This window comes from Platalea leucorodia (genome assembly GCF_965183815.1).
Source record: "Platalea leucorodia genome assembly, chromosome: 11".
NCBI lineage: Eukaryota > Metazoa > Chordata > Aves > Pelecaniformes > Threskiornithidae > Platalea > Platalea leucorodia.
In genome coordinates this window covers 20556667-20680861 of record NC_138833.1, presented here as the reverse complement: position 1 = coordinate 20680861, position 124195 = coordinate 20556667, and the positions used below count along the sequence as shown (strand labels likewise).

Genomic DNA, 124195 nt, shown 5'->3' with positions numbered 1-124195 from the left:
TGCTCTTTCTCCAGTACTCGGCTGTCCTTCAGCCTGTTCGTCCTTTAGGGCCATACCAATAAGATCAGAGAAATCATTAAAAACTTTCAGATCCACCTGCAAGGCTTGTTTTGTTTTTTTTTTTTTTTTTTTTAGAAAAAGCCTTTATTTCCCTTTCCACATTCCAAAAAAAAATGTACTGAAATGTTATTAAAATAAGAGATTGCATATTCCTCTCCCCCCCAGCCCCCAGTTGCATTTGCTCAGCGACGCTCAGGCCCAGGTAAAACCAGGTCAGCATCTGTGCGCTGTGGTCCGGGTTAACGCAGCCAGAGCTGCCTCCGGACCGAGCCAGCTTGGCAAAGCGCGCTCAGGCTTTGCTGCTCCCTGCTTGGGATTTGCTGTGAGCAAATGGGCTCCAGTCCCTTTGTGCCATAAGACCCAGCAGCAAGATGGGAGAAACTTTTAACTGCGGCAATACCTTCCTTTTTCACCTTCCAGCTCAAAATGTTATTTCTCTCATCCCTTCATCCTCACCACTGTTACAAATCCAAGGGGGTTTTGAAGGTGAGCTGTGAGCAAGAGTCCAGGTAACATCCATACTATATTGAGAGAGACGGAGAGGGGTGAACAGGACTGCTCTGGGATACACTGCACCCCTACAGCTCTGCAGAGCACCACCCACTTATGCCTGTTCGGCTTTTAACACGTCCCTCCACACAACAACAACAAAAAAGCTTTTGGGCTTAAATGATAGCAGGACAGGTCATGGGCTCAAAGAGCTGGGGGGGCTCTCCAAGGTCAAGACGACTGCTAAGAAAAAAAAAAACTAAAATCTACACCCACTCATTCTTTCAGGCTGAAAAGATATTCACAGACCACAAGAAGTCTTGAAGATGGTGGTAGTGTTTCTCCTGACACAGGGTTTACCCTGCCAGAGCTTCCCAGCCTGAGCCGGGGCTGCCCCTTGCTCAGGTGAGGTCTGGATCAGGACAAGTGGCTTCACCACCCACATCAACATGGCCTGGGCACCATAGCTGCTAAGGGAAAAAACCCAAAGAAACAAAAAGCCACATAAAACTAATTAACCCTGTGCTGCAGGGAAACTCCTGCACCTCACAAAAAACAAAAGCTGAAAAAGATTTCTCTGCCACAGTCCTGTAAAAACACTTTATGGCGTGGGTCCTGCCACTGAGCCTGAGTATCTATTCTAAAATTCGCCCATATTCACCAATATTCTTGTCCCATATTTGCCGAGCAAGTAATTTAACATGGATGAGCAGAGTCTGAATAGCAGGCGTACACCATTCAGTCCTTGTCTTTCACCTCCGTTTGAGATACTGGTGTGTATTTTAGCGTTCATGCAAGTGTCTAGAAAGGAAAAAGACAAAAAAAGACCAATCAATGATTCAATCAGGGCCTGGAAATAAACGCATCAATGGCCACCCAGGGGAAGCAGTGCAAGAGTAAACATTAGTCCTGCCAAGAATAAGAGATGGGATGGGGCCTCAGAAAGGAGCTTTGTCCCAGAAATATCATATTTCAAGAGGATTTTCGTTTTCAGTGGCTGCATGTATTAAAGCCCAGGAAGGATTAAACATACCCCTTGCTGCCACACCATGAGAAAGACCCAATCCAAAAGCCCAGAGAAAGACTTGGCTTGACTCTACCAAGCTTTAGATAAGACACTGTTGGCTTTATTTTCTGCTTTTCCTTTTTTAAATTGCTCACTAGCATCTGGAATATTGACATCAACCCATTCACCCACCCTCCAAACCCTCACATATAACACGCTAGGTGTAGATCATGAATACTTTAGGTCTATCCTCTGGGGCGATGCTGGAGTTGTCCACCTCTATCAGGATGTTCTTGTCGTCTCGGGTGACTGGCGCTTGCTGTCCACTCTGCAGGACTTCTGGTAGATTCGCTAAACTGACGTCCATGTCTTTGAAGGCATGCAGTAAAAACACCCCCAAAATGATGGTGAGGAAGCCACAAACTGTCCCAATGATGTCCACTACAGTCATGGTGACCCACTCCTTAAAGAGGATGATGGAAGTTGTGATGACGATGGTGGTGAACAGCACATAGTAGATGGGAAACACCAAAGAGGTGTTGAAAATGTCTAGAGACTTATTGAGGTAGTTAATTTGTGTAGTGATGGATGCCACCAGCGTGACGACGAGGATCCACGTCAACGGGTGCTGCAGCACAGGCCGGCCAGCAAAGAAGCCCTTGATGGCAATACCCAGGCCCTTGACCGAGGACACAGAGAAGGCACCGATAACAGAGCAGATGGTGAGGTAGATGAGGATGTTGCTCCGGCCATAGCGGGGTGCGAGGTAGAAGATCAGGAGGAAGCAGACAGCCAAGAGGATCGCAGCATAAGTGAGGAAACCTGGAAAAGGGAGAGAAATAACTCAAAACTGAGCGTCAGGGATGGGGGACAGAGCAGTACACACTGCCCAGCCCCAAGAGAGAAAACACCACCTCCTGTGTACCTGGCTCTTTCAGCTTTGACCACATTTCGTCCAGAGTGGTGACCTCCTCGTCCTCTGGGGCATGTATCACCATCACGGTGCTGCCCACGAGGCTCAGCATGCAGCCCAGCTTTCCCAGCAGGTTGAGCCGTTCTCCAAGCAAATACGAAGACAGGATGGCACTGCACAGGACAGAAAAATGTCAACTGGTGCTTTCAAGTCCTTTAAAGAAGGAATACCAGCTAAAATAAGGTAAAGACTGCCCTTATGTGATACAAGGACACAAATCTGGAGTAAATTGGTTGGATTCCCGTGTGTTAACACGCAATCACATTGCATCTGCTGACAGCTGAACCTGCAGAGGGGCAGGTGTGGTCTGTAGATCACAGCTCAGGTATCAGCAAGGTGAAAAAAATGCTGAATGTGTTAGCACATCTTCAGAAATATTTTCAAGGTCTCCAGATCTACTCATGAGCTGTTGGGCATTATGAAGCCTTTAGTGCCCAAGGAAATTACTTCAAGGACCAGTGTAACAGAGAACAAAAACCCCAAGCTAACAATAGAAGAGTTACATTAATTTTAACTAAATCATCAGACCTACTAAGCCCCAGAGAAACTCTGAAGGTACCGGGGCTATAGATACATCTGCAAAAATAGTTGTTGTCCATAAAAATGCGGGGCAAGACACCAGAGCGGTCCCAACTCTCAGTGTGCTTGTGCATTTCACAGTATCAGTGCCATAAAACCTCCAGTACCTGGAGTCAGGTATTTTGATATGAATCTCCTTTTTAAAAATAAAAAAAATTAAATAGGGTTTTTCAGCCCTTTCAGCAACAGACAAAAGTACAAAACCACAACATCAGAGCACCCTAAAAGCCTAGAAAATAAAAGGTAAACGAAAGACAGTTTAAAAACAAGCCTGATATTTTTGACCATTTTAGATTTTTAGTACTGTTTGTTTAGTACCAAAACAAAAAAACCCAGCCTTGAATTGGCTAAAGAGCTGGAATAAGGAAGGAAGTAACACTGATATATGCAATAATTTAACTCGAAGTATATGTGGCTGCTGTCCACATGCAGCATTTCCAGAAGGGCATGCTACTTAATTCAGTGGTTTCCAAATGATCCCCCAAAAGGACAACAACTGTTAGAGCGTTTTTCAGAAAACACCAAGACATTTTTTCCTTTCAGCAGAATAAATCATCTTAGCAACACGTCAAGTCTTTCAAGACAAACAGTCAAATAAAAAAAGGCAAATTGCAAACTATAGACACATAAATCACCTTATGAGCACGCTCAGAGCCCCCAGAGGTGTGACAATAGTTGCAGGAGCAAAGGCATAGGCGGCAAAATTGGCAGCTTCCCCTCCGCCCACTAAACAAACACAAGAAAAATAAATAGCAGTGAGTTACAGTATACTTTTTGTGCTTTCTCTTGTGAGCTTGCAAACTAGTAAGATGTTGGTTAGAGAGTGGGTTTTATTATGGGAGTTTCATGCTGTTTCTAAACAGGGCCAGGTAGTGGGTGAAAATCTCTTTATTACAAATTAATGCAAGCAGGGAGGCATCCCTGGAGCCCTGCGCCCAGAGGGAGAAGGGCTGGGGGTGGCAGGGCTTGGCCATGTCACAGCTGACCCATATTAACTCATTAACCCCTAACCCAGCCAGCAGCGTGGTGCGGCTGGGTAATTAATGAGGGGGTGGGCAGTTGTGGGAGCCCCAGTGCTGGGAGGCTGCTCCTCACCTACAGAGTGTCTCCTTGGGGCTGTGGTGTCACCTTCTGGCTGAGCTGTCCTTGTCCCCTGAGCAGTGAGTATCGTGTGCTTGCTGACGGGTTGTGCTACGGTGGTTGCGCAGCAGGAGCCGCAAGGGCAAAGCGAGGTGGGGGCACCTTGAGCTGCTGCAGCAGCAGTGAGAGCCAGAGAAGACTGCTCCGAAAAACCCTCTTGTGAAATCTGCCGCTCTCTGCACAGCTATCAGTCCAATTTGAGAAGATACTGTAATGTTGCAGCAAGGAAAAAAGGTTTTAAGGGAAAACAAGTTTTGCTCAAGAAAGGAGCTGCTACCAACGCCTCCTTGTTATCTCCCTTGTGCTGCAGCTGTAACCTTCCCCAGAGCCCCCGGGCATTCATGGGAGGCTGTTTGCCCTGTGCCTGGCACACAGGCAGACCAGGCAGCTGCCTTATTAAAACCTGGCTTTTCATGCTTTTGATCGGGTAAAACTGAGCTAGCAAGTCCTACCAGCTCTGCAGGAGGACGGTGAGGGAGATCCTGCGTGGCTCACTGCCTCCGCTCTCCTTGAGGTACCTCTGCTGAGGATGGGTGAACTCGCCAGAAAAAAGACTTTGAATGACCAGATATTGGGCTTGTTCCACACCTGAATCAGGGACAGACCCTGGCAAAACTGCAAACTCAGGGAAACAGCTTCTACTTACTGGTTAACAAGCCAGCCCACCAGAGCCAGTCCTTTAGGTAGCCATGGCCTCCGTCTCCTGGGGAAGCAAAGCACACAGGTGTGCAGGAGTTAGCAACCACGTTCTTCGGAGCAGGAGATGAGAAATGTCCCTTTGGAGAGGGACAAATTGCAAGGGGAAGAGTGTGATAAAGAAAACAGCTGGGAAGGACAGAATATACAGACATGCTATCCTACATGGAAATTATGCTGAGTCAAGGGATTAGCAGAAGCTGGCGCTTAGGACTGGACAATGCAAATACAATAAAAGCAGTGGTTTAATCCTGGGTGGCAATGGGAATGGCACCCGTTGCCCCAAAGCCACAGAGGTTATCAGCCTGGGGTGCAGCCTGCCCTGCTGCAGCATGGAGCTGGGGGCCGCCCTTCAGCCCTGGGAGCTGTGGTCGTCCTCGCTGGTCCGTCAGAGTGCGTCGGCCCCTAAACCCAGCAAAAAACACCCCAGCTGAGCTCCCACAGACCAGGCACGTCTCATCTTGCGTGTCCACTTGCCTGTTCCCTGCGGGGTGCTCCTGGAGCAGAGGGGCGAAGGGTGGCAGGGGCTGCTCTGTGCTGGGTGCCCCCCACCCAAAGGCTGCTCTGCGGGATGCTGCCAGCCCGCATCCTGCCCGCGGGGAGCTGCGCTTCACCTCGCATCGCGCCGGCTCGCCGTGGAGTCTCACGCATGGGCACTAAGGTAAGGCAATGAGTTTTTCCAAACCCAGCTCAAGTGGGGGTTATAGCTATGAAGGATGAAGAGGGGAAAAGCCGGTCGGTTGCTCTGTGCGGGCATGTGGTGCCACAGTTTGTGTTGCTGTACAGCCGCGGTGAAGGCTCCCTGCGTCCCGTCCCAAAGCTGTCTGCTCCTTTTGTACCCTGCTTTGTATCGTAGTTGTGTCATAGGGCCCCAGCCTGAACTGCCAGAAATCCTAATGTTAAATTCATGTGGAACAGTCATTATGTGACTGAGTGTTTCTGATGAAAAATGGTTCCTGGCATGGGAACAACTAAATGAAAGAAAATGCGCATATAAATGAGGAATAATGGACATACTGTGGTGGAACTAATCCAGCTCTGGTCTTAACCCACAAGCTGTTAGATGTAAGGAGCTTGAGCCTGCTGACATTGTGAACCCTGATTTTGCTGGGTCAGAAGGAGCCCATGTGTTTGATGCCTGACCTGGCCGGAGCTGTCAGTGACAGCAGTGTTTGACCTGCCTTGGAGAAAAGTGATGTGCTCAGATAGCAGGGGTGAAACACTGGGACTGAGAGAGTGAAGGGTGAGCTAGGGAAAGGGGGAATGAAGAGGCGGACAGGAAGAGTTTGGGATGTGTGGAAAAAAATCTTTTGCTAGAATTCAGCCTCTTCTGGTTCCTCAACAAGTTCACAAATGCTGAAGTTCGAATGTTATGCTTTGGTATTCCTTAGAAATTGCTGGTTGGTTGGTTGGTTTGTGGGTTTTTGCTTCGTCGGGGTTTTTTCTCAATAACTCTTTTTGTCAGTTGCAGTTTTCTGTCATTAATCTCTAATTCCTGGTTAAACATCTTGAAAAATAGGGAGGGGTTTGCTCGTTTTAGTTACTTGGCTCTGTTGTGGGAGGAGTCCATGGAGGGAAGGAGGAGCGAGTCATCTTTTACAGTAGAAACAATACTGATATTTCATTGTGCAAATGTAACGCCCAAAAGCAAACCCATCTGAGTTCAGCAGTTGCATGTGGCCAGCCTAATGGCAGAGGATGGAGACGGGCTCGAGACTGGCCTGCGGCTCGGGTGCTGTTGGTGGCTTTGCTGGTTGACTCTGGACAGTGACTTCATCGTTCCGTGCCTCTGGGTCCCATACGGGGACACAGTAAAATGGGGATGGTGATATTTACTTCTTTTGTAAAATGATTTAAGAATTGTTCCTAGGCCAGAACTGGGAAGCAGTAGTATTTTAATTATCATTATTTTGTTTTGTAGTTATGCAAGTAGGTCAGCTGCCAGGTAGGACTTACGCTGCTGCTACAGCACGTTTGCAATGCTCATGGGATGCGTCCAATTCCGCAGTGCAATTCTGCTGTAGGCAGTGCTCCTCCACCATTTCCCATCCATATATACGTGCACATAAACACACGCCTCGCCCTAAGAGCTTGGTGCTAGAGGAAAGTTATCTACGCATTGTTGAGCAACATACCTCAGAAGTATCTTTCTGAAAACCACAAGCAGAGTTAGCGCAGATCGCAGGCGTGCAGTCCTGCAAGAGCCACATACTATGTGGCTCTTGCTAATGCAATTAAAGCACATGGGGCTGCATCCTTGTCCCAGGGACTTGGTGGCAAAGCTGCCTAGCGCATCAGTAAGAGCAAGAGTGGGGTCATGGAGCTGTGCTGCTCTGTGGCACAGCGATGACTTGCACCTTTGTGCAAAGGGGCCCATTTCAAAGAGCTTTCAACACTCTGCTTCCTCCTGGCCTCACACTTTCCTGTGTAAGAGCTGCGATGGGCACATATTGTTCTGGTGGGCGCACATCTGATCGCACACTGCGTGTGACTTGCTATGTGTGGTGCAAGGCAGGGGAATGCTGCTTTTAGCTGAGCCCTTCCGATGCAGGGCTCTGTAAATTAGCTCCGCAGCTCCAGCACAGCACTGCTCTCTGGGTCTTGCACACAAAAATGCATCCACAAAAGGTCTTATTTACATTGCTGATGGAAGGGTGATGTGTACCCAGAGGTGTTCCCTTGCCTTGTGAGTGCTGGAGTTTGGATGATGCATGTGGGTCTGGGATCAGGTGGACCTCCTGCCCCCCACAAAAGCCTTACCTGCCCTGGTGCCTCCCTTCTCCACCAGCCGTAGCAGCCCCTTCTTCTTGAGGATGACGCTGCTTCCGATGAGGAAGCTGGAGAAGACGGCCAAACCCAGGCCAATGTAGAATCCATAACTGCTTTCCAGCCGAGTTACCCAGAAGTTATCCAAAGTCCCGTTGTCCTGGACAGAGTCAGCTGGGTCAGCATCGCTGATCACTCGGCACACGACTCGGTGAGAAAGGCACAAAAGGGTGACCAGAGACCCTGTGAGACCACCATGGAGATAAAACAGCAAATTACTGATGTGACTACCAACAGTGCCTCCGTTGGCCTTTGGACTCATTCAGATGTCCCTCTGAACAGCCACCCATGTCACTTAACAGCACATAGAGCTCTCAAAACCCCAGGACGCCTCTTTACTCACATGTGGAAATGGCAAGGTGTTGAGTGACAGATTTATGGCGTGCAGTTCAAGCAGCTCGTTGACACTGAATGTGTCTGCCAGTCTACACGCTGAACTGGAAGGCCACAAGGACCACTATAATAATGTAAATTGAATTTCCAAATATCTCTCCCAGAGCCTCTCCACCAAACTCCAATGTTATGAGTTTGAACTACGCCTTATCAACACTCAACCTTGTTGATTCAAAGTTGGTGCTTTCCAGCCAACTACTCCTCTCATCTGCCAGCTCGCCTGCAGCTTACGGCTTTGGGTTTAACGTGGAGTGATGCCAGTACTTTGTAACTGTGCATCTGTTCCAGCTCTGTGTACCGAGCGGTGCCATGGGATTGTTTGTAAGACAACAACAGGCTTGTCCTGGACCAAAGTCTCATCTCTACATTGCCTCTACTGTCTAATGGTTTTATTCTACCTATTTGCAGAGTGCCTGAGCGCTCGTAAAGCACACCAAGTCCTGCCAGCGTGGAAGGACTGAAAGCAGGCAGGGTTTTCTGCTGTTAACACCAAAAGCACTAAGCTCCCGTGTCTCTAGCCAAGGCGTGTTGCTGTGTGTGGGGAGGAAAATTGCTGAGTTTCTTCCTACCCTCACGCTCCTACCACACCCAGCACATCTTTCTATTGCAATCTTCACTCTGAGTGTAGCAAAGCCAGCGGGACCGGGGGGAACAGAACAGCCAGGTGGAGCGTTACAAAAGTCCCTTTGTAGTAAAAGACTTTAACTTTCTGCCTGAACTCACATAGGAATTACAGAGCAAGTATTTGTGTCTCTGCAGGCAGGGGTATGCAGTGGCTGAACCGCTCGCAGTACCGCCGGCAGCTGGGCATGGGTCCCACCGTTTTCCTGAACCAAGGCTTAGATCTTCTCCAGCTGCACCCCCACTCCCTGGCACACATAGCTGAGGATTTGGATCTGAACTGGATCCAAACTTTTCCTAATGGAAAAAATTCCAGTGACTTTCTAGATGAGTTTCCAAAGGTTCCCTAATAGGTTTCTCTTCTAATGGAAAAACATCCTTGATTGTGGAAATATTTCCTGGGGAGGCATCTTGCCTCCTGGGCTGGGTGAAAGTCTCCACAATGTGCTACTGGGCACAAGCATGAGGCAGTGGGATGGGGTGATTCCCGACTGGATCAGGTAATTTTTAAAGGGGAAAAAAAAAAAATCCTAGCTTCTCTGCAAGCGCTGTAAGGCTGGCGGGACGCTTGCTGCTGGCAGAGCAGGCTGCGTGTGGCTTGAGGATAAAGGGACTTTCCCCATTCCTATACGGACCTCAGAAGAAAGGAAAAGAAACCAAAAAAAAGGAAAAGAAACCTCAAACCCAGACAAACAGAGCCGTGAAGGAGAAGAGCCGCAGAGGCGGGGGGGATAAGGCCGGGGGTGCAGCGGGCTCAGCCGGGCAGCCGCCCCCCTCCCCGGGGACCTCCCCGCCGGGCCGGGCCGGGGTGCACCCACCGTTGCTGCAGCTGCTGTTCGCCTCCAGCGGCTCCATCTCCTCCGGACGGCTCAGAGCATCCCGGCGCCCGGGCAGAAGCGGCTGCGGGCGGGACTGGGCAGGGCTGGGCCGGGCTGCCAGCACCTGCCCGGCCGGCTCCTCCTCCGGGACGGGGCCGGCCCGGCGCCGGGCTCGGTGCACCGGCAGCAGCTGCCTGTGCAAGCCTTGCACGCTCCCTGGGCGAGCCACCGCCCTGTACAACCCCTGTGCCCCAGCCCCGCTGCTGGCCCTGTGTCCCCTGCCTGCTGGGGGCCAAGCGGAGGAGGGGATGGTGGCAGCAGCGGCTGGGTTCAACAGCCCTTGCATAGATCCCCGGGCTCAGCCCAGACAGGGATTTTTCCTCTGGAGTGGTTTTTTCTCACGGCGAAGCCCAGTTGCGGTGGCTGAGCTGTGGGACACTGGGTGCACGCTGAGCGGGTTGTGCACGCCGCAAAGCTGTGGACTTCATACGTGCGCAGAGAGCGGAGGAACAGAAATTAAAAGTCAACAAGAGAAATTAAATCCTGAACAGTGCTTGTACTCCTGAAGATATCTCCTCTTACTAAAAGAAACTGTAACTGCCATTAGTACAGCAAGGAAACATTTCAGAAAGTGTCCTGTTGCTTCAAGCATTGGTGCTCATTACTCTCCACTTAGTACTAGGGCTGTGTGCAGTAGGTTGTAGGACTGAAGGACGAGGTTGGGGGGCTGAGAAACACGTAGAGGTCTAGGGAAGATGGATATATCCTAATGGAAGTTTTGCGGTGGGTGCGGGGTTCCCTGCATCGTGTACTTGCTGGGCAAAGGCATGTTTTCTGCTGAAGGTCGGGCCAAATTTCCCTAATGGACCTTCCTGACTTTCGGGCTGCAGCAGGAAAGGGCAGGCTCCAGGCAAAGGTGCATTTGAAAAAGTAATGCCAACAAAAGCTGAGTGTGTAATGACAAGGGCACTCTTGGGCTGTAAAGTGTTGTGCAGAAGGAAATCGGAGATCCAGGACACAATTTTACCCGCAGCAGCAGCTGTGATTTAAGACTTAACTGCCTCCACGCTGAATTCCAGCCCTGAAAAAAGTCAGCTCCAGCCCATGGGCTCCTCCATCACTTCAACTCATTTTATTTTGTGGCTGTTTAGTTGGCAGCCTCATCGTGGCCATGTGGTTCAGCCCGTGCTATAGACTGGGGGCTGTATCTCCCCCACCAACTCCCCGTCCCACTGCAGCTGAAACCTCCCTTGCTAATATGAGCCTGTGACCGTTCTGGAGCGTGTTGCACGCCAGCGTGTTCTGCCTTCATCCCCACCCTCCTCTGCCGCCGTCCGCCGTTCCTGTGTTTGTGCGCGGTGGCCGTGTGTACACAGAAACCTCCTGCCGATACAAAAGCCCTTTTGTTGCAGCGGGAGCCATTAGCCGGATTTTGCTGTAGGTCAGCAGAGATAAGTAAAACCAATAGTAAACCCAATAGCTTTTCTTCTGCAAGCCCACATTCATAGGTAGAAACGGTATCTGTCATAAGGCAATATAAAGATGTAAGATCTGCAGGATCTGAACGTGTCTGAAAATTTGCCTTTTTTCCTCCCTAAAATATATTACCTGTTGCTACAGAAATTGCCCTTAGACCGTGAAGCTGCAGCATTGCTAGCACCGCACGGCTTCTTCGCTCAGCTCCTGATCCTATCTCTGTACAACTGTTTTCTCCAGCAAATGTCATGGTCAAGTGTTTTGTGAGTCATTTGATGTTAATTGGGTCTGTTCATCAGTCGCAGACCTGCGGGTCCCTGGCTGGGAGAGGCTGTGCCAGCCGAGTCCCACGTCCTCCCCTTTATCACGGGAGCACTTGATAATCAATCCAAATCGTGTGGCAGCGGGTTTTGATGTAGGAAATGAAACGTGCACTGATTTATCAGTGGTCTGGGAGCAACTTCTGCTGCTGTTATGTATTATGCAGGCAAAAGGCACCCTTGGGCAAGACAATGATGGCAGGATTTGGCCTTTATTTAGTGAATTTACTTGCTGATGCTGGTTAAGAGTTATTCACGCAATGTATGAATGTGAGGCTGATTGCAGAAAGCGAGGTGACGGCGGAGCAGGACAAGTGTTGCTGTGTCTGGGGTGCTGACTGCCCGCGGCCGGCTGGGGGAATTCGTGTCCCCGTCCCCTCGCAGGCTGCTCCGCCTGCTCGCTCCGGTGCTCAGGGGCACTGTGGGGCTCTCGCCTTTGCTGGACCTTCTCCAACGCCCCGAGGTCTTGCTCGTAGCTGGGGAGTCCTAACGGTGATGTGGTTATTGGCAGTTAAACTGCATCCAAAATCATCTCCAAGCCTTTGTGGGTGAGCGTTGTTGACATCTGTGCTGAGCGCAGTTCCCCCCTGCGCACAGAGAGGTGTTAGGGAGGGAGCAAATTTTTATGGAGGGGGCCTGGGGTTAAAATAATCTTTTTGGTCATGGTGCAACCTCATAAACGACTGCCACAGCAGAGCGGGTGGTGCAGTCAAAAGTAAAAGGCACTTTGGGCTGTAGTTTTACCTTCCTGTGTCAGCTTGATTTCCTAAAGGAAAGGGCTAATGTGACCACATACACGTGTGTTTACGTACCCCACTTCATCCTCAAAGATGTTGGACCCTGTGTGCCACTTTTGCCAGAGTTGATGAGGGGTGAGACCTCCAAGAGAAGCTGTTCTCAGCTCTGGGAAGAGAGGAGGCAGGACAGGGAAGAGGTTCCAAAAGGAGGGGACGCCGCAGCGCGAGCTGACTCTGTCAGGGCTCAGGGAAGGAGCGTGCCTGGTTGTCCCCGCCACGGGAGAAGCTTCAGTCAGATCTTGCAATCAACCACGGGACACGAGTGTGTCACGTATTTCTTTCTCTCTCATGCAGGGGCTGCGGGGGTGGTGTATATAAAATCACTAAGTCACAGGAGTTGCATTTGATGGCTTTAGCAAGGCTGTGTATGGCAACATGGGAGTTAAAAGCCAGGTAGGATTGGCATGGGATTGCCTACTATGCTTAGTCAAGGGCAAGTTGAGACTGATAACAATAAAACAGGGATGCAACCGATGCCTCTTTTATTGCTTCATATCCTCATTTTAATGGGAAGGCTGTAATTAAGGGAATTCAGCTCCAAGCTATGACCTCACTGGTTGATACTCGCATCAGATGTTTCCTTAAAAATAACTCATCAGAAAACAGGGAGTCTTCCTTAGCAGCTCATCTTCCAACAATGCAGTTCCTCCTGCAATACTGGTTTCCAGGCCAAAAAACTTGACTGGAATCCAGGGGGTAGAGCAAGACAGCTTTGCATGCAAATAACCTCTTTAGCAACATCAAAAGGCTTTTCTTTACCCTGCTCTACTCTGCTCATCTCTTCTGGTCTGGAAAAAATGATGGAAAAATACTGGGTATCAATTGTCCTGTGTGGCAAATAATGGTGGAAGTATACTGCTAACAGGTGATGGAAACTTGCCCTTGGATGTCTGCTAGGCACGGTTCCTGTGGAAACTTTCAGAACAGGGTTGCAATATTCTGCTATGGCTTTGTATAGTTTGAGGGCTCCAAGGAGCAGTTTGCTGCTTCAAATCCTTCTCTTTCTGACAATGACCTGACTGTGTAGGGGTTGAGGGAATTGCCTGGTGTTCAGATGATTGCAGCACTACATGAAAGGATGCTCAAAGCTTGAAAGACTGGACTTTGTTGAGCAGACAGCTTTTAATTCAGCCTATCTCAGGGTAACCCTGTCTGCAGTGGCTGAGGCTGTAATTTCGCGCTACAAGAGTTTAGACAACACTAACACAGAGAGTTCCCAAGCCCGTCACGCCCATGGTGGGTTCCCACCCTTGTATTGCCCGACTTGTGCCAGTGCACGTACCTGTGGTCTGTGCTGTGGAGCAGCTGAGTGGTCCAGGGTCATTAGGCCATAAAACAGCCCAACTCATTGTTGGATAAAAATATCCAGATCAGTTCAGTGATCCAGGTCACTGTGGCCCCATAAACCATGTATGCTGGCAGAACAGGAGTGGTGGGCTGGTGATGGATAGGAGGTGGATGCTCAGCAGGCATCGGAGGCCTTAAGGCATCAGAGCAGCAGTGGGTGCCACGAGGCGAAGTGACATGTAATCAGCAGATCATTTGTTTGCAGACCTCTTATCTGCCAGATGTTTGCATCAGAACTCTAAATCAAGCAAAACTAGATGTGAAAGGCACTCCTGGCTTGCAGAGGGGGTCAGAGAAAGGGTCATTTTGTTCTGCTTTTGAAAGAGTCCCCATCCCTGGAGGTATTTAAAAGATGGGTAGATGTGGTGCTTAGGGACATGGTTTAGTGGTGGACTTGGCAGTGCTGGATTAACAGTTGGACTTGATGATCTTAAAGGTCTTTTCCAACCAAAATGATTCTATGGTTAATGAACTGTTCTTCACATTGGTGAAGTGCCTTTCATCTGAAGATGTAAACATGTTTAGAAACATTAGGAAGAAGAAAGATGTGGGCCTGTATCTTTCATGCTGGTCCCTTAGGGTTGGTTGTCCAAAATTCAATGTCTTGGACCCTGATGCTCAAAGCAAGTATTGCTTCTGGCCCCAGGTGAGACTATGCAGCCTGTGAGCTCTTGGCACTTCTTAGGGCTTAGTTTAAAAAAAAAAGACAGACAAAAAAAAAAGAAATCTTGACAGAGGAAGGGATGAAAACCAACCAACCTGCCTAGTATCAGTGGCTGAGTCAGGAAGAAAGTCCTGCTCCCCTCTCTGCCATTCCCTGTTGCAGAACCATGTTGAAATCAGTAAACATTGGGCAACGTTCAACCATCAGGCAAATAGTCCTTGACAGCAGTACGTTACACACAAAGCTGCAGGCACATCATGCCTCCCGTGACTTAAACCACATCAGAAAGATCAACAGAGCTGCCTGGTCATGGTGTAAAGTTCACTTCCAATTTTATGTGAAGAATCATAGCATTTCTATTCCTCTTAAGCTAGGAAGGTGTTCCCGTGAGGAAACCTTGGGGAGAAGCTATGAAAGGGAACATCAGTTACAGTATTTTGTCTAGAGCTGGTGAAGCATAGGTCCTCCCACTCCCACAGATCCACATCAGTTGTTTCACCCTAATTCCTCAGCTCCCAGAAGGTCTTTTCCCCTTGGTTCCCACTGCTCCTTCTGCAGTCAACAACCATGGCTGCTCCTCAGATGTTTTTAACACAAACCTAAGAATGGTTTAAAATGGAAATTTGGAAAAAAAACAGCAAGGAGAGTCTCCTGGAATAAAAAGGCCCCTGTTGAGTTGACAAGGCTGTGGTAATGAGAGGAAATTAGATCCTCAGTTTAGCTTTGTTTTGAGTAGGGCCTGTCAAATTCTATTAAAATAATTATATAGTCGTGTCCCCACCCCCCCCCCCCCCCCAAGTTTTCAAATGAAAATTTGTTGTGGAAGGATGTTTTTCTCAAAAATCATTAACTTTCTGATAAGAAAATTTGTTTGTTTTGGTGTTGGCTACAAAGCTTCATTTTTTTCTTTGATTTTGACAAAAGCTCGATGTTTTTATCAACAAAATGCTGCCATTATTCCTCTGAGCTTTTTCTTTGCCATTGGAGGCTCTCCCCAAATAACAGTTATTGCAACAATGTGACACCACAAGGTAAAGTCTGCCCATTTCATGAATGAGCCCAATTTTTATTTCTCTTCATCACAAAAGTCATCCCACGTTTGTTGTACACACTGTTGGTTGCTGTGTTACGGGACATATCACCATGTACCAGATGCTTTACTCTTGCAGAAGCATTTCTAATGGAGATGGAAGCTTCTGTTAGCTGAATTTTAGAACAACAGCAAAAAAATAATAATACAAACCCAAAATATCATCTTCAGCTGCATAGCAAATATGGATCAAAAATTTAACACCGTATCAGATCACGAGCGTAAATATACCTCACCATAAATAAAATTCATTGTACAAAATAACTCAAGCAGCTTTTCATACAAATACGGTACATTTGACAAGAGTTTTTGAGAATATTTTCTTGGTTTTTTTTACACCTTCAATTCTTTTTTCTTTTGTTCTCAAACACACATGAACCTACTGGACTGGAGTAATGCAGGAAAAAAAAGGACTAACATGTTGTTCAACGCTAATAAGTGCTGTCAGGGTTTAAAAGGAAAACCCTTGAAGTGCTGAGCTTGAACTAGTTTGCTTCCCCCTTCTATTGTATCATTGAAAGTCAAGTGTAGCATCATCCAAGAAAGGCATGTGCACTGCCAGCAGTGACATTTTATAATGTCAAAGCTGGAGGGAACATTAAAATAACCTAGTCTGGCTTCATTCCTGACACAGGCCATCCTTTCTCCCCCCTGTTATTCCTGTATCGAGCCAACAACTTGTCTTTTGAAGTAGATGTTCCAAGTGGTGGCTGATGAATCCTGGGGAGTTTGCAGACTACTTCAGAGTAAGCAGGAAAATGTAGGTAAAAAAGCAAGCCCATAGTCAGAGGACTTAAAGTATCTAGACAGGGGTCCACATTTCCCTAGGAAAAAGAAATAGGGGTCTGCAGATCGTAAAAGGCTGAAAACTACCGGATTAGAGCATATCGGCAAGGAAGACACCCAAACTTGGCAGAAAGTCTGCAAGTGTGGAGAATATGCCTGACCCTGTGGCAATCTGTTACTATTTAGCCCTACTGTTACAAATTTGCTTGCTATTTCCATTAACAATTATGACATTAAAAAAATGATAGGAGGAAAAAAAATTCCATTTTCATGGAGTTGTTTAAAGACCTAAAGCCTGGACCTCTTTCTCATACACAGTCAAGGAGGGTTAGAGAACTGAAGCTAAAGACTATTTGCATCCTTTCGATAATAAAAGGACAAACCCATCAAATCTCAGAAATGAAGACCATAAGATTATTCCTAGCTGACATCTCGTACTACTTGAGCAACAAGGCAAAACATCTGCATACACTCTACAGTCAAAAACACTTTACATTTTGTTCATGCACTTTTGACATTTCACTCAAAACATTTAATCCCTCGGAATCTGAAGGGATCTTACATTTTTGCCAGCAAATCTGAGGGCAACAAATAGATCTCATCTACCTGTTCTTTCAAGTACATGCAGCTGCGTTTTGCAGGGTTTCAGAGAATTATTATGGCAAAACAACAGCAAAAGAATGCAAAGTGATATTCGTGTTTAGGTAAGATATCTCATGACTCACTCCAGACCTAAAGATTAAAACAGGCATTTAAATTCACCTTGCTATATCCTATTTTGTCTAGGTAGCTGAGAATGGGCCGTGTGGTACAGTTCATCCTTTTGTAGTAATTTCTTGCTCGTGCTGGTTTCTGAGAAAGCCATCCCATAACATGTCAGACGCAATAGGACATTTAATTTGTGCTGTGCCCAGAGGTGGCTCTGAGAGCCAGACAGGGACTTGTGCCACCTTTTCAGCAACACTTTCATACCAAAATAACAAGCACTTACTATTTAGGTCAGGAAAAATAGGGTCTTGGTTGGATCTATCTTCCTCGTATCTTGTTTCCCACAAAAAATAAAGTGCTTGATTCTCCTCTTCCTTTTAAAAATATATATCTGTAGATACCCTCACTCTAGTAGTGTAGAAGTGTTGGAATATGATGGAAAACCAGAACTGACATCCTTAGTGGAAGAGTAAATAGAGAGCAAGAGCCCTGCAGTGTCATCGAGTCCCAGATGCTCTTCTGCTGCTCTTCCTCACGACATGGAGGAACCAACTCACCTTGCCGGGCTGGGGCCTTCCCTGCCACTCAGAGATTTCAGCCAGGCTTCCTGAGATTTCATTTTACTTTCAGATTACTGTGCCGCACAATTTCCTCCCTGCACTTTAAATGTCTGTCTTGCTAATGAAAGGAAACTCAAGGTGTGAAAATGTCCAGCACTTTTCATGTGTGGGGTATTTATTGATTATCAAGGGAGTAGGTGGTGAGTGTCTGGGAGAACAAATTCATCCCACCCAGCAACATCTCCTCTTGCTAGCAATAGTTTGCTGGCTGTTGTTTCCCAAGACAAAATACTCCAGCTGGGACATTTCTACTAATTAATTATATGTTCCCTCTGAGAGAATAAATGCCCAGGCTCTGCCTTTTTAACATCTGTAATAGCATGCAGTTTACAAGGCATGATGAAATGCATGAAAGGAATATATATTATCACATCTGTATAGGGTAACAGCAATTATCTGCTGTGACCTGGCTAAAGCTGAGAAATTAAAATATTGCCAGTGGTGAGGCTAGCATCATTTTCTCTTTGAGCACGTAGTTTGATCTCCTTTAACTTCAAGCACAAGCTTTTGTATCACCTCAGTGACACTACGGAGGGGAAGGAGGGAAGACCATGAGTTGTGAAATCCTCCTTGAAGTTCCTACTGAATTTGTTCTCAATATCCAGGGATCTTAGATTAGTTGAGTGGGAAAAGGAAACAGACTCCAGTGTTCCCTCTGAATGCCTTTAAACCTGAAAAATTCTGGGTATTTTTTAACACTTACCCTGTATTTTACCTCTTCTAAACAATCAGATCATTTCTGAGTGATGGGAAGTTTCCTAAGCCCTGCCGATAATCGGCATCCTCTGAAGAAAGATATTTGGTTGCTGTGCCACTAGGAATTTGTCTAAAACAAGGGAAAATAGCATCCCAGAACATACACAAATTACCCACCCCAGCTCTCATCCTTGGCTGAAGATCAAAGATCATGTATGGTCAAGGTAACTACACCTGCCTCCGGTCACAACCAGTGATTATTTCCACCCAAATTAATATGTTCAAGAGCACATTCACATGAATGCAGCCTCTTCCACAGTCCATAAAAAATCTTGTTTAGTCCATGGAAGATGCGTCTTCGGGGGAGAACCCTTTTGCATTAAAGTAAGTGGATGTCGCATAGCAGGGAAAAAGCCGGGCCATTTTCTCTTTCCTCAGCTCTCTGAAGTGCTGAGGAGTTATTTGGCGACTATATCATTGCTATTCTGAAACTCATGTGCCAAAGCTCCCTTTAACGGATGCCAGAAAGGCCAACGACATGGCAGAGAGCACGAAGCCAGCCCCAGCCTGGGGCTTGCAGCCATCCCAGACCAGCCCGGCACGGCTCCTCTGCGCCCATCACTTGATCCTCAGGGTGCTGCCACAGGTGACATCCTGCCTTCATCCCTTCTTCCCCCCAAAGAGTGAGTCAGGGGCTTGTCTTCAGACCCTCCTGCTCCATGGCTGGTGGCACATGTCATTGGGGGTGTTGATTTGCCCCATTGCTTCTGCGGTGGGAGCAGGCTCCCGGCACTGCGGAAGCATGGACCGCTTCCACCAGGACCCCCGCGTTTGGGGCTGCAATATGGCTTCAGAGTGATGTGTTCGATTGGATGAATCACAGGAAAAAACCGGACCACTTCATGGAAGAAAAGCACATTTTGCCCGCCCGCCCCCACCCACCCCCAAGTCTGAAAGCTACAAGTAAAACCGATCACAGGGATGGTACAGAAGAACATGCACTCAAACAGGCCCGGATGGGAAGATGCGTCCTCGGGTGTAGTAGGCATACCCAGTCTTACTTTGTTGCCAGGTCTCACGCCATCGAGTTTACCCCTCCCAGCTGTTCTGGGTTCAGTCCCTTCTCCCTTCCCAACCTGCGCCGGGGTTGGCGTCCACACTAGCAGGTGGTGGCCAGCGACTGGTGGATTGGGGGCTGGAAGCAGCGCACGTGCTCCACCGTGGAACTGTCTGTTTCCACCGACTTCATGTACTTGTTCAGGATGGCAAAAATCTCGTTGTTCAGGATCTGGTACTTCCTGATCCTGTCGGCCATCTTCTTCAAGGGCTGGAGGGATGGTGAGGGAGCAAAACAGTAGATGAAGAGAGTCTTATGTCATCTGACCACCTAGAAAGTACCTGTACCTCTGCCCTGCTGCTGGAAACCTCTGCTAAAGCAAAGCAGCTATAACACGTGTTACAGTTCCACTTAGCACCTCCCAGGGACCAGTGACTCACTTCATTATAGGGTTTGATGACTCAAGACAGAGCATTAACAAGGTCAGTGAGTGGTCCCAAGTTAACTGTTATAAAGTCTAGACTCCCAGCTGCTTATTGATAAAGCCACAGAGATCACAGGATGGTTGCTGGAAATACCAGCTTCTCAGCTCCAGCTTCCCAACCCCAGGAAGAAGGGAAAAGCTTTGGAAGAAAAAAAGATTCGATTGTCAAGCCAATTAAAACCTTGGCCTCTCTGCTGAGGCCGCAGATGGAAATCTCACAGCAAGTGTGTCCAGCTTGAATAAGGTTAACACCGGGCATGGTTGTAATTTATGAGTTTGGATGAAGCAAGATAGAAAACAGAGAAGTGTGCTGGTCCTTTGGGACCTCACCCTTCAACTTACCACATTTTTTATGATTTCGTCCTTCCCATCCTGCCTCTGCACCTTCAGCAGGTGGTAGCAGAAGTCAAAGAGGTCAAAGCGCCGTTGCTGTCCAAGGAGAACAATGATAGAGCAACCTGCCCAGTTCAGACCATCTCCAAAGCACTGCCTGTAAGGAGGACAGGGTGATGGGGTGGGGAGAGATGACAGGATAGAGTCAGGTAAGAGAAGTCCTACCATGGCACCAGGAACTTCCCTTGGTGAATTCCTAGGGAAAACAAATTCAGTCCTACTCTGAGAAAGTGGGTATACACCTAGAGAAAATGAACTCAGAAGGAGATATGCAGAATTACAGCAGGGCCAGGCTGTGCAGGATGCATGACAGGGTAAGATGGATGAGGACCTAGCCTCTGACTTGGGTTGTTAGCCCATCTACCCATCTCCTTCTGCATGTCACCTTGGACATATCCCTTTACATTGCTCTTATCCCCAGCTGTTCAGATAGAAAGCTCCCTGGGCATCTCTTTATGTCCATGCGCAACAAAGTTCTTTCATCAAGGACCCACGTTCCCCCTCTACCTCTACACTGCCTGAGGCGATCGCTGCAGCTGAGGGCATTCCAGGGCTTCCCGGCCCCACTATCTCATGAGCGGCACTAACGGCAGAGCCGGCCGATGGACACTCACTCTGCAGTGAACTCGTTGGTGCCCACAGGGATGCAGTACACAAACTGCATGGCACTCCAGAGCCGGTGAAACTCCACGCACTCGTCCACGTGCATGACCCCGTTAGTTGGGGGTGGCCCGCGCCAGATCGGGTCCTGCAGGTAGCTCCTAATTCGCGTCAGGATCACCTCGAACATGGACAGCCCGCAGCATAACCGCTCCTTGGTCAGCAAGTCACCCTCCCGGGCGATGGCTATTTGCTGAGGAGGAGGACAACCAAAGAAACAGAAGTGACGATGTAATACAGACGGACCTTCTCGTTGGACTTAACGCTGCCCGGTATCCCCGGCTCTTTCAAAGTTAATGCACATCCCATGCAAGGTCCAACCTTACCTCTGATGGCTGCTCCCGTGGCACTCCCCACCAGAGAATACTCATCCCTCCAACGGAAGAAGACTTAATATTGTCCTTAATTACATTTCACCAACCTAAGTATCTTTTGAAATAACTACGTACGTCAGAAAACAAAAGGTGAAGGCAAAGCTCTGATCAGAAATACTGATCTTTAATTCTGCTAGCACGCTGTTCTGTTATATTAGTGCTACTCGGCGTTGCTGGGTTTAATTTCATGATTTCTGCAGATTATGAAAATAAAACAGGAGAGAACAGGGACATTTTGCTTCCCAGGATATTGCCATCATCTCTTTAAAATGTAGATAGCCTATGGCTTTCTTGATTTCTTTTGTAGTTAGGGTTAAAAAGCTCTGAGGAAGATGAGAAGCCACTGGAACCTTAATACTGGAAAACCTGTGGTTATAAGAAAGTCAAATAATATTTTTTTCCAGATGTGGAAGCTTTACATGTGCGGAGATTTTCTGTGACATCCCCACTCAGATTTACATGTACAAATCTGGAATGGCTCCATCGGATGGAGTTCATTTGGCTTTTATACTAGAGGAAAATTAAGAGAGAATTGACTTCATTTCAGCCCCATTTCTCCCCCAGAGGGAAAAAAAAAAGGGGATTTTAAATAACCAAGCAGGGCCTTGCCGCTGCACGGGAGCACTGACCCCACTGAGCTCACTGAGTGGGGCTGGGGTGCAAGCGTGGAGGTTGCTTGCTGCCCTCATATCCTCGTAGCTGCCCCATTTCTTGCCATTTCCAGCAGCATTACTGACTTCTCTTTGCAGTGCTGCCAAAAACAACAAGGGAAATGGGAGCCAAGTGCTGTTAGAGTCGTGCCCATGGCTGTGGGAGGCTCCGGCTCTGCCGTGCTCAGCCCGGTAGATGAGCGGCTGCCACGGCGCGCTGGCCCCACGGGCAGAGCCTTTTACCCCTCTCACCACTTTGGCAGAGGCACGCAGAGCGAGCGTGACATTTACTGCAAGCGTGACATTTACTGACCCCCTGCTTATCCCAGAAGGCTTCCTGGAGCTTTAGGTTTTAAGCATTTGCTCCGTTTCCAGCTGTCCCTGTAATGCCTATAAAAACAGCATCCCGACCAGAATCACGACAGGGCCTCAGAGTATCCGGTACAACAGGCAGGCACGTGTCCTGGCCAGCATTAAGAACATGAATTATGCTCGGTTTACTTCAGTCGTCTTTATTCCACTCTAAAACACCATGAATGTGCCTGCACATCCCCTTTCCTGACTGTTAGTTTATACTGACAGTACCCTAAAGCATTTTTAGTTTGGTGGCTGTTGAAATTAGAAGCGTTACAACTCCTGCTTGTGCCACAGTTTCAAGGACGTTCTGGGAACCTCGGATCAATTAATGTTCAACTAATAGCAAATACCAAGGGAAAGCTGTATTGCTGTGCAGAGGCCAGATTGGATCTGGGATCCCTAGATCTGTTAAATGCAGGAATGATATCACCGGTTTCATGGCACGCACTTGCATGTGTTTGCTTAGCAAGTAAAGATTTATTTTATCCACTTGTTTTTATAGCTAAAGGCTTTCTCTTTCCTCACCTGCTCCAAGCTCTTATGGGTACAGATTAGCATCTGCACACGCTGGTCAATGATGGCAAACTGGGGACACAGCAGAAGTAAAGCCATTTCAAACATAAATTAGGTGTTAGCATTACTGTTTGCTAAGATATAGTGATAGGACAGGTACTTTTGAGAACTAGTCCAATGATCTTAGCATACTCTTTCTGAAGAAATCTTAATCTAGAAAGGGATGTATGTGGCTTTCAAAGGATGTAGTGCCACTCAGTTATACACATTCACAGACAGAATTTGGTTCTAAAATTCATCACCATAAGACCAGTCTTTGATACAGGACTACTACCGTTGGGGAGGTATCTAACATGGTGAAGGCAGCTGGAGAGCTGTTAGTCTTGTGGCCAGATCTGCCTCACAGCCTGGGCTCCCACTGATTTCTAAGATCAGGAGAGGAAGGGTGCTCTCGAGATAAATTGTCAAAGGATGCCACTGTGCTGGCTCAGCTATTCCCTGTGTCTTCAAAAGGAGAGGCTCCCATTACTGCCAGTGAAAAAATCAGACTGACCAAGCACTTTTGAAAATCCCTTGCTGAATACCCCTATGATCAGCGTTAAAAGGGAGAGGATTCCTTTAATGAACCACTTTGACCCCCCTGCTTCTTTACGAATCACCTACCAAACAGCTGCTTCTGGATTCCCAATGCAAAGCAATTATTTACAACAATCACCGAGGGTTTTCCTGCCATTGCACAATCCCGGGCCACCTTTTGGGAGAGATGTCTAGCAGGCAACTTGTGCTCAGATTCTGGACAGTTGCTAAGAGGCACTTATGCGTTCTGCAGGAAAAAATCCTGTATGGCCTGTGTCCAAAACTGCATTTCCAAAACTGCATAAGGAGCAAGCTTAGAAGCTATGGAGGCACCTATAGAAAGTGACTCTTGTGTTCATTTCCATCTGAGCTCAAAAAAGATCTGGTATTCAACTGTACCTGTGTAATGAATATGGGAACGGTTTACAGAAAAATTAATTTTTAGCAGGACGTGAAATACCTTTTCTTTTCATCACCATCATAACTACGGCAGGGATAAGCAACGAGTGGACTCTAATAGCAGATTTCAATGATGATTTTGCATGGAAAGAAGGAGAGAGAGAAAGACCAACACAAAGACACAAAAACACAGAGGTGAATTCTTTTTCTCGAGTGTCTCCTTTGAAAGGAAGTCAATGAGAAGTGAGAGAAGTGTCTACAAAGTAAGACAAAGACCTCAGTTATCCAGCCAATTTCTTTGTTTCATATGATTTCCAATGAAGCAAAGTTCAAAATGTCCTCGATCCATCAGAAAAACAAGAAAAAAAAATCAGCAACTTTCTGCCTGCCATAGATCTGTCACCTCATACAACTGAGCGTTTGTTCCATTGCCTCGGCAGTACATTACAGAAAAAGGGTGTTGATTCATTTAATACTTTGAATGATTTTTATCCCATCAACCCCACTAAGTAGGCCATGGAAGTTCGGCTATCGATATCAATGGAGCTCAAATTTTGCCCATTACATTGATCAATCTACGGAGATAGTTTTAACAGTACTCAATTTCTGCACAAGAGATCTTTTCCAAGCTGAGACCCACCTCAAGAAGACACTTAAATGGAGCCGTAATTTTAAGCATGTGCTGAAGCTCTAAGCATGTGCTCGGAGGGGAACCATTCTCGGATGTATTCCTTGACAGGGATGAGCTTAAAAATGGACCACACTGCAGCCCTAAAATGGGATCCCCAAAAGTGATGGCAATTGATCAGGTCAGGGACAGCCCTGCAAAGTTTCCCCTCAAACCACCCCAGCAATTCTCCATCTTTTTAAAATGGAGGAGTTTTTCAGAGTTGTTCTTATCCAGAGCTGGCTTCTAGCATGCTCTCCTTACAGCTCCCCGCCAGCTCTCCAGACCGGAGGCAGCAACACACCATCTCTGGACCGGCTCACAAATTTCCCTTCGAAGTGTCTGCTGGGGCAAGGATTCTGATTTTCTTGTCCGATTGATGTTTTGGGAAGGGAAAAAAAAAAAAAAAAAGTAGGATCACTTTCCCAAGGCCAAACAGGCCATCTGGGGACTGCTATAAATTTTCAACAGCCATCCCTTTCAATGAAATCCTTACCTGCGGAGTGCCCAGCCTCTCTATTAAGGGAACCAGGTGAAGTGGGGCATACTTGGCTTCGAGACGCTTCATGCGCACCTCCAAGCGTTCTCCTTCTGTCAAGCGAGCAGCAAACAGTGAAATGAGAGGAGGAAGTGGAGACCCGCAATTTCCGCCGAGTTTGCTCAGAGCTGCCCCCCAGCAACCATCCAACGAGACTTTGGATCAGTGAGCCAAACCGACAGCAAATGAGGGAACCAGTGATGCAGAGAAGGGAGGGATGTGCGATTGCAGTCTCAGCAGCAGCTTAATCACACGTGTCCAAAAGCATGTTCCTGTTACTGACCACTCCTGTTGAGATGGACATTTCATGCTGTCATTCTCCAAAGAGGCTGTGCAATGGCTTTAAAAACCTTAAGGGAACCCCCAAACTGACTAAGGTTTCAGTCTCTAACTAGGCTACAGAAAATGCACCCTCGGCATTTGTTTCCACCTGACTTTTGGATGTATCCACTTATCTATTTCGAGGGGGAAGCAGGGCCAGAACTAATCCTCAGCAGAAATGGGAGAGAAACAGCTTCTGGGCAGAGACCTGCGAGTCTGTCCACTGCTTCCCTCTCAGCTTCTTACCTTTGATGTAGACCCTGGGCAAAATATTTTGGAAGGGAGCAGCATGCAGCAAATCACAAACTTCCTCCTGGGACTGAGGCAGGAAGAAAGAAAGATAAAGTAAGTTAAAAAATACCTATAGGGCTTGAGTGTATGGCTCAGGGGCCTGGGCAACACTACAACAATTCATGTCTACGGCACCTATTCAAATCCAACCCAGCTCAGTAGTAACGCCAATGGTTTGAACCTAAATGAACTAAAGCTGGAAGAAATACCTCTCAACTTAAGCCAGGGAGTTTCCTTAACTCAGGTTACTTCCTGCCTGTACAAGGCCAGAGCTTTATATTTATTTTCTGTCCCACTTACTAGCACTGCAAGTAAGAAGGGATAAAGAACATGGAGGTTTTAGCTTCATCTTACCCTGATGACTTCCTGCAGTTTATTTTTACAGAGAGTGCCCAGGTGGAAATTACCCTTTGGCTTAGTTATTCTAGGATGTGTATATGTAAAATATACTGATGCATGGCTCTATTGCAAATAGGTACATAATACGTTGGTCTGAAATTATTTGCTTGTTCATATGGTGTTCTCAGCCAGGGCTATCAGACCAGAATCCCAGTGGTGTAGGCACCAGGGAGAATAATACAGAAGTCCAGAGAGGAATAACATCATGAGATGCCACCTGAGAGAATGCATGCCGATGCACTTGAGAAAAAATAATCCCAAACACAGATGCACAAGGAGGAGAAACCTAGAAATAGGCAGGTGGAGACTGAGGAGCGATGGCTGACAATACATTGTATACGAGTCTGCAATGGGAAACAGCAGCAAGGAAACCAAAGCTGTTCAACACAGAGGCATTGCGTCACAACAAGGCATTAGTTTGCTTCCACAAAAGTCTAGTTCTAGGACATGCTTTCAGTTCTGAGCTTATTGTAGAGATTTAGACACACTCGAAAGCAGGTCATGACAGCGCAGCAAAAGATATTTGGGGGCCAGATGGAATGGCTCGGCTGGGTCTGTTTGGGATGCAGGGGCGGACACCCCACCGTCCAGCCAAGAGGGAGAGGACAGTGTAGCATGGAGCTGCAGGAGGCTGTACTGGCACATGGATGCTGGGATGAGAGTGAGTGTGGGAGTGCAGTTTGTGACACAGTGCTGGAGGGACAGGAACGGTCTGGGCTCCCTCCATGGACAGAGAGATGCTGATGCTAACAGAGTGTGCCTGTCACCTTGGTTATTTTATTTGCAAAACACTATTCGTTCCTAGATGAATGTTCTTTCGCTGCTCTTTCCCTCTGATAAAGAGAGTGTTTTCACCATTTGCAGCCTGCATTCACCTGGTATCTGTCCCAAAATTAGTCATGTTTGAATAGATCTCCTCCCCAAGGCCCGTTACCTGAGAGTAAGAATTCTGCTTAGAAATTCCCCTCATTCCTCAAATTTAAACAGGAAAGGGGGTAGAATGGAGCAGACTGCGCATCTTCACTAGAGCAGTCTCTGCCAGCAAATACCACCAGCCTTAGATCATTCTGGCAGCTACGAAGATAACTGCACCGTAAAAGCAATTGCTCCCGTTGCATAAGAGCATTAGAGGGAAAATGTCGTTACGTCATGGCTCTACGCATCTGACATCTTCCAGCGAGCAAGAACCAGTGCCCGCTGCGTGCAAGATGGCTTTACATTCTGAATCTATTTCTGTGTGGAAAAACAGGGGATCAGAGAGGGAGAGACTTTGGCTGGCACAGAAAGTGGGCAGGCGTGGACTTTGATGGGCAGCCTTCCTAAAAGGACCCCCAAATTCTCACTGTCTTCTTTTCTTTATTTTCTGCTATTCTAAAATGCCAATATACTGCTGATGTACAGCTCCTGGGACTGGAGGAACATTTTTGCATTGAAATGAAGGATTTCTGAAAGAAACCATCATGTGTCCCTTAAGTGTCCATTTAAAGATGGGACAGAAAAGGCAAATGCAGTACATCCAGCATAAAATCCAACGCTGAGAACAGCAGAAAGCAGTGACAAAGCCACAAAAGGAACAGAAACTGCCAGGATATAGTTGGCAACTCTGGTCATTCTATAAAATAAAGCCAAGCTGCTAGGTGATATACATCTCTCTAGCTTTCTTAATCTTATGCAAGTACTGCTCACTGAATGTGTTTGATACACCGTATCAGGAACTAAAAGTCTCTATATCTGCATTTAAAATGCAAAGGTAGAAATGTCCATTTTGAGGACATGCAGAGATTTTCAGTTTTCCCTGTGCTCTATGGTTGGATAAAACTTGGAATCTTTGAACTTCCTTCTGGTTTTGCTCTGAACAAAACTGTCTGGCTTTGCTAGGAAATCCCATCTTATGCTAGGGAAGTCTTTCTGAAATATTTCTGGAAAAACTGAAACAACCCTGCTAAAACCATTATGACATGAAATATGCATTTTGAATGTAAAATTGTGGTGTTGAACACTCCTCAGTTGGCTCTAGGCCAAACTGTGAGATAAATTCATTAGCAAGTAAATTTATTGTGTGAAAAATTAGAAGCTAAATGTGTGGCACCCAGCCATAGCCTTTGCCCCATACCAGAAAGGGCATCACATGAGCTGAGACACTTGTGCAGGGGGCAATACCAAGTCATCCCTTCAGCTAAGTTTTCAGTGAAGATAACTTATAGGAAATATATCATCAGCTCTTCTGAGATTTCGTTCCTGTTGGATTGCTTTATCCTTATCACCATTAGAATCAATCAGGTTTTATTTTCATTGCACTGGCACCCCAAAAGAGCAAAGGGCTCAAATCTATTTCTCACTGTACAAATATGTATATAAAAAAGTATTGATCCCTGCCCCAGAGAGCTTACAATCTAGAAATAAGCTCCAGTTGGTCTTATTTCTGAGAAGGACGAACAAGGGTGTTGTGGTTTAACCCCAGCTGGCGATTGAGCACCACACACCAAATCTATCCCAGCTGAAACCCGGACAGCCAGTTTGGGTCAGCTGTCCTGGCTGTGCCCCCTCCCAGCTTCTTGTGCACCTCCAGCCTTCTCAGTCAGTAGAACATGAGAAATTGAAGTGTCCTTCATTTAGGGTAAGGACTACTTAACACACTGATGTTCTAGTTGTTGCTATCAACATTATTCTCATACTACATCCAAAACACACCACTATACCAGCTACTAGGAAGAAAATTAACTTTATCCCAGTTGCAACCAGGACAAAGGGGTAGCTTTGGGTCCAAGAATTAGATCTAGATCTTCCAGTATTCAGATTCTCCTTCAGCAATCCCAGATGTCAGTGACCAACTGCCAATCCCCATGGACATGCCCACAGACCCCAATAACACAGCCCCAGAGACCTTGAGCACACGAGAAGCTGGAAAGTAACACTTCCCAAACTCTTCTGCTGGAGAACCCACTTCCACTTATACTCTTGAGCTGGCAATTTCAAGTACGATCTGTTGGTGTAGGGGGTTTTGCCTTACCAAAGCCTGCTCGATAAGGAGGCAGAAGAGAATGGCATTGCCCACTTCTCTGAGGCTCTGGAACACGTCGGTCTTCAGCTCTGCATACTCAATGATGTCCTTCAGTTGATGGTGGAAAAACTCCAGGATTCCTTAAAAGGCAAGGAAGGACAGTGAGAAAAGCGAGAGCAGAATCACCCTCCAATAACCTGGGTAAAAAGACAATCGGTGCCTGATATTTCCTTAATCACAAATTGCAAGCTGTAACTGCTAAATGGATAGATGGAGACTGGCACTGGGGAGAACTAGCACACAGTGTCTTATCCTGCTTTCAGTCACCCTTGGGAAATAGGGAGTAATTCCTACGAAGTCCTTGGATTTCCTAATCAGAGGAAAAAAGAGATTCAAGACGTAATGGATGTCCTGGTGCTGGCTCATGTACAGCAGCCAGAGTTTCCCCATCCAGCTCAATGGCAGACTGCAGTCATGCTGCAAAAAATCTTTGCATTGACTAAGTAGAGCTTTTGAAAAATATCAGTGAACCCACAATAACAAAAGCTTACAAAATCCTGAAAACAAAACATAAGCTACCAGAAGACATTCCCTTATCTCTGTGTTTAAAGGGAAATTTCCAACAGGAGACTTCCTGGAAAAGTTTCCTATACCTGTTCCAGTGTCAACAGCAAAGAAGCTGAAAGTCTCAACAAGCCTGGGCTGCATGCTGCACTGGCATGTCACATGCCAAATCTTGTTTCATAATCAATGAATAAATGCTGTACAAACTGAATAAATGCTGTACAAACATGCGGGTGAGCTCTTGCTCAAACCATTGTGCATCTTTCTGTAGCACCCACCTGGAGAGCCATATTCGTGTCTTGGCAAGCGGCATATCTTGGGCATCACTTCAATCAGAGTCTTCACATACTGCAGGATGGTGCCTTGTAGCTGTTGGAGACAAAGGGAGGTTAAACTGGAGTGATGGCTTCTCCAGGCGTTGGTTTTGAAAGAGGGCTGGTTGTGGATGGGTCCACATCTGACAGCACAGGATGAAACTTCAGCTGGAGTCCAAGAAGAACTTGCTTAATTTGGTTTTCACCCAAATATAAAATTCAGCCCGAGTGCATGGAGTTAGAGTGCTTGTACAGCTTCCTCCCAAATAATACATCAGAGCTGCACGGATTTTCGACTTCAAAATACAGCTTGCTGTGTTTACATTGTTTGCAGCTGAAATCCAAACAAGGCTCAGTCTTAGATCCAGCCGGACTTGTGCTCCTAACCCAAAAAGCATTTCACCGGAGCTGCTAAAGGAGTCGTTCCCCAGCACAGGAAATGCTCCTTCCACCTGAGGAATTACCACTAGATACACAGAGTTTAAAAAAGAATTTCCATGCATGTAGAACAAGTTTCTGCAGATCTGGGTTTTTTTAACTATTATGGACAAGAGCAAAGTATATGTCTTAGTTAAAAGTGCTTGCTGTCGTTTGGAGTTGTACACCTGTGCCCCGTAGATACATTATACGGGATTATGCACTGAACGCTATTTAGCCAAACACAAAATCTTTGTGCTGAATGCTGTCTGATCTCACACACCAGCTACAGCATTTTCAACTAAGTGACACAAATTACATCTTGAGTAGCTATGGTGCTTTACAGTAAAGAAACTGGATATACGCTTGAGATTCTCAGTTCTACATTGTTTTGTTAGTTCAAAATGATGTCATTGCAGTCAAAATAGAATTTAAATATTTAGAATGAATGAAAATCATCTTTCCAGTAAAGCAAGGTAGAAAAGCATGACCTGAGAAATCATACATTTTTGCACACTCCCTCGTCCTTTCTTAATGCTCAGTATTGTAGTGCCCTTAGGGAGCACATGGGATCGTTTCCCTGAGGACATCATGTTTCTCTTCTGAAAAAGAAGAGAGAACTAGAAAGCACAGAGGGCTATTGGCAGCCTGGCTTCTGAATATCTGCTGGAAATGGACGGTATGGCTTGAGTAAGGACTCACCTACAACAGGGATTTTCTTATAGACTCAAGAAGTTGGTTTAATCAGTTTTGCTGCCTGCTCTCTACCTTCTGGCAGCTCTCCAGGAGTACCAACAGCAGTGAGACAGAGCACTTTTGTGCCGTTGCTGAGCACGAGCACGTGTCTTGAAGGTCTCCCAGACTGCAGCATAGGCAGTGCTGAGGGACCGTGAGTGCCACGTCCCACCCGATCACTTCTCGATGGCTTTTAGCAAAGCAGCATACCAACTCTACCACCCCCAGATGTAGGTGGCTGATCACAGTTAACACTTCAAGATGGTGGAAACACTCCATCATCCCACAGGAATCAGTGGGATTCCTCAGCAACAGTGAAAATCCACTGTTAATACGAGTGTTTCAGTGTGGATCAAGGGACACGAAGGTGCCCAGATGTGAACACCGTGAACCCAAAGCCCAGGCTGACTGTCCAACCTGCGCCTCTCAAGGCATCGAGGTTTCTCCATCGCCAGGGTTAGGCTCAGAATTACCAGGCTCTTGACGATCTTCAACAGCTCTTCCATGACCACTGCAATCCCTTGATAGCCAAGAAGCCTGCAGATCGTCTTGAAATGAGGTGGCCCCACAAAATTGCGGTAGGAGCTATAGATGTGACTGTAGGCAATGTTGAGAGGCTGAGAAATTAGAAGCACAATGACAGTTAAGACAGGAGCGTTTACCAGACCTGTAAGTAACTCTTATCACAGTAGTATGTTCCATCACTTCAAATAATTTTTAAGATAGAGAAGGAGAAATAATAATACCCGTGACGATTCCCATTTCTTCTACTTGTGGCAAAGAGGAGATTGCTTTTCTTCCTATGTAGGCAGACATACTCTAATCTCAACACACTGTCACGTCACAAGGGTTATTATCCTGCTACGTAGCAATGCCACTTTTATTTCCAAGGTAATTTACTCTCCCATACGTTCCCGATCAAGGATTTCGGTTCACTAGCCCTTTGCCTCTTCAAACCCAAATTCTTCTCTACTAAACCAAAAAGCTTTATATACAGGTAACCAGGCAGATTTTTTTCTACGGGCACTTGCTTTAAATGAGGCTTTTTAAGAAAAGTAGGAACTGCAGCATCTGTGCCCAAGGGAAATTGGAAGAAGCATGGAAAAAGATCCTTTTTCCATCCTGCAGAGCTCTACATCAGCCGCTGTACTTAACAGACATCCCCATGGGACTGGGAAAAGGGCAAGAATCTGACCTTGGTCTAGGCAGAATAGTACCCGGGGCTCTGGCCCCCAGAAAATTTTTAGCGGCAGAAAATAGAGAGTGATTTCCAGGAATGTACTCTATCAGTGTAATCTTGGCAATGTGGAAATTGCTGCAGTGTTTTGTCACTGGAACATTTATAGGATCCATTTGGCGTGAGGGAAACAGAAGTAGGGTGAATTAATTCACTTGTGTGATCTGCAAAAAAAATACTGAAAATCAGATTTAGCTGAGACGCCGCATGCTCAGCCTGGGCTCTGCAATAGAAGTGTTGGCATCATGACTGAGCCCAGCAGAGAAGGGCTGCAGTCTCCCCCCACGACATCTATAACAACTGCAACCTCAGTAAACCGCAAAAAAGCACATTCTTGAAAAGATTCTGGCATGTAGTGCCCCTTCCAGCAAAACACAGATAAACCCCCGGCTCATGCTTACTAAAAGATCTTTCTTAAACAAGGATAAGAAAACAAATTAAACTGTATCCCAAACGCACCGTGCAAGGCTGACTTCGCTTCTTGTGTGAATGCTGCATATCAGAGGCACAGGGCATCCTCATGCAGCAGGGAGCTCGCTTCCCTGCAGGTATTACCGACCCCGCTCTGCAGGGATTTCCTTCCCTGCCAGTAACGGAGCCAAGGGAGTGGAGGGACCAATGCATCGAAGAGCTTAGGGTGAAAGGGAGCAAGTGCTGAAGTAGCAGAATAGGACAAAATGTTGTCTACCCTCCAACACCGCTGCTCCCAGCAACTGCAATACAGCCAGCAGAAGGCTTCGGTTGTCCTCCAATTCTGACTCACTTCCTCGAGATTTACTTCAACACTTCATTTGAGTTACTAATGAGTTACAAAGTGAAGTCATTTGCTAAAAACTGGAAAAGTATTTTCTTTTGCTCTCAGATACAGAATTTCAGTGGACTGATGTACTGATCGCCCTTTCGTAGAGCTGGCAGTTGCTTTAATCAATTAATTAGTTGTCCCCCATTTTGTTACAGCCCCACTGCTCTGGTCCAGCAGCTTCTTGCCTACTGTAATTCCTAGGCGCTCTTTGAAACAGCTAGCAGAAAGAAGACACAGTTAGAAAGTCCCCTACTTTCTGTGAAATATAATTTCACCTCCTGGTCCTGGCAGGTGAAAAAACCCCTTTGATACTGTTATGTCCAGAAAGGCTACCTTCGAGGCTCCGTTGTGCATTCATTCACAACTTGCATGAACTTTCTCTCCCATCAAAACTAAACAAAAGGGCCCTGAATAGGTACGGACAAGAAGTTAAAAATTCTTTAGGCAGACAGAAGCCTACTTTCAAAGCTCCTTGGGTGCCAACTCCTGTTACGAGAACTGCTTTTGAGTATCTTGCTTAGGTTTGTATCTCCATCTTTAGATAACCAAGTCTTTAAAAATGTGTCTGGTAGAGGCTGATCCAAAGCCACTAGGTACGCACACTGATACGTGTGAAAAAGAGCAATAGTTTATGTTTTCGAAAGTGTGTCTGTTTGAACACCAGGTGACACCCAGCTGTCACATTTGCCAAAGGACCGACACGATCATCCCAGGGGGAAGCCAGTAACCTGCCAGGGCCCCAGCCCAGCCACGCTCCCGCGGCTTTTTGTTGCTGTGGCTTTTGCAATGCGTTATTCCAGCCCCGGCACCTCCAGAAAGCGCCCTGCTGCAGAGGTGAGCCCGGCGGCCCCACGATGGCTCCGTGCACCCCGAGATGGCCTCCCCATAGGCTCCTTTAGCCTCTTATTTCCCCACGGTTAGCAAACCGGTGGCTCATCCAGACTAGGGGGGAGCTAAATATCCCCATTTCAGTGGGCTCATGAATCCACACTCATTTGTGGAAGCGTCTTTGCTGCTCCACAGCTAGGAGCCAGGTCTTCAGTCCGTGCACATACCATCGTCCCCTGAGATGGGCCACCATCAGTACCCAGCTGTGGAGCAATCAGTCAGATTTTCCCTGTAACAGGGCTGACATTTCGCTGTACGGGCAGCGAGCGGACGGTGCTGCCATGCAACTGCCCACCTCGCAGCACTCCCTCGCCTCTCAGCAGGATAATGGGTCTGGAGAGCAGCTTTCAGGCAGGCTTTTCCCTCAAGTGGGGGTCCCAGCAATAAGCCTGATTGGGAGAAGACACATTTTAGGATGTGCATTGGCTGCAGACGAGCGGGATGATTCATCCCCGCCTGTCTCCAAGATGAGGATGGTTCATCAAGCTCTCCGCAGAGCCACACAGCGCATTAGCAGCAGGCTTGTGTCTAATAATAATACTCTGCCAGCAATTAAAAATATAACTTCATTTGAGGGTGAGATACACAGCTTGGGATAAAGACTGTAGGATGTAAAAAATGACACCAGTGGGTATTTTAAGACAAAACAGCTGAAGGTACAAGCTGGCTGCACGGCATGGCTCGCTCCCCCGTGCTGGGTGGCCGCTTCCACCCCCTTCGAGAGCCGGAGCAAAGCCCCCGCTCCCACCGCCTCTCGAGAGGTTTTGCTGTTGTCAGGAGCAGCAGCTGCCAGAGACACTGCGGAGGTTTGCCCCACCTTTGGTTTGGGGCCGAAGGGGCAGGTTTTGGGGCCGGGAGGCTGGCGGTGCAGGCGGGCTGGGATCTGCAGCGCGGAGCAGAGTTCCCGGTGTCCCACAGAGCCCAGGCGTCCCACCCTGCGCCCAGGTCTCAGGGACAGCCCTCCGTACTTGGGAGTGCGTGGGAAAGGCCCCCGCGCTGCTTTGGGAGCTCAGGAGGTTACTAGGGATGCTCTGGAGCGGGTTCAGCAGCAAATGAAGCAAACCAAAACCCAGTTTCATTTCCACATCTTTGAGCTTCTTGTTGGCCATCACCCAGGCCTGTCTCAGCTCACCTGAGGGAAGGCAGGGAGGGTTTTATCTGATAAAACAGATCAGAGAGAGGTAATAGATAATACTGCCTGTGCCAGAACCTCCCTGGAAAACTGAGGTTGAATGAGAGAGGAATATACTTAGAGACAAAAAAGGACTTGTACACAGCCCAAGACTATTCCAGGCTCCCCGTGAACCCAACTTCAGTGTGACAGCTGAGATGGTGTCTAAGAAAGTGAAAAACAATTCTGACCAGAACTGTCAGAGAAGGGTCTCTAAAAGAGGAAGGTCTCTAAGTTAAACAGCCTGAATACGGCCTGGTTCCTTCCCCTGCCACAAGCAACCTTCACTCTTCCTATAAAGCTTTTACCATATTCAGCTGTATCAGCCGGTTGCTAAGGCTTTCATGCAAAAAAACCCATATTCCCCAGCTGGGATGGACAGGTCATGTACAATGCAGCAGGCGTGTTTATATACTGTATTGAGACTATGTCTGTGTATATTCTGTATATAGAGGCTGTGTCAGTATGTATTCTGTGTCTCAGCACAATGCCTTGCTATACCGACTACTGATTCTCAGTGACTGTAGACATTGCTATTATTTACACCAAGCCGATGGCCGTGGCAGGCCAGGTTAGCACAGCCCACGCGGTCTGTTGGAGGGGATCAGCAGCCCCCGCTGCCAACACCACCTGCGGCAACCACAGCTCCTTAACGCCTTTGTGCTGCTGCTGCAGACACGGCAGCAGAAAATAGAGCGGCCCCATCCGATTCACGCGCCGTAACTATTTTTGCAAGCGCCGGCAGCGTGCACTGTCCTTCAGGTTACATCTGCCTGCGTGCTTGTTAAAAAAAGGGGGGCAAATTCAGCCAGGGGAGGGAACCAGGGATTTCCAGCAAGTTTGGCATGACCCTGGGTCCGGCAGAGCTGAGAAAAACAGAAGCAGTCATGAAAATACATAAATGAAGCCCAATCTAAAGCATTTACAGAGATAAGAAGTGGTTAATGAGCAGTTAGCGTGTTGCTGGTAATTTTGCAGCTTCTTTGTAGAAGACTTGGCAACCTGCTGCATTTTATAAGTGGCTGAATGGCAGAAAATGTCTGTTTCTGCTGGCCACTGGAGTGCGCCCGCGGTTTGCATCCTGTGGTGATGAGCGAGGGGTCCCAGCCAGGGCCACAGCCGGGTCCATGTGCAGATATGGGGAACACCAGTGCTGGAGCAGCCCTGGCACTGGCATGGTTCTGGCATCTTCTCATCCTGGCAAATGAGAATTTCAAGCTCATCACCAGCGTAAACTGGTGCAAGCTTGATTTTGGGAGCAGGTAATACCAACACCACTGAAAGCTTTGCTGTGGTTTCCTTTGAGCTAGCGGGATTGATCACTGGATGGAGAAAGGTCAGCAGGACCCTTTGCTGGCCTAATCCACCTATTCCCTTTTTCCTCGGTTTCCTCTCTTCCTGCTAACAAATCTTATTTGTGAACAACTGAAATTTCATTTCGAAGCAACCGTGAACACTGATAAACTCAACAACGCAAATGCCATAAGAAAGCAGTTCTCTCAGGAAAACATTACCACCTTGTGTAATCCACCTTTCTGAAGCATGGATCTGTATCCTCAGCTCCCTCCCTGCAGGCAAGGATGTACTTTACTCACAGCATGGGACCAGCTAAGAGCTCTCTATCCCCCTGCTCTTGTAAGCAGGACCGAGCCATGTAAACGGCAGGAAGCCACCTGGGAGCACTTTCATTTCCATCTCTGCCCATAATTATTTTCATCTCTGCTCCCAGTTTTCAGCTCGCTGGCAGCTGCAGCTCACTCACAGAGACAGAAGGGGAATACAGATCTTGGAAGACAAAACCAAAACATCCAGAACTGCAAAATGTAAATCAAAAGCAAGGGTCACACATACTCTCCAGGTTTGTAACAGCCCCTCCTGATGCAGTTTGCATCATCTCATCACTGTTGATATTTAGAAGATCTTTGAAACGTTGCAAGCACCTTTCCAGGAATGACATGGAATGAGTAACTCCAGACCCAGAACCAACATTTCTTCTGGAGAAGTTCCTCTCTCGAACACATTTTGGCTTCAGAGGGCAGCGAGTCCCTTGTTCAGAGCCTCTCCTTACCAGGCCCAGTGCCACGTCTGTCCCCAGTGCCATGTCTGTCCCCTCCTGGCCACAGACTCGGGCTGCTCCCCCAAACACCGCTGGCACTGGCTTTGCCTCTCCCCAGACTGACAGGGGACATCTCCAAGTTGTCTATAAGGGAGGGGCATTCAAAGAAGAGCCTGTCTTAATCCCATGGGAGTCCACCAGGAGGTCCAGGTCTTTGAAAACCCAGTTCCTACTCCCATCACACAGCTTAGAAAAAATTAAAAAGCCTAATAGACATTGCTGCAGCATCAGTGATGAAAATCTACTGCTCACTGGCTTTGGCTTAAATTAGTAGTTTAAATGTGCAAGAAATCATAGAATTAAAGACAAAGCCCCTGAGTGCTAAACTATCAATGTGTACCGCAGGCCAGGATCCCGGATTGCATACCTTGTGCCAAGGTGTCTCTAACCCCAGGCCCTGCTGGGCTGCAGTGATGGTCTTGCTGGGGGACCATGGACAGCGGGAAAAAAGAAAACCCCACCCAACCCAAACAAGCCAGCAAACAGAACTACCTGGCTTGGTTTTTTTGCTTCAGAGACACAGACTTCTCCGAGGCAAAAGCTTTTAGGGATAACATTCCCAAATCACTCGAAGATGCCTGCCCATCCTTTCCTATTGGTTGCTATGGTGAGAGATGACGGAGCCCCAGATGGGTATAATATGAGCAGCGCGCGGGGAAGGGATTTAGCAGAGGCAGGAGGGAGGCGAGCGGTGGGAAGAGGGGAAGGCGCTGCCTGCCCGTGGCCACGCTGCTCACCAGCACCGACGGGCCGCCGCGGACCTGCCCGGGGAGGTAAGCGGCTGCCCGTGGCTCTGGGAGGGCTCAGCGATGGGCGCGTGTGCTGTCCTGCTCTTCATGTAAGAATGGTTAAAGCAGTTGTTAAGATGAGCTGCTGCTCGAGTGAATTAAAGGAAGGGTAGTTATATTAAAAGAGAGAGGAAGAAGGAAAAAAAAGAAACCAGGTCTATCGCATGCAGCTCCTGCTCAGAGCACTCGGCCGGTTGGGAGAGAGAACCCTGCAACGAGGCTCAGAGAGCACTTTGGGGACCTAAAGGAGTGATGTACTGATCTGTGGCTGTTGTCAAACAGTAGTTTGTTAGCGGTCTGTGTCTTTTACCTGGGGGAGAGCTTTGTACTTTTATTCATATATTTGTACTTCCCTAAAGGCATTGATTTTATATTTCACTAGCCTTCAGATTTCAAATTTGAGATCCTGATATTACAGTGTGAGATGCCGTAGGAAGAGAAAGAGTTTATACTCTATTAAGCAACAACTTAGGTACAGAAAATGCAGCACTATCTTAAACCAGTAAATTAATCATTGTACAGCTTTTTAAATAGCATTTAAACAGCATTTTAAATAGCATTTAAAAAGCTGTGTAAAATCAAAATATCTATTAGAAGCTCTGCAAGGCAAGCGGGAGCTAGCTTAATGATCAGTTTATGTGAATCACACTTGCAGTATCCTTTCTATTCCATGGGAAACAAAAAAATCTAAAAAAGCTTCCTATATAGACAACCCGTCAAAAAGAAGAGATTTTTTTAAAAATCTAACTAGAGCATAAAGTGCACGCTATGTCCCAGTTGTTTTTTTTCTGGTCAGGAAGCAGGGTGATACAGTAGTCTGTGCACCAGCGGGATTCATCTTCTGTAATTTTAGCCACCTAAGACCTAGCATCTAATCTAAGCTAGCCAGGCAGAGTCCTGAGTCCAGTCTAAGGGCCAGTAAAGCCGGTGAAAAAACTTCACTGATGTCGGTGGCCTTTGAGCCTGTACATGAATCGGGAAACTCAGCCTCTCCCTGCATCTGGTTACAGGGGCACAATGAACATCGAAGTGCATAACATCACTTACACCAGCGCCACCGTCTCCTGGGCCATGAACAACCCCTGTCCAGAGAACTACTACCATGTCATGTACCGCCCCAACTGGAACAGCGTCTTCGCCGGCTATTTACGCCAAAACTTCCACCGTGAGGAGCGAGTTCCTCACCCCCTCAGCTCCCTCGTCCTCCACCGACTCACGCCGTCCACCATCTACGTCCTCTGCATCACGTGCAAGAACTCTTACCCCTCCAGCAACCACTGCACCACGTTCCACACTCTGGACAAAACCCCCCTGGTTTTCGGCGGCTCTAAGCATGAACCTACCACCTCCATGTGGATGGTGAGCAGCCTGCTGCTCCTCTGCTTCATTGCTCTCCTGGCCTACGGCTGCCTGCAGTTCTGGTCTGCACGCTGCCACCGAGCCACGAGGCTGAAGCATCCCAACGCCAGCCCTGAAGAAGTGGGCGAAGGCAGCAGCTCGCCAGAGGGTCCCCTGAACGACGGACTGAGAGAGGAGCTTCTGGAAGTCCCCATGACCACTGTGCTAATGAGGAGCTCCAGTTTCATGAAGGAGAGTCCGTATAGCTCCCCCCACTGCTTTTTTTCCTATAAAAACAGTGACGATAAAAGGGCCATCTTGCCACAGCACGGCCTTCAGTGAGCAAAATAGAGGGAGACCCGGCTTAGAAGTTTGGTTTGTGCTGCTCCTTCCCAGCTCTTGCCAGCAGGAATGTCTGTGCGTCCACGGGGGCTGTTTGTCCCAGGGTAGAACATAAGGTGGGGACATTGGTTGCAGGGAGAAAGATTTTTGTCAAGTGACAAAAATATTCTCATTTCCTGAGGGTTTTTTTAAAAGAAACCAAGTCAGCTCTCTGGGAACGGCCAGGCTTGGCTGACTGCAGTGTCGTTAGCTAATCTGCATCAGTGCTGTAGGTTCACTTCAGAGTCATCAATCAACGTGCACAAGAAATAAACTCCACTCAAGTAGTTTCACACTTGAGTGATCCTCTGCTAACATCACACCCCAAGCCCTCATACCGCTTGTATAAACAGTCATCGCAGCCTGACAAAAGAGCTTTTTGTCAGTATTAAGTAGTCTGTATTTGCACTCACAAGTATTTTAGTAATTCTCATTTTGAACTACAAATGGGATTCCTGAAGCAGTACCTGCCTTGGGGAGGAGCTTGCTCCTCTCTGCGGATTTGGATGTGACTTGGTCTCAGTGCCAACACGAAGCACAGCACAGTGTCAGCATCCCCTAACATAGGCATGTTATGGAGAAGAATATGGGAAAGCAATAGCAAAAGCACACTAAATCCGCTTCTTGCATGGCTTTTTGGTTGCACATGGCAACATGACCCTGCATATTTGCACCCGCCATTCTGTTAATGAACTAGTTCTTGCATTTCTTTCTTCCTAAATAAATACTTTCAACATCCACCCCTTCTGGCTGTTGTGGCTCATTTACTGACCTTGGATCCGTAGAGGTAATACGGCTGAACATTGGCTGGCTTGTCCCGCTGGGGTTCCTGCGTGAACGGGATTGCTGTCCTCACAAACCTGTGGCAGGCACAGGAGACGGGGAGGAAAGCGGTCAGAGCCCGGTTAATTGTGGGGTGTGCAGATATGGCACGGTCTGGGATGCACTGCAGTTGCAGACTAATTAGCAATTCATCACCTGAGCTACGTGAATTGGAATGCAAACTCCTGCCCAATCTATTGGTGCTGTAAACCATGTCGGTTTAGCCTACCAAGGGTGGGATTTCTTATTTGGGGCAGGCAAGAAACCCATATGGGAGCAGCTACCACAGCTCTGCTGCACAGTAAACCAGCCCTCTAAACCAAACTAGCTCAGTTGCTTGCAATCACTGTCCAATTTTGTTGCTTGAATTTGTTACTAACATTTTCAAGGCCAAGGGGAGCTGGTGGGCTTTAACTTCATTTTAACTGTAACTGTTGCACCCCATAGGGAATGCAAACCTCACCGCAACGCACGTGAATTTTATGTGGCAGGTTTGACATTTTGGAAAGAAAAGAATGGTCTCCAGGCACCCCCTGCCTTGCTTTTTCTCCTGACCTGTTGGTGGATCCATTGTAGCAGTAGTTGGGTAGAAAGTCAAAGTTGAGCTCCCAGAAGACGTGGAGGGTGATGCGCCCATAGGGCGCGGAGACGTTGTGGTTGGCCTCCCGGAACATGGCGTCAAAGCTGTCCAAAGTCATGTGCTTGCACAGCAACCTGTGAGTCAGGCGATTTATTTCCAAGAGCCACTCCAGCTCCTGCAGCACATAAAGCAGCAGCAAATGCAACATATTACCAAGATGACAACAGAAACACCTGATTTAATTGCCAGGGGAATGATTTTATATCCACACCCATGCAGAACTTTCCAGGTGAGGATGCAGCAAATGCTAAAGACATCAGTTTAACTCAGTGGCTGAGGCCAATTGCACTTCTACCCAAGGGGTCCTGGTCCAGTATCTCCTAAATCTGCAGGAAGCAAAATTAATTTGTTCCCCACTGAGCACTGGCTGGCTTTCACATCACCTTCAAAGGTGGAAACTGGTAATTTTACACTACTTGACTCTGATGCTCCTGTAATGTATCAAAGGCAGCAAATCCAGTACACACACAAATGATGTCTCAGCCACCTTCATCCAACAGGGGGAATTAAAGTAAAAATTTCCTTCTCCCAGATCACAGGACTCTCTTACATGAGCTCTGCAAAATCTAACTGCTGACTGTCACCTTATGATTTACGCAGATACTTAATGGTCCAATAATAATGCAATTAAAGCTGCGTAAATAGAAATAGTAGGGACTCAGCAGCATAAAGGAGAATATATGGCTGGCTGAAACCTAGTGTAGGTGGGACTTGAAGCAGAAGGCAGTTGACTGTGTGTCCATAGCAGTGCATTATTCTCTCTATTCATACTCTCAGTCAATAACAGTTCTTACCACTATGGATGTCAGGTCCTCACTCTCAAAGCGGCTGATGGCCTGATCTAACGATTTGTACATCGCTGCTGAGATACGCTGGGTAATGAGCCTGTTCAGGTCAATTGATCTACCCAGCAACTGGGAAAAGAAGATATTTGCATGTTATATACAGATGGGGAAAAGGTACTTTATTTTTTTTTTTAACAGACACAAATTAAAACCAAACATCCAAATCTGCTTAAATGTGAAAGTGGTGACGCAAATGCCTCGGCTGAGTTTACTATTACTTAAGAGGGAAGGAGGGAAATGTGGAGCGTAACTCATTTTCCCCTTGGGCGCCATGCATGAGTGCAGTGTGTCAGAAACAGGTTCAACCCTTCTCCTTCCAGCACTGACTTCAACTGAGCCCAGCACTAGCATGCCACCCACCAACAAAAGGATAACAGACCAAGAGCTATGAGTACTGGAGTCTACTGCTTACACTGTACCTGGACATGCCTCTGCTTGAGCAGCGTTTCGTAGCGGTTGGATGGTGGGTACGGAATAATCACCCCGTAATTCTTACATTCAGCCCGAAAACGTTTGTCCAATAAAACACTGAAAAAAGGAAGCAGAGTCAGGAAAAAAGAAACATACACTATCAGCTTCTCTCTGGATCTTTTCCAGAGTTTTCATCCTTCTTTTCATCTTGCTTTGAATGCCAAGAAATTTCCACGCACTAATAACTCTGCTTACACCACTAAATCACAGAGCAGTGGTTGTTATCTGGGGACTGCCATGCTGTTGTCCATCATTCTTGGCTTTTATGGCTATAACATGCAAAAAGATAAAGGATTGTGCTGAAAGATATCACTAGTGCAAGGTACTGGTGCGCTCCCTCCTTGAAGATCTGCTGTGGGAGCATTTGGTTGTTGGTGGTGATTGCTCTCCGGCCAAATGTGATCTAGAGACAAAACTCCTTGCAGAGTTACACTGAAGACTTAATTCACCTCTGGGGACATGAGAGGAGGACCCCCAGTAGAGTTCATCCATGTTCTTTAAATGGTTAGAAGGAAATGTCACAAATGGCCTATCTCCCCACAAGGGAGCAAGAGACTCTGCAGAAGTCCTCCAGGCAGCTGGTCTGATGTGTGACCTAAGATACTGAGTACCCTTCTGGCCTTCACGAGTCCTGCTGCTTTACTAGGGCGAGGACAACTGCATGTTTCTGTTTCTTAGAGATGGGAGGCTTCCACGCCTCATCTGCCTGGTACACAAAGAGAAGTCAAGCAAGGACATGTCTTCAATAGACTCAGTTTGCTTTTCCGCTGCTCTCACAAATTGTACTCAGACAGCTACTTAGGATGCCAATTATTATTTTTTCACTTTTAACCATGTCTCCTTGCCATCATTAATTTATTTTCCCCATCTACACTGGTCTGACACGGACAGCCAGCCCTGTGGGACAGGGATGATCTATTTTGTTATGTCTACCCGCAGTGGCTACTCCCTGAGGGGAACCTTTTGGTTAGCAGCAATTTGGATGCAGCAATATCATCACTCAGCAGCAGCAGTCAGGTTCTCCTACCTGCCAGCCATTGCTTTATAATAGGCAAAGATCTGATCTGCCAGCTTGTACACAAATTGATCAAAGCACAAATTCACCTGGGGGAGAAAAAAAACAAGACATCATGAGGGTGTCACCAACACAGGGCAGCTCCTTCCTACGCATGCAAGATCAATACAACTCCATACAGAGCTCTAATTTAATACATGCATGTATGTCACATTATCTAAAAACCACACTGCCGTTCTCACATGCTAAAGGTAAGCACAAAATTGCCGATACATTTCTCTTTTATAGTTTCTGCGTGTTCTTACAGGTCCCGGTCCCCCATCCCCAATCATCCCTTTGTCTCAGGGATCTCTGGTTTCTCGTTTTCCTCTGATGTCTCATAACCCTCTGCCCAGCCCACAGCCTCTTCCCTGCCCCCAGTATTTGACAGCCTTTGGCTTCCACTGGTCCCCATGGGTACAGCCGAGCTGAAGCCCTTCATCAGCAGAGTCTGTAAGCTCTCTGGAAATTTTGATCTTTTGAAATCTTCTCAGTCTGATGGGGTATTTTTTTCAGGAGATGCCTGTAAAGAATTCACTGAACTGCTGGGTGGGGCTGTCAAACAGGGCAATGTGACCCCAGTGAGCTCTTCACATACAACAAAGATGAAAAGAACTTACTTCAGCTTCAATTTCATCATATAGGAACTGCTTTTTGAACTTGGTCAAGGCATAGTATGCGCTGTCATTATAGAGGTCCAAGGGGTACAGTACATACCTGAGGGCAAGAAGACAGATCATGTCTTAAATTAACCTTGGAGCAGCATAAATGGCAGCCAGTGCCTGTGCCTGGCTCTGCATAAAAAGGCTTTTCTCTGACTTCACTCCTATCATCTCCACTCACTCCAGCCCCTCAAATCCTCCCTCTTGCTCCCTATGTGAGAGTTGCTGGAAGCAGCTAGAACACATCTGGATTTGAGCTACCTGTGACTTGTTCAATGAACACTTGCTCCTTCTCTGCCCTTAAAAAAGCTTTCATGCTGTCCTCACTCCACAGAGTGCCCTGACAATGGCCGTAAAATGGAAACCAAAATTTTCCTAATGAGGAAGATATTATGAACATAATTACACTCGCATAACAACAATTCCTCTTATCATTTATCACGTATATAAAAAAAAAAGTGTTTAGGCGCCTTAGCTAGGGCCCACATCCCTTTAGTTGCACCTGCTGTCTGATGCTGCATGCAGATGACGGTACCACCAAGTCCGAATAAAGCAGTTGCCAACTGCTGGTTTACGATGCCTAAGTGCCAGGAAGCCGCCCCTGTGCGTCTGCTAACGAGGTATTCATACAGTACACACTCATGTGACAGCAAGTCAAGAAACATCTATTTTCCCTCCCACGTCAAAAAGACTGTTCATCACCAGCCTACCCGTCTCCACAAGAAAATCCCAAGCCCCGGTGCATGCACAGTCCCACCACAGCCCATTGGCTCTTACTCCATCATAGAGGGTTCTTTGGTTTCCAGAATATGGTCCGTGAGGATCCAGGGCATGGACATTTCGATGGGGAATTGGATGCGGCGGCCCATGGTCAGCTCCAGGAAGAACTCCCGAAACCAGAGCTGGGACAGGTCGCAGCACTGCTGCAGCGCTTCTGAAAGACAGAGGAGATCCCCCCGGGGCGGGAGGGCACCCACGTTACCCCCGTGGGGACAGCAGCGAGGGAAGTGCACAAGAGGCACCTGCTGCAGCCTCGTATTGGACTGGTTTTGGGTGTGGAACATTTTTCTGGGATGTCTTTGTTTTTCTGGGATGTCTTTGTTTTTAAACTCAGACCATGTCCATGTTGTCCGAGCATTCCATGTAATGGAAGAAGAAAGAAGGGATCATTCCTTTTGCTCTAGGCTCCAGGAAGAACATTTCAATGGCTCTGGAAGATTTCTTCTGTGCCCAGTGGCTAAGAATTTTGTCTAGGACAGAAAGAAAACTCCAGTCCTAGAAACTAAACTACCACTTTTATTTTATTTGCCATTGCTGACTCATTTTGTTCACATAATAATTACTACCCAGAAACAGGCCTGAATCAGGCAGAAGTAGGACATTTAGGAAAAATCAAGGAAAATCTTCTGCATAGGTCAACGAGGAACAAAATTGATCTACCTTTGCCTTTCTGAGCATGCAAGAGTTGGATTCAAGCCTCCCCCTGCCATAAGCTCACCACTGATGTTGAGAAGGTGGGTAAAGAAGAAGGACTGCTTGTGGAACTCCTCAATGGCCAAGACTATCGGCCCATCCAAGCTGCTCCTCAAAGTCTTCTTTGAGCCACTCTTGTCTGCTATCAGGGACTCCAGCATGGTCCGCACCATGTAAAGCTTTGGAAGAAAGTTGACATGCAGTTTTAACTCCCCATTGAGCCACCACTACACACAGCCATGGTGCTCTGCAACAAAAAAATAACACTTCTCCCAGGTGGCTACTACTCCCTGCACCAATAAGCCCTACACCTCTAAAGAAGGAGCCTTTGGGAACTATACAACAAAGCAGGCACCAAAGGAACATTCAACACACAACAGTGTGAAGACTTTGTGGAAGAGACCATGGAAACAGCTGCTAATCCACTGGATGGGAGACTCCTACATGGCTGTAAGACCGTTAATTCCCTATACAGGAGATGGACATTTACATACCTGCGTACTTGATGGTCCTACTGCTCGTCGTGGGACTTTAATATCAAATCCACCTTTAGGATCCTTCTCACCTCTCAGGCAAGGATCATTTGGAGGCTCTCGACCTCCCTCCCAGTCACAGATTGTCTTCCGAATTGCCTGAAGGACACTGGTGGGAGAGGGAAAGAGTGCTTAAGCTTGATTCTACTTCAAGATGAAAATATTCACTGCTGTGCACACATAGAAGGAAAAGTATCTGAGGTGGGGACATACACTGCGGTCATGCCCAAAAGTTACCTTGCAAAGAGTTGCTGGCCCAGGTGTGTTGGCTGGTTGTGTACCGTGAGGGCCACGTGCTTATATAGTACAAATGTGTTACACAAATAAATACGCGGGCTTTGCATTACATTCAAGGACAGACCGACCTGATCAGGACGTTCTTCTTCTTCCTGACTGCCTGCCTGAGCGGCTCTCGCAGGGTCACCTGGGCAAAGTCCTGCAGGGCTGCATAGATAGTGTTGCGGATGGCTTGGTTAAAGACACTCTCCATCCGGCCCATCAGCACTTGCAGACCTTTGATCATGGCGATTACCTGAAGCAAAAATTAAAACCAGATGTATTTGCTATTTTTTTCCCATTGTATGGAGAGGTCCATAAATCCAACATGAAGAGAATCTGGGACTAAATTAATTCTACTCAAGTAACTCAGATCCAGTAATTAGGTGGCTAAGTTTTTTAATGTTAGGTGCTTTATGGATCACAACAAGCTGAGAAGAGCATTTACCTTACCAGTTTCTTGCACATAGCCCCTGTCCCTTGGCAGGCTCTGTTTCCACTCCTGATCTCTTGATATCTTTAATAACACATAACGCTAGGAAACCGCACATGCTCCACACGTGGGTGCAGCGGCATGGCTTGCACAGACCTGCATCTGCACCAGGGCACAGTCTTCCTTGTACAAGAGTAGAGCGACAATTCCCAGGAGGGAGTGAGCCATAAAAATTAAGGCAATATTCAAACCATCTTGGACTGTGTAAGGCAAGATGAAGGTGTGAGGGCCTCCCACAGCCAGGCTCAGAGGACTATTCCCACTGTCCATGGACAGCCAGACCAAGAGTTGACAGGTCCTGGGGACCACCTGAGGATCTCGTGTTTGCACAGCACCTGAACGTAGCTCCTGATCTTGCTCCAGATCACGCTGCTCTGCAAGCCCCCACGCTTTTTTTTTTCAGGAGCCCTGAATCCCCTTGTCAGGTCAGGAAGGGCTTAATACAGCAATATTAAGAAAACACAGGGATTCACCTCAGTCTTTCACCAGCACACAAACACAGCATAAGAAGAGTAGGATCAGGAAAAGAGAATTGCTCTAGTCACGCACTGGTGCAGTGTTTCCACCCCAAGCAGCAGCTCTTAAGAACTTAATTTGCACCTTAGTTCTGGTCACCTGTGGGCCACAGGGATGAGGAGCCTGCTGAGGAGCCTGAGCAAGGTGAGATGCCCTTCCCTCCTCTTCCCCTGGCCTGAGGAACACGGACAGTAAACCAGCCCTGGATGGTTCTTACCCTTGTGCAGTTGGCACCTACCTCCACAAAGGCAAACTTCTCTTCACTGGTGTAGTTGTACCGGGTGGCTCTCTCATACTCTTCCGCTGTTCCTGGGCAATCCTTGTTACAGAACTTATCTGTGGGATGAACCAGCTTCCAAGAGTACTAGAAGAATGAAAGGGACACTGTCAACATTGCAATGAGTAAGAAGCCAGGCTGGAAAGACTGAAGAGGGCCCTCTGCCAGGAAAACACTCCCTAGAAATTACTACAGTTATTTGACATTCCTTTGGGAGCAGAATTTTTGCTTCTTCCCGGCTTTATTATCACTGTACTGAATCTTGGTTTTCTTTATTTGGGAGGTTGCCAGTCACACTGGATTTTTGACATCCATGGACTTGTGTAGAGATATGGTCGAAATTTTCCGAATCAAGAATTTCCATCATCATTTGAATTACAGTTTTAGTTGCTCAAGACCCAGACTCATCCCAATCAGCTTTTAGTACGTAGGCGAGGTGTTCAGGTTAGAATAGTTCCCCAGTCCCCCTCTAACATCAGTGGGGACACCCCAGCACCTGCAAAGGGCGGTTCAGGTCCAGGGTGAGATGATCAAGCTCTCTTTCTCCATTTGATACAGGAGGTGTTCAGGGTCATTAGCTGCCTGATCTTAGCATGTTCGTTAATGGCTTAAAGTTAGGTGGCATGAAAGCAAGCTCACCTTTCCACAGTCTTTGTTACACGCCGTGTTAAAACATTCACGCTCGCTTGGGAAGAGAAGGACGTTACACACTTGCCACTTCCATGGATGCACTCACCACTTCCATGACGTGGGCACTCCACTTGGACAGCAGCTGCAGGCCCCGTAAAGCAAGATCAAAGAGCTCCCTGTACTCTTCATCTGATTTCTGGCTGTCCAGTCCTGAGCCAGTGACCACCTGGAGAACATCACATCACGTCAAGGCTAGACTCAGCAACTTTCTGCTTGAGCCAAACAGCAGCCACAGGTCTCTCTCTCAAATCCCAGCTGAAATGAATTCCCCATGACCTTACGATCAAGCAAAAATTGTACAGTGCATATACTGTCCCTCAGGAAAAGGGGTATAACTTGGCAAGACTCTTTTTACCCAGCCAATTTATTTCCTACAGAAAAATGAGTCTGACCTGTAACCTCAGAGCAAATAACTGACTGTTTTCATTCCACTTTCCCATTCCTTTGTGATGGTCTAATACTACTGAAATCCTTGAGACTCCCTTATGATTTAAAGTTCAAATAAGCACTTACAAATGCCAAAAAGAAAAGGGCTGAGAATGCTAAAGATTCATCAAACTAACAGTGATGAATGAGGATCCGACATTTGCAAAAAACAGTCACAATCACATCAGAGAGAGCTCCGACATTCAGTAATGAAAAGAACAGAGATGTCCTCATGAACTTTCTTCGAAGCCCTGACCAATAGCTCTGTGTAATAGAAAAGACCCGTTTGCAAGACATGGGTGTTCTGCCACTTGGCTGAGAATAAACATTTAGCTGCAAAACTTTTTCTCCTTCTTATTTTAACCGAGCTGTGGCCAAAGAGCAGAAGCTTTTGCAGTAGATATTCCAGTGCACATGATTTTGCACCTGCAGGGGCCTTTCATAAATTGCTTTTTCATTGCTGGATCGAGAAGTGGTTTGTTCCACACATGTGTCCTTCTTCCCTCCTCACTGTACCTCCTTGGCAGACCATACTCCTGCCACACTTGTCCTCTCCCAGCCTCATCTGTCTAACGAGCCTGATTACGGCGACTACCTGCTGAGCTTACCTCACTGTTGCTGTAGCGAGCGAGCTCTGAGATGAAGCGGATGTGGTCGTCTCGGATCTGGACCATCTGCTCACAGATGTTGTACTGGGGACTTATGCTGCTCTGAGTGCACGTCCACCTGGGCAAAAAAGCAATGGTTTCAAGGACAGGACACGGGGCTCCATTCAGACACCCCCAGGGACAAAGCCTTGCGCTCAACTGCTCTCTTCGCTTCAACATGCTCAAGACATGCCACCTTCAGGGCAAATGTCAGACCGTGTCTTCTCTCTCATGTGCACTGGGGGCGTGAGGTCTTCCAGAGGTGATCTTACACAACGTGAATGTTGCTTGCCTCACCTTTCAGCCTGAACATCTTTGCTCCATCCACCCTGAAGGCTGCTCTCCATGTTGGGCTCACCTATCCCCATGGGCAGAGGTGGCTATTTCCCAGGCCACTGTTGGACAAGCTTTCAGAGAAAGATGAACTGCAGAGCCCTGGCACCGTTTGCATCCTCTCTGCTAAACCTAAAGATAATCATCCCCTTAGAGGTCATCCCTCCAGGTGTGAAAGGGCTGGGTCATGCTGCCTTCTGCAAGGAAAGACCCTGCAAGGGGCCAGCAAGGAAATATCCCTCCCACCCTGTTTTTGGTTCTGGCTCAGTGAACAACCCTGAGTATAAATCCCGAGCAGAATATGATTGAATGAACTAGATAGATTGCCGTTTGCATTGAGCCACATGTAGCGTATAACAGTGTAATGAGGCCCTAAAAGAAGGCAGCACTCCCCTTCCAGCGGCACAGTCATATGAAGTCATATCTCCTTTTTCCCAGTTCTGTATTAGCCACAGACGTAGAACCAGAACGGCTCCACCAGAATGCTTTGTGCAAGCAAATGTCTGTCAGTGAAACTCTCATGTCTTACTCTGTCATCACAATATAAAAGTTCAGATCTTGCTTTTTCCCCCCCTAAATAATTGTCCATCTTAAGATAGATAATCATCTTCTCCAATCTAGATTGGCCATACAAAAGGAAGGTGAGAAACCTGCCTCTGATACGGACATAGACATGAAGACATACTCCTACAGTTAACTGTGAGGCACTTGTTGCCAGTATTTGTGGCGGTAGAAGGTCCTGGAAGTGCTGGGCCATGTCATCCCTTGTGAAATCCATCCTCCCACAGTCCCATCGCTCGACTCTTACCCGTTTCAATGTCCTGTGCTCCCCACCGGACAATCGGCAGGTTAGCAGGAATGGCCAGGGCTGCATCAGCCCTCCCTGCCACACACAACCTAGTCCACAGTGCAGAAACAAAGCGCCATGCAGGAAAAACACCAATTAATTCCACTTTCATGGAGACAAGGAGGGAAAGAAAGTGACAAAAACAATATTAGTAAGAAATGGGGATTGTATGGAACCACCTTGGCAGAGTTAGTGTTGGGAGTCCCATGCAATCTGCTGGGAAAGCAAGCGAGCGAGGAAGAAACATCGGTTAGTAAGGTACGGCACACAGACCTGGTAAGACAGATTTCAAGACAGACATTAAAATTGTGCACAGGTAGACAGCCCACGAGTTTTCTTGGTTTTGAGATGAGAAAATGAATGCAGCTGACACACGTTCCGTTGAAATGTGCTTTCTGAATGATTTGGGATAAAAAGGTGTAAATTTTTAGATCATGTTTCCCTTCTAAATTCAGGTTTTGAAAATGTTTTTTAAATGTACATTTTGTAGAATTTTAATATTTTTCCATTCTTCAATTTTAATCGAAACCTTTTGATCAGGAAATGTTGCCACATTGTTTTCAAATTTCTCATGGAAAAATTAATCGGCACTTTTCAACCAGCCTCGGGGAGGGCAGGGGAGGGCCGTTCCTGGGTGAGCCACGTGGCGGGCAGAAAAGCCGGACCCTCCGGGGTGGAAGGGGACGGGCAAACAGAAGCAGAGAGATGAGACTGCAGGTTAGTTAGTTCCTGGCCTGCTGAAGATACAGCTCAACTAGGTTGCTTCTTGCAGACACCAGAGAAATCTGACTTCCACGCGACACGGTCCCACGGGTGAACGCCAGGCTGTGATCAGCGATTACAGCCTGACAGCTCAGATGGGCTTTGCATACGTGTGGTTGCAAATGCCGTTCCGAGGATACCCAAACCTAACACAGATGCTTCTAGCAATAACTGAGCGCGATGCAAAGCTACAAAGACAAGTGGGGCCTTGCACACGTCTGCTGTGATCTGAAATGATGTCTGCAAATTCACCTGATGGGAGCAGCAAACTGCCTGTGAACCCAGGCTGGGAAGCAGTGCTTTACACTGCTGTAAGGACTCCATTTCTGCCCTTCTCCCACAATATTCATTTGTTTCCAGTGCATCTGAACCCCCGGTTCAACCCTCATTCCTGCTGCCCTTCTTCACAAAACCTGCCTGAAGTAGAGGAGACGCCCTGGCTACTGCAAAGAGAGATCCACTGCTGTGTTCACACTCTGGAGGATTTTGTCCCTGGGATGAAAAATGTGGATTAAAATCTCTCCAGAGCAGGGACACGCTGCTCGCACTCACACACCTCCGGGCACGCACACCTCCCAAGCACTCAGCAGCTGCCCCGAACCACGCGCCAGCCGCCTTTCCCTGCTCCTGCCTCGCTGCCGGCCACCGAGCACCCTCCCAGCCCTTGCCAGCGGAGCAGACGTACAGGCATGCCCACTGCCCTGCCTGCACCCAGGGGTACGGTTACACGTAGGTTCAGAGCTGGCTGCACACGCACACGCTCAGGGGCCGGCGAGGACATCTTCCCATGCAGGGACAGGGAGGTACACACGTGCACACAGAGCTGGCACGCCGGGACTCACACCTCACAGGGACACACACGGGTACCCGTGCACAGACCTCACGCACGCTGGAGAGTTGCAGCTCCCACGGCTTTTGGGACACACACAGAAGCCAAGAGACATTATGGCAGGCACTCACTTGGATTTGTTCTCCTCATAGTGAGCACTGGTCTTAATGTATCTGGCCAGTTCTATCTGCATATCGCCGAATAAAGGAACCACCTGCAGCTGCTGGAAAAGAAAACAAAAGATGGTTGAAACACGGCGGAGAGAGAGCCCGTGGCCCCAGCGCAACACAAGGGACTACGAAACGGCATCCTGCGTCTCTGAAGCTAGGGAAAGTGTCAGGCTGCTTAAAGCATGGTGCAAACCTGGACCCAGGGTCATTTCACACCTAGGAAGCGACCAAGAATGATCACAAGGCTTTTTGTGCGAGGAAAATCTCCCCCCTGCAAGTGCTCTGGAGCCCTGGCCTCGCCGATACCAGGCTGGTTATTGCCAGAACGGTTCAGTGCTGTAACCAGCCAGAGGAAAGGCTCTTTTTACAACAAAAAAATGAGAAGCGTATTCCTGAGCAGGGCTTATTGCCTCCCACCATAATCCTCCAAGAGAACAGAGGGATGAAAAGCACGTTGGTATTTTGGCAGCGAGTTGTTGCGGCTCCCTTCAGAGGGGAGCTGTAGGCTGCTTTGCTGCCTGGACTGCCAGGGATGTGGCGTCTTTCCCCAGGGACTCAGACTGTACTTTGGCACTGCAGCTGCTAGCGATGTGTCTTAAAACTTCTCCACGAAGAGAAAGACACAGGCAATGGCTGCCTGCAATATAACATGGCTTTGTTCGCCCTTTACATCTCAGGAGGATTTGGATGGGAAATAAATTCAAAGTGCACTGAATGTACCTCAAGCTCAGACAGGTCCCTGCTTCACCAAGCTTTCAGCTGCCAACAAAGTTCAACCAGGAGCTACCACCAGCTCTTCAATAAAGTATGAAGCTTCAAGTTCACCCAGCTATAAAAGCTTTGCCCCAAAATTCAGGGAAGATGGTGGCAAATTCCCTGTGCTATTATCACATCCTTCTCTTCTCAGGCTGGCTTGTATGGAGGATAGGCAATGCTGCCATTAGGGATTCTCAGTGGCGCTTTCATAAAAGGTTTAAATGAAGGGGTAGTTCATTTTCACTACTCAAATTCCTGGTCAATCCACTAGAAATTTAATCAGAAGGCAATAAGCAGATGTAGTAAGAGGAGTAGTTGGCCTTTTCTTATTGAGATCTGATAGTCTGGAGTGGTACTTAACTGATTACGTGAGACCACAGCAGATGCTGGAGAAGTGCAAATGGAAAAAAAGCTGGAAAGGGAAAGTTATTCCATGCAATGGAAGATATTTTACCTCATTCTCTGATGGTCCACAGCACTTTGCAATGAACAGCGAATCTGTTTGAATGCACCAAGATAACCAAACTCTACGGATTACACAGAGGGCTTGTTTTAAACTGGGATTCGGTTGAATTAGCAAAGCTGAACCAGGGAAAACTCAGAAGACTCTGAGGGATGGTGCGATAAATCACCTTTGCAGAGCTGCAGTCCTCAGCAGTCTCCCCAGAGAGGAGGGTATTCAACCACCTCATTATCACCCCGTCCGTGAGGTTACGGTGTCTGTCCGTAGTTCCCTACGTGGGAGTCTGAGCCCTGCTCTCAGAGCTGTCTGCAGGAGATGATGCAAATTGGGGTGAACAGGTCCGACTCGGCCTGGGTGGGGATGCAGCAGCTGGTACATCAACCTTCCATGAAGCCAGCTATCTGGGCTCGCCCATCCCCTCCCCTTGCACAGACCCAGCACATCATCTATAAACTGCAATAAGCAGGGCAGGTATCCCATACCCTGCCACCACCACCGACCTTGTCTTTCAGGCTCCTCAGCAGCTCTCTGGGTAAAGCAGCAGGGAGAAGCCACTCTGCTGAAAGTGATGGGGAAGAAGCGCTCTGTGGCCCCCCAGAAATCACCATCCTCTCATTTTCACTGATGTGGAGCAAATGTTGGTAACAAAACGTAATCTTTCCATCTCAGGAGGACTGCTCAAGCTCAGCAGGTCTAAAAGAAAACTAATCGCTCCATCTGGGAAGTTATTCTGCTGCCCTCCTGCTATACTGTTATTCTTTGCTGCCAGTACATTTGTCCCTTGCCAGATCCCACCAGGCCTCCTAGAGCTGACCTGCCCCAAACCTGAGATGCCTCCTCGACCCAGCCTGTGAACAGAAGCAATGGAAAGGAGGTGTCGTCTCCCCCTGCGAATGCCACAGGCAGTGCTGTACGGGCTCTCAGCCCCCCTCTCCATCTGCCACTGGTGGCTGGCGGCTTGCACACACACCACATTTTGGGTGGAAGCAACAGGGTTATCCCAAACCTTTCTCGTGCCGAGTGGCCGCGGGGCAACGCAGCCTGGTCTCCAGCTGTAGACCAGCCCAGGGCTGGACTCAGCTGCACATGTGCATGGGCAGAGGGAGGCTGCACGGCTGCTTCCCACCCTGTCACTGGGAGCACCCAGTTCTCGCGGGCCTTTCCCCAAAACCTGGATCTCAGATAAGGCAAAAATGACTCATCAAACCACCAGGAACTCGCCGAGCACTTCCAAGTTCCAGCCAACACAAGCTCCCCAAGAAGCTTTTTCTGTCCTACAGGGAGCACAGTTTATACACGAAATAAGACCACCAGATCACACATCGGCTGGCCAGCTGTGTCCCGTCTCCCTCAGCTCAGCAGCTCGCCGAGGGAAAGGGGAGTGCAACCATCACCCACACAGACCTCAGCAAACCAGCCAGCTTTGCCGGTGGCCTGAAATGACGGTGCTCCTCAGGAGACTGCAAACCTGCCTCAGAAATGTGCGAAGAGATAGAAGCGATGTCAGTCTGGCACACCCTTCCCTCATCCACGGAACAGACCTCCCATGTGCCGTCCCCGTCCTTTACACCTTGGTAGGAAGCGGGCAGAGCCACAGCGGCAGCCGGCTGCCCAGCAAGGGTGTGCAGGGCCCTCGGCTCCCACCGGCTCCCCAGGCTCCAGCACCAGCGCCATGGGAGCAGAGCCAGCCCCGGGCACCGCTCACACATCCACAGCCTTGCTGGCACCGAGGGCCGGCATCGCTTGTCTCACCCATGCTGCAGCTCTGTGCCCATGCACGTTCACAGCAATCCCATTCCTCATCCTTTGGCCTGGATAATTTCTCGACCCTTGGGGTTTTTTTTGACCTGGAAATGATTCCTGCGGTTTAGGTTTTGCTGGCAGCACATGCAATGGTACGGGTCACTAATTCATTGGTCTGCAATAAGCTCCAGCCTCATCCAGACAGGTCACTGACCTTGAAGAATTTGTCTATTTTGCTAAGGTTGATTCTCTTCTTGGCATCCAACTTGTAAATGTTGCTGACATTCCCGTCCATGAGATACAGGCCAAACCCCATCACCTGGAGAAGACGGAAAGGCTAGGTTTCATTAGTGTGAAGTCAGCAGCACAAGTCAAAGACAGTTCTCCACCACTTAGCATAAGGAAAGACCATTTCAGGCTCCTGTACCACCTGGCACTCATGAGAAGACTGTATAAAACGTGCACACATCTGCAAGGAGGTACATGGTAGGCAGCGGACACACGACGGATTGCTTCTGTTTTCTGTGCAAAAACACGATGCTCACTCTGGGAATTTGGTCCTCCTCTCTCCCACATAACAACAACCCAAAAGTCTTCTCCACCCAAAGGTGAATATTTACTCCCAGAGAAGTGAAAACATTTAAAATATTCACCTGGATTAATTTTTTCCCTTTAATTCAGTACAAATCATTACAGATATTCAAACTACTCACATTATCCTTCAAAGAACCTTAGCCGACTCATACTGAGGTAATGAAGTTCTTATGGTAATAGTGACTGCAATCACTGTAATAACTGACTTACAGTAAGGACAAATATACAAAACAAGCAGATACTTTGGCATGTTCATCTTGAGGGCTCTTTAGAGTCAGGAAACCAAACGTGGAAGGATCTGCCTTCTGCAGGGAATTATTGCTGGCAATGGGCATCAAGCAGAAAATTCAGGGTTGCACAGTTGGTGGTGATTTTGGCATGTCCGATACAGTTACCCAGGTCAAGCCCATGATCCCGCACGTCCATGCACAACAGAAAACCCCTTCTAGCTCTGGAGAATGCAGGGCACCCACTGGTGCGCTCATCCACCGGCTGGAGACCACCACCACCACGCACATGCTTAGTCCCAGGCAGGCAGAGCTGCTGGCAGCCTTGGGAAGGATTGGCGGAAAAGATAGAGATGGAGATGGGGAAAAGCAGAGGAAAGGGAGAGAGGAAGGAAGATTTTTATATGGGAATATGGGAGAAGGCCAGAAAGGATAGGAGAGAAATGATGGGAGAAGGTCCAAGTTACAGCAGGAGCAGAGGCAGCTCATGGCACTGCCTGACAGAGGTGACGCTTCAGAGCACTGAGATGGGACATCTCTGACCCGTGGCCACATCCAGTCTGTTCAGCTACAAAGAAGCAGTGAAAATGGGAGGACTGAGCTATCACAGCAGAAGAGAGAGAGTAACAGAGATCAGAAGGGAAGCGGGAACAGGGGAAGGCAGCTTTGGGACCCTTCCCATCTCATAGCCGCCCGTGTGTCCAGGGGACGCTGGCCCTTCAGAGAAGGGATGCATGTAAACCCAGAGGAGCAAAAAATAAAGAAAATGAAGAGAAACATTGTCCTGGGAGGGAATTTCATTTTACTAAAACAAAAGTGAAACTATGCAAGCACCCAGCCCCATAAGCATGGCCGAATCTCACCTTTAAGAGCATGTGTTTCTCACTGGGAGTGAGATACATCTTGTTTTCATAGTAATCCACACAGATGTTGACAATATCAGCCAGCAATTCCTCATAGCCAGGGATAACCTCTAGTTGTTGGTGCAGACACTGAAACAGCAACAGGGGCCACGTTATCCACATGGACAGAGGAACGGCAGGAACCAGGGGAGAAACATATTTGAAGGATTAAGACTAGAATGATAAGAGGTTTCTTCAAACCTTGTCTGTGTGCTTTTCTTAAGCTCCAGGCAGAAGATTGACCTGTAAGGAACAACCTTCCCTCTGCAGGACAGCTCTCCCCTTCAGACTGATCACAACAGCCAAACGTCAGACAGCGAGACGCACAGAAAGATGCCTCAGAAGCAGACTTTCTGACTCTCTCCTGTCTCTATGCAATATTTCACCAAATAAACAGAAGCTACAGAGCCTGTGGAGTGTAGGGGGCCCTGGGTCCGATCTGCAGTCCCCGTGCAGTCACAGAGATGGACTGGATGGGTTTACCGGGGAAAACAGGGGAAGAATTTCTGGCAGAAACCCCTCCTGAGAACTCTTCTGGCATCTTTTAGACCTTCATCCTTGTCTTGACATAAAGAGACCTTCAAAGCCACCGAGGATGACCCATGAGAAGGAGATATTGCTAGAATTATACAGCCTGACCCCAAAATCATCAGTCAGTGGCAATGACCCAACAAACAAGGCAGCTATTGCCACAGCCGAGCCCTGGCGAGATCATTGCCTCTCTCTACCCACAGAAAGGTGAACTGGTTCAGAGGAAAGGGACCTGCCTGTGTGATGCGGTTGTGGTTTGCCAGGAACATGGAGAGGTTCTGGGACTCCTGGATGGACTGGGGGTCTGCCATCTTCCGCAGAAACTGGGCAGCTCTGGAAGGGAGAAATCCAACATCACCAAGGATCACTCACCCAATGCGAGAGCCTCACCACCCATCTTCCCTGTCTCACCGGCAGCTGCAATGCAGAGTCCCCCTGCAGTACAGCTCTGCTCTTTTCTCATTTTACCAAGAGGGAACCAAAATGCAGCGAGGCTCAGAGATTTGCCTACACTCACAAAGAGAGCCTACAACAGCGCAGAAGCCCAGCCTCCTGATGTCCGCCTGCCCTCACTGCCGGGCAGACCAGGCTCCCCCTTGCAGATCAGGCACAGCCCTGTCCCCGCTCCCGCTGCTTCGCCCCCTCTCACCTTTTGTAGGCGGAGTGGTCATTTTTGACGCTGCACTTCATGTTCTTCAGCTCATCCAGGACGGCAAACATGTTAATGAACTTGCCCAGCGTGAGGAGATAGGCCTCAGAGACAAAGTCCTTCCTCCGCTCCGCGTGGCACAGGCGCTTCACCTCGCTGCAGAACCGCTCGATAGCCTTGCGCTGGAAGGCAGTGGGACAGGGTCATCTCAGCAGCAGCTCACGTGCAGTCACCACGCCACCGATGGGACCCTCCTCCACCCATCCGCCACCTCCTCCCTTTAACAAAAACATTTTTCTGCTGGGGATCGAGGCTCCAGGGCCTCTCTCCACTGTCGCCATGAAACAAAGCAGCATTACAAACCGCTGCAGTCAAACATCCTCAGTGCTGGAGGGAAGCTCAAACCCTCTATTTGTGCCTGCCCCGAGTGCAGCATGTTCTACAAAATCAGGCTTCAGTTTTTTAGGTGGGGCATAAAGACCTCATAGGACATAAAACCTAAAAATGATGGTGAAACCCAGCTGCAGCCAGTTATAAACGCAGGCGGTGATGGGGAGAGGTCCCTCGAGCCCACAGCGGCTCTGTGTTTGCCACGTGGTTGTTGCTCTGTCGGGATCTAAGCGTATTATTTTGTCAAGTACCTCAAGTGTAGCAACTCCTAAATTTAAGTTTTGGTGCTCTTTGCCAGCCCTGCTTAGGATAAGTTAACACTGAAGTAATAAATTATTTTTGCCTCTCTCCTTGCCCACTTACCTGAAAATACATGAACTTCATAAGCTTGGTGACTTCTGGCTCCAGGACTTCCACTGTCTTCTCATAAATCTCCACTCGGTTTGGCTGTTCATTACATTTCACCTGTGTTGCAAAGACAAATCATCCTTGTCAGCATCAGAGTTTCTAACACAGCAGTGAACTGCAATGGCCACCATCTTCTGCTTGTTTCGCAGTGAATCCTGTCCCCCTCCGAGGAGGACGGAGGGACCCGAGAGGGAGCTTGTTCTCAAGGCAATAGGTGACAGCAGAAGGGGCTGTTTCTCAGATGTGAAATTCTCTCCATGCATTATAAACAGGCACAATCTCGACTCTGAGAAATAAAAGTCTTCTAAAGCGTTTGTCTGGGGTAGAACGCATGCACTGTGGAGTCTGGACTTGCTATACAACATGGGAATGTTATATCATAAAGTTATCTGAGAGTTTGTGTTGCAAAGTCCCGTGGACACACAAGGCACCAGGCTACAGCTCTGCTATAGCCTCACTGGGATAACCTTGGTTCTGTTGCCGACCCGTTAAAAATCACTGGGCTTGTACGTGGCTAGCAGCAATGAAGTGAGTCACCTTCATTGGAATCCTAGGAAGCCAAATTTAAGGACTTAGTTGTCATCCATTTCATTTCCAAACAGTTACTTGGAGTCATTACCAAACTTTTAGGGAAAACCCCAGCTGCCCAAGGCAATGCATCCTGCCGTCCTCCTCTGGTTGTTTCCAGTTGTTGCTGACACAAGGCTGCCATGGGGCTGACAGCTCTGGTGCAAATTTAGTAGCCCAGCAGCTGATCCACAGGGCGTGAGGGGACAAATCAGCTGGCTTTACATGTGGGAAGATGCAAAAGTAGCTTTGCCCTCTCTGTAGTGGGGAATCTAACGTCCCTGGCCTGGTGTTTCATACTGCAGTCAGGCAATATTGATGGCCATGAGGATGCAGCTCGCGGTGGGGAGGAGTGGTGCACATTTAGGTGTAGGCTCTGTTCTTCACCTGTAAAACCACGGGCTCTGCTGTAGCGCAGGGTGTACGTGACCGAGCAGCCAGGCTGGGGGGCTGAGAACAGGACCCCCTGGCTGCAGCCATGTGCCCCATGGCAAAGTGCAGGGGTCATTGCGAGATCAAATCTGGTGAATCTGTAAATGAACCCTCTGCCGTGGTGTTGTCTGCTCCTCCGTCACACGCGGCGCTGCCTGCAGCCCCGGGGCAGAGAGCAGGGACCCCACAAGCTGCGCTCGGAGAGGCATGAACATCACGGGGGCGGCTGGGATGGGAGGACACTAAAACACCAAACCAGATGATGTGTAGCACTGTCTTGCCCTCAGCTCAGCCACGACCTGCCTTCTGTTAGCGTAGCCAGGAGAGGCAATAGCAGCACAGCATCAAATATAAATGGGAGATACGCAAATACCCAATCAGCAGCAGAAATCTCCCCACGGCTGGGTCTCATGAGACCATCAGCAGAGTATGCCCCGAGGGGAACTGAGGTGTGACCTTTCCTGGGGAATCACAAACACGGGCATTGCCAGCCATGTGGAAATATTTTTTCCTGGCTCCATGGAAGCGCCGCAAACCCTTTTATCCGTAGGGTTAATGGACGTGCACTGCACCCGCCCCGCTGCGCTGTCAGTCGGCGTTTTTGCAGTGATCCAGCAACCGTTCACATTGCGGAAGCCAAGCTCTGAGCTGGAGTCTGAATCACCATCAGTGGGCCACGTGGGCAACCTTACTCATGTCTGTAGGTGTTTGCAGGATGAAGCCACCAAAATTCGGGTTGGAGAGAGAAGGACTAGAAAACAGTTGAAGCAGAACTAACAGTAGAGGAGGAGAATTGGGGTAGATCAGGACCTTCAGGTATATCAGCAGCAAAAAGGGCATTTGGGGAAATGTTTCTGGCATATCGAAGTGCTTCTTCACAACACCTACAATTCTGGGGCTCCTGCAGGAGCAGAGAGAGCACCCCAGAGTCTGGGCAGCAGTTGGGATGCTGAAACCTGCCCCAGCTGCCTAATCTGCTCTGTGCAAGTCAGGGAGAGCCCCAGTCTGCCACATCTCGAGAGGACCTGCTGTTTTCATCCCAGGCTGCCTGGGCTCCCTTCTTCACACAACACAAGAGTCCCCCTCAGCACTGGGGCAATTTTTAACTGAAGCTGAAGTTCCTGATACCATGTAATGGTATGATACTATACAATGGTATCAGGAAAAGCATCAGATAAACCAGATCTGATGATTTGACTCTCAGCTCCCAAAAACTAACTGCCTTTGCTGGAAGCAAACTCCATCTCCCCACGATATGAGAGAGAAAAATATTCAAGCAGTGCACTGGGAAGGAAATAACCACACTGCTTTAATTAAAGCAAAGGCCACCCATTCCCCAGACAGGGAAGTGGATAAAGACCCAAGTAACAGAACACAGCGCTCTCCCAAGTACCATGCTGGACCAGAGCTGTGCTCAGCTGTTAGCAGCTGTAGGACAAACAAGCTGGTCCTGTGGGGATGAAATAACTTGAGGTGTGACTGCTCTGGGGAGCAGGGTTGGGGCTCATGAAACCAGGAAATGTATATACGGCAGCTGGCTTGTGGTGGGTGTGACGGGGCTGGGAGGCACTGCTAGGAGGCGTCGGGGATGGAGCTCTCGTACATGAGAGTGCCGAGCAGATGCCCTTTGCTAGGGGCAGCAGTATAGATCTGCTTCTGAAATACCTACCAGCTGCTGAGATCAGTGGTTAAGACTTTGGGGGGGAGAGGACAATTTGAAGAGTCAGTGGTCTGTCTTTTCAATCTTTCTATCTGCTTCAGTCTTCTCTGCTTTTTTGTTCTTCTGTCTCCAGTCCAAACTCACCCATACTGAAGACAAAACCAACTAGGTGCTCTGGGAAGATCCCTGCCTGGGAAGGGCTTGAGTACCTGGGGGATGGCTCGTGAGCAGCTCCTCCACGTGTAAAGCATCACGGCGTACTCGTGGCCTTCTTCCAGCATTTCATTCTGAAAGACAGAGAGGGGTTGCTGGGGCAGGGCAGGCGCCGCAGGCTCAGCATCGCTGGGGCAGCGCCTGGGGGACTCACCATGCTGGAGTGCACCGTCGCCTGCTCGATGTACCTGGCAATGCCGGTCACAAAGGCATTTCTGTCTTCAAAGTTTGTGTCAAAATTAGCCTACGGGTGAAATGGAGAGATGGGGATTAAAATACAGCTAGCTGTTCGCTCACCTGAGACAGTCCAGCATGGGATGTGTTGGCAAAAAGTAGAACCAGTAGGGCTCCTGGGGTGTGGGAGCAGCTTATGGACAATTTGAGGTGCTGAAACTCTAGGTCTAAAGTAGATTCATGCATGCAGCCTGAGCTGCTTCTGAATCACACGTGTTCATTAGAGAAAATCCTGCAGGTTATATGTGTGAAAATATGGCAACCAAGACTGACAAGCCCTTGTAAAATCAAGCCAAACCAGGTGGGGATCAGTTACAGGGAATTGCAGCCACACCAGAGAGCAAACCTACAGCAATTATTCTAAGGATTTTAGCTTGGTAACTCAAAGGCAGATGCAGCCTCATTAATTTCTATTTGTGCCCTGGCTGCTAGGGGAAGACCACATCCTGTCAGCAGGAATTGCAAAGAATAAACACACAGAAAGGGCAGGGAACGAGATGTCTGGAAAACATAAATATGAAAGTCAGCACTCATCCAGGCTATTATCAGTGTCAGTGTTGCTCTTGCAAGCAGATGCTTTGGGACGAACAGTTGTTTTGGAAGTTGAGCTACTGCTTTGGGTTGGGACGGGGGAGCAAGAAAGCGCAGAGCAGGGCAGGGGCTGAAAAAGCAGCTCCTCAGCCTCTCTGCGCCGAGCGCCCGTTCACACGCTCTGTGCTCGGGTAATTTCCTCCGCGAGGGCTGGCTGATGGTATCCGCTGGAGGGCAGGGCGTACAGAAGTCGCAGGAGCCCAGAGCTGCTCCTTGCAATGACGTTAGCATTGCAGCCACCGCGTTCACCTCAGTAACTGATTCCCTGAGTAGGGAAGCCGGGAGCACAGACCCGTGGCCACAGGGCTACTCTTCTTCGTGCCTCCAGGACATGTGACAAGAAAAGCTGAGGCTGCACATGCATTTCTGGCTAGCAGGGCAGAGGGCTGCATACAAACCAAGTATGATGAGGAAACAGGCTTGGCCAATATCTCTAGATCCAGTTTAGATGAGGTTTTTTAGGCCCAGTGGTGTGCACACACCGGTGGCCCTGAAAGGAGGCTGTGCCATAGGGCTGGACTCTGAAGCCCTCACAGGACACAAGCCAGCAAAGAGTAAACATGATTTAAAGAAGAGATAAGCAAAAATGATATGAAGATTTTCCAGAGAGAGTTGAAATCTGAACAGCCACGAACTGCCTTTGGGTCCGATAACCCGCAGGGATACTAACGCTACTGAACGAGCCCGCGGTCTGACCTGCTGAAAGAGATACTGTAATTTCAGACCCCTGCGTACATGGCACGGCAATCACTGTACGGGTGTATTTATACACTGCCATGGGCAAGTCATGAATTCAGGAGCGGCAGGATGGAGAAAGTAACCCCATATTATATTTAACCCTGGGTGTGTGCTATCGGGCAGGGTGCAGTGTGGTGGTCAAGCAGCCGAGGCATCCTGCTGCGGATCCAAAAGCGGGAGGTTGAGCCTTGCCCTGGGCTCATGCCAAGTTTTGCTTGGTCAGTGCAGCTGCAGCTAAAGCTGCGGTTATTCAAGGCAGAGAAGCGACTGCAGCGCCTGCCCTCCCTTGCGTGCCATCAGCTCCCCAGACCGGCAGCTCCAGCTGCGCGAGCGGCACAGGCCGGCCAAAGTCAGGCAGAACTTTGATTTTGACCTACTTAGATGCATGCGCTACCATAAAAAGGAAGCACAGAAATATGTGCATAATAAAACATTGCTGAGAACTTTCTGCTCTTATCACAAATCTTATCTCCTGTTTCTTACCCGTTCATGCTCTCTGGTCCTCATTTTTAACTTCCCTGTGTCCTGCTCAGACATAAAGATCCCTTTCACCAGTCTCTAGCGCTTTCCTGTTAAAGCCTTTGGAAACAGATTTGTGGCTAGATCTGTTCTGAACGTTTCCTTAAACACGGTGAACCCAGGATGTTTTCAGCTAGTGCTCACAGCACCGTGCGCCCCTGTGCTTGGCATGAGCTACCGGAACAACCCTCCCGGCCCCACCACCTCCGGCAGCCGAAGGTACCTGGTACATGATGGAGGATGGAGGCGGTTCGATGCATGGCTGCTGGTCTGGCAGCGGCAGCTCCTCCAGCAAGTCCACGTTGGACAAGGCATCCTCTAGCGTGACGTGAGTGGTCATGGTTCTGAATGTTCAGTTTCCGTGCTAAATCTGAAGTAAAAGAGAGGGTGATAGACAGACAGACAGCAACCAGAAGACCGAGTGGGAAAGCGCCACAGGACAAAACCACAACCACGACTGGCTGGCACTGCAGGAGACATGATCCCGGTTTATCTTGTTTTCCTTTTCTTGTGTATTTAACCTACATCTCTATGTCATCTCTCCTTCCGTGATTCAACAGCAGAGTAGGAATGCAGAATAAGAGGAACCCAACTACCCACTCATGCCCTTCTCTGCTTAACTCTATGCAAAACTGCTCAAGACAGAGCACAGCTGGGTGCTGCAGTGCAGCTTTAGCAGCCCCAAGTGAAAACGTGTGCTCTGGAATGCAAAGCGGCGCTATCAAAAATATCTCTCGAAGCAGCAGAATTAGAAAAGCCTGACCGATGCCGACACTCACACGCTCTCCTTCTCGCACACATGAACGGCGCTGGAAGCTGTAAACAAGAAATTGCATTCTCAAAGGTGAACCGGAAAGGATCGAGTGCTGCGCAGGCAGGCTGTGGCACTGCAAGCAGCGAAAAAAGAAGTCGCTGTTAAAAAAAAAAAAATTTTCCCTGTTTTTACCACACATGCAGTGTTCCCTGCCCAGTCCCAGCCTGCTGTGGAGCTGCCAACGGTGCCAGTTGCACATGAAATAAAAAGCAAAGGGAAACGTTTCTGAAAGCTCACTGGCACTTACCCCATGGAGGCTACCTCACGGGAACCTCAGGACAAACCTCTACCTCCCTTATCTCCGCTGCCATTCACCTTTGCTGTAAGAGCACAAGCACGGAGGGACGGCTGCTGTCACCCAGGCTGGGCGCTTGTATAATCACAGCCCCAAGGCTTCCCCTGTTAATACCTAATCCATGTGCAAAAGCTGTGGCTGACCTAGAGTGTGCGTCTCCTAGAAAAACACCCCGCTGCATTTAAACATTTGCAGAGAGAGAACTCGCTTTAAATATTGACATGTCATTCGTTAGCAAATCACCCCCCCCAGTGCCTTTTTCCCCGCTCAGAGCCTGTCTAGTTTCAAATGTGAGCCATCCAGTTTTGTAGCTCTAATCTGCAAGACAGCAGAGCTCTCTATTATCAAAGTTCCCATCAAGATACTCACACATTTCAATAAAACACCCTGCAGCCTTCACTTTGGCTCAGGCAAGTGGACTGAGCTCCTTGCCTGCCTTGTTACAGAGCATATTTTCCAATCCTTTAATCATCTCTTTGGCTTTTCTCTAAGCTTGATCCAATTTTGCAACTTTTTTGCTGAGGTGTGGACACCGTAGCAGGACACGGGGCTCCAGCAGTGTCTGCACAAGCACCAGATACAACAGCAACGTAGGCTCCCTCCTTGCGTACAATCACACCAGTTCCTTTCGTCGCAACAGCAGCTCCATAGGCGCTCATATTCAGCCGATTATCTGCTACAAATCCCTTAGGTCCTTTTTTTTTTTTTTAATTGAGTCACTGTTTCCAAGAATGTAAGTTTGCTTTTCATTTCCAGCACTGGCAGCATGGAAGGCCAATGGCTTTGGGATGTCCATAGGCAGACACACGTGCACCCGGCAAGGACCACAGCCAAGGGGGATGCACGCTGCCTGCAGTCCTGGGGAGGCTTCATGTTGGGTGACGAGAGGGACGAGTCTGCTGCTGTGCCTTTTATCATCATTGCTGCCTGCACGCATGGGCTGCAAGACTACGTATGAGCCTGGTAAAACCCATTCCACCTCCACAAATGCCTCCCCAAGGTACCAGGCAGCTGAGAAACAGGCTTGGTTATACCTGCAGCTGAAGCACCATGAAATAAGTGCCTGGAGAAAAAAAATCTCAAACAGCCCTTTCCCTACACGCTCAAATTTCTGTTTCCTCCTTCACCCCTCTTTGCTAAAATTGTTTCCTGTTACAAATTGTAGCAACTGTCAAAACCAGACATCAGGTCCCGGCACGCCGCGGGCAGCAGCAGCTTCCTCCCTGCCTGCAAGCGCCCTGCGCGGCTCCGCGCCAGGCAGGCGGCTCCGCTCGCCCGGCCCGCAGACCTCCGCGGCTGCCCACCGCCCTCCACCACCGTCCTCCAGCGCCTCAGGACTCTCCTCCGGGTTCCCAGAACAACATCCCTGGTACTCACACGCGCTTCATTACATATTTCAGGCTTGGGAAGAGAAAAACCTTCAATTTTATAGCTTTGAGGGCTGTAGCTGTTTATTTGGGCTCATTTCTCGTTTTTCTCTAAGGCCATTTGTGCAAGGTGTTGGCAGTTTGCTGTAATCAAAGACGCTTCCCCCATAACCCTGTGACACCGAAAGAGCTCAGCAGCTCAAGGGACAAAATTATTGCTGCTGTTTGGGCCATACCAGGAGATACAGTCCCAAACACACAGGGTCCTGCTGTGCCGGGCAGCGCACAAACCTGTGAGACAAAGCCAGTCCCTGCCCTAAAGATCTTGCACTCAAATAGAGGAAGAGAGGCAGCGTGTAGAAATACATGAACAGAAAAGGAAGCGTCAAGCCATAGTGGGCGAGTGCTGCAACCGGCCGTTGGCCCACCCCGTGCTTTGCCGTGGCTGAGCAGAGTGCAAGAATCCAGATGCAGATGGAAAAACTACATAGACTTTGAGGGTTGAACAGATGAGTCTTTACGGGGACTCCTAATTTCCATTCTACGCTTTCTTAAGCCTAACAGCAAAACCAACGGAGGCTACGGGGAAAAGCGTGGTCTGCCAGGACTTCCCCTGGGTCTCAAGCCCGTAACACCCTGCGACAGCCAGCAACCTCACAGCCGGAGCGTGTGACGGAGGGGCTACTGGTCCAGGGCCGGCAGACCTGGATCATCCCCCCAGATCATCCACGGAGGAGCAGCCACGAGCGATCTCCCGTCTGCCTACGCTGTGGCTCCTTGCCTGTAGGGTTGACAGGGGCCCTGCTCTTGGTTGGGGTCCACTGCCAGCTGAAAGCATCTAGCAGTTAGAGGCATTCTGCACTGGTACAAAGGCTGGGGAAGGCTCTGAAGGCACCAGCGATTGCTTGGCCCAGTCCACGGGGTGCTGCGTGGTGCCTCCCCACCACGGGGGCTGCCCAGGAGAGCCCAAAGGGGAAGCCCCACCGCCACAGACCCACGCCGTCCTCCCTCACCTTCCTGCAAATAGGTTTATAACACAAACGTGCTGGGTCTGCCCCGGCAAATCCAGCTTCATCCCCTCGGTCCAGTGATGAGGTGGGGCAGCCATCAGGTAACGTGGCAGCGACCAAGCGGCTCCAGCCCAGGGAAGACGGGAATCCCTGGGGACGTTCATCAAAAAGTTTTCATTAAGCCTTAACCGCCATCCACCACCTGGGCCTCAGGGCAGAGGCGGCCGCGCCGGGAAGAGGAGAGCCAGCCCGTGTTGGTGGTTTGCCGACGGCACTTCAGCACACGTGGCCGTGGGGCTGGGGGCCGCACCACCCACGGAGCAGCGCAGCAGCCTGCCCACGAATGGGGCTTTTTTGCTGCCGTAACACGTGTGCAGCGGGACGAGGCTTTCGCTCACACAGAGGAAGCGTAGCCTGCCTGCGTGGACTCAAACACAGCCACGCAGGCTGCTGGGAGCCATCTCGCAAAACTACTTTCTTCTCCATATCCCGCCGCTGGTCAGAGAGACAGACATCCCTCCGGTCCTACGTATTTTGGCAAAACTGAATGTGAGCCTGGCAGGAGCCAACCCCACCCCAGCAAAACCCCGGAGAGGGATGCAGCCAGCGGGCTGATTACCTCTTCTGCTAATGAGCGTTGGTGCTAACGAGTGCAGTGCTGCCCACACTTTCTGCCCATCTGCTGCAGAAACTTCCTCTCCCCATCCCACATCTCAATCTCAATCCCTCTGGCCATCTCTTACACCTTCTAAAGCCAAATGACCACGCTGAGGCACTGGGGCTTCTGGACACCGTAGGGAGCTGGCCACGCGAGGTCCACGCACAGGGCATGGCCCCACCACCCCAAAGGAGATATTAAGAGTTCCCGACACGGCGACTCGGTTGTGGCAGCATCCTGGGGGACAGATTTAACAGACAGCGTAGGAAGGCTTTGAGAAGGAGCGAGGATAGACATCCCAGATGTCTGAACTTGCAGGGCAGGTCCTACCTTCCCCACCCAAATGCTTGCCCAGAAGTATCGGTGCAATATCATCCTCTTCGCAGAGAAAGGAACAAAGATGGCTTTATTGTTAGGGCAGCTTGGGGGAACAAAGGAAGACTTTTAAAAGCAGGGCCATAATGAATATGTTGCATGCATGTGTGATCGGCTCCGAAGCTGCACAGCTGAGAGCTCAGGGGAAGTGGCACGGGCTGTTTTGGTTTTTCAGCTCTCCTGCTCCTACTGCAGGCATTCCCGCTGGAGCTGCGGTAGCTACCAAGAGCAGGAAAGGAGGCAGGAAAAAATGGGAACTGCCCAGGAGACTGGCAGTAAGACAGGGTCCAGGCCCTGCAAACCTGGGGTGAGATGAGCAGCAAAATGACTTTTGCTGGGGAAATGGCAATGTGGAGAAGGAGGACAAACTTCTGGTCCCCTCCTGATGATCTGGGATTCTTCTCCAGCTCTGATGCCCAGTCCCTGGGTAACCTGGGAAAGTAACTTGATTTGGTTTTGCCCCTGTGATAATGCTTCTCCGTCTTACTCCAAAATAGCATCTAACCTGTGGTCAGGAACCATCTGGCCCAACAAGTACCCCAGCGGACTGATGGCTTGCGCGCATAAAAGCAGAGCATTTCTGGTACCAAATTTCTCACAGCAAGAGGAGGATAAATGCTCCTGGCCATCAATGCATTTTTAGTCAAAAAGAATAACTTTAGGGTGCAAAAGCTTAGTTTGACCCTTGCCTAAAATGCACGGGATTAAAGTGCCCTGTGTTTTAGCACGCATGCCATCAACCCCTTCTCACATGCTCTAAGAATTACTTGTAATTGCAACCACCGCCACTGTCGGGAGGTTCTTTGCAGGAGCAAATAAACACAGCCAGGATAAGCGAGGCTGGCAGAGCTGGGCTGCTGCCCTACGCAGACACAGATGTTAATAACCATGAAATTACCCTTCCCATTAAAAAAGGAAGCCAAACTGCACGACTCCTGAAGCTGTTTTTCTGTATCTCCACTCTACGTTTTCTGCCATTCCACTAGGGCTGCGTTCCAGACATTTGCACCGCCTCTGTCTCTCAGCAACACAATTATTTTGGAATTTATTTCTTTTAGAATAGCTTCATCTTTTTTTTTCTGGTGCCAAAGAGGGTCAAGGAAGGAGACAGGTAGAGGAAGCTACATCTCCAACATAGTTGAGAAATTTAGAGCAAGTTTTCAAGCAACCCCATTGCTGACAGTTAAAGAGCTTCTTGGGAAATTAAATCATACAGGACAGTATTGTCAACAGTTGACCAATTATTGATTTTCCAAAACTGATCTTGCTATCTTTCATGCAAAGATGATAACTGCTGGTTAATAAAATTATTATCAGGAAATCAGCATAGTCAGAGACCCTGGTCATAAAATGGAAGATTTTTGCATATTCCTTGGGCTTTATTAATAACAATTAAGTGTACAGAGAAAAGGAGAAAATAATTATCCTTTGCAGGGAACTACCCTAGAGTTACACGGCTGTGACAGACACCAAAACACCGGGCTAGCCACCCATCTCGGTGACTAACCCCAGACAACTGTCAGCACGCAAACAGGAGGGCGCTTTTTCTTTCGGTATCTGTGCCGGGCAGGAGGGCGCAGAGGGTTTAGCGACTCCGCCGAATTCTACGAGATCTTTGTGATCCAAACGCCCCGGTCAGGAACCCCCCGCGGAAAGCGGCAGATGGCGAAGGGGGACAAGCTCTGCTGCTGGCTGTGTCCTCTGACAGCACGCACAGCCATCACCCTTCCCCCTTCTCCAAAACAACCCTGAGCAGGCAGGCAGGTTTTAGTATGTGCCTCTTTTTCTTCTCCTCATTCCTTCCCGGTCCTTCCAACCTACGGCAATTTCCTGCAGAATCCATCCATCCATTCCTCCCCAGGTGGGATGCGGCTGGCACCAGGCACGTCCAGCATCCTCGGGTGGAAAGTTCAATACAAAGAAACGCTACCCGGGGCGCACCTCGCTCCTGGCGGCTCTCCGGCACGGGAAACCCGGCGGTTTTGGAAGGGCAAGGTTTTGCTCACTCCAACGGACGCCAAAGCACGACCCCGCGGGCTCAGCCCCAGCCCATCGCTCCCAACCTCAGCCCATCGCTCCCAACCCCAGCCCATCGCTCCCAACCCAGGCTCCGACCCCGCCGCTTCCTCCTTCCCCCTCCTCCCCCAGGGACACCATATTTTCACGCCACGGGCGATCCGGGCGCTGGTCGGGAGCCCCCACCGGGGCCACCTTCAGCCTCCAGCCTCCAGCCTCCGGCCCGCCGCTCCTCCATCCCCTCCATCCCCTCCATCCCCCTTTCTCCCTGCGCCGAGCATCGCCGCGGCCCCGGCCGGGCTTAGCGCTGCCGCTGCTGCCCGCGCTGGGGCCTGCAGCGCCCGCCGGGCCCGGGGCTCGGCCCCTTCCCCCGCTCCTGGGGGCGCGGAGCCGGGATGCGAGGGAGGGAGAGGGGGGGATTTGCGCTATTTTTTTCCCCGCCCGGCGCCTTGCAGTGGCTGCGGGGAGGCTGAATGCTGCAGGTAGCTCTAAGCATTGTGGGATACATCCCCGCACATCCCGGCCCGGCCGGGCCTCCCGCCCTCCCGCTGCCCCCGGGGCGGCAGCACCTGCCCCGCCGCTGCCCCCCCCCCGCCGCCCCCGCTGAGCCCGGGGGGGCACCGGCCTCGGCGGCGGGCGCAGCTCCGCGCCGCCCGGGGGAGGGAGGGAGGGGGTGAGGCCGCGCAGCCCCCGCGCAGCCCCCGCGCCCACCGCCGCCCCGCTCACCTGCGGCTCCGCGGGGTGCGCTGCTGCGCGGGGCGGGATGCTGCGCTCCGCGGGGCGCGGTGCTCGGCGCCGCCCGCACAAAGAGCAGGAAATGGCTGCAGCAAGTGCACTTCCGCGGCTCTCCGCCGGCCCCTCCGCACGGCGGCGGGGGGGGAGCCCCGGCCCCCGCCGCGGGAAGGGGCTGGAGCCGCACGGGCGGCTCCTCCCCCGGGCAGCGCCGGGGATGCGCGGCGGGGGCTGGGGGGGGGACCGCATCCCCCCCGCCGCGGCCGCTGCGCCGCGGGAGGGCCGGGGTGGCGGCAGCGCGGGAGGGGGGAGGCCAGCAGCTCCCCCCCCCCACCCCGGTGCACGGAGGGGCCGGGGCCGGGGGCGGCTGCCGCGGCCCCCCGGGGGCCTGACCCTGGGTGAGGGCGTTTGGGTCCCCGAGAAGGCAGGACCCGGCTGGGATTCCCCCTTTCCCTGCTGCTGCGCCTGCTGGGGCTCAGGTACTCAGCCTCTCTTCCCCTCGGAGGACCTGTACCGTCGTTAGGCTTTACCTACCATTTTCACGAAAGCCGTGTTTATAGAATACACATGCAGCCTCGGATCCCTGAGCATGTAAGGGACCCAAACCAGAAGGCAATGCCTTTGCTCAGAGCTCCAAGCCGCTTCTGAGTCAGCACCGTATCCGAAAGATCTTCCTTTTGGCATCTGGCATTTCTTCAGGGACAAGTTTCCAGTCCTTCTGCTCATGCTTCTTTTTAAAGCTCCAATACAGCTCTTCAGATCTACTGTGAAATCCAAACTGGACCTCTTACAGCTTTCAGAGGAACATCACCTCATGGTGAGGCGACAGAAACCCTGTACAGGGCCTTCATTCGTTTTTCTGCAGCCCTCACCTTCTGATGCGGCTGTCTGTCTGTTTTTTGAAGGACACTGATGGATACCCAAGGACTTCTGCAAGTCTAGATATAGGTCTAGATCTACTTCCTTGGTGGCCCTGGCAGCGTCCCTTTCCTGAGCATCAGCCTATGCTAACAACGCACTGCCGGCTGGCCCTACCTAGAGTGACCGCTCCTGGTTCCTTAGGGACTGCTGCTCGGTCGTCCATGCTAGCGTGGGCTGAGCTTGCTCCCCATGGCTGTACGTTGGCTCCGCAGGGAAGCTTGGACACCAGGTTTACACTGTAGCGCTGCTACTATAGGTTGAATGGATGCCATGGGCTGAAGGCACCGGGGTCTGCAAACTACAAAAGCAGCAAGACAGTCTTAGAAACTCTCTTTGTTTTAATAAACAAACAGGACCACACCTGGAAAAAATCTACGGATAGCATTTCTGCGAGTAGACTCTTCTCCTTCCCCTGCATAGCATTTCTTCTGCCTCACCTTTAACTGGAACATTTTGTAGCCATCATTCCTCTTTTTACTATTTATTGCTTGTCAGAAAAAATCAGTAAGTGAGCATTCTTACTGCAGATCCAAAAGACTTAACAGCTAATATTGCTCTGAGGCCATGGGTGAAACAAGGTCAGTTCAAGAAAAATGGCAGTAAAAACTGCTGTGGACTTTTTTTTTTGCAGAGTTTAATCTGCTCCCATTATCAGCCAGGCTGAGGGTGATGGGAATTCCATGAATGTTATGATATTATTTTAATTTTCTACTCTGTGTTGTCTTAGATCGTTCAATAATAGAATGAGCGTCTCTGCATTTGTCTTGCAGATCTCTCTGCAGGCTGGGCAGACCGGCAGCGAGGGGCAGGCCCCACGCAGCGACGGAGGCAGGAGTGTGTGCATCAGCTGGTTATGTGTGGAGGGGAGAGATAACACGATGGTGGGGTGGGCTGAACAGAAGAATACACACAAATTTGAAGTGGCTGCCAAGTGAGATTTAGCAGAGCCATTCACCCGAATCCTGCTGTGCTGACGAGCGCAGCGTTCAGAGAGGACAAAGCCAAACATCGCACAGAAACATGTTCATTAAAAAATGTTTCAGGAAATTCTAGATTTTTTTCAGGCCTGATTTTAGGGTAATTACCCACTGGAACAAGCACCCACAACCCCCACTTCCCCAGGGTGAGCAACACATGCCCAGGAAAAATCTTTTCGTGGCTAATGTTGCCGCACTCCAGCCCCTGGTCTCCACTGAGAAGCATCAGCTGCTCTTTCTAGATGAGGTTACTGCTTGACTACCTTTTGAGCTGGGACGCCAGCCTGGCCGTGCCAGCGTTTGACCATTGCAGCAGCGGGTCGGGGACGCGCTGGGACAGTGCTCTGGGCCTCCGCTCCGGCCAAATGTGCGGCGTAGGCAGAGCCGTGCCCTCGCCGCCTCTGATAACCAGCAGGCAGGAGTAGGGAGAAGCGCAAACTGCCACCTTTCTGCAGAACAGCCAAGCAAAGAGGGTCAAACGGGCAAAGGGGGAACGGTTTCAACATTCAGCACATTGCAAATGCTTTCCAAGGAGACAGGGAAGGGGTATTCAGAGAAAGGTTATTTGCGGCAGGAGACAGCTGATATTCTCACCTCTACTCTGTGGAGAACGTCTACCGTTAAGCCACATGAAGGGCACAAGTCAAAACTTGCCATAGAAACTGCTATGGTGGGAGAAGACGGTGTTACAGTGTGTTAACATCATGGCATTATCACAGTATGGCACTGCCCTTTTGAGATTCGTGACGTCCCCTGTAAATAACTGTGGGAAAACATCCTTTGGGAGCACTCAAATATTATTACCCCCATTTCACAAAGATTCAGAGGATTTAAAGCCACCACAATGCATGTTTAGATGTAGAAATTTATGTGTTCATATAGTAAATTACCCAATTTGCAGAGCTTCTGAATACTTCCTACCCCCAATAAACCCAGCACATAATCTAACCCCAGAACATAGCCATAGTTATGGGGAACAGAGATATTTCAGAAAGCCAGAAGAAGCCTGTTTGTTTGCTTCTTGGTGGGGAGGATTTGGAGGAAGAGCAAGCTGTGTGATTATAAGAGCATGAGGATGGTTTTTGCATTTTGGCTAACATATAGTGAAAGCCACAGTTGGGACTCAGCTATTTTATTGTTTGTAAAAATAGGGATTGTGTACATAGAAATACTGCAAAAGAAAACTGAACATAAAACATCACAATATTATTTTGTGCAATACTCTCTAGCTAATAAATATTACACTTATCCAAATATAAATATAATCTCAGAAACGTTACCTAGCGGAGCAATATTGCTGCTACTTAATAGCAACCTCCTCGAGCTCGGCAGACCCCTGGTTCCTCCCAGGATGGAGGGGGCAGCAAGCCAGAAGCTTAACTGGGTGAGCCTGCAGATACCCCTGCCACAGCGTGTCTGTGCTCAGGGAAGAATCGTTGCAGAGTGGCTGTACGGATTGTCTAAGTGCAATCGAGAGGGGGAGAAAAATAGGGTTATGGGCAGCTGTCCTCAAATCTAGCTGTAGATGTGCAGTTTAACATGGTTAGGGCTACTGGAAACTTCAGTGGCTAAAAGCCCAATTTAGCATCACCAGAATGTGACAACAGGCTAACTCAGGCTAAAGGATGAGAGGGACAAGGAGAAACTTAGCTTAAATTCACTGTAGGCAAAAATTCAAAATCTGTTTATAGATGCTCATATTCCACATATTGGTTCAGACTACCAAGAGATTTTGGCAGCAATCCTGGTTTGAAGGATCCTGCATTTAGGATTCTGCATTTAGGATTCACAGCCTCCGGTCTGAATGTTAGGATTCTCCTTGCCTGGGAGAGTCATTCTGCATGATACTTGTAGGAGTCAACCAAAGAAAATAATGTGGAATCAAAGCAAAGTGGGAAGATGTATAAGGCAGGAACTAATGCCTTGCCCGCATCCATATACCTGAAAAGATATTCTGGCTCCTAAAAGCTACCCTAGAACCATTGGACTGAAAAATACCAAAAATTAAGCCTCCTTCTATGAAGAAATAGTTTGACAGAGGATGTGTGAGGTCATGGGATTACATTATTTCCTTGTTCCATTTTTGTTGGCAAACATAGTTGAACCTGACTTCTGTAATGATGGGAGAGAGTGCTGCTGGAAGTTTGCACCTCGGAGTTTTTGTAAACTGCTGTCACATAAGCTTTAGCCGTGTTCTCGCCTGCCCAAACAGAGAAGCATCAAAAAAATACTGCATATATGCACATATCATCTGTGAGTCCTCTTGACTTCTCTAGTTATTGTTAATGCTAAGCAGAAAGTCCTGATCTTATTTACAAATTCTGCATGATGCTAACACCCGCACTTTTGGTTTTAAGGTCAGTTATGTCAAAACAGTGTCTCTGTCTTGTGGTGAAAAAGTAGATTTTTCACTGAAGTACCAGGAGATGGATATTGTTTATACCTTCTTCTGCTGTCACCACATAATGTGGAACTCCTCGTGGAGTAAGTACCCAGGCAGTCCATTCGCATAGGACTTTTTCTTTGATCCCTAGAGGATTCACCAATTTGTTCACAGAAGAGATGGAAAAGTCTTTACTTGTGATGATTCAGTTACTCTTTGAAGTAGGAGCAAACTCTTCTCATTATCAGTGATGCACCGAGTACATACTCTGCATGTCTTCCCCTCATGGCTGCCCTTCTGAGCCCTCCGGCTCCAGTCTTCCAACCACGCGAGTTCAGGAGTAGGTTCCTGTGCCTTTCACAGATAATCAGGTCCTGGGATCCTGTCTTGTCCTGCACTGGAGACACATGGCACTCTGCACTGCTCAGTCCTCTGTGCTCAGTTCAAAGAAATTGGATGGAGATCAGGTATTTATCTTCTGATGTAGAAAGACTGAAGAAAAAACTAATACAAACTTTCAGCTTTGAGTCTCCCCCTCCAAGACTGTCTCTGTTTGCATCAGAGTCCCATTTTCCCACTCACTATACAATGCAATTTGAGAGCATTTCAAGACTCTTCAACACGGTGCTTTTTCTCTTCTTTCCTTACAAACTCGCACGCACACGCAGACACCTCATCAGCTTATCGGGTACCAGAATCCTGTTCTTGGTATGCCACAGTTTCAGAGAAAATCATGCAAAGGGAGAACAAAACCACCTTGAAATACCACCATCAGAAATGCAGTCACTAAATCCAGCCTGTTCCCCCGTGTCCCAGGCTTATTCCTGTCCAGAGCTTTCAGGTCCAGCCCACTCTGAATAAGAGAGCCAGGGAAATGTCTAAACGTTCCTCCTCAGTCAAAGTAAGAGTTTTTTTTTCCCCAGGGAAGACCTTAATTTGGGATTTCACAGAACTGGAATAGCAATGTCAGATCTCTTAGTTTTGAGGCTGTATCTTCAGGAGAAATGCATTTGCTGGACTGTGTGGTTCAGGACTGTGCTCAGTTGCTGGTTCTGCTTGTAAGCTGCAAACCACGTTCTTGGCCAAACCAAAGCCTGTGTCTGTCTAGGCTCTGGAAGACCTGGGGATATCTTGTCTGTCTGGAAGTACCGGCCTCTGCCCTCTCCTTCTCCCCAGGCATATGGCAAGTGTCTAGGGTGAGAGGATTCCTGTTAATGCTTTATGTGGGGAAAATCCAGCCATCCACCCTCTCAGGACTCTCTTAGCTTCACTTAGCGGCCGTTGCCACGATTACAGATCAAACTCTGAGATTTCACTCAGCTGATAGAGCAGAACAGAAAAGGACGGCCGGTCATCTTTCCTCTGAGCAGGGGAGAGAAGAGAGAGGGAGAACATTAATGTCAGCTTGAGAGGAATGGCAAGGTTAGGAAGGAAAACCTTGTGAAGAAACTGAGTATTAAGAAAAATACAATCTATTGCTAGAGAGAAAATGTCAGTGGAAGAATGAGCTTCCTTCTGTGCAATGTTTCTTTTCTACTAGCAGTGAATTTTGCCTAGTGGACACTAAGTACCTTGTAATGGGTTGGCAGTCATTTTTACCATCACTATTAAAACTCAGCCCCACAGATCCACAGCTTTCTTAGGAAGCAAACTGTTGGATTAACTTGACTTAACGTAGACTTCTCAGTGAAGTCAACACACTCTATAGAAACAGCAGCTTAAATAAAGAGCAAAGAGCCTAGGGTTTGCTTGCTAGGGCAGATGAAAGCTACAGAGTGCGTCACCTCCAGGATTTTATCTTGTGTCAGCATGTGAAGTGTATACCTCTCTCTCCTCCTAAAAGCCAAGGGAAGAGAGCTCTTGTCTTTGGGAACTAGGCTCTCCCATTGCAATACTAACCATCCTCCAGCAGTGGCTCATGACCTCATAAATCGCCTTGGAGGCCAGCTTGGGTTTGTAGAGCCGAAATCCTGCATTGATTTCTTCCACCACTTCTGCATTGGTGCGATTCTCATAGGGGATTTTACCTTCACTGAAGACCTCCCACATCAGCACTCCTAAAGCAAACAAATGAGAAAAATCACAAAAAAAGCAAATAAAATCCTCAGCAGGCCCACGGCCACCTTCCGCCTGCTCTTCTCTGCAGCTCAATGTTGTCGTCTGTTACTTGGAAAAGCATTTTCCCTCGGATTCTCAGTACACATCTGAAAAATCAGGCCCTAACACAGCTGTACAGTTTGAGGATGCCAACTAGGATCTCTGCTGGGCACTGGACTGTGTGGAAGTACCAGTTTGGTCACTGCAAGTTTGACTTCTCTGCATCCTACTTCACGATAGTCTAGCACGACAGGGATGTCTTTCTCCATGAGTCAGACAAAGTCTTAGTGTGTTACGTGTCAGAAAGCAGAGCAGTGTCCTATGTCTTCTCCCAAACTGTGAAGAAGAGGGAATGCTTGTGCATGTACTCCATCCAGATATGTAATCTGGCAAAGAGAACCCGCTTTTTGTCACTGATTCAGTTTATCTATTTTTGCTTCCAGTTAATCAATCCCATACAAGAGACATGTCGCTGATGTTCCCACCTGCAGTGTGTCCTACACCAGAATCTGCTTGTATTTTGGTGAGAAAGCAATACGAACTGCTCCATTCCTGTTAGTCAGCTTAGCTTCAGCACTGGGAACTCCTCGCCTGCAAAACGTCCCAGGTGCTGTGATTCACTGGGATGAATTCACATGCAGTGACAGTGGAATTTCAAAGGATTGCAGCACATTTTTCCTCTTTTCCTAAAGAGTCAAATGGTTTCCTATGATTACTGTTCAGAGCAGTAGAGAAACTCCTGCTTCTCTAGTGTGGTGGAAGAGGGACAGGCAAAGACAAAAAGCCTGTGGAATAGGTTGTGGTTGGCCAGCAGATCAGAGAGGCTCTGCAAATGGAGTGAATGCAGGGCATCTGTGTTATTATTAGGTTTCATTTCCCTGGTCACCTAATATGACTGACTTTGTAAACTGCGTTCACATTGTATTAGAAAAGGGAGACAGACAGATAGATAGACCTATCTGAAATAACGTTGTGTAACCACAGTCAACTTTGCTAAATAATGCCCGCTCTCCAGCTTTGAATTCTTCAACTAGGAAGATGCATAGAGATTGCAGCTCCTCACCAATGATATTGGCTCTACCGGAGAATAAGCAAAGCAGTTGTACTCCCCCAGTGTGCAGATTCCTGCACTGGGATTTGTTCTCCTGGGCACAGCAGGGTTTCAGGCCTGGCAGAAGAGCTGAATGGGCTGCAGAGTAGCGGAGCAGAAAGCTTCTCACAGTCATGAGAGCACGACATGACAGAGGAATCCTCTTATGCAAACCCCACTGGATGGGGAGATAACAAGTCTGACAGATGTACAACACTGCCGTCTGCACATTTCACAAAGAAGGACTGACCAACGCAAACAAAGCTCACCGGTATTTCATTCAGCCCTGAAACTGGAGTGAGCCAACTTCGCCAGGCTTGGCTTGACTGTAAATCAAACTGAGCACTCTTTTTGGAAGCGTCTGGCCCTCAGTGTAGAGGCCACTTTCCGATTTGTGAAGCGGAAGAACATTCTTACCAAAGTAGCATCTCTCCCCGCGTCACTGCCACTTTGCTGTGAGGGATCAGAGAGAGCTCCGCTGGCAAATGTTGTCCCTTGGTATGACGTGGTGAGTGCTGACAGCCTCCTCCACGTGCCAGGGGACACGGAAAGAGGAATGGTGCTCTCTGAAGCATCTCTGGGTTGGGTTCTCGAAGGCTGTTGCATGGGTCTGAGCACCCAGCTCCCACCGTGCTGCTCGTAACCCACCACAGGAATGCACAACTTCAACCGGCGTGAGGGCCACAGCAGAGCACAGCAAAGGGAGAGGGAAGCACAGAATTCACAGGCACAGACTAGGAAAGGTTATAATCCTGCATTATTTACTGCTAGGCCCGGAGCTGAGTGGCACCCCATTGACTGTGTGCTGTGCACAGCACACTGCACCGATTCATTCTGCAATACCGCGATTTGCATGTTAGCTGGAGATGGGCCAGATACATCAGCGTGCCAGATCAACAGGCCAGGGGATAGCTGTTGTTATCTCCAGTGCCGATGACTTTGGGGAAAAAAATACACAATGGCTTTCTTATCTATGAGGGTCCAGAAGGGAGATGAAAGAACGGACGCAAATCATAAAACAATGCATTGGGGAGCAGGAAATGAGGTGAGAAAATGTGAGCAGTGAAATAATATTTTCAGATTGGCATAAAGCAAACGGAGTCAGCAGAGCAAACTTGGAAAAGCAGAGGGTTTGAGTGAAGCATCAGTGCCCGAGTCTGACATGCAGAGAGATGGAGTGCCTAAATGTCTTTCCTTTCCTTTCCTTTCCTTACATAGTCTCGTCGGTGACTCTCCAACCTTTTCTTGGAGACCCCTGCTATAGCACCATGAAACAGAGTTCGTTATTTGCTATTACGTAACATCGCATAGGTGTAACGCATGAAGTTGGCAGTATTTGCAGCATTCCAAAGTGTCTAGGTGGTTTGCTAGTCTTTCCTTTCTTTCACTTAAATGACTTAGTCTTGCTTTCCTAAGCCATTATTCAGGCAAAACACCCTTGGAGCCCAGAGGATGTAGTGTTTAGGAGAGTCTACTTGAGGACTGAGCCCCTAGGTTTTTCTGAGCTGGTGTTGAATTTTTTTTCCATTCTGACAATTGATTCTTACCAAATGACCAAACGTCAGATTTGGTGCTATAGTTGCTGTAGGAGAAAACCTCTGGAGCAGACCACTTGACTGGAAACTTGGTACCCGTGGAGCTGGTATACTGATCGTCAAGGACAATCCTGGAAAAGGAAAAGAAGGGAGCGTGCTGAGCAACCCCCCCGTCCTGTGACAGCCCCGCAGGGAGCGTGCGCAGCCTCGGCGGCATTACCTCGACATCCCAAAGTCGGACACTTTGACCACGTGGGATTCCCCCACCAGGCAGTTCCTAGCGGCCTGCAAGAAAACAAGGTGCAAAGGCAGAAAGTCAGAGCTGAAAGACTATCGCGGCCACTCCGTTGCTTTTATCCTGGCAGAGCAGATAGTGCTTAAAGAAAGGAGAATCAAAGTGACATTGTACCATACAAAGAGGGTGAAAACTTGAGATTCTCATGCTTTCTGTACATTTTATGGCCAGCATGTTCCTGTTGCCAAGAAAGTTTTTCAACCATCAGTCTGACCTGCAGGCCCTTGTTGCCCAGAAAGGGCAGAGAAAGCCCCTAAAATATCCACAGCTACCCACAGTCCTTGCTCCTCTAACAAAACACCAGCAGTGACTCATGCAGATTGATTGAAGACCACGTATTCAAAAGTACTTTATCAGCAATGCACGTTTATGCATATGCTAAAACAGGTCTTTTTGGTATCTTCACTAATGTTAGACATGAAGAGTGGTCAGGCCCTGGGAACTGTGGGAGCTGGGGCTCTCGGGGGACAAAAAAGTCCACTCAGAAAAAGAGACAAACTTTATGTCCTCGTTTCTTCTCTCTCAAACACAATTAAGGGAAATAGATTAATCAATGCTTCAGGGGATGCGCTTTTTTCCTAAAGTATTGATGCTGCTTCTGCACTAAGGGACGATACTGGATCCCCTGTCAACAGATAGGTAGGAGGAGTGTGAAAGCAGAAATTAAGGAAGGGAGAAGGCACAGGGAAAAGCCCAGCTGGAGCAGAGGAAAAGTCTATCTGGGACCAACATACCAGATCTCTGTGGATGACAGAGTTTTGTTCCAGATAAGCCATTCCTTCACACACATCTTGGCACATCCCCAGCAGGGTTTCCTTTGAAAAACTGCCCCGCTGGCTCCTGAGGTAGTCGGACAAGCAGCCGTTCTCCATGAACTCAAACACCAGGCAAATGGGAGTATTCTCAAAGCACACCCCATAAAGCTGGACTAGCTTGGGGTGAGACAGCTTCCTGCGGGATGGGGAGGGAAGGTGGAAAAAGAGGCTGAAACAGGCTCAGTGCCTTCTGTCCTCACAGCTGTGTTATACACAGCCACCTATGCCACCCTGCTGCATTCCTCTCTCTGCAAAGGCCAGCTATGAAAGCAGAAAGAAGAAAACGTGTAGACCAAGTCTAACGTCAAGTAGCACTAAGTATTATCCCATTTTAATGGTAATGGTCACCAAAAGGCTTTTCTGCATGGAAGATCATCCAGTCAAACAAACAAAAAAATCCATTCCTGTCTGCTTTGAAGGGAGGGAAATGTAAAAAATACAAAGTCAATAAAACCAAGGAGAAATATAGTCAGTTGTGCAAAGCAAAAAAAATGTGCAGGTAGGATTTTTCAAAAAAAATTCTGTCAAATTTTATGAGATTTTTTCATCTAATAATTATTTCTGACAAAAACCATTTCGCTCTCCACAACACACCATCAATTAGCCCTGCCTTCCAGAACAGCAGAGATTTGGAAGACCATTCTGGATATCGATAGACTTATGAGCACAGTAATTCACCTGCACTTTGATTTGCCTTCCTTTGTAACCAGTGGAGCCCACCGGTCTCTCTACATACTATTCAGATACATAGTAGATAATCTAGGTGTAAATTCCCCATTCATATTCCTGAACATTATCACAACACTTTGGTTCAGTCTTGTGAAACCTACGGGGTCTGTTTTTCTCGGTGACCCTACTACTTACATCAAGACTTTAGCTTCCTCGATGAAATCCTCTTCAGACATTGCTCCTTCACGAATGGTCTTTATGGCTACTTTCGTCTTCTCCAGCAAGTAGCCAAGGTAGACCACCCCAAACTGACCACTGCCGATTTCCTGTACACGGGTGAGCTCAGAGGGGTTAATGACCAATTTTCCTGTTGATTGTAAGGGAGAAAGAGTGAGGATCTAGCAGTAAAATGTCAAACAAAAAGCTTTTGTAGGTTAAACATTGAGATAGGACTCAGAGTGAGACTTTCTGGCTCTCCCTCAAATTGTCTGTCTGACCTTTGGTAGCTGATTTGACTAGTCCATGCTGCACATCATGTTCAAGAATAGGAACAACAACATCCCCTTTCTTTCCCCTTTTGCCTTGTCTATCCAGTTCTTCAGGGAGCATTGTTTCTGTCATGCATATGTGCACTACTGAGCACAACATGGTTTTGAGTTTCTTTGATGTCTCCAAAAATTACAATACAGATGATACCAGCAAAATTCTGTAGACAACTATATGTAAATAGAGGCATCTTTCAGAAGGGACTCATCTTTTATCAAGTTATGCTATACTCCCACTCCCATCACCTTTGTTCAGCATTCATTTCAGTATTTAATGTTGACAATTTTTTGAGACCCTGGGGTTCTCATCACCGCCCTCAAGGCATTGCACGATCAGTTCATTCAGTTATCCATGGTAATGACAGAGATGATAATCCAGTGAATGGTGCAATGGAAAGATCTGAAGAAAGCTATTTATTGTGGCAATAGTCACATGAATATTCATCAATATCCATGGGGATATTCAGGATCACCTAGCTAACCGGCAAGGATTGTGATTCCCATATGGTCAAGAGAATAACTCCATACCGTAGCTCAGCCCTGCAGTGATCGGGGCCTTTTTTCTCCAAGAAGAGACGGCGTACCGCAAACGAGTAACAAGACCTGGATAACAGAGGAAAAGATGGGTTCTAGTTACTGTCACAGTCATGGGAAGTGTGGCTGTCACCACCCCAGAAGGGAGTCTGGATACTGGAAGCAGATTTCTTGTACTGAGTTCTCGGCTCCACTTGAGGGCAGCTGAACCTCTATTCAGGCTGCGATTTCCTGGCTGCTAAAAGGAAGCCAATTCTCAGCAGTTTCAGCTTATTTCCCGCTTTCACTCTGTCAGCAAATGTGAGCTGTGAGTCTCTATTAAGTCTGATAACATTCCAAATTATACCTTTTATTTGTAGGGTATTTTTGAAGGCCAGGGTTTTCCTTGGTACTCCTGGACTGTAGGAATGGGAGTCTTTGGTGACTCCCATGTCTGGTTATGGATCCTGGCCATGTCCTTAACTTTGTGTCAAACCAAGGCCCAGGGATAGATCACCTCCTGGGCAAGCAGGCCCTGCAGTGTAACTCAAACAGATAGCTTGGTCTGGCAGTGGTGACACACTCCTGTGGACTCCTAGGAATGAAAGGGCTCTCTATAGTATGTCATTACGACATCTGTGTTGGTCATATCAGCCTTAGGACCATGAAGAAGATGTAATGCTGGAAGCTGGCCTGAGATGGTCATTTTCCTGCCATCAAAGTGCCAGGATAATTGGAAGAAAAAGTGATGCCATTTAACATTTCATTGTAAGGACAGAGGGCCTGGGAGCCTTCCTTCATTCAAAACAGTCACCTGGCTGCATGGTAAAACAGCAACTTCGCTGGTCAGCACCAGCCTTTACTCACCTCCCGCATTGTGCTGGTGATAGTTGATGAGTTCAGGGATGCAGTCAAACACGTGCTTTTCTGCCAAGTAATATCGCTTGGGAAAGTCAGTTGTCTCATTGATGTGATAATGCTTTATAACGGGATTGTTGTCTGTGCTGAAAAAGATGAGGTTTTCTTTGAGGAAAACTAGATTGCAGCAAAAAGATGGGAATTTGAGGAATAAGTGGAAGAGGAGCAAGCAAGCAAAGGGGAGAAGATTCCTTATGCAGAATGAATGGGAGAGGAGCAAGGAGTGAGCTGCAATTGCTAACGAAAGCTGTGTACTTGTATGTTCTCCCTCTCACTTGTAGATGGTCTCATCTCTAGAAAGGCTGAGGTTTCCCAACCATAGCAGGTTGAGTACTAAGTTTCTCTGCCTCTTCTTTCTGAAACAAAACTTTCTGCCCCATCACTGAAACCCTTTCACTAGTCTTGTATTACCCACCTCTGATGAGGCCAGCATATCGTCCACATTGATCTTACTGACACTTCAGCTGGGGGGACAATTTCATCAAAATTACAACCCCAGTAGTGTCTAAGGGACTATTTATAGGCATATATTTAGATGCAGGGAGAAGTGGAGCCTTTAATACACTTTGCGAATGGCATCTAACTCTTCTGCCTTTTTTGGAAGTGTTTTTCTCTATCATTTTCTGCTCTCTCTTTATAATGCCAAAACAACTACAGCGATTACACTGTCATAGAAGCCATTTCATTGATGTAATGGATGCAAAAAGCTGTTCAGCTCAGCTGTACCTTAATGCTTTGGTGAAAACAGAGACTGTGTACATGCCAGGCTGCCTCGAATCTCTCACCATGAAGGCACCTTCCCTACCCTGTAACAGGAGCAAAGGAGAGAAAACTGGTTAGAGACATAATGGAAAAAAAGAAGTGGACTCAGGGCAAAGCTCTGCTCGTTTCAGCCCTGTCTACTGCTCAGTCACGAGGATGTGCTAAACATGTAAGAAAAAACGGAGCCATCAGCCAGCTGACAGAGCTTGGTCTGTTCCACGCACAGTTGTGATGGGTGCCCAGGGCCTGCAGGTACACCCAGCTGGGCTCTCTTGGGTGCTGTGTATTTTTAGCTCAGTTTCCTGAGGAAATGAGACTTATGCACTCGTACTGAGTATGTGTGGGTGTGGGTAGACCAGCATGTGCCTCTCTGTCCCTCCAAGCCTCTCCTCTAGACATTTTGAACCCACTGATTGCTTTCAACCCTCTCTGACAGAATACTGGGGATATCCATTTCCAACAAGTTCAGTGAAATGGGCAGCTGACTGGAAAGGCAAACCCCTTTGAGTGCCCTCCATCAAGAGGGCAGCTACAGAACAAAAGTACAATTTATTCAACACCAGAGACTCCATATGGGAGTGTATGAAAGATAATTTACCTATGTACCGCAAACGGGAAGAGCTTGGACAAGATCCTGCCCTTTCCTAGGTACCCCAGTCATCCAGTGTCTAAACATAAATGTGTAGGAAAGCAGGCTTCCTCCACTCTGGCACTCACAGAACAGTTTTGCTTTTTAATTTTTCATTGTAATTTTCTTCTACTCATCTGAGTGCTAAAGTGTATCATAGGCCATGATCCTGCAAGGCCAAGCACTGATGGATCAGATGGCAGAGGAGAAGATTTAACGTAACAGTTTGGACGTAATGCACCGTGCTGACCTATATATTGATAACAAAACCCTCATTTTTCTTCTGTTTACAGATAAAGATGCTTTTCATCTGGCATCCCAAGTGCCTTATTATTTTGTTCCCTCCTTTGCTTTACATGGTAGATTTCCTCCATTTTGTATGTTCTCTATCCACCCACAACGCTTGGTGCAAACCTAATCCACCAAGTGCGCCCTGCCTCGGTCTCCTTCCCACCTCCCCGGCGGACTGATTCAGCTCCAGGCGAACACAGAGGCTGCGGCTGCTACTGCATGCCCTGCCTGTGAACTGCTGACTTTCAGGGTGCAGCTCGGCCCAGGTGGGACCGGGCCACTGAGCTATAAACCTTCCAGGGTTGTCTCTTCAATGCATGTCTGCACAACATCTACCATATCTGCACTATACAATATCTAGCACGGGGAAGCTCTAAGAAGGGTCTCCAGATGCTGCTGTAGAAGCATCTATATCATGCACAGTGAAGGCTTTAGGACTCATCTTTAGGACTCAAACTTTAGACTCGTCTCCCCGGCAGTGTGGTGTTACTTGCACAGGCAGGCAAGCATTGGAGACAGGATCCTGCCTGAGTTACTCTAAGCTCTTTTCTTGCCCTTCTGTCTCACTTGACAGCAAACCTGCCCAAAGATCACTCGTGAGCTTGGCCACATTTTTGCGGGGACCTGTGGGGGCTACAAGGTTTTGAACCAGAAGGTTCTGCAGCCACACCGGAGTAGCTGCCATAGAAAATTTGCGCTGGTAGGACCAAAAGGAAAAATAAGATCACTAAGCCATGAGTGGACACATCCCGTAGGAGTTTATAGGAACTAAAAGAATTCTTAAAACTGCACAAAAAATGTTTTTATTTCCATAAAATACTATAATTCCAAGAAACAACACTTTATTCGGGTCCCCTGTTAGTGTAAGAGCTGATTTAAAAACTAAGGCTGTGTTTGTGTGGAAAATTTGAACAAGAAGTGTATTCTTTTTATTTTCACTACAGTCTTCACTGGAAAAGTCTGGCTCAACTGAAAAATTAAAGATGCATGCTTACATGCACACACACACAGAGAACTAAAAAAACCCACCCAAACTCATACTCTTGGCTTTCACCCAAAATATTTCAGCATGAGATTGGTTAGATTTTCAGAGAACTACTGGCATCCACAGGCCTCCTGCAGAGACAGAAAAGATGAGCTAAAAAATCACAGTTTTCAGTCGACACAGTGTTCTGAAACAGTGTTTTCCATCAGCCCCGGTTATTGGGTGTGTTTGACCGCAGAAGGATGGCACAGCTCTCTGCCCACGCTCGGCTGCCGTGGAGGTAAGGGGGGTTGCTGATGGTCCTTTATCCTGCATCGCACACTAAGAGCAGCCAAGGACAGCAACACAGCAGGAACCCAAGGTTCAGCTCTCTCTTACACAAAGCAGCCCTAGCAGGCTTCTCCTCGTTTCTCATTACTTAATTATTATTGCCCATCCACCCCGCACTTAACCCTGGTTTACCTCATCCTTGAGGAGTGTTTCTGCTTTGCTTCTGCTGATGTTCTTATTGTACCATCTGAAAACATCAAAAGACTCCGAGTCAGGTTCTGCTGAAAAGCCTCTGAATTGAGTGTCCCCAATGCTAGCGACGACACATTATGTGGGGCAGGGACATTTGAAGCTTGTAGCTTCTAAAACAAATCCAGGGCACTTAGAGGTACAAGAAAAACATAGGCACAACTTACTCATATATTTGCAGATTGTCGGGTGATTTTTCCGCCAGGTAGCTACTTGGCACATAGCCTTCATGCCTGTTAAAATGCAACACAGTGTGAGTGCACTAGACAGACAGGATTTTCTCTGCATCTGTGGGAGTCAGCCCCAAAAGATTTGCCTGCTTTTTGCATGCTAGAAGTGCTGGTTGTTATGTATTTAGTAGGGTTTCTGGAGAAGGAAACAACTGATTGCACCTCTAAACTTGGAGTTTCACAATTTTCACAATTTTTCCCCCACGTGTATGACAGCGAATATCAGCCTGAGCTAAGGACTGTTTATTTTTTTAAAATTAACTTTCAGATCCTTTTTCTTCAGCTGCCTGAATACAAGCACCATCAAAGGGAAGAAAGTTAGCGTAAATAAGCTTCCATCACTCTTTTCCTGTGTATCAGAGGATGCTTCACAAAAGTTATAGTAGAAGCCAGCATATATGTTAATGGAAGAACAAATTTGATTTAGAAAGGATTTGTAAATTGGCTGTTGAAAAGGGACTTACCCATTCTTATCTTGAATCAGCCACCAATGTTCCTCAGAGCTGTCAATCACATAATATTCCTCATTATATTGTAACGTCAGCTCCTGCGGATTCTGGGCTTCATAGTCATATATGGCCATGACTAAGGCTTCCTTTGGGTCTAGCAACAGTTTCTGCACAAATTAGGAAAAAGGCTCATCATATTCATATTCATAAAAAACAATGGCATACTCTCTAAAATGATATTTCCCTGGCAGCACTGGTGTCCTCTGGATTCAAAAGCCTCAAAGCTAGGAAAGCACCCCAGGGTGTCTAGTGGGGTATGGTGGCAACCTGAGAATTTTCAGTACTTTCAAACAACGAATTTCATACAAAAAATTTAGTTGCACAGAAAATAGTTACCTACTCCTTCTTAGGGCAGGATTACCTCTGTCTGATCTATTCTTCCGGGATGTTTCCTAAACTCCTCTTAAAAGCCTCCAGTGATAAAATCTCCATGGCCTCGTTAGAGGGACCGTCCCAGTGCCCTGCTGCCCTCCAGTAAGGCACCCAGCCCTAACAACCACCCTGCTTCTTCCCTTCTTGTTAAATAAGCCAATGACATTTTGTCCCATCCACAAGTGGGTTTGGAAAAATCACTTCTCTGTTCCACTTCACAGCAGCTTTTCTCATATCCCTCCTACTTCCCCAGTTTCCCTTTCTACAGATTGAAAAAAAAAAATACAGTTGAAGCTTCACTTACCATTGGAAAGCTATTTGTGAAACCAAGCTGTCTTTGCAGGACTGAACCTAACTCTAGTGGGATGCTGCTGATTTATAGCTTATGAAAAAATATGGAAAAGGTAATAGAAAAGCCCAGGGAATGTTATCAGAGGTGATATGCTAGGTCACTGCACGGCGGTGAACCTTAATGAGGATATATCCACCACTGCTAGGTAAACACACAGGACCCTAAGGACAGCTTAGCGTGCCTCGCTGCACTCACCCAGTTATCTTCAGGAGTGGGAGGAAGAGGCTTCTTTGAGGCTGAAATGAAATCAAGAAAGCTAATTTGAAGTAGATCTGGACAAAACCAGGGGAGAAACCATCAAAGTAATGAATTAATGAAGGTGATGATACAAAACCAGTGAATAGCAAGCCTTGGTCTTTTAGAGTAAGACATGCCAACAGCCTGCACCCACACAGTGACTCTCAGCCACACAGCATGGGTTTGAAACTGGTGTACAGATTACTTAAGGAATCACCCAGATACAAGGTAAAAGTGTCTTGGGTGAAGAATGATTGAATATGCTTTTTCAGGAGACAAAGTAAAGATTAAACCTGGCCATTGAAACCACAGAGGAAATACAATTAGGACAAAATAGGACACACAGGGTTGAATGCATATATCTCAAGAAAGTTGTTATTATAGCTTATTGACAGACCACAGCTGATCAAGTTCTTAGTTCTCCTTTTCATTCCAAAGACAGCACCAAGCATCACACAGAGGAAAATATTAATTCAAAACAAAGAATGCCATATACAGTAACAGACAAGCCAGAATAAGGAATATCCCAAGAAGCCAGCAACATGTCTCTTGACGGAAATGTAACATGATATTCTTTGATGTTCTGTACGAGACAGATTTGATCCTTTACTTCTGCTAGGAATAAATATTTCAAGGTCAGGATGGTCTTAACAAATCCCATACCCGTTTTGGTGGGGTCATATTCCACACAGCCAGCTGCCATCTTCTCTGTCTGAGCACAGCATCTCCACTTGCCATCTATCCAAAAATCTGGATGACACTTTGAAACCAGACTGTTGTTGTTTCTGGTTTCTGGAAAATGTTAAGGGAAGAAAAAGGAGGGGGGGAAATGAATTTATTTGCATTCACATCAGCTCTGAAAGACATCTAGAACTGAATGGAAATAATCTGCACTTTAAAGAAGCTTCTTATTCTTGTCAAACCAAGCTTTGGTGAATATTATCAGTCTCCTCCATTAACGGTTTTTCCTTTCTCGCAAAAGGAGTGAATGCCACACTGCTGGGGAGGAATAGCCTTCCTGCTGGCAATGGAGCCCATGCCTCTGTACTGCGGGAGGACAGAATCCTACCAAAGGGACTTTCTCTTTACACTGGTAAACACCAAAACCACAGAAGAAAGGTCTCATAAAGGGAAAGAAAACCTTGCAGGCCATATACTGATGATTGCCATGAAAGACTACAGCTCTACAGTATGTATATACATAGGACACGGACACTTGCTGCTTTGGCTTGGTGTTCAGAAGGAGCTGTACAAGCTGGCATTCATCAGCACTAAACATTTTTTGCACATGTAAATACCAGTCTTGAATGTCTGCACGCGTGATTAAAGGTCCTTCTTTTTGAAGCTCAGGCTCTCTATCTGTAATAATAATTTTCCTAAAAAGAATAAAAAATTTCTGCTGACCTGTTTCAAGAGACTATTCAAATTGTCCAAGGGAGGGGGCAGTCTCAAAATATTGAATGAGAAGAGGTGATAAAGTAGAAGCTTGGAGCAGGTGCACTCCAGAAGGGGAATAACTCGTTGCAAGAGTAAGTGCATGAACTTAATAATATCTCCATCAGGCACCATGTTTTCAGATTGAGCAATACAGCAGCTCGTGTTATAAAGCAGGAAAAAGCTATGGCGGAGGCCTGGTGCAATTTTCATGTAACTAAGTAACACCTTCCTTATGTGAAGTATTATGCTTCGTTTCTGCCTGCAGTGGTTAGTTATTGTGCCTTCACTTCAGAATTACTGCAGCGAACCACAGCACAATTCAGGAGGTGAACAGGAAACGACAGCTACCCGCAAAAATGTTTCTTAATAATCATGATTCTCTAAGGCGGCTGTCATCTAAACAAAAAAATCTATTAATAAGAGCTGAAAAATCTTCTACCCAGAAAAGATTAATTTCTAAAAAAAACCCTAGCTATATAAAAATCCTCATCTATTCCTGAATAAGAAACCTCAAATTACAGTATCATATTAACAGTTTATCCTCGAAAGAGGCAAATAAAGCATTCCATGTCCAAATTTTCCACTGCTGCTGAAAACACACCCACCAAATTTATAAGCAATTTGATTTTATAACCTCGTTCTCCATTACCACATTGCATGCTTAGATATAAGACATCGACTCCTCTTGCACATTTTCTCTGCATTATAGCTTGTGAGAAAACTGTCTGGGATAAGTAACTTCAACAATTAGGTGGGCACGGGGGTTTTATTACCTTCCTTCAGCGTAAAGACCCATCTCTGCCGGCTCTCACGATTGGGTGCAAACACGTAGAGTATGTAGTTATCGTGGACGATCTGGAGAGGGGAGTAAAGAAGGGAGCCAGCCATTAGAGACAATCCCAGATACACCAGGCATGAAGGAATCACCGAAAGAAACAGATAGCAGCCCCCATACCAACAAATTACACGCAAAATGATGGTGTGGGGAAGTAGCGTAACAGGGCCTGTTCAGAAGCATCTCTTAACCTCATTGACTTTTGATTATTTAAAACAGAGTAGAAGCCCTGATCAAGAATGAATTCTAGACAAGCAATGTTTTAGATCAATTTTATGCTGTTAAGAAATGCCCATAAAATCAATGGAGACGTAGCAATTTCAATCTGCAGAGGATTCAGCCCGTTACTCGCTGACTACAGTTTATTCTTCTAAAGCATCTCTGGGGAAATGGCATCTGTTTCTTAGCAGTTTCTTGTAAGATACCTTCACTTAAGATCTAAGAGCCAAATTTAGCTTTTCTTGTGTCAGTATGAATCTCAGGCAACTCCCTGGAGATTATTTGGGTTACTGTTCTTCAAAGTTTTTAATAGCTTTCACTGGGATTATAGAGGGGAAATAAGAAGCTGGAGCAGATGAACAATGAGCAATCAAGATGCTGTTTTCATCAACTTGGCCTTAATGACGAACAAACGAAGGAAGAGAAATACAGAACATTTGTGAAGTTTCAGACCAGGGAGTAAAATCATCACAAGAACCGGAATGACTCAGAAACTTAATTGGATGACTACATTTGGGCCCAAAAATTTGATGTAATGCATAATCTATATTTCTCTTCCAATATTTATCTCAACAGTTTAATTCCAAATGGGACCTGGTCTCTTTGATGCACAGATGCTTTGAAAAACTTTGACCACTGTCTTTAAACAGAGGTTTCTACAAGAGAGCAGCTGGTTTTTAAAGTTTCTCCGGGCTGTAGATGAGGCAATGTTGATTATTGTTTAAAGAACAGGAAACATTTGCTATCTCTTGGCCTGAAGCCCTTGCAGGCACACACAGACAGCCGTGTGACTCAGTTGCTTTGCATGCTACGGAGAGATAAATTATAACCTCTTTTACAAGAAATAGAAATAGGGGAGGAATAATTCCCACTCATTTAAAGCCACTCCTGTTGATATTATTGTTATGTCTGTATAATGTTTTGACAATCTAAGGCAGATTTTGAAATATGCAGCAAGCAGATCTCCAAAAGACGTAGCCATGAGCACGCACAACAGCACAGAATCACTCATTTCATGCCTCTATGCAAGGGGCTCGCTTGCCAGATGAGCCACACAAAACCAAAAAGCCACTGGTGGTTCCACAGAAGATATACAGCTGGCTGCAGCCGAGATATTTTTTAAAAAACCCAGATAATATCATTTTACAAAATACCACAAAATTGACTGTGGGACAAAATTCAGATGTGCTACAAGCAGGAGCGATTACCACGACCTCAGCGGAGCACTGTCCATCATGACTGGTCCACTGTTACCATTCCACCAGTACTGGCCGCTACCTTCACTTTATTTTGCTGTTCCTACAAGCGTTGGAGATAGGGTGATATAGATTTGAAAATTCAGACCAAACCTAAACAGATCTGAGCATTTGTTCCTTCTTTAGTTCATGTTCACTCAAGTTAAGAGCAGTTGAGGTTCTCCCATCAAGCTTTCCCCCAGCCAGGCAGCTCCTACCCAGCCCCAGTTAAGAGCTTTCCTGTCGGGCTGCTCATCGAGAGCCATTTGAAGCGTACGACAGCATCTTCTGCTGCTCGCAAATGCCCATAAACAAGGCCGTAACGCTCTGATCATCTGGTTTCTTGAGTGCTCATTGTGCACCGACTTAGCAAGATTTCGTAATATTCCAGGACAAGTTTTACGATCGTGGCTGGGGAGCACCCCAAGCTGGAGGGAGGCTTTCCTGACCCAACCTAGTTTGGGAAATTATTTCCTCTGCCTTCTCATATCGCTGCAAGGTAACATTTTCCAGGGCTCAGAGGAGAGCATGGTGGATATGCACTTTTACTGTTCCAATGAAGATTTAGAGAAAACTCTACAAGTTACTTCATGATTTGTCAGAATGACAGTACCAAGCCAAGCCTCCAAATTGATGCTGGTTTTGAGATAACAAGAGTGGCAAAAAAAAAAAAAGAGAAATCTTGCTTTTTGATTGTCTTTTTTCTTTTTATGAAGTTATCTATCTTTTTTAACATTTATTGTGTAAATGGGTCACAATCATTAGCTTTTATCTGCAAATCTGAGTCCGGATAATTCACTCTCTTAAAGCCATCTGTGAAAAGAGACAGCCCTGTATTCACTGAAATTCATACACCAGAATTATTAAGAAAAATACTGTCATGAATATGATAAAATTCTGATAAATGGTCGCACAGGGAATAACATCATAAACAGGGAATTTGTGTTGCAATAACTGAGCAAATATTCTGTGGCATTTATGTTTACATGGCCATGTAAATGTATCCCATATGTATTAATAATTAACAGTAGACAATGTGTTCCTCATCCTAGAGCTAGCACTGTCCGCCTCTTGGTCGTTCAGCCATCCCTTCGCTAAAAGCCCTCTCTGTTCTTGTCTGACGTGGTCTCCCTAACGCATCACGTCCTCCAGTTTCTGATGCAAAGGCCACTGAATGGATTTAAGCTTCAGCCCCACACAGGTAAATTGGCCAAAACCCTAGGTGGACCCATGGGAAAGATGGGCTTTCTCTGAACATGAGGTAGTGGGATAGCTGAATATTGTGTTAAACATGGGATAGGATTAGAGGATCTAACGATCCTTTCCAATTTAAAACCAATGAGTGTAAGAGTTTATGGATCTCGTAAGAACACTCAGTCTCTGATTTCCCAGTTCATTTCAAACCTCGATCTGCTTTTTCTTCCTTTGTTGTTATTCACCCTGGTGTTGGGTTCATTAACGACTGCACTATGAGGGAGAATTTTATTAAAATACAAAATGAAGTGATATCTCTGTCAGTATGGTCGATGGACAGACTCACCTGGAAAGGATATTTATACTGACAGGGAATGATGATGTCACTTTTCACAATTTCCACACATTTAATCCTGGAAAGTTCCACAGAACCCTTCAAAGTCCTTTTTTTCTAAAAGACAGAAAAAGCACTTGGTTAATGCTAATGATTGTGGATTAAATGAATAATTAGACGAGACAGGAGATTTAATTTTAATGGAGCAGAAGCAAATTAACTGATTATGTAAGACATCTAAAAGTATAAAGAATCATTCCTATATATGGCATCTCCGTATGGATTGCACATACACATACATATATGCGCATACAGATATTTCAACTCAGCACATGGATTCTTAGAGAACCAGTCAAAACCTTTGGTTGAAATTCGAGTTTTATTTTTTCTTCCAACAAAATGAAATGCCCTTGTAACAAAAAAGAAGTATTTTCATGAAACATTCAGGTTACTAACACTCCTGTTTCACACTGAAAAGCTATAAAACAATAAATATTTAATTTAAAAAATATTTGCATACTGAGAATTTCAAAACTAAGCATTTTATCTAAAATGTAGCATTTTTACTGCATCTGTTTTCCAGGAAACAAAACACTTCTCTGTTTTCGTTCTGTCTGGGTTTTTAGCTAAGAAAAAATAACAGGAAATTTTGAAATAAATAATATCCTCAAAAACTTGCCGACAAAACTATTTTTCTGGCAGCCTCTGCTGTGTTATTATTCATCATATACCAGATACCTAGATAACAATATGGGCAGTTAGGAAAGGGTAAGACAAGAACAGACATCCAAGTATCCCTACCACCTCGCCGTACCCTATTTCCTACTGAATCCTCGCCCCGCAGCTCCTCGGCGAGTGGCACTCAGCTTTTGCAAGAGCGGGGTGCGGCGGACGCCGGCACGCGGCAGGCGGGAGCTGCGCTAAGGCTTGGTGGCTGGTGCGTGCTTCTGAAGGATTCACTACAAATGCGTTCGCTCTTCGGAGGCAAACTGGTTTCCTGTTTTGATTCGTTTTCAGTAGGGATTAAACGCTAGCTCTCTCCCAGCTCAGCTTTGCGACAAGGTGACGGAAATCAGTGAGATTTAAGAACCCCAAAAACACTGCAAAAGCTTCTGTTTTTCAAACACAGGCGGACTGTCAACGGAAGAGAGCATGAACTTCAGCGACCGTGTTGTACCTGTCACAGGTTATCATTCCGAGACACAGCAAGACTTCGGCAACTTCCTCGCCCTCCCTCGGACCCCCAACCCAACGCTTTGCGTCCTTCACCCTCCAGCTCCCTCTTGCCCCTTGCTCCCCACATCACCATGACCCTGCAGCTCTGCTCCGCTCGCAGCGCCCATCGCCAGGGCAGGGTGCCTGCCCCTCTGCATGGCACCTCTGTGGCGACCCTCACTGCTGCTCTGTTGCTACCTTCCATCAGTAAATTTAGCCTAAAACAGGGAAGCAGCTGATGCCACTGGGGACAGGGTGAGGTTTGCCACAGTGTGCTGTCAAACAGAGAGGCCCCAAGGCTCCTCAAACCTTATTCTTGCACAACTGGCTGGGTGCTTTGACTTTGTGTACTTGGACTTGAGGAAAGAGAGGGAAATTATTACAGTGTGGTCTCACGTTGCTCTTGCAGAACTTTGCTGGTGTATTTGGTTTTTGTATTTGTATTTGCTTGCAGTTCAACCAGCACCTCTGGACTTACTGCCAGCACCATCTCCTGCAGACAGCATCTGCCTACAGATGGTGGTGGAGTGGGATTTTTTTATATCAATAAACCCAAGGCCATAAAGCACCCCTAAATGTAAATACCAATTAACTATGAAGAGTATTGCCAAGCCTTAGAAGGCTTTACTGCGCCCCATTTTCACCATGTATTTTCTTTCATTCTTGTCTGTTCACTTCTTTCTTCCAGACTTGGCTTCCTCTGTCTCCACAACCTCCTCTATCATTTCTTCTGCCCCTGGGATTTTGACCCCTTCCATGAGACACAAAGCCATTTATTTCCTATAAAAACCTTCAATTTTGCTAGCGTTGAACCCTCCTTCATCTTATTCCTTTGAAGTTCCAGGGCTTAACCACATGCACTCCTCCTCTGAGGCTTTAGGAAGCGATGCTGTGCCAGTCACACACTCTGCTTTTTCACTGCAGACTGGTTTTTGGCGAAACCTTTCCAGACTCTGGTGAAAGACAGGGTCCAGCCTTCTCAAGGAGCTTTGTGCAGTTGTCCTGTAGCTCTCATCACCTACTGTGCTCCTTTTAATCACATAATTCAGCAACAGAAGCTCCCCATAATCTCACATTGCAGTGCAATGTCAGGGTGTATCTCACCGCCAGTGCATTGCCCGGCAGATCCTCAGCAGATGGGACTTTGCTGATAGAAAGCAATTACAGTCCCGTGGCAGCACGGACCACTGGAATTACTACTCACAAACCAGGCATTACCCAGAAACTGGGCTGGAAGCTAAACATATCCCTGCTTTTGTGATGCCTGACTGCACTTTAATCCAACAAAAGCAACTGGGCCATTTGGAAGGGAGTGGAGAGGAAAAGCCTCTTAAAAATGGTCTCCAAAAACCTCAAAGACTTGTTCCTAAAAGAGCTAGACAAAACATGCTGACAGATCTCCATTTGTTGTTTTCAGTCTGCCCAGAGTATAATTAAGTAGATGTTTTAGCTGGTCGGTCAGAAAAAACATCAGTGGTCTCACTGTGTAATGTGTGTGGAAAGATAACCAAGGCATGCTGCTGTCCCACGAGAAGTACAGTGTGCTGCAGATCAGTCCGTCCTGTTTTATTTCTTTTGATCCGTTATTTGCAAAATGACAATTCCAGGAAGGAGAGCTAACAGCTCTGAACGGAGCCAGGTGCATCACAAGCCCAACGCGTTATGGTCTTCATCTTTGGTATTTCGCTTCTTTTTGCCACACAGCTCCAGCAGCTCTTTCACTGATTCGTCCTTTAGTTTGTGTCTACTGCATAAACTAGGTGACCACAATGGTCCCTATTTGCCTTAGATACTAGGACACTTGACTGTGGTACAACTGACATAGCCCTGCCCTGCAACACAAGAAGGCATCTCACCATGCTTGCTTGGAGAATGAGCCACCTGGCATTTATCACGTGCTAAGACTACATCACCATCAACACTGCTACTCACCCACGCCACAGCAGCTTGGCCACCCAACAAAATGAATCACTTTTCACCAGCTCATGGTCTGGGGCAGGGAAAGTAGCGGGGATGTGGAGCCCGTGTGGAGCCCATCAGTGGCTGCTGCAGGTGACACAGCTCTGTGCCATGAGCACACTTCCTGACCACGGCTCCACAGCCTCAGGTTTCATGAATGTCTAAGATCTTGTAAGATACGGGGCTGTGCAGTCTGAGGAATTTGCTACTTTCTGGCTAACACTTTGCTGTTGCTATTTGTGAAGCCCATTCATCAAATCTGCTGCACCGAGCATTTAGGCTGAAGGTCCCTCAGTGGATGCTTGAAGGTTTTGCTGAACCCCACTGTATTTACCAAAGGGCCCTAGCAAAAGAAGTAGCCACCAGTGCTGGAAGGAGAAGGAAGGGAGAGATGCCACATGCTAGGGAGAGGTAAGGCAGGGGTGGGCAGAGCCTTATCTCAAGGACCACGGGAGGAGAAAGCAGGCAGCATTTTCTGGCAGGCAGAAAGGCAGCATGCCATGTTTCATAAAGCTGGCTTGGTTCAAAAGTTGTATAAGAACTTGTATCTTGTTTCTTTTGTGCTGGTGAGGGGAAAACCAAGCCATTAAGATTCATGCGGCCCCAAACTCCTTGGCAGCGGTCACTACCAAGGGCTCTCCATCCTGCAGCTGGGCTTTCCTTGCCCCGCCTCACCGGGTGTTTGCGTTCACCTCTCTGTCTCCCTGTGCCTCATCCCCATCGCCTGCGCATCCCTTCCTTTGCAATGCCGGCTGCTCCTCCCAGCCCAGCCAGGCACCTCACAGCAGAAAGGAGTACGGTCCCCTCGGTAGCCCCGCTGTGTCCCCTTTAGATACGCGAGTCCTTCCTCCTGCGACAAGGCCGTCCATGAGCCCGTGTTTGGCCACTGCTCCCCGGCGAAGGCCCAGTTGCAGCTGGACATTTTCCCTCAGTAGGAGGGTAGGGGAAAGCTAATTTATAGCTGCAGTGGGGTGAGGTAGGAAATTCCAGTGCTCTGTAAGCTCAACCGCAAAACATTTCCGTCAATAAAAGCCTTTAATGACCTTCTCTGTAGAGTCAGGTTTTTTTGGTAGGAAACTTCATTCCCCGTTCTCACTTATTGTCTTGACTGGAAGGAACCATTCTTAAGTGGTGATTAAGTAGATGAGGGGTCTTTGCCTTGGCCCTTGGCATGACCCGCTTGTCCTGTGTCACCTTCTCCGTGTCCCTCTGCTCCGGCTGGGCTCAGGGTGCAGCCTGGAGAGAGGCAGAAGCTGATTTTGGGCTTTCTTACTCTATGGGTTTGAGGTGGTGAAACCAAACCAGGTTATTTTTTTTCATTGCTATAGCAGTCCCTCGGGAACGGGGTGGGGGGGGGGGCAGGGAAAAAGCAAAAGCTTTGACTTCTGCACGCCACTAGAATAAAGTGTATGCAAGTGTGAAGAGAGGCTTGCGTGTACATTGAAGTATTTTTAGAGCAGCAATGAGAGACTGCTGTGCTGGCAAGCAGTGCCTTCATCATCTACTGCAGGCACTGGCCTTAAGAGGACTAACATCCCTTTGCAGAGGGCTTATAATCGCACAGTGAATGCTCTCTAGGCCCCCATCCACGACTCTTATGGTAACTGCACACAGTAACAACAAATTAGCAATAACAATAATACAACTTAACCGTATCATACTACTGTCACCTGTAGCTTTATCCTGCTGGTTTCTGAACTGTGGTACACGTGCACCATGGTGTGATGGAGAGGTCAAAATGGGCTCAGGAGAGGCTGTGGGCTAGTTTCAGGGAGCAGAAGCAATACAGCTGCCCTGGGGCAGTGCTTGAATGCAGGCAGAACTTCATGTGTGCCTTTATAATAAGTTTTTTTTCATGAAAATCAGTTCCCATTCTAAAATTTGGAAATACAGCGCTTGGCTTCCATCTGTGTTGCTATCCTTTGGCTGCACTTCCATATAGAAAAGTGGATTTACTGAACTTAAGTGCTATAAATTCCACCTGGGGTCTTCACACTTTTTTCCCCTTCATGTGTTTTATGGCTTGTCACAAAGACCGTGCAGGCTAAGTTGTATCATTAGCCATGCCTATGTGACCCAACTGCTTTTAACAACAGAAACACCTGCACTGTTGGTACACAGGCAGCAGCAGGATAGAAAAAAAGAGCAGAAATCCTTTCCCCTCATCTGATTAGGGCTAAGAGTGAACAGAATTAAAACCAGAGAGGGCTCCTGTGTTCCCAGAGCCCACAGCTGTGGCTGAATGCCCACAGGGGTGGATATCTTAAGTAACAAAGCAACAATTTTACGATGCTGCTATTAAGAGCATAGTAACCAATTTTAGATAATCCCCCAGCTATGAAGAGCGAAGGGACACGGTCACAGCTGGGAAGCAGTGTGGGGCTCCTGGCTCAGCACACATTCTTGGGTAGCACCTGACAGCAATGAGCTGGGCTGACATAAAATGGAAAAAAACCCAACAAATCCCACCATAAAAATGCCTGTCTTCAGAATAATTCAGGCTGATTGCAAAATGATTGAAAGAAATATTTAAAGTTGAAGGGTCTTTCTCTCATACAGCTGCCTTTGAGCTCAAAAAGGCAAAATAAGGTCTATGTTTGTATAGTCAGATCCTTCAAGATATTCCCTATCAGCTTCCAGGAAAATATTTGAGGCTATTTTTGTAGTTCTACCCTAAACTGCAGATACTGACCACTCCTGGAGTCAGGCCACTTGGCTCGTGGACCTCTGGTGTGATCTACGATCACACTTTTACACTCTCACGTGCTCAAATTAAGCTCTAGGAATAATATAGGAACATATACCCATTGCTTGCTCCGATTTCTCTCCACATAACTCCAAGTTTACCGTAGCCATACAGTGTTAAAGCTCTACTTGAGCTATTAAAATGTCATTTTATGGAGAATATCAGTACATGGCTTCAAGGCAAGAGGCACCTTTACAGGTCTAACCACTGGTAGGAAATAAATAGGTCAACAAACGGACCACTCCAATGGACCTGTCTGCCTCTTTGCAGACAGATTAATATTGACGTGAAGCAGAACTGTTGTGCAAGGTGTAACACCTTCCAGTGGCAGAGAGCTCAACTTGATGCGGTTTGGTGAACCTTTTTAAATTAGTGACATGTTACTGCCTTCCAGGTATGACTTTCTTCAGGCCTTGCTGAGCCTCTGCAGTAAGTTGGAAAGGAATTTCTTGATTTGCTGAGCTGCCCAAATTCTGCAGAATGCCTATGGTGTTGCAGAGCCCCCAGTTTATTTGCTACTTAGACTATGGGTCTCTCATAGTCATGTGTTGGTGCTGAGATAGCAATTAAGAAGAACACAGAAAATAGTAACTAGGAGCTCATGAGATATCACTAGAACAAGATGGATTTATTTTTAATGGTAATTGTCCCGCTACGGTATTTTTCCACTGACCAAGAGACTCGAGCATGAACTTGAACCTCCTTGAACACTGTGTTGATACTGTTATTTTCATTCCCTTATCCCCTTATCTATACATTGTGATATGTGCTGTCTTTATTATTAATAGTTAGGATATTAAGAACTGTTGATTGCTGGATTGATAGAAGATTTGCCTGAACTCTAGCATCATTCAGTATTTTGGGAGGTCTCTTATTAGGAACACCGATAGTTTGAGGTTTTATGGGAAATGAAAAAATTTAAACAATTTAAAAATGAAATTTGAAACCTAAATTGAGCAATTTGAATTTTAAAAGAAAGTTGTAAGAGATTTTGTATTTCCTGCCAATACTAAGTGCTCCAAAGGAAAATTGGAAAGGGGTGATAATTGGTAGTACTGGGATTTTCAGTAGAGATCTGGCTGTTGCGTTATGCTTTAATACCTCCAATATACCCCGTTGTTACATTTGATATTTAAATCCCTAAATGTAGCTGCTCAGTTCATATGTCTATCATGACTATTTTGTTCTCCTACTTGAATTAAAAAGAAAAAAAAAATGTTTTACAGCTGTTTTCACATCTAAAGAACATGAGATCTGTTGGAAAAGCACACTTGGCCCTAAGAGCATTTTTCTCTTGGCCCATCACAGGGCCTCACGCATCTGCAATAGCCCGGTATTTTAAGATCAGACAAAGCCACTTCCAATGTTCACATTGTCTCAGGTCCCGTCTGAGATGATTATCAAGGTGCGCATACCTACTGTCAGCGCCAGTGGTTTGACAAGAAAATCAATGTCACCATCAAGAAACAGAAGAAAAAAAGGAAGATTCTTGGTTTTCAAGTGAGCTTTCTAATATGACGGAAATAAGTCTTTTATGTTACAGAAAAACATATGGAACAACTACTGAATTCTATATTAATTTCTTCAAAGCTATTCTTGACTCTAGCAAAGACTGCAAGAAGGAATGGATTGCCGTAAATGAAAGATTCAGTGAAAGAAGGGAAGCTAAATTGAATTGACTAAATGCCATCACTTTTTCATTAAAAAAAAAAAGTATAAGCTTTACGGACAAAAAAAAAAAATTAGTCAGAAAGGATAAAAGAGTATAAAGCAACAGGCAGGCATTGCAACAATATCAGTTACAATGTCGATTGCAATATAAAGCAAAGGCAGGCACTGCAAGCAAAAATGGCCCCAGTAGAAAAGTCTAATAAAAGGCAACTATTAGGAAATCACATATTTATTGTAGTAGAATCATATTGAAAGGTATTCCTTCCTTAAAGATACGAAAGAAAACATGGGTTGAAGATTTTGCCACATCCATAATGTTCTCCAACAGAAGAAAGATTTGAGCTTTGTAATTTAAAGAACATGGAAGTATCTGACGTGTGCTGAGAAGACACTGCTCAGAAGTAACTTTTTAAAATTCTTGAAAGATTAAAGGTCAATAAATACCTAGGCAAAGATCTAGTAGGATCAGAACCGAGTATGCACAGAAAGTGTAAGAAGAAGAAAATTATTATAATCAAATTCTGATAAAATGAGTTATTCCAGCAAAAAAGACTTATTTTTATTATCAGACTCTACCACACATTTGTAGAGTTAGAAAGGCCATAGACACCAGACACAGAACAACCCGCATTTTGCTTAAAGCAATCTTGTCTAGACAGTATCACCACCCTGAATCATGCCGCAGAAGTCGTGAACGAGAACTGTAATAGACAGGAACTTTGTAAATATTCAGAAAAACAGATTATTCTGTTCTTTCACTGAATCTTTCATACTCAGAAAAACAAAATGTTCAGAAAAACATGTGATAAGATGCATCAGAACAAGTTGCCCAAAGACATGAAATCTCTGTCCTTGGCTTTCAAGCAGTGGCTAGTCAACGCTACAGCCAGCTTGTTCTACTGTTGGCAATGGTCCTGCTCCAAGTGCTGATCTAATGCTGGCCCCGTGCACAATTTCCAACTAAATGAATATAAGAAGTGCCCTCCAACCAGTATTACCATGAGTCTCTGATTTCACAATAGAAATGAGGCTCATTGTGGTAAACAATATGAATTTAATCCTCCCTCAACTCCAATAATACAATTCGGACTATTAAAAAATCCATTTTAAATTTACAGAGGTGTACTAAAGGATTCATTTAACATTAGGCATGGGTTTGTGCCTTATCTGCATCTTATTTAAGGTTGTATTGATTTTATTACATAAAAATTCATTGAAACAGGTGTGACGTAGACAGATGCCAAGCCTGACTTCTTTGTGGGTGATAATGGGTATTATTAATAAATTAGTTGGAGATATGCATCAGAAGACAGATGGTATTGCAAATTCTGGCAAGCAAACAGAACTTGCTAATAAATACATGACAAGTTATGAAGAATGACATATCTACTCAGATATGTATTTATTTGGAAGTATTTTTTTAAACTCTTTAAAATTAAATTCACTTTAGATGAGGATTATAGCTTCATGACTGTTAAGGTATTCAGAATACACAAAGCAATGAGAAATCGTACGAACGGTCACTCTAGTTAACAGGAATGCCAAAACGGAGATCTTCAGAAGACAAGTCTTAGTCTGTTTACGTTAAAGTCTTGGGGAAAAAACGCACTTCTTTCCAGGGCAGGATGGACAAGTCAGATTCTGTGTAGAATAATCAAGGTAAAATGGACTGCTGGACCGAGGAACAAAGCGCTGCTTTTCTTACTGTGGGTAGCTGGACTGTTGCAAGTAATCCAACGTGTAGATAATGCAACAGAAGCAGCTGACGCATTTTTAGGATGCTGATAAAAGGCTTTTCAGCCAAGTTTATTCCTTTATTCTCCTGGAACAAGAGACTGAAAGCAAATTTCAAGACACACTAAAGTGCCATCTTTAGATCTGAATATCAAAGATCTGAATGAAGGAGCCCAGGACAAGGCTGACTCATGCTATGTGACCTCCTGAGCATCTGACCAGTGTAGGAAGAACAGCGCTGATGTAAATGAAAAGGGAACTCGGTCCTTTTCTGTGTACTCCTTTCATTGCTGCCTTTAAAAGCTGGATTAGTAATAGCCCATGAGTGCATGAAGATATAAAATTTAAAAATATTTATGTGCCTGAACTTCCCAGGTGTTAGGTGCAACTTTCCCAGCCCTGCAATACTTCTCAGAATGCCTGTATAGGACAAAATGCCTATTTTTGAAGAAGAAAAACAGTGGTGTAGGGACATGGAGCACTCCTCCATACGTGATACAGACCCAAGCACTGTCCGCAGGTCCGAGCCACCCCAAGATGAGCAGCTCTGATGTAGAGATCATGTAATGGTAATGGTACCACATTAGCATGGTACCAGCCCAGAAGACAGTGGCCCATTCACTACGTGTGGCATCAGCCTCAGACGTCTGTGCCACTTTTAGACTACAGCCAGCTTGAAATACAGGGAGAGATGCTCGTTTCTGGCTGTCCCCATCCAGGTAGGAATGTGACATGCCGAAGACTATGCAAGAACCTCTACTTAGTGTCTGAAATACTAAACTGTCTCTCTTCACTCCCCTGTCTGCTAACCTGAAGGATTTACCAAACGCCATAAGCCGTTAGGCAAATGGGATATAGGTAACTCATCAGTTTAAGTGTTTTTGCTAAGTAAGGACATTTGAAACTCTGTCCTAGACACCTCTCCAAAGGGATTCACTTGTCTGCTTCTTCTGCAGTACTGCAAGCGTACTGGCACCCAGAGAGTATCACATAGCGTCTTCACTGTCAGTTATTCTGGTGAGGATCAAACTCACTGAAACAGTTAAAATGATTACTCGCATGTGCTCGTTTACTCACATGTACAGTAGCAATAAAATCAGACCCTAGAAACGAAGAATTTTTGCCCGTGGAATTGATTTGCATGTTATAATAAAGGCACTTCTGATGTATTTTAGTAGAGACGGGGGCTGAATACATGTGCCTGTTACCAGGGCTGTGCTTTATGTTAAGACAGCCCTGCATTGTGCACTGTGTAATGAATTCCAGAAAACACAGCTTCTTATTGTTGTCAGTTATTGGGGGCTCATTCTCCTAATGAGATATGTAAATATCTTTCATTAACATTAACGGCAATTGTGTGCTTGGCCCCTGAGGAGAACAGTGCTTTCTGTCTAGCTATGGCCGTCGTGACGAAAATGCTATTACAGCTATTGCAAAAAATTGCCTTTATGATGCTGGTTGTCTGGACAGCTTTTTGTATCATTTACAGAATTATCCCTGTACCCCTTTGACCTGTTTATTTCCTTGCTTTGGACTGCTACAATAAATGCTTAAACATCTTTTTATACCCACAGCGTCAAAATGCAGAGAAAGGGACTGGGTGCTAAACTCTGTTAAATACGGGCAAAACATATAAGCCTGGGCTTAGCGTGTAAGCGTATGCTTTACTTTAAGCCACTTAATTGAAATCAGTGGGACTTCTCAAACTGTTAAGCAGTTCGCTAGTTGTTTTACCTGACTTTGTGCACAGGCTGCTGTTCCTGGCTGACCGGGGACCAGAGGGGTGGGCACTGTACAGTATTGAACTCTGAGTACAGTAAGCCACTGGACAGGATGGTAAGGGGTTCTTAAAGAAACTCGTTGAAAACTCTTACAGCAAACATCCACAGAGATTTCCCTTGAAAAATACATACTTTAAAGCCCAGAGAGTTGCTGGCCCCATCTATAAGGTGCAGTACGTGTGCCTAGGGATACTCCCCATCACTGCAGCCAGCTGGCAGAGAACAACAATGTCCTTACCACTTTGCCCTAAACCTCCAGAGCAGAGGGACCATATGCAAACTGCCTGCTGGCAGTGGTGACAGCCTGTGCTAACCCCTGCCAGCCCCACAAATTATCTGAGAGAGTCCCTGTGGAGCAGAGCCAAACCTGTGCCAGGGCCTGCGCTAGAGAATGAGCACTACAGACGATGGATTTCAACGCCTGCGCACGCTCCCCGGTCCTGGTTCACTCACCAGGATGGGCACAGCCTGCGTGTCAGGCAGGTATCGTGATTTTTCCTTCACCGGCTGTGAACTCAATTGTGGGGGCTTCACTCCGTTGTCAGCACAAAACAAGATGGGACTTGCATGGGCTGCCCTAAGCTTTCCTCTCCAGAACAGCAATGACCTGACCATGCGGAGGTCTCACCAGGATGGTCTAATTTTGGGGAAGATGACTGAAGAGGCTGAGGATCGGCTCTGGGAGTATTTCACAGGACAAACTATTTTCTCCCAATTTCATACAAAGTTCTTCTATTCATGTAACAACCTGATTTTGACAGTTTGTGTCAGAAAAAAAATCAGTGTTTCATGGAAAATCAGCCCTGTAATTACAGATATACCCACGGTGCCTCAAATGTGTGTAAGGGCCTAAAGTTACCTGTGTGTTTACATATACATATATAATATGTGCATGTTTAAAATACATAATATATAGCATAAAGTAGATAATATACCAAACCCTCATCTTGCCTAATTGACCTTTAGGAAGACTAGGGGAGAAAATTTCCGGAGACACTCACATAGCGTATGAAATCTATGCCCCACTGAAAGCCACCAAGTCAGATTTTCCAAACTATTTCAGTGTCTAAAGATGCTGACAGACACCTACTGCGATTCCGCAAAAGTATCCAGGCAAAGCATATACTGAATTCATCTCAAGTCCACCAAGACTCAGATAGCACCAACGAAAACTAGTTGTGAAGATTTCTCTGAATACCTACAGCAGAATTGCTTAGATGCTTTTGAAAATTTAACCCAGAATAATTAAGTGGAATAGTTATAATGGAATTTAAAATCTTAAAATAATGGCATTTGAAAGATAGTTTGGATAGGAGACAGAGAGTCTCAACCCAAATATAGAGGCAGCACGCAGCAATAAATATTACCCTATTTAAATATGGAGTTAAGAAAAATATGGACTACAAAATAAAAGCAAGGAAAACATTTTGTTGGGCATATTTGAGAGAAATAACTTGCAAGTAAAAATGACAGTTAACCCTTAAAGCTGGCATCCAACCTCAACTAGGTTATGATAAAATACAAGGGCACATCATACTTCACTTCTCTTGTTGGGTTCAGTTTTAACAATTTTCTGCAAGCGAGCAAGATCAGATGGTCTGAAGTTGCCAGTGCTGGATAGTAAGGCAGCAAGATCCCCAATTCTGCTCTGAGTACAGTAACAGCGCCTAAACATAATGGATTAACAGCATGTTCAGTGACTGTTGGAAAACAAGCAATATTATTTACAACCATAATGAGGCTCAGCAAACATCCAGCTAAATAGAAGAAGGAAATAATTCTCACTTCACTAGAACACTTAGCACAATGGGGCGTGCAGATTGACTTCTAATTTGCTTCATATTTAGCAAATCAGGGAAACGCAAGCTTGGGGAAACAATGCCTAGTCTGAGCACGGATGTCATCATCGCATCCCTTCCGAAGCTAACTCCCAAGACAAGACATGTTACACATGGCAGCTGAATTTACTTTAAAATGCAAGACTGGTCTCCTACCAGCCATCAGTCTGCTGCCCTGAAGAAAAGAATGAGAGAGTGAAGATCTGGGGATGACTTTTTTCACAGATGTAATTAGGGTACACTTGTGATCTTTGCAATACACCACTCCAGGTCACCCCTGTACTCATGTGAACTGCCAGGCACAGGCTCACGCCGCTGTTACACACACCAGTTATAACAGCCCGTGCTAAATTCCTAGACCCTTTCTATAAAATACCAAGGTAGTCTTATTCCTCCATGCACACCGAATGCCCGCTGACCAGAAGCTCTAAATGACCCGTTTGACCATTCCGCAATTTTCAGTGAATGGTGCTGTAGTAAGAGCGAGCAACGTTAATAAAATTTAACAAAGATCATCCTTCCCTCCATGACTCTATTATGAGAGAGAAAATGGCTGACGTACCCCATGGCGATGTTCATAGTAAGTCAAATTGGATTTGGTTAAGACAAAGAAGCGCACTTTAAAGTTGGAGGGTGAAGTCCTTCTCTTCTGCTGGGATTTTTTGATCAGCAGTTCCTCCAGGAGCACACAGTTATTCATGGCTGAGCCAAAAATGGTCTTCTCCCAGGACATGGGATGTCTGCCCTATGCACTGAGTACCCGTCCAAGAAAGAGGCACGAGAAGGAAGACAGTTAATTTAAAAAAAAAGAAAAAAAAAGGTGTTCAAAAGGCAGCGTAGGTGCTTTGAGCTTTATCTTCCCATCTACAGCAAAGCTTCCTTTCTGTCAAACCATAACCACATCCTCTCTGAAGTCATAAAACGAACAGCACATGTTGAAATATACGCTAAGGTAAATGTTGTGGAAAAAATAACACTTGAGGGACATTCAGTAGATGTGAGTCAATGATTAAGGATTAATTAAAAAGAGGTGTGGCATGATTAAGCATCTGTCTCCTATTCGCCCTTTTAGTAAATACAGTTATAAATGCATGCACTGAACATGGATGTAGAGGATGAGTGTCTCTCCTGTCCTTTTAGAAGTAGGTCATGCACCCATATTTCTTTTTTGGAGGAATGGTGCCTTCCCATTTAGAGTATTTAACAGCTGACCGTGTGTCTCAGAGATTTCATACAGCTTACTTGGAGGAAGTTTCCCACATAACATGAAAGTTCCTACTATGCAAGCAAAGAAAATTATATCCAGGATAAACTTGTATAAGGAATGATAAATATTTGTAGGCGTTAGATGTTTAAACTGAAAACAGATGGTTACAATAACGGATAACTAATTAATTAGCATCGGTTACTATTTACTGATTACTGGCTGCTTCAGGTGCAGTCTAATGAGTCTGTGGCGGGATGGCGCAGGAGGCACAGGCCATACGTGCCCTCCTCGCATGCAATCAAGACCAGGGTAATCAGCAGCGAAGCGAGCACAAACATCAAACCAAGCACAACTGGTTTCCTCGGGGCTTCAGGGCACCGTTCAGGGCAGCCTGCAGCAGGCTAAATAAAGAAATATAAAAGAAATATAAAAAAAATTAATATGTACCTAAATTTTGCTCTCAGTGCAAAAACACTGTTATATTTTGAAATAAATGCAATTTATTTTTCTCTGCTCTTCCATTTTTAATATTTTGTTTATTTTTTATTAGTGATGTGTAAGTGTATCGCTGATGCTGTTGAGGATTGGAGAGATGGAGACTGGTGGAATGTGGGGAAACACCAAGATAAGTATTTTCATTAATTAGGTATTTCTGAAAATTATTTCAATCTAAATAATTTACCAGTGCTGCCTTTTGGCTTTAGTTCAACATAGCATTAGGATATAAGGAGATAGGTCCCTATTGCTGATATATTTTTAGAGTTGTTTTCAAGCTCCAAGGAAGATACTTGGTTATTTTAAATTCAGTTAATGAGAAAAAAAAAAATCTGAACAAATACCAGAATTGCAAATTCCATTTAAATGAAGACTTGGATTTTGTAGGGCAGTTCATAGACAGACGTGGGAACCATATTTCTCAACAGAATGTATTGGTTATGCCTCCCAAAAAAAAGAGGTGGCATATCCCTTCCTTGCTGCTTTATGTTATATTGTTTAGGCAGCACGTTCCAGGGATCATCAAACGTTTCCTTACCAATTTTGTTCAATGCTAACTGAGAACCTGCATTTGCCATAAAAATACAATTTAAAGATAGCACTTGACATACAGATCTGGAAAAGAATTTGCTAAAGGCAATGCAGTAGCATGGAACAGAAACCAGGACAAACAGAAGCTGTTGTGCAGTTGATCCCTATCTCTCTCTCTCTATCTCTATGTGGTGGTCTTGCCGAAGACGAAACGCAGCACATATTGAAACATTCGTCATGCGCAAGTCTAGCAAAACTATGTTTCGTTTCTTGGCAGAGTGACTGAGTTCCCAGGAACTCTTGTGGTTGAACAAGAAAGATGACACAAGTCTGTGATCTCCTGAAAAATCGTCACTGCTGCCAAGGGGGATTTCATATCTCTTTGTAGACTAGGATCAATACTTGGGCCAAATTTCCCAATTCTTCTACAAAACAGTTTGCCTCATACAATGCATATATATAAAAAATGCAGAGTCTGCTGCGAGTTTTCTAAAATTGTGCTCTGTGTAAACAGCAGCTATTCGGATACTTCCAGAACTTGTTTAGGTGCTTGCACCTCTAAAATATAGGACTGCTTTTGCGTGCACATAACTTTCTTCACGCTTGAGAATTTGCTGGTTTAAATTATGCTGAGAGCCTTTCTTGTAATTAATAAACCAAAATATGGACAGTGGAGTGCCCTGACAAACTGTATGGACTTCACGCTGCTAGCAACAGTGAATCCCCCCAAAAAGGCTGTTGATCTTCAGAGCATTTCGCTTGATTTGTGTCAGTACAGATGAATTTATAACCACAGTTTGTAAGGTCATTGCATCTTTAGCTATGAACATGTATTTAGGACTATGTTTTTCTTTCTAGTCCCTTCTTTGCACTAACTGTAGTGCATTAAGGACTTTCTGAAAAGTCTTTGTAGCTTGGGTCGGGGGGGTTGTGGTCTGTTAGCTGAGATGTACATGTTATCTTCTCAGAAAATTGAATATAAATAGAAATGCAAAGGTGTGACATTGCAGCTCTTCATAAAAGGCAAGGCATACAGGACAGCAAAGAGATGAGATGCCAACATGCAGACCTCTGAGGGGAACGATGCTGCTGGAGATGAGAAGATGTGGGGGGAGAAGAGATTCAGCAAGGGTGGTACGTAGTGGGGGGAGAGCTAAGAAATTCTTTGAATGTAGTGACTGGCAGCTTGATTTCTTCATGAGATAAGGGATGAGTTAGTGGAGGGACACGAAGAGGGGAGCGATTTGATCAAACGTTCTGATAGGGGGCTTGGCAACTGCACTTTATCTGGTGTAAACATGGTATGATGCGATGTGTTGTAGGAGGTCTGACGGGAAGACGCTGCGAGGGTTGAAGCAAGAGAGAAACAAGGAGCAAATGAGATTTGGCTCTGCACGTGGGAGAACTGGACAGGCTGAGCTGCTGTGGAAGAGAAGGTACAGATTTGATACACCACATATAGAAAGACACACATAGTTGTAAGAAAATAATTACAGATAGATAATTACAGCCTGGAGTGATAGAAAATCTGATAGGTATGTTACAACTAGCAGGACTTAGCAGGCGAGATCAGCCATTCTGAGTTTTCCATGGTGAGTTCAAACTGATGATGGGCCAGCTGAGATATTAGACAGGGAAAAAAATAAGAATGACCGTAATGAAGGAAACAAGTCAACACAGCCAGGTTTGGGTGCCACTGATATAAACACAGGAGCTGATTGCAGTGAGAGCTGCTAACTATTTCTGTTTTGCAATACCTTTATGAACTGGTAACTCTTCACTGTTGAACTGGGGAAGAAGGTAGGGACTGACGTACTTTTGTATCCACTCTTGCACAGATCTACCCTTTCATGTTCCTTTTTTGCTTTAATCCCAAACCCCATGTGTAGCAAACACACAAATATTTGAGTGTAGCAAGCCAAAACCAGAACATGAATGCTCTCTAAGTCTAATGAATATATAGCCAGATTGACATGTATATACAAAAACATATGGTCTAAGAATTGTATTTATATTTAATCATACATTTATGAGAGAGTAACCTGCTTATGGGTATTTGAATTTTATTTAATTTCGAAGATCGTGATTTCTTGTCCAATTTTTAAATAAAATTCTTTGTTGCTTTCAAGACGTGAACTGTAGACATAAATCATATGTCATCATCCATCGGGGTGACTAACAGGTTATAACCCTTTTAAACAAAGCCTCAGTCATTTAAGGGCTTCAGGACCCTTCTACAGTAGAGCAGGAGATACATATATATATATATATATGTGTGTATATGTATTGTTAGGTAGAAATACACCACTTGTCTAAGACCAAGTTGGCTGCAGAGCTGGAAGATGTGAGGACCAGTCTGTAGAGCTCGACACACAAACTACATAGCCTTCTTGAAAGGGCTCCTTGGGTGAGCTGGAATATCCCGCTAACACAGGCGTCTCATCTGGAGCCTGACCTTGTATGATGGTGCAGCAATACACTGAACGTATGAGCACACTCCTTTTGTTCAAGGCTTTTGGCACCACTATATATCGCATGGTACAGAAATTCTGTACCCTTAATAGAAAGGATTTAAATGTAATGTCCTAAGTATCTTAAAACCACTGTAAGTCTATCCCTTAAGATGAGGAGACAAAGCCTGACGAATTTTTTAGGTATCCTACATCTTCTCTGCTTAAGTGCTTTCATAAAGCCTGCTACCATGTATCCTTTGACACTTTTCCATCCATACGTAGGAAAATCTGAAATATTTTAAACGTTTCAGATTTAAGTTTGAGCTGCTGTGTGCACTAAATACTCCTCTGTGCTGGGCAAGCTGAGGTTACAGATAGAGTTGTTCTTATCAACTGTGGCCTCAGCGGGTTCCTTTTTTTTTTTTCTTTTAATCACCTTTGTTCTTCCCTTGCTACCTCCTGCAAACTGCTCTATTTCTGCTCTGAAAAATGTTATTTTAGGGATTGGATTTTTTCATAGGGGATTTACCCAGATTATGCAGTTCACACTTCTATTACTGCAGACTGTGGAAATCTCCCCACCCGCACATCCTGCTCTGATACCAATGCTTATGTCCTGAAGGCGGCAGAGAAATTAAAAAAGTTAAATATAGAGAGTTTTTGTTTTTGTGAAAAAAACAGACCGGAAGGCTGCAACTATATCTTCACTCTCACAAAACGACCTGTATACTTCTATCATGTGTGATATTTGGGCCAGGTTTACTGCCTGGGTGCCAGCTCTTCCTTTTCCCCAGCTGTTCAATATGATGATGATTGTTCAACTTCCAAGCTTCCAGAATTCAGCCTATTTAGCTTTTTTAGAGTGTGAGAAACTCTATTTAGGTTACTCAGCTGTCTTGCTTCTTTGGCAGTTCATTATCACCCCAATAAACATGTCTCCAGTAGACCCAAAGAACAAGAGTGAAAGCTGCAGAAAAAGGGAAGAATTAGCCTGGTCTTTACGAGCCAGATGCATCCAGCTTTCCTCTAGGTCTTACAACTGCACCTTTGAATCCGCTCACACTGCTCCCAGTGACCAAGGGAGTTGCTCTTGTAGAACCAGAGCAAGATTCTCCTGTGAACTGTTCGGGAGCCCTGGGAAAGTAGATGCCTTGTTCTGAGCATCTGCTAGGAGGATGTAGTGAATTATCCATGATTTGAATGCCTGAAGCGAATCACTCCCAGGCTTACTGATGTTGGCAGTAACAGAGAGAACATGTTTTATACTGGTGAACTTGCACAGGGTTAAGACAGGCTCCTCCGTGATGAAGGTACAAATAATCCTTTGCTCAGCTGTTCTCTGTAAGGCAAAAATGCAGAAAGGAAAACCCAGTTTCATCGGGTCATACCCAAACTGGGAATTTGTTCCAGACATGTTTTTTGAGACATGTTCATTTACAAGTTAGAATAGACAGTCACCACAGACGTGTGACCGAGTAAAGACCCAGCATTAATGTCTGCTTAATAATCGGGTAGAGGGGTGCTTCAGAAACAACATTAAGACTGTGAGCATAGGAAAGTGTGCTGTCCGATTCTGTCAAAATGTGCCTGGATTTTGAGCCATGTCAATTTATTAATGAGTCATGAGATATCTGTTTCATTGCTAAATAACCATCCATGCTCTGTGCTGAGATTTCAGTCTGTTCAGATACCTGTGGTAATAGGCTGTACAGCAAAAAGCAGTGCAACTGTCATGTGCGTTGAAGATTGGTGTGCCCCAATTTTTACATGACGGGAAGATTAAACTTTGCTACATTAGTAGGCGCACCAATAGGCTGCAGCTGATATTTTAATCTGAGGAGTCAGAAAGAAAAGGCAGCACAGCACTGCACTGCAAATTCATTAATTCCCAAAACCACAGCAGGGGACAGGGAGATGGGAATTAACCACAGCAGATGGAGACATAAAGCTTGCTTTAGTCCCCTTCACCCCCAACAGGCTCCTTTTCCCCTCCTCCCTGGTATATCCTGCAACAAAGCCTATAACAATCACCAAAAAAGGAAATTCCTGAGCTCGTTGCTTAACTCGGCTGTAAGGTGTAACACTCAACCTAAACCCAATGAGAGACTGGAACTGAGTTTCATTTTGGGGTTATTTTTCAGACAGTGCGGGGAAAAAAAACCCACTTTAATTTACTATTTAGAGTGCAATAGCAATCAAAAACGGAAGAAATATGTTCTAGCACAGAAGCGAGCAGCGCTGTTCTAAGACCATGCATGAAAATGGGGTTTGTATTTACTGTGCTTGTACAATGCTTGGATTCAAATTCTGCTAAAATAACTTAGCATGCTGCAATGGCACACACTGTACACACTGCTGCTGAATTAACAGAACTGGAATGCCTGATAATGAAGCATGCCAGTTTGCCTAAAATTGGTTATGAAGAAAAACAAAGTAAACTTAACTAAAGCAATAAATTAAGATGTTGTGTCTTTGAGGCAGAGAAGTGATTCTCCACCTGCTGAAGGGGTGTCCAGGTTCATTCCCACAATTTGGAGAAGCTGTAGTAATTGTGCTGTATTATCAGTGGTGGGCTGCTGGATAGCACCCTTATTTCTATTTATAAAGAGCTGAAATATAGCAAAAAGCAAATTGTCGAGTGCTACACATGGCACTCACCATTGTTCTTAATTTCTCATTTGGAACCACTGTAAACAGAAATGTTAGCAGCTCCCCATAGGCTGGAAAGGGTCATCCATGGGTCTTCTGAGAATCAGCCATGCTACCAAGAATGAGACTGAAACCCTTTTTTTCTTCTTTCATTAGTTGACGTTATATTGCCTGTCTTGGCCACTACACAGTCTGGGAAAACAACTCAAGAAGATCACAGAGATCATGTAAAAAACAAGTGCTTGGCCCCTCACCGTCTTCTACTTTTTGAAGTCACAGCACTTTACACCCTTGCTGCAAAGTTCACTAAGTGCAAGGCAGGAGAGAATCAAGCTCAGCTCCTGTTAAAAGAATGTGAAATCAAAGTCCGGAAAGTCCAATAAAACCAAAGGTGCGTTAGTACCTCCTACTACCTGGGTTTTCTCTGCATCTCTGAAGGCGGTGCTTTTTATTCCTTCCCTGTCTTTCAGGGTATGATGTAACAAGATGATTTGAGACAAACTAAGAGCTTGCTGCCACAGAAACAAGGAGAACCATTCCCCTCCCCATCTCCCCGACCTCCTCCCTTCCTTCTGCCTATGCGCTCTCCTCTCCCAGAAGCTCGCCCTGATGCTCACAGGATAGATAGCACAGTGAGCTGCCTTAACTCACCAGAAGAGCAGAAAATGTAATCCAGAAAAATTACAGTCATGTTTTCTGGGGAGTTTGGAGTTGCATCAGTTTACTTTCTGATCCAATGCCCAACGGTGATAGTACGAACTAGTGAGAAGAAAGGCCTGTACAGCCAGAAATGGGGGGCTGGAGGAGCGGTGAAGGAAGAAAGGAGAGCGGGACCAGGAAAAAAGAGTGGGGGAGGAGGGTGAAGGAATGAGACCTCCCTTTCCAAAGCTGAACACTTTTTAATTGCAGCATGGAAGTGCACCCTTGCCTGTATTTGAAAGCCGTGCTCTCAGTTCCACATTTATGTGCCTTGATAAGATTGGCATCTCCATCCTGGAGTACTTTCGCTTCTTTGAAATTATTATTTGTATGCATTGAAGTAGTACTGAGAAACAACCACCATGTTAAAAAAAAAAAAGAAAACAAGAAAAGATAAGCCATCTCGGATCCCCCTGGCTGATAGTACGTGATTTTCTGCTCCAAGCTGTCTAGATTCTCAACTGACAAGATCACCAGCTGATGAAAGAAGCAATGTGGTAAAGTATTCTGATTTTATGAATGAAGATTAAAGGTCTCTTAAATCTTCCTGCTGATCCCAAAGGACCTTGTGGCTTAATATGGAGAGTGACTGACTGGTTCGTGTCAAACAGCAAGCCTGTGGCATGGGAGACTACCAGGGTCCCAGTTCAATGTCTACACCAAAGCACTCCTTCACTCTGCAGAGACCGTAAGTTCATTCTTTAACTTGTTTTTCTAAGTCTTGATTGTCAAAAAAATTAAAGCATGCGCTATTTATTTTGGAATCAAATGAGCTTTTGTGCTTTCCAGTTTTCTTAAAGGTGGCTCTTACTAACGGATTGTGTACTAGCACAACGCCTACGTTTCAAAGGGATGGTTAGCCCAGGTCCAGGGCCGAAACGCTGAAAACCAAACACAACATGGGCAAACCACCTTATCCTCTTATGTTTCTTCCGCATTGTGTTGCCCACCATGGCTGCCCATTGGGATATTTCTGCACAAAGAATAAGAGCTTTCTGTACCCAGGCTCCTGAGTCTGAGCAAGCCATTCACGCTCCTGGCGTTTCAGTCCGTATGGATGTGTTTCTGAAAAGAACACTAGATTAATTCACATCTAGGGGGCACCACAAAATCCTTAATGTAAGGAGCTTTGCCTCACTTGTTAAGAAGTAATGGCATCGAGGGCAGAAAATGTGGAGACACTGCTTTGGGTATCAGATGGCATCAGATCTGTCAGTCCAGAGACTATTGACAAATACAGATTGTGCCCAGACCAATTTACTGTCAGTTTTCCCTAAATTAAAGTTGTAAGTCATTACCGAACGGCAAGAATACCCTCCTTTGGACAATATGCACAAATTGAGGCCTAGTTACTTAAAAAAAAAAAATCCTCAAGCCTGTATTTGAAAACATAATATAGGCCATATCCATATCTACATATACATGGATAAATACTAAACTATAATCACACTAATGATATCAATCTGTGTGAATATAGAGAAAAGGGCAAACCTTTAGCTCAGACTAAGTAATTAAGAGATATGAGACTAAGAAACAATGTAATAATTAATCAGCAACGTCCTGTAAAATGTGTAAATGCTGCACAGCGCTGCCAGAGAACAACGGCATCGAACTTCCTAATGGGAGAGACTTCTCCAGCCAGGTCCCTGAAGTTCCTTCCTCTGTGACAGACGCTCGCTACATCATCTGTGAACAAATGTCTCAAAGGGGGTCGTTTCCTCCCCAAAATATACTTTGCTTACAAATGAAAATAGATCAGCCTATTTTTGAGCCAGGGTTGCACTCATTGTCAATTGAGTGTTGCTTGGTTTGGAATTTTTAAATGTATTTTCAGATACTCAGTAAAACTTGAGCTGTAATTTTTTTCAGGTTTTCTAGTCGAATGAACCTAACTATTCTGAAGTTGCTTTGCATTGTTTTAGAAACAATTAAGAGGATCCGAAGTAATAATCATTCAACTGAAACTTTTTTTTGGTGAAATGATCAATCTTGAACAGTGAATCTGTAGAGGATACTGCGTGTGCACAGGACGGGTCCCTGTCAGACAAAGGCCGTTGCTGCCACCTGCTGAGGAAGAGAGAAAATGGGACATAAACGGCCAAGCGTCAAAAAGTCCTTTCCTGTTGGCCGTTTCAGGGAGAAATCCCTGCAGGGCGATGCCAGCGAGCCCAGCTCCCCATCACCCGCAAGGTGAAAAACCTAAATCCACCATTTTTTTCTTCAACTCCTCCTAAAACAAAACTGAAAGAAAAACAATGGAGCCCAGCTGTTTGTTACGAGTCTTTATGTACTCGGTGTATTCAGCTGAAGGAACGAGGCAGACGCTTTCCAGGGTGATGCTTTCACTTCGTGACCAGGGGCAACGCCCGCGTTCCTGATGCGCGGAAGCACGACCTACTCTATGAGCACCACAAGCCGTATGATCACATACTATATGATCACTGCGTAATTCAGACGTTAATGTGCAAGAATCGTGTTGGCAGATCCTGATCTAAACGTGTTCCTTCAGAGCAGCCCGTGTTTGCCAGCAGGAGCCTCCAAACACGATTTCGGCCCAGCGGGGAAGCCTCCGAGGGAGACCGCCAGGCCTGCAAACGCCAGGCCGGCGGCTCCCGCCCCACAGGCCTCTGGCCTTGCCGCCTCATGAGCGGCTCCTGGTGAGGGAGGCCCTCACCCCTGGGAGACCCACAACAGCGGTGGGATGCGGCCCCCGCCCCGCGTCCCGCCCCGGGCAGCCGCGCCGAGGGCCCACATCGGAGCGGCACCGCCCGCCACCGCCGCCATGAGGCGCGCCCTGCCCGCCACCCGCGGCACCCGCCCGCCCCGCCCCGCGCGGCTTGGCCCCGCCTTCCGGGGAGCTCCCGCTGCGCTGAGTGGACCAAGCTCCTGATCGGTGCTCGGCAGGGCCAATGAGAGCGTGCCGCCCCGAGGTCGGCGAGCCAATGGAGGGGAAGGGGAGCGGGGCGCCGGCCGGAAGCGGGGCGCTGGCGGCTGCGCTGAGGGCGGCTCGGCGGGCAGGTGAGGGCCGGCGGCTCCCCGCGGCCGCGGGCTCCGAGCGGGGCTGTCCCTTCCGCCGGGGACGTGGTCAGTGGCCGGGGGGGGGGGGGGGGTTGCCGCCGTAGCGCGCCCCCGGCTCCGCTCTCTTCAGCAGCGGCCTGGCGAACCCCGCGGCGGGGCTTGGGCCTTCTCAGAGCCCGGCCTGGCCCGGCCCGGAGCAGAGCAGGCCGCCGCCGCCGGCGGCTGTGGACCCGCGGCCCGAGGCCGCATCCTCCCCTGAAGGCGGTGTTTGCCCGCCGCCGAGCTGGGTGGTTTCTCCTCTTGCGGGGCGTGGTGTTACCGGGGCAGGCCTCGGCTAGGGAAGGGGTCTCCCCTCTCTCCCTGCGGCTGCTCTGCTTACAGGCTGGTCTTGCATGGCTCCAGAAGTGAATGCTTAATGTGCTTCTAATGAAGCTAATTCTACTAAGAGTATACCTTAGTGAAAAGCTAACGGATTTAGTTGGAAGTTTCCTGTATTCTATATATTGAGATGACTTTCTTCTGGTTCATTTTCTCACAGCCAGCTCTCTTATATTGCCTTTGTTTCTATTTGTACGATGAGGTTGTCACACCAATTGTTTAACGAATATTTCTTGGGACACTCCCTAGGTATTTTCGTCTGGCAAAAATGGGTGAACCTCAGCAAGTGAGTGCCCTTCCTCCGCCTCCAATGCAATATATAAAAGAATATACTGATGAAAATATCCGTAAAGGCCTGGCTCCAAAGCCCCCTCCACCTGTGAAAGACAGTTATATGATGTTTGGTAATCAGTTTCAATGCGATGATCTGATTATTCGGCCCTTGGAGAGCCAAGGTATTGAACGGCTACATCCTATGCAGTTTGATCACAAGAAGGAGCTAAGAAAACTTAACATGTCTATCCTGGTCAACTTTTTGGACCTCTTGGATATCTTGATAAGGAGTCCAGGGAGTATAAAGCGAGAAGAGAAACTGGAAGACTTGAAACTGCTTTTTGTTCATGTCCATCATCTTATAAATGAGTATCGCCCTCACCAAGCTAGGGAGACACTGAGAGTCATGATGGAGGTGCAGAAACGTCAGCGTTTGGAAACGGCAGAGCGGTTTCAGAAGCACTTAGAGCGAGTTGTAGAGATGATTCAGAACTGCCTGGCTTCCTTGCCTGATGATCTGCCTCATTCAGAGGGAGGACTGAGGGTGAAAGTAGAAACAATGGATACTGATGATGGCAGCAGCTGTATTGGACAGAGCGAAAAACAGAGAGAGCGTTCCTGTGGCAAGAGAGATCAGGTTTTAGACAAAGATGCAGCTATGTGTAGCATTATTGATGAAATGACATGAAGAAAATGCTTTTTTGTTTTGTTAGCTCGCCATAGTGAGAAGCAGAATGCATGCTGAGGGTATATGTTGTATTTGGTTTTGCTGTTGTACAAGCAGACAAAGCATTTATTGTACACCTGTTGGAGGTTGTGAGTGACTAAGCAGATGAAAATGTTTAGTATTTTGCGAGCTGTGTGTTTATTGGTAGAAACATTTAAGAAAAAGTTTTTTATCACGTGAGGTGGAAGTCACAGATTAAAGTTAGCTTTTTCTGTTGTACTTTCATTTGTCCCTTTGTGCTTTTTTGACTATGCTTAGTTTTTTTTAATTGCTCTGTAGTGTGGAAGCAAGTAAGGGATCTGACTGAGAGGAATTGCAGTTGACAATTCCTCCATTTCAAATAAGTGCTAGTTGTTTACAATTGCAGTGGGTCCATTCAGGTATGCATAATTCAGTATTAAAAATAAAATTAGTGTCAAGTTGCAAAATCTATTCCTTTCTAGCTTTGTAATAATATAACTGTGCTAAAGAGAACCTAAGCATTCCTTTATTACAGATGTAATGTGGTGTAATTTGCTTTATAGAGACACTGTCAGGAATCTCAACAACTAAATGAATTAAAATTAATTGGATTTTAACTTTCTTAGATGTACGCCATAACCAGTCTTGAGCTTACAAAAATACTTTTTTACGCATAAATGCTTAAACTAACTTACGTTTCCTGCATAGTTATTATGCGTGCATGAAGTGAATCATTTTGCAGTGCAGATGCTTTGTATTTGCCTTTTAGGTGGGCTGTGTGCCCAGCTGAGCATTTTCCTCAGGAAGGAGAGTCTGATTGGTTAATTAGCCTTTATACTAATTGAGAACTTCTAAGTTTGAAAGAACCTGCAAGTATTCCATCAAGTGGAAGCTGTATCAACCATATTTAAAGAACATTTGAGTTGGATCAGCCCCCCTAGCAAGAAGAAAAGAGCGATTTGATAGTGAAGAAGTGGCTGCTTTACCCTGCCCCTCCTGTCAGGGAAATCCGTCTTTTTGCCCTGTCGCACCGCAGTATGCCTGTTTCCCAAAGTATGCACAGCCACTAAAAACCGGGTGAACTTGATGGGTGAGGGAACTGACACAAACTCTGTTTTTAACCATGATTTGACAAGCTATGTCTCTGTTTCAATTGATAATTCTGTTGTTTTCAGAAATGTTACTTAAATGGGCAGGCAAAAGTACGTAGCCATTGGGTGGTGGGGATTGAGCTCAGTGCAGATAAAGATGAAATGAACTGAAGTGAGTTTATGACTCGTTGGAGGACATCATCTGCTATTTTAAGTGCACATGACATCATAAGTAACAATAAAGAAGTAGAAACATTTTTTTTAAGAAAAGTATAAATAACAAAGTTAACACTTTTGTCCTTTATTGTCACCACTGTTTCCTTCCTTCTCCCTGGACTAGATCTAAATTATATTGCTTGTAGATAACTGTAGAACAGTTGCAAGTGAGCAGAATTAATCTGGTATATATTTGCAAGTGTTGTTTCATGTGGAAGATATGAAAAAACATTTAGTGCCTCCTGGATAAGAGAGGTCGTGCACTGCAGAACTACAGCTTGTCATGGATGTTTTAACTTCAAAAAGAAGTTAAAAAAAAGAGCTGTCATAGATGCTCAATGGTTTTCTGTTGATTTTTGTCTAACTCTTTATGTTTTTAATAAAATCATAGGCCTGAGTACTACAGTTTCAAAATACTGCACAAGCTGGGTCCTAGCAGCAGCTGACAATGGTAATGAACTTTTTTGTGAAACCATTGAGGTAAATGGGGATCGTGTCATTTAAAAAGTACTTAAGGCTGCTTTCACTTTCCAAAAAGTTTCATGAATAATTTGTTTAGTCTAGATGATTATTTTCTATGTTTAAGGCAAACCCTTAGAAAGCTGCAGGAGGCTTCCTGGGCTTTTTTCAGCCAAAACATTGATTTTTTTTTTTTTTTTCCCCTCTGTTGTCAGGTCAAAGGAATGATGGGTTTTCTCTTTTTCTGTTACAACTTTGCTTCTGGGAAAAGGACGGCCGGTAGCTGCGGTGCAGGCAGCGAGTGGCGGGTGCCTGTTAGTCTGGGGAAATGGGCACGTTGCATTTCGTAGGATGATGACTGACTACCAAATTTGATTATAAATGTTGTCTTCTCTAGTGTGTTAATTAACCCACTCCTGGTGATGAGATCTTGCCTTACCTCAGTAAATCCTGGTTTTATTGTTGGATGTGATAATATTTGAAGTATTCTACCCCTGAAATGTTAATGTATACAATATGCGTTGGATGATACATGCCTTATGAAACTTGATGAGATAAAGTTACCATATCAGGTGTTAAGCAGCATTTTGTTGCATGTTTTCTTAATTTAAAAAAAAAAAGGAGGGAAAGGAAATGGTTGGACCTGATGATCGTAAAGGTCTTTTCCGACCTAAATGATTCCATGAAAAAAGCCCAGCCCTTCTGTTATGCTCTCTGAGCCAGCACAGGGATAACAGAAGTGCAGTTACTTGAAAAGTTCCAAAAGTTTCTTGATACGGAGAAGCCAAGGGTGTCACCATGGACGGAAGGGGAAAGGGTGTAGCTCTGACCATCTAGGGGGAAAGGAAGAAAAGCTATTTAATGATATGGCTTTAAAATAGTGCAATGAAGAGATTTTTCCAACAATGCTTTAAGCTTATTTCAATATTTAATACTTTAGTTTGGTTTGATTTTCACAAAGTATGATCTGATTAGATGCTCCGAGTCAAGAAAAAATGTGCAGCTACTTTAACGGCTGCATGAAAAAGATGGCGCTGGCACTTTTTCTACAGAAATGGGGCTCATTTCTTGCACAAACAAAAACAGGAACTTGGAAAACAGGCATGTAGAAACTCAGAAATTATATCAAGGCATTCCATATGGTCTGTGTTTGAGATGAAATCCAAAGCAAGCGGGTTAACTATTGCCTCGTAGCTCTCACAGTCTCTTAGGATGTGACCACAACGGCTTTCCTGGGGATACAGCCAGCAGGCAGCACCTGAACTGCTGAAAACTATCATATGAACGAAGCAGCCTGGGTGAAGTGAGTAGAATGGGCTCAGGCAGAGCTCTGGGACAACAGTTCCCTTATTTCCTTATCCTATTTATTTATTTCAGAGCTCAGACATGGCCCGTGCCCAGGAGGAATCCACGTGGATTCATGCACGCTGCAGGTTATTGCCGGTAACTGGCAGAAGGGACGTGTCCCGCTCTGCGGGTGGATGTTTGCCGCACGCTGAACCACCAAGAGGAGTTCATCGGCCGGTGCCACGCGCTATCATGGCACGGCTGTGGTGAATGCCATCACCTGCCTTCTGCCAGAGCCAGGTTGCCCTGCCTCTTCCATTTGTGCAGAGCAGTTTCAGGATCCTGCTGTTAAGGATCAGAAATGTTCCTGCAGCATCTGCAGTTTCCCCAGAAACAGGAGGAGCAAGGACGAAGCATTTTCTTCAGAGTCCTGCTTTCAGCCACTGCATACAAAAATCCCCCTTTCTCCCTCCTTCTCAGCTCTTTCCTACGGTATGTTGCTAGTGTTTGTCTCTTGGCTACTTTAATCCCTCGTTTTTCCTCCTTTTTGCTTAAAGAAACTGCCACTTTGGTGACTCTGCTCTCACGTAAGGTAGTCGGTACAGACAGCTCTGCTGGTTCTGATTCTAGCCTAATGTATGTTTTTGGGTGTGTTTTTGGAAGCCTTTCTGTTTCACTTATTGATAAAAAGTAACATAACTTAATTTTGTCTGTATAAAATGGTATAAAGTAGATTAGTTACTTCAGCAAAGAATATTTGTTGGCCCTAGATCAAATACACTTGATCACAGCTGCAGTTCTAGTCCAAACATATAAAAAGACAAGATTTCCTCAAGAAGCGTTAGGTAATTCAGGGACAGGGAGAGTGGCCGGGGAACGCCATTGCTCAAAAGCTGGATTTTACCAACATTTTGTCAAAGCGAGCCTTGAGCCTGGGTTTCCACACTGCTTTTAAAGTGACCTCTGTGTTCTGTGCATGTTACTTTGTATTGCAAAAGCCCAGATGCATACAGAATTTTTAAGAGTCGGAAGATGAAAGACTGCAACTCTATGAGGTTACACCTGTGTAACAGTAGGGCAGCTTTCCAATACTACCAAATTATAGCCTGCAAAGAAAACTGCATTTGTCTAAAGATGCTCTGAGCTGCTTCTAAGAATTAGAACCAGAAATTTATGATTAAATGCTCAAGTAATTCTTCCTAGGAATCTGTTATTTTGCTAAGTCCTTTCTGTTTACCACAGTCCATTACATATCCTATGTAATCTCATATCCAAATTCTGTCTACTATGGCAAAAAAAGGTGTGGGAAGCAGTATGGGGCAACGGCATGCTGAGTTGTGTCAGCTCAGTGGTGCTACCAGCAGTTTCATCTGCTGTAATCAAGCAGCTCTGGTAAAAACGAGAAGTAGAGTTCTGAAGTGCTGCAAAGTATTTTAGCCTTTTAGTCAAACCACAGTCAGCGAGAGTTCAGCTGTGTATTGGCAGCGGTGCTTGGCTGTGCTGCTAGAGACGAACAGGCTAACCACAGGAAAGGCAGTCCTAGGCTAAAGGGCATTCTCAGCTGTGTCTGAAGATGACGTACTAAGAAGTAAAACTAGAAGTTTACAAAGAAGATAAGTTTTCTTAAAAGTAGGTGCCCGAAGGGTGAACAGGAGTGGCGTTCCTCATCTTCAGCCACAATGTCGTCTTATTTGTGCATGAAGTGGATTCTTCTGATCCTGTTT

General features: G+C 46.6%; 6 protein-coding genes across 11 annotated transcripts in view; 3 read left to right on the top strand and 3 right to left on the bottom strand.

Annotated features, from left to right (window-relative positions):
• Positions 1–1772: 1772 nt before the first annotated feature.
• NIPAL4 (NIPA like domain containing 4) lies at positions 1773–9638 on the bottom strand (the record flags this gene model as incomplete). Its single annotated transcript, XM_082323853.1, has 6 exons — positions 1773–2377; positions 2481–2641; positions 3743–3833; positions 4894–4950; positions 7704–7952; positions 9602–9638. 6 exons carry the CDS (start codon positions 9636–9638, stop codon positions 1773–1775), a joined length of 1200 nt encoding a protein of 399 aa, XP_082179979.1.
• A 5779-nt stretch (positions 9639–15417) lies between these two features.
• CYFIP2 (cytoplasmic FMR1 interacting protein 2) lies at positions 15418–71268 on the bottom strand. 4 transcript variants are annotated; one of them, XM_082323917.1, is made up of 31 exons: positions 71181–71268; positions 64143–64289; positions 61992–62081; positions 61834–61911; positions 58921–59022; positions 58168–58349; positions 57755–57851; positions 56949–57077; positions 55479–55583; positions 52264–52355; positions 49323–49440; positions 48335–48454; positions 47560–47685; positions 46402–46568; positions 45998–46145; positions 45529–45682; positions 44808–44964; positions 43989–44085; positions 43342–43418; positions 42263–42371; positions 41793–41912; positions 40914–41113; positions 40309–40396; positions 31289–31432; positions 29628–29718; positions 28795–28925; positions 25341–25413; positions 24732–24826; positions 20654–20892; positions 19989–20136; positions 15418–19432 (listed from the first exon to the last, which is right to left on the bottom strand). In XM_082323917.1, the coding sequence occupies exons 2-31, from the start codon at positions 64257–64259 to the stop codon at positions 19265–19267; spliced, it is 3762 nt and encodes a 1253-aa protein (XP_082180043.1). In that variant the 5' UTR covers positions 64260–64289; positions 71181–71268; the 3' UTR covers positions 15418–19264. The 4 variants fall into 4 exon arrangements, with proteins under 4 accessions (XP_082180043.1, XP_082180045.1, XP_082180044.1 ...); XM_082323919.1 differs by having other exon boundaries at positions 52264–52352; XM_082323918.1 differs by lacking the exon at positions 71181–71268 and adding an exon at positions 64699–64716.
• On the top strand, positions 38835–39497 carry FNDC9 (fibronectin type III domain containing 9; the record flags this gene model as incomplete). The annotated part of the gene is made up of 1 exon (XM_082323938.1): positions 38835–39497. The coding sequence occupies one exon, from the start codon at positions 38835–38837 to the stop codon at positions 39495–39497; it is 663 nt and encodes a 220-aa protein (XP_082180064.1).
• Positions 71269–74533: 3265 nt separating the features above from the next.
• ITK (IL2 inducible T cell kinase) lies at positions 74534–107781 on the bottom strand. The gene is made up of 17 exons (XM_082324427.1): positions 107590–107781; positions 94096–94200; positions 91040–91121; positions 89493–89621; positions 88788–88828; positions 87824–87975; positions 87297–87362; positions 87073–87127; positions 84671–84750; positions 83894–84030; positions 83042–83116; positions 82164–82335; positions 81219–81435; positions 80410–80474; positions 80202–80320; positions 77367–77524; positions 74534–76829 (listed from the first exon to the last, which is right to left on the bottom strand). Exons 1-17 carry the CDS (start codon positions 107758–107760, stop codon positions 76758–76760), a joined length of 1896 nt encoding a protein of 631 aa, XP_082180553.1. The 5' UTR covers positions 107761–107781; the 3' UTR covers positions 74534–76757.
• Positions 107782–115695: 7914 nt separating this feature from the next.
• On the top strand, positions 115696–121235 carry MED7 (mediator complex subunit 7). 2 transcript variants are annotated; one of them, XM_082323930.1, is made up of 2 exons: positions 115696–115749; positions 118707–121235. In XM_082323930.1, the coding sequence occupies exons 1-2, from the start codon at positions 115712–115714 to the stop codon at positions 119416–119418; spliced, it is 750 nt and encodes a 249-aa protein (XP_082180056.1). In that variant the 5' UTR covers positions 115696–115711; the 3' UTR covers positions 119419–121235. The 2 variants fall into 2 exon arrangements, with proteins under 2 accessions (XP_082180056.1, XP_082180057.1); XM_082323931.1 differs by lacking the exon at positions 115696–115749 and adding an exon at positions 118026–118079.
• Positions 121236–124095: 2860 nt separating this feature from the next.
• The window catches only part of LOC309596269 (hepatitis A virus cellular receptor 2-like), a 7447-nt gene continuing 7347 nt past the window's right edge, over positions 124096–124195 (top strand). For both annotated transcript variants that reach the window (XM_082324223.1, XM_082324222.1), the window contains exon 1: positions 124096–124195. This exon is cut by the window's right edge and continues 4 nt beyond it. In XM_082324223.1, the coding sequence (XP_082180349.1) occupies positions 124151–124195 (45 nt within the window). In that variant the 5' untranslated portion in view covers positions 124096–124150.

What these genes read in the sequence shown, in the direction of transcription:
- CYFIP2 (XM_082323917.1), bottom strand. Translation starts at nt 64,259, where the DNA reads ATGACCACTCACGTCACGCTAGAGGATGCCTTGTCCAACGTGGACTTG. An exon ending in CGACGGTGCACTCCAGCATG is followed by an intron (nt 61,912 to 61,991) that starts GTGAGTCCCCCA and finishes TCTGTCTTTCAG; the next exon opens with AATGAAATGCTGGAAGAAGG. An exon ending in AGAGGCTGGGCACTCCGCAG is followed by an intron (nt 20,893 to 24,731) that starts GTAAGGATTTCA and finishes CCTCCTCCTCAG; the next exon opens with CAAATAGCCATCGCCCGGGA.
- ITK (XM_082324427.1), bottom strand. Translation starts at nt 107,760, where the DNA reads ATGTCCTGGGAGAAGACCATTTTTGGCTCAGCCATGAATAACTGTGTG. An exon ending in GTTTTCACCAAAGCATTAAG is followed by an intron (nt 84,031 to 84,670) that starts GTACAGCTGAGC and finishes CATCTTTTTCAG; the next exon opens with CACAGACAACAATCCCGTTA. An exon ending in ATCTGACGTTTGGTCATTTG is followed by an intron (nt 77,525 to 80,201) that starts GTAAGAATCAAT and finishes TGTTTGCTTTAG; the next exon opens with GAGTGCTGATGTGGGAGGTC.
- MED7 (XM_082323930.1), top strand. Translation starts at nt 115,712, where the DNA reads ATGTCTACACCAAAGCACTCCTTCACTCTGCAGAGACC. An exon ending in TCCTTCACTCTGCAGAGACC is followed by an intron (nt 115,750 to 118,706) that starts GTAAGTTCATTC and finishes GACACTCCCTAG; the next exon opens with GTATTTTCGTCTGGCAAAAA.